Source organism: Rattus norvegicus, chromosome 1 (assembly GCF_036323735.1).
Source record: "Rattus norvegicus strain BN/NHsdMcwi chromosome 1, GRCr8, whole genome shotgun sequence".
Lineage (NCBI taxonomy): Eukaryota > Metazoa > Chordata > Mammalia > Rodentia > Muridae > Rattus > Rattus norvegicus.
The window spans coordinates 97,365,584-97,508,712 of record NC_086019.1 but is presented as its reverse complement, the minus strand read 5'-3'; the positions used below and the strand labels follow the sequence as shown (position 1 = coordinate 97,508,712).

The following is a 143,129-nucleotide window of genomic DNA, read 5'->3' as shown; positions in this document are numbered from 1 at the left end:
CGCCAGGCTCTCTCCCGGGCAGCTGACCCGTGCTCTGCCATTTCAGGATGAAGTACCTATGGACCTCCCACATGTGTGTGTTTGCGTCCTTCGGCCTGTGCAGCTCTGAGATCTGGGAACTGATTCTGAGGCTGGTTCATCTCTGCAACCCGAAGAGGGTTAGTGTCGTCCCGTCTGTCAGTCGGAAAGGTTTCTCCTGTGTCTGTGCCTTTTAGCATTTCAGGGGGTGCCGGGTGTTGTGTGGAGTGGATTATCTTTCATAACTCATTTAGGTTTTTGACAATTTCATGCATGTGTATAATGTACGCTAGCTCCTCCTCATTATCCCCTCCCTCTCCCTCACACCCCGATGAGTCCCCTCTGTCCTAGTGTGCTTTCTGTTGCTGTGATAAACCTCCATGACCAAAAGTGACTCTACCTACCTTTCACGTCCCAGGTCACAGTCCGTCACAGAGAGAAGTCAGGGCAGGGACTCGAGGCAGGAATAAATCACAGTCTGGTCATCAGTTACATTTAATTCACTTGTATTTTCACATGTCAGATACGTTCACTGTATACAGAACTTGGGAATGTAATAAAAAGCAAAATTAAAACTTTACAATAGGTCTGCTGTCCAGAATTACGATTGTGATTAAGACATTCTCCTAAAAAGTAATTTACCACCATCTGCGTATTAAGGCTGGGCAGCCCGTAACCAAGAACACCATTGGCAGGGTGGTAGGCACCATGTGCATGCTCAGAGGCAGACTTTGAGGCCCACGAGTCCAGAGACATGTGATCTAAATAGAGCCTTTGTCCCACAGATCTGGGTCATGCGGTACTCGGTGCCCGTTCTCACCCTGCTGTGCCTGTGCTGTAAGGTAAGGCTGGTCTCCCTCATCCTTCGTTTGTGGCATCCGCAAAGGCTACCTTTAAATCTTGTTGAGTTGGCATTAATAGGAAATCAGGGTTTAAAAACCTATAGTTTTTAAGCATTAGGGTAAAAAGGCTATTCAGAAAAGAAAAGAAAAAAATTTTAAGCCTTCCTGTTAATTTCAACTCTTAATGGAAGCAAGATTTTGAAAATGTTTCCAGACCTATTCTGAATCAAAGAAGGCAGAATAGATTTCCCCTGGTGTAGAGTGAGCGGTTTTAAGACAGGCCGACGTTGACCTGCTCATTTCATTAGCGCTCATTAGGAGCGCTGGACACTTGTAATAAACCATGTAAGGTAGTGTGTGGGGCAGGGTGTGGTGGTGCCCACCAGCAGTCTCAACAGGAAGGCCGGGATGGGAGGATCTGCTGTTCAAAGCCAGCCTGGGCTTCATAGCGAGACCCCAAAAAAAACTAAACAACAAAAAGAAAGGCTGACCGCTCCCCCAACGCAGAGATGTGTTACTGAAGCAATGAGAAATGCCGCAGTCTCCTCTAACTGATCTGGCAGAGTCCCCAGACACCCTCAGAGAGACACTGGCCACTTGGTGATGATTCCTTTGTGTTACATTTTTCAGATTTATAAGCCTTGAATTTTCATCTTGGAAAATGGCACAAAGTATTTAATCTGATTGAACTCTTAAACCAAACCTAACCATATGTATATTGTTGTTGTTGTTATTTATTTTATTATTTGTTTTGTTTTGATTTTTTTTTTTTGAGACAGGATTTCTCTGTGTGGGCCTGGCTGTTCTGAAACTCATTCTGTAGACAAGGCTGGCCTTGAACTCAGAGATCCGTCTGCCTCTGCCTCCTGAGTGCTGGGATTAAAGGCGTGCACCACCACCCGACCATATTTTTTATATTTTTTTGTGTGGTTTTAAGTTAGAGCAGTAGACTGGAGGCTACTGTGGAGTGGCCCCAATTTGTTAGGGTGTTCAGGGGAGCGTCAGCCTGCAGCTCAGGCTCCAGACGGCTTCTGTTTACCGAAGGCTTTAGGCTTGGGAACTGTATTTGCTAATCAGTTGCTGTCAGAACAGCTGCCACCATGGGCAGAGCCCACGAGCTCCAGGAATTTTACTCTCTTATGTAAAGAAGTGAAACAAGGTTAAATAGTTAAAGAGCAACTTGGCAACTTTACATGGAATTATGAGGTTTGAACCTCTGCCCTCAGTGTCGTTCTGGTGTCCCCACCACAACTGCGAGAGCAGGGTAGTACTGAGGACTGACTGTGTGTGTGTGTGTGTGTGTGTGTGTGTGTGTGTGTGTGTGTGTGTGTGTAGATCAGAGAACAACTTTGGGAGCCTGTTCTCTCCTTACATATTTAAGTATGTATGCCTGTCTGTGTATATGTGTATGTGTTTGCATGTACTTGTGTATGTAAGAATATGTGAATATGATATATTTGTGTGTGTGTGCATGGTGTGGGTGTGTGTACAGATGTGTGTGTATATGTTTTGTATGTGTATGGATGTGTGGGTGGATAGATGTGTATGTATGAATGTGTGTACGTGTGCGTGTGTGTGTGTGTGTGTAGACTGAGTTCTTCCATGAGTTCTTCACTACCTGTTGAAATCTGGTGAGTTTCCTTTGTAAAGCTGTTTAAGGACTTGGAGATAAGATTTAGGAAGGTTTAAAGAACACAGAAAACATGCTCTAGAGCTTTGCCTCTCAACCATGGTTAAGGCAGCAGCAGCAGCGCCTATGAAGTAGGAAATGCAAGATGTGGGCTGCCCTAGACCTCCTGAGTCAGAAGCTCATGGTTCAGCCATGGCGATGATGTGCAGGCATCGAGTTCGCAGAGCCTGTTGTGCTTCCTAGGACTTTCTCCTGTGATAACCACGTCCTGGGCTGCTGGCCTGCACCAAGCAGATCGAGTAGCAAAGTACCTGCCTTCTAGCTCCTTGATGGTGATCACTCCTCCCTGTGGCAGCCTGTCATTTCCAGCATGCTACATACATTCTGCCTGCCGAATAGACTAAGAGCAGTCCCCTTGCCTCCAAGAACCACTGCCGTAGGGGACCAGGGCAAGCACTAGGAAAACCTAACTCACCACTGCTGCCACCAGCAGTCCTGGGGTCAGAAAGTTGGGACTCCAGTGAGTTTCTCAAGAGTGTTTGTTGCAGAGGCCTTAGGCAGGCGACCTGATTCCTCTGCTCATGCTACATGAAATCCTTTAGCCACTTCAACTCCAAATCTGCAAAGTAAAACCAGGCATGGTGGCTCATGCCTTTAGTCTCAGCATTAGGAGACATAGGTATCTCTGTTAGTTTAGCAGCCAGCCTGGGCTGCAGAGTGAGCGAGGCTTTGTCTTTTAAAGAAAGAATCGTAAAGTCTAAGACCAGAGAGACTATGAGCAGTGCAGACCTGAGGAGTTGCCCCCGACAGTAAAGCTGTTTTCCATTCTGGGCCGACCAGGAAGGCCTTCTGCAAGTGACGTGAGTATTTATTCAAAGCCTGGCTTCAGTTTTACTGGCAGTTACACTGTGCACCGTGTTCTTTTCTCTAGGGTAATCCTGTTCAAAGGGGAAGCAAGGCATGCGCTAGGCTCCTCAGAGCCAGAGATTAAAAGCATTCACTCTGGTTCTGATTAGCTTATTGGATTGTTGAAATCCCAGCTAATCTATTGCATCCTGTTAAAAAGTGACATTTAGTTTTTTATTTCCATGTCAGTGAAGGAGTTTCCTTCAGGACAGATTAGATTGTAACATTCTTTCAAGATCCACAACTTTAACATTAGAAAACTATCCAATGTCCATTGAATTCACACATAGACCAAAATAATTGGAACATTATATTAAATAAAATGTTGTATCTTGTTGATTACCAAGTGACGGGCACCACAGATTTAATCCCCAAAGTATTTAGTAGAGTAAGTCAGGAGTTTGAGGCTAGCCCGGGCTACAGAGTAATAATCTGTCTCAAAATAAGAATTAATGGGGGAAGTCCACCATCATTCAAGAATAACTAGGATTAAATTGATTAATGTACTAGAATTTACATAAATAAATGGTGGATTGGATGGGAATATTCTTTTTATACTCAGTCTGCACAACCTTCCATGACATAAACTGACCAATGTCTGAAACAGTAAAGTCTAATACAGTAGATGCTCCTGGAGATCTGATGTCCAGCCATCCTTTCCTATCGTGACAGCATGCCTACTAACGTGTACCAAGCCGTTTTCCCAAAATTCTAGCACCAGAACAGAGTCCTGACAGTGCAGAGAGAAGGGGCTGCATTTAGAAGCGAGTTCCAATGTGCAGCCCTGCTACTTAGTCAGCCACCAACAGATCTATCCGACGGGGATGCTCCCAGCTACACCATCTGTCTTGTGAGACGGGAGATACCCTGTGTGCTGAAAGCCCTGATTCTTGTATGCGAGTGACTCTTAAGTCTGTGCACCATGTGCATGCAACACCCTCAGAGGCCAGAACAGGGCAGCACATCACCTGGAACTGAATTACAGGCCGCTGGGAGCTGCCATTATGGGTCCTGGGAACTGAATCCAGGTCCATCCCCCTGCAAGAGCAGCCAGTGCTCTTAGCCACTGAGCCATCTCTCCAGACCCAACAAGAGTAGTGTTGTTGTTGTCGTTGTATAAATAAAGTCTTACTTTTCTCCATCGCCACCACATAAAAGCCTGTGTAAGAACTTCCAGGATAGGGGTTGGGGATTTAGCTCAGCGGTAGAGCACTTGCCTAGCAAGCGCAAGGCCCTGGGTTCGGTCCCCAGCTCCGGGAAAAAAAAAAAAAAGATCTTCCAGGATAACTGGAAGCTCCGGGGCTTCTGGCTCATCTGTGCAGACTGGCGCAGAGGTAAAGCCGTTCCGGGCTGCAGTTGTCCTTTGTGTTTGCCCCCTGAGTACATCAGACACAGCTTCCCTCTCTCTGTTACTTAATCTTAGTGACAGCTACAGGGGTGCATTTTCGTTTTTTGTTTTGTTTTTAATTTCAGTCCTGGCCAGGAATGATGGATGAACTCTCCGAGTTGAAAGAATTCTATGACCCAGATACAGTGGAACTGATGAACTGGATTAAGTAAGAGGAACTTTTTCTTTTTAAGTTGGAAACCTTGAATGCTCTTTTAAAGTCAACGGTAGATCTCATTTGTTTGAGGGGAAAGTTTATTTTCTACTACTTAAGAAACATCCTTTTTAATCAAGCTTTGCTTTAAAACTGTGAATTTGAAAGGAACTCTTCCTTTCAAGAACTGTCCTAGCTGAGTGCAGTAGCACACACTTATACAGGCAGAGGCCATGAGTTCAAGGCCAACCTGGGCCACATAGCAAGACCCTATCTTTAAACAGCAAAAGAATTCTCTGCAGCTGCATTCCCTGAAGGAAAGAGAGCACTCATTTGAAGTGGAAAATGAGATCAGAAAATAAACTCCCAAAAGCAGCAGAAGCAAGAGTGCGGTTTTATTTACCCATGAGGCTTAGCAGTTGCGAGCATGCACTGCTCTTGCCAAGGACCCCAGCTCAGGTCCTAGCACCGACACCTAGAGCTTACAGCCACCAGTTTCAGGGCATCTGACGTCAGTTGCTGGCCTCCCCAAGCCACTGCATTCACATGTGCATGCCCCACATGGACACGTACACATATTTAAAAGTTTGCTTCACTCACATTTCTACTTTTTGCTGATTTTATCTTTATTATTTTCATCTGAATCCTGTTCATATTTGCTGTTAATACTCACACACACGAAAGTGTCCTTTCCTTGTTTCAGATCGTAGATCACTGCAGGCTTCATCAAACTTACCTCACTGCCTAAGCTCTTGGCTTAGAGAAAATTGTGTCTTATTTAATTTAAGACTTTTTTCTTTTAGATTTTATTTATTTATTTTATGTGTGTGAACACACTGTCACTGTCTTCAGACGCACCAGAGGAGGGCATCAGATCCCATTACAGATGGTTGTGAACCACCATGTGGTTGCTGGGGATTGAACTCAGGACCTCTGGAAGAGTAGTTAGTGCTCATAACCGCTGAGCCATCTCTCCAGCCCTAAAACATTTTTTCTTAGCTGGACATAGGAGTGCGTGCCTTTAGTCCCTGCATTAGGGAGGCAGGTGAGTGTCTGAAAGTTCAAGGAAGGCCAGCTTCATCTACAGAAAGATCTGTCTCGAGTTTTTAAAAATTAATTAACTAGAAAATGAAGCATTTTTCTTTTTTAAACTGTTTTAATTATATTTTCGTGCGGGACGTTTTGTCTGCCTGTGTATCGGGTGCCCTCAATGGTTGTGAGCTCTCATGTGGGTCCTCAGAATTGAATCCAGGCCTCTAAAAGAACAAGTGCTCTTAACCACTGAGCTATCTCTCCAGCCCGTAGAGCAGATCTCACATACAAAACAATGTCGGAATGCCCTGGTGTGGTATTGTTCTTGGTTTTGGGTTTGTTTTTGTTGTGGGTGGTGGGGGTGTTTTGTTGTTTTTTCCCCCTTTTGGTTTGGTGGGTTTTTTTTTTCTGTCTGCCTGTCTTTCCTTCCTTCCTTCTTTCTTTCTGTCTTTCTTTCTTTCTTTCTTTCTTTCTTTCTTTCTTTCTTTCTTTCTTTCTTTCTTTCTTTCTGTTTTTGCTTTCCTTTTTTTCTCTTTTGCCCGAGCTCGGTTGGTTTACCTCAGCCTCCAGCCTCAGGGTGACAGTGATGGGCTTCAAACGGACTGTGACTCTTGATGGCACAAACTTATCTACCTGAGCAGCATGCCCACGCCCTGTAGAGCAGGCTCTCCTGTTTTATAAGCACAGGTCACCTGTGTGCCATAGGTGACCGTCACCTGCGCACCACAGGTGAGCCTGGAAGGCATCATCTGCCGTCTCCACCACTCAGAATTTTCACAGCAGCCATGACAGTGCTGACTGGCCAGGACCGGCCAGCACTGCTTCACCTTAAGGGATGACAGCTGCTTGGTAGCTTAGGTCTCCTGAGGACCACACGTGGGTTTTTTAGAGCCATAACCGTCTACGTGGTTTTGTCTCAGTGTCAGATTGGATTTAACTGGACACTGGTATTATTTTTGACATGTTTCTAGTGGGGAACAGCACTTCATCTTTATTAACTTTAAATCATGATGGGTCATATTGGAGTAAACAATGCTTTCGGCATTTATTATAAATAGGAAAAGGGTTATTCATTCATTTAAAGAAAAGCTAATTACTTTTGCACTAGCTAATCAATTAGATATTTACAACAGGTGCATCTGAAAGCGAGGTTAGCCCTCTCAGTCTATATTTTTTAAAGATTTATTTTGTCTTTGTTATATGCATGTGGGGATGTGTGCCTCTGTGTGTGTGTGTGTGTGTGTGTGTGTGTGTGTGTGTGTGTGTGTGTTTGGGGGGGTGCCTACAGAATCTAAAGAAGGGTACTAGAGCTAAAGTTGCAGGGTATTGTGTGTGCTCAAATTGAGCTCAGGTCCACTGGAAGAGCAGCAAATGCTCTTAGCCGCTGAGCTCTCTTCAGCCCTGCTCCTCTGTATTTGTAAGCTGATGCTATTGAAGGAAGGGCTATGGGATCCATCACGCAGATGGTGGACCCCCCGGCCTACCATCCTTGGAGTCTTTCCCTATGTTCCCCGACTTGCAGAAGTTACCGTCCAGACAGTTACAGTGGAGCCCAGGTTTCTCCCACTGTCTCAGACTCCACACTCATTTTCTAGTTTTTTCTCTCAAGAACCTATGTAGAGCAACATTTCTGCCTCTGCGAAAGTATGGGTGAGACGACATCCAGGTATGAAGAAGGCAGCATGAGGCTGTTCCTCCCTGCCGGGGACGGCCTTGGGAGAGCCCTGGCAGCTAACAGCGCCGCTCCCGGCAGCCTCTTTGTCACTCGCTCCTTTAGCTTGTTAGCCGATGGGTTTCTTCTACTACGACTACTTTCTTTTTTTATTTCTCAGCAACTGAAAGATTCATATTGTTCTAAAAATATTGGTTCCATTGTCATCTAATCTCGCCTGTTTTCCCTTAAAACTCTCAAATTGAAACGTTTTTTTTTCTTTTTTTTCTTTCTTTTTTTTGTAAAAATAACTGCTTGGCATGTTTGTAAATTAAGCTTAAGTGATGATGAATGTATGCCAAAGTAGGGTCTATTTAGACACAAAATATGTTTGTTTAAATCAACATTCAAATCAGCTGCGGTCGGCAGGCTTGATTCTCTCTGTAAGGGAATACATTTAATAATCTTACTTTTTTAGTACTGGAGGTTGAGCCTAGGGTTTCGTGCACACTAAGCAAGAACCACTGTACTACTGCTAGCCTCAGACCTCGTTTTTTACCTTTTATTTTGAGGAAGGGTCTCACTAGGTTGCCCAGGGTGGTCTTCGAACTCACTCTGGCCCAAGCAGGCTTTGAACTTGGAGCCTCTTGCCTCAGCCATCTGGGTAGCCAGACTTAACAGGCCTGTGCCAGCAAATCCCACTTAAATATCCTCCTAACCTCTGATTTCTCGAGTCTACTTTGGCTCCGTAGTGGAGATTGGTCTCGGGGTGTGTGCTGCTGGGAGAAAAGCCTGCAGCTGGGCTCCCAGCACAGTCACTGAGGGCTGCCTGCACTCCTCCATGCTGACTGATCTGTCCTCGGGCTCTGTCCTCTGGCAGTGCGGTCTCGATGCTGTTGGCTAGGGCAAGGGTGACTCGTGGGTTCGGGAGACACACCAGTGGTCTTCCATGCTAGGGTAAGAAGACCCTTGTCACAAAGTGTGGAGAGGAGGCTCGCCATCAGTCACCAACCCCTTCTCGGCTCTGTGGGACCCAGACACCTGCTCTGGGCCTCCTACAGGTGGGCTGAGGACACTGAAAGTTGCCATCGCCTTGGTGGGAGTTAGTGAGTGCCATCCTCTCAGGGAGCGCAGCTGAGATTTTCTACAGGCTTGAGAGAGAACCTACTTCACAATAGAGCTCTGGAAAGCCCTACGAAAACACTCGAGGGCCTTTACGTTACCAAGCCTTTTCACAGAAGTCGTACGCTTACTGGTGAACACTGGTAGCTGCCCCTCACAGCGGCGGATGGGCCTGTGTGCCAGCCCTGCTGAGGACCCTGTGCTCTTCGCTCAACCTCAGTTTGTAGGAGCCTCACGGGTGCGCTCATAACGTGTTTGCCATTTAGTTTCCTAATGGAACAGACAACGGCATTTGTACACCAGACCTGTAGCCCCATCTGCTTGGAAGGCAGAGTCAGGAAGATCAACATTCAAAGCTGCAAAGCGAGGTCAAGGCCAGCATGAGCCACTTGAAAGATCGAAGCCTGTGTTCTTAGCACTTGGAGGTGGAACCAGGAACAGTGACTGTCTAAGGTCACAGCCACACAGAGTTGGAGGTCAGCCTGGGATGCATGAGAGCTCAACTCAAACAAACAAGGGAGTCTTGTCTTTTTCTCCCCCCTCCCTTCCTTCCTTCCTTCCCTCGGTCTTTCTCTGTAGCCCTGACTTTGTACCACAGCACTCAGGAGATTTTAATTATCCACATTGATGTGAAGACATGTTAGTTCGCAGGGACCTTTTGTGAAGGCCAGATCCCTGGATATGGAGCCCCAACAGCCTCCCAGGATAAGGGGCTGCCGACTCCGCTTGGAGCCCAGCTGGAGCTCCTGGCTGCCTGTTGCCCACCGCGTACTCTGTTCCGGTGTGCCTTACCTAGTGACATTTTCCTGACTGTAGAGATCACACTCCTGGGTCTTTCTGCTTCTTGTGCCTCTCAGCCAAAGCCAGGCAGTACCTTAAAGGCTCTGAGTGAAAATAGACAGTTTGTTTGCTTCAGCAAGGTTGACTGGAGCAGCCGCCTGGCCAGGTCATATATGCCTTGTGCCAGTCTGTCCTGGAATAAATGTAACCTGGAAATTTTCTTAGGCCATTAGGATAGACCTGTAGATGGGAATATTTTGAGGGATAGCCTTTTAATTCTTTACCTTTAGGAGATTTTCAGTAGAAGTACCCTCTTTGCAGTCAAAAAGCCTGCCATGTTTAGAATGTTCTCGGCACAACCAGAAAAGCACACAGTGAATCTCTTTTGCTTTGAATCAGAGTGGGAAGAACTGTTGTGTTTTAAAGATGATGTTCTCTAAGTTCAGACTTTAAGTGAACCTTACCTATTAACTGTGCATGAGTGTCTGCCTGCCTGTACATACGTGATCCACAGCATATGTGTGCAGTGTCTGCCTGCCTGTACATACATGCACCACAGCATATGTGTGCAGTGTCTTCAGAGGCAGAAGGGGATATCAGATCCCCAAAACTGCAGTTACAGACCTGTATACTCCCGTGTGGGTGTTGGCACTTGAACTGGGGTCCTCTGGAAGAGCAGCCAGTGCGCTTAGCCACTCCAGCCCCCTGCCCAAACCTTTTCTATGTAACGAACCATTTCTCCCGTCTTCATAATTTTATAAACTTTTTGAAGTCCTCAGTTTTGACGTTTGCCCATCAGTTCAGCAGTAATTTACCTGTGGAAGCTTGGCAGTTCAAGGCCAAATGAAACCTGCCTGCCATCCAGGGACACCAGGCTCCTTTTTCTGTATATCCTAAACCTATGTTCTGCAGGAGACCTGCCATTCTGGGCTAATTGCAGTGGAGTGGCTCATACCTTGGAGAGGATCCAAGGGGACTGAGACCGGCCTTTCATTCCTATGCATTCCTGTTAGCAACAGTGAAGCTATCCAAAACTGAGACTGTAACTATAATCTAGACTCTAAATGTAGGATAGGAAGATAGACCTGGTCCAGGATTAGTGTTAAGTGAGCATTAACTGAAGTAAACTGAATTTCCCCGAGTTCTTACCCTAAGGAATTCTCTACCTACGCATGCCTTTTTATAACCGTCTCCCACCCTCTGACCATGTGGGACCAGTGTCAGATGTCCCTGTAAATTGGGAATCCGGGGACATCTCGAACGCTGTCTGTTCTGTGCTCCTGGAACTGCTTTTTAGAACACTGACAAGCCCATCAGGCCAGCCAAGCTCATGCTAAACTTTTCTCGGGTGGGATGCAGATTTTAGACTTCAGTGAGGGCGAGAGAGGGTGCCGACATGTCTGTCAGTCTTTCCTCCCTCATTGTAATTCCATCCGCTTTGCCCCCTCACCCGAGAATCCTTATTGGAACGCAGCAGTAGATGGATGTCATCGTTAGGGAGAAGCCTCAGATGTTCTAAAAGTAACTTGGTTGTAAGTGTCATCACTCGAAGCACGGTGTGTCTTGCCCCCAGACACCCATAGGCCTCTGCTGGTCTGCATCCAAGCTGTCTGCTTAGCTTTTAGTTGGAACACAGATAGGAATGTGAGGAGGCGTCCCCTGCGCCTTACCAGCAGAGCAGGCTGCAGGCCTTGTTTCCCGAAGACTGCAGTAGCCTGCTCCAGCTTTCTTTTGAAATTTCCAATAGCCTTCATGATTACCTCCATCATCTTAGCACAAATCAGCGAGCCTCTTATTTCTTCGCTTCTCCATCTTTTGTTTTTGAGACAAGGTCTTACTATGTAGTGATGGCTGGGGAGGAACCGGCTATTCGAACCAGGCTGGCCTCGACTTCACAGAGAGCCACCTGCCTGCCTGCCGCCAGAGTGCTGGGATTAAAGGAGTGCGCACAGCCATACCAGAAACCCCCCTGTTCCTTAACTCAAAAATAAACATGTCTTGGGACATTCCTGGTGAGCATCTGGAAAATCCCCATTGGGGCCAGAGGCCTGGAGTCCCTAATAACAGCTCCTAACTTTCCCCCAGAGAGAGGGGAAGTAAGTCAGCCACTACGGCTCTTGTTCGTCCAACACATCTGTCAGCCCATCGCCCAAGAAACTGAAACAACTGGATGCTGATTTTGAGGCTAGCCTGGGCTACGTGGCAAGACTTAGTGTGAAAATTCAGAAGAAGAGGAAAAGACAGATCCTTTCTCTCCAGGGCTGAGGGAAGGGACGTACCTCCCACGTGGTGTCTTTTTCTGTGTTCTCCATCACAGCCCACTAGAACGCAGAGGTCGGAGCTTAGATAATTTTGCTGCTTTAACCCCATGAAATCAAGTCGTGATCAACTGCATTTTCCTGACTCCTCACTTATTTATTTTTTTTTACTTTTTTGTGTATGAGTCTCCACATGTGCATGCATGTGTGTGTGCGTGTGTGTGTGCGTGCGTGCATGCGTGTACGCATGGTACATGTATATGCATCATGTGCATGCATTACTTGAGAATCATAGTCTCTGGAATGGGAGTTACTGTCGGCTGTGAGATGCTGAGCGGCTGCAGGGAACTGAACCTGAGGACCTCACAAGAGCACCCAGTGTCCTTTGACCATGGAGCTGCCTCCCAGACCCTTCTCCTGCCTTTACTCCCAGCTGCCCTTTACCTCAACAGCAGTTGAGCTCCTGAGATCCTTGTTCCTCTCTGCCTCCCTGGGCAGCAGCAGAGGCTGGTATAGAGAGCTCGCTGCCTGCGTCCTAAAGCAGTCCATCCTAAAGGCCAGCCCCTCACGCTGGAAAGTTAGACGCTCCCCCCCCCCCCCGCCTCTGTTGTAGTGAACGGAGAACAGAAAGGAAGCAGGTTGAAGCTGAGGCAAGAAGATCTCAAGTTCGAGGCTACACGCCATGAGAATGTGTCAAATAAGTAAATCAAGTTCACATAAAACTGGATGTCAGTCGGTGCTGTTCATCTGTGTGACCCCTAACTCCCCAGACGCCCCCTCAGAGCTGAGTGATTCTGAGTGGGGGAGATGTCTACTTGGGAATCTTGGTGTCGGGTTCACTCACACTCTGAAACCTTGTAGCTCCAATACACCGAGGAAGGCCGTGTTCGCTGGAAGCATGCAGTTGCTGGCTGGAGTCAAGCTGTGTACAGGACGGACGCTGACCAACCACCCACACTACGAAGATAAAAGTCTGAGAGAGCGGACCCAGGCGGTAAGGCCCATCTTTGCCTGTGCCCAGCTCTCAGTGCCCTGTACTGCCAGCAAGGGCAGAGGGCAGGTCCCCTGTGCCACGAGAAGGGGCCAGAGGCCAGAGCATGGGGGCATGGGGCTGGCAACTCCTGAGGCTGCCTTTTAAGGGCTGGTGCAAGCACACGCTCCTCTTAGGTAAGGAAAGGGCTGAGAGGATAAATGTCTGGATTGGTGGAGCTTGTGATTTGGAAAGGAACGGAATGGAGGTGGAGCATACTGGCCGAGTCTCATAAATCAGCCCTGGGCCGTTACTGGTGAGGCAGGGCGGTGTGGGGGTGTTTGCTGCTACCGTTGGTTTAAATGGATAATACAGTCTCACAGTTCAAAGTTCAGAGCATACTGAAGGGAATGGCCTGAAACATGTTCACCTCATCCCTGCATCCCTACTCCCCTCGGCCTTCTCAGGAGGCAGATAGCATGATTGTCTGTCTGTGCGTCTGCATGTGCATATGTACACTTGACTGCGGTGCCCACAGAGACCAGAAGAGCATCCACTCCCCACTGAAGGGGAAGCAGTCATGAGCCTCCTGATGTGAGTGCTGGGAACTGAGCCTGAGTCCTGCAAGAACATTGTACGCTCTGAGCCTCTGGCCAGCCCCTGCTTCATAAGTCGTTAAAGAGCTAAGGTTTCATATGACTGAAATGACAGCAGATATCCCCATGTTTGGTAGGACAGAAGGTTCCAGCTCCACTTAGCCTGCAGAGCTACAGAAAGACAGCTGTGTGCCACCTCCCTCAGAGGTACTGGGTCCCAAGGTCAACAGTGCTGGCCTTCAGTCAGGACTCTGAGTCTTCAGAATGTCTCAGCCAGGGCCACCTCTGTGGCCTCAGCAGGTGATAAAAACAGATCTCTCCCAGCTCACCTGTCCCTGTGGGGGCCTCACCCTTCATCAGGCCCTCACACACAGCCGGGTATCAGGAGTCACAACCGGGTGCTGTACCCCAAGCTAACTTTTCTCCTCCGGGGTGCATTGTCGTAGACTTGAAGGGGACCGAACACCCCTGGGGAAGGCTGCTTATTACTACAGGTTCCCTGGGGATTCTCCAGGGAAAGCAGTTGAGGTAGAGGATGAACCGCTGGGCCCCCTGGGGTTGTGGGATACAATGTAACAGCCAGAAAGCAATAGGGCCTGCTCCAACTGAGGCCAGCGCCCTTTCCCATTTGCCATTGGGAGAAGCCAGCCTCCCTCTTTAGATACACATGTGCCCAATGGAACTGCCAACCTGCTTGCTTGTCTGGTAGACTCAACCATGTTTAATAATTCTTAGAATTATAAGATGATTCACTCTGAATCCAAGTCTTTTGGGCACTAAGCTAGAGATGTTCAATTTTCCATACATCCCCCCCAACTTCAGACTGATGGACAGGATGAGAGCGGCCTGGGTGGCAAGGGGATTTGAGTGTCAGGTCTCAGCATCGCCCCACAGGGATGTTCCCTCTCTTCCTCCACTGACCCCATGCAATGGAGAGGCTGTGTCCACTGTTGCATTTTTATCTATCTCATTTTGAAGGTTTATCAGATATATGCGAAGAGGTCCCCAGAGGAAGTGCACGCGCTCCTGCGGTCCTTTGGCACCGACTTTGTGATCCTGGAAGACAGCATCTGCTATGAGCGCAGGCACCACAGGGGCTGCCGGCTGCGTGATTTGCTGGACGTCGCCAATGGACATGTGAGCATGTGGCTTCCTTGTCTTGGAAGCTTTCAGAGAGGGTGGAAATCCAGCATGAAACCCAAATGATACACATCACTGTACACCATATGTGTGTGAACAGCATTACAAGTCAGGCATTCGTAGAGGTCCTGCTCTTTAGTGACACTGGGGGGTGGGCTAAGGGACAGGAAAGCTCTGGATTCCCAGTTTGATTCAGGTAGAGCACCCCTGCCGGTGGCAGGTTTGCGTGATACACTGCATAAAGTTTGTTTGTAAAGGATGTTTTTCTGCTCTATACAACACATCTGCCTATGAACACACTGCCTGAGGGCGTCCTGTTGGCACGTCTTTAAGTGTCAGGCAGCGGGCCACCCCTTTTTCCCAGGCCCTGTGGCCCACACATCCTGCTTCCTCTTGGCCACTATCTATCTACACACAGCCTCAGGATAGCTAAGCTTGCCCTCCACGCAGAACAAGCTGCGTCTCCCTTGGAGCTGAGCCAGCTCACGGTAAACGGGGCCTTGTCCCTTTCTGGGTCTGGTGTAACTGATGGTGTGAAAGCCGACAGTGGAAACCAGCCTAACTCCGAAAGCACACTGTAGGTACAGGATTGGTCAGAGCTTTGCCAAGGAAACCAGTAAGCAGTAAGTGCCTTGAACTCAGAGGGCGAGCAGAACACAGCCTGCCCTGTGGGGTGTGAGCCTGTGTGTTATTTTTCCTCACTCGGCCTCTGAGTTGGGGGATTTTCTCCAACTCTGTGTGTTTAATGTTTGTGGACGGGACAGGGCAGTATGCTTTTAGGAACAGGGTGGCTCAGTTAGCTTTTTAATGCTGTGACAAACACCATGATTAAAAGCAAACTGGAGAAAGAAGGATTTATTCCAACTTACAGTTCACAGTCTGTCGTGAAGGGAAGTCAGAGGTTATGGGAGAATACAGCGCACTGAATTGCTCTCCATGGCTTCCTTAGCCTGCGTTTTTAATAACCACCTAAGACTAGCAGCCCAGGGCTGGCCGCGCCCACAGCAGCCAGCAGAATGTTCCCGTCAACTTGATTACAGCCAATCAAAATAGCATTCTCTCTTCTCAGATGATTCTAGTGTTGTCAAGGTCTGCCCTGCCATTAACGGTGGCAGATGTGGACTCACAGTTCTTTCTGGCCTTGGTTCACTGTTTGGGAGGGGAGCGAGGTGGACCATGGGGTCGATGAGTGGTTCTGACATTGATTCTCCTTTTTCCAGTGGGCATGGTGACAGGCACTTTCAGGACCAGCATTCATGAATCTAGAGTTGGAGGATTAAGAGTTCTTGGCCAATGTGGCTACATAGTGAGGTCCTAGTCCCTGAAACCAGGATATGGGCTTGATGTAGAGGTGCATGCCTTTAATCCCAACACTCAGGGCAGAGGCAGGCAATATATATGGCTGCACAGAGAGACCCTGTTCTAAATTTAGACAGAGCAATAAACAAAAGCCAGGATGGTTCAGTAGATACCTAGGTGGCTGGCTGGCTGGATGGATGAGTGGGTGGGAGGGAGATGGATGGATGGATGGATGGATGGATGGATGGATGGATAGATGGATAGATGGATAGATGGATGGATGGAGCCCACCACCACCACTCACATCGTATCTGGGTTTGTTTTGTTTTCAGGAGATGGATGGGCCAGGAGAGAGTGACCCTGACTTGAGACCTGCAGACCACCCTCGCTTCTGTGAAGAGATTAAAAGGAACCTGCCGTCCTACGCAGCCCACTTCACTAGAGTGTTCCAGAACAAGACATTCCATGTCTACAAACTGTCCAGAAACAAATAACCGTGTCCGTTCTTAAACCACAGTGCATCGACAGCTGGTGGAGCCCGTGTCTGTGAGTCAGGAGCAAGACTTGAATGCTGGGGTTGCAGACAGCCTGCAGACAAGTCTTGCCACCATCGGATACGCCTTCCGCTAGCATCAGCCTTCTCCGCCGTCCTGTCTCTGTCTTTTCTCTGAGTGTTCTTAGCCTCACGAGTGTACCTGGCCGAGGCTGGCCAGGGATGCTGTTCCTGAGGGAGTGATGTGTGACTCACTGGGTGGCCTGGGAATGAAATGCTGGTGGTTGCCAGTAACCCTGAGCCCGCTGTGAGCGAGTGGACCAGCTGCACACTTCAGTCACCGACCCTTCACCACTGAGACCGCTTGGTGGCTTTTTAACAGTTGATTGTCCTGTCTCGTTAAAATTTTACACCATTTCCGGTTTACCATGCTTTCACATGTGTGAAGAAACAGATTATTTTAGATCTTTGAATCTTAAATATTCCACTTGTGCTCTGAAATGTCACATGTTCAGTCGCGTGTGACACATTTAGAGTGTGTGCTTGTTTTAATTCTGGGCACAGCAATCAGGGTGCTACCAGGCCAGGCATGGTGACACACTCCTCCTTTAATCCCAGCACTTGCAGGCAGGGGCAGGGGCAGGGGCAGGGGCAGGGGCAGGGGCAGGGGCAGGGGCAGGGGCAGGCAAATCTCCTGAGAGTTTGAGGCCAGCCTATTCTGTATAGTGAGTTCTGGGCCAGCCATGGCTATGTGACAAGACATAGCCTCATCTTAAGAAAGCAAAGTGTGTCCAGGCTTACGCTAGAAGTCTTTGAGGGGAATCCATCCATTTTTAATCTCTCTCGCAAGTAAGGTAGTTCTGCTTCACTTCTTACTCATTTCAGTTAACCGGGTTTGCAAAGCCTGGTAAACTCTTTGTGTTTTAGCCTTTGTAGTTTTTCTAGCCTACAAACTTGCAAAGTCTGAGGCGTTTTAGATGCTGTGCCTTGACTCCTAGAGTTCATGTGGCACTTCATTCTCTCTGACTTCTGGCCGCTAGTCTTCCTTCTTGCCCCGGAGACATCGCACTCCTCCTCCTCATGGGGTGACCAAGAGCCTCCAAGCCACACGGGATTTAAGCAGCAGAGAGGGGTGGTGAAAGCTGAGAGCTTTTGACGATTGCTTTTATAATTCACTTCTGATGGTGGGGGCATGTAAAAGCTGATGAGGCAGGCACATTGTCCACTTAATTAAATCAAGATAGCTAATGAAATTAACTTTCCCTCCCACTCCTGCCATTTGGAAGTGATTTAAATGTTTCTCCTCACAAGTTAGTGTGATAAATCCCCCTCGGGCATCGGCAGAGAGCATCGCAGAGAGCCTCGCGTGCTCCGATGGTCACCCTTTGGTTGCTGCTTGCTGCTTGCGTTCAAAAATGTGTTCCATTGTCTCATCAGGTGTGGAGTTTTTATGTAAAACTCACTTAAATAAGACATCAGCAGCCAGGTTGTTAAATTAAGCCATTGGAACTTTGGAATCCTGCCATCTCTGGACCTCTTAATGAGGTTGGAGACCACTGCAGTTTGGGCTAACACAAGGAAACGTGTTGGCCAATGCTAAAAGTTTAATGAAGCTGCCGTGCCTGCCGCCGCCTCGGGCACTGATGGAACACTCCCGGCCAGTGCCTTACCCTTAAGGAAGAGCAAGCACAGGTAAGGCATACGGCAGCGGGACCTGGCGACAGTCACTCGTGGGTGAGTTTGCATTCGTGTTAAACATTCCTGTGTGCGTTTGTCTAACCGCTTGGCGTTTGGTGTCCTGTGATCCAAGAGCCGTGGACTTAAACTTGGATGCTCGTCCCTACCGTGGTAACATTCATGCTAGTCAGCGCTCTGTCTCCACAGCACCATTGCTGCCAACCACAGTGAGAAGTGCCAACAACCAGTCTTCCCGCAGGCACTCTCCCCGTGACACTGTGACATGTACAGGACAATGTTAGAACAAAATGTTTCTTTAAGAATAAATTATATATTTTAAAAAATAGTTAAAATATTTGATTAAAGTAATTAGACTTTATCCATCTTATAAAACACTGCCTCAGTATCCCCGATAAGTCTGCTTACTGCCTGTAGCAACCTGGCCACAAAAATCTTGAACCAACTCATCTTGGACCCTGCCTAATTTAAGATAAATCCTCAGTCTGCCTCTGTGTAGCTTGTCCCAGGCTTTCTTAGCTGCAACATTAACTTGTTCATAAACAGCCGGGTCAAAAACAGCCGGGTCAAAATTTAGCTGTTGAGGTCTCACATACTGTCCCTCTCCTGCTAGCATCTGAAACACAATAGGTATCTGTTGTGGTTGATTGATCTCTGCAGTGTTTTGACACTGCTCAGCAAATTCTGATTTCCATAATAAAAAATCTCCTCCAGACAAGCACGCCCTTGCCAGTTGTTTTCAGTCCCCAGGAGGGAGGGCCTCCGCGGACCAGACTCTCATAGCCTGAGTAAATGGGGGCTGTCGGTTGGCCACACTGTGCACAAGCAGATTTTAATCCCTTTAACTGTTTAAATGCAAGAGGTGGATAAACTCTGACTCTTGCCTTGAGGACTGACCTGTTCTATAACTGGAAATGCAAAGTGAAATCCCTGAACATCCTCTCCTCTCAGCAGCCTCTTTCAGGGTCACTGTAAGGGAGATAAAAGGCTCTGCAGGGAAGGCCGGCTCCCACATGGCTTCCTGACCGCTGCTGCAACTGGCAGCTCTGCCTCTGTGTCTGAGGGGGTCCAGTCCAGCTCGGGGTTTTACAGGCTCTCAGCTGAGGAACCCACTCTGAGGATCCCAGGATCTCCCCTTGAGCCTGTGAGCTTGTAGTGTTTGCACAGACAGCAAAGTAGAAGCATGTCGCCGCTGCTGGATTTTCTCTGTAACTAACTTGTCCTTGAAAGGAATTTTGAGTTCTGCCAAGACAACAAGTGGCAAAGAATTCTCCTCCCTATAATACCTAGCGCGGCTTCCTCTTCCAGATGCTCAGTCTCCCACATCTAGGGTCTCCTCCCTCTCCCCCAGGGGAAGCTCAAACACTGCTTCCATACACAAAGGCTCAGCTGCAAAAGCAGGCACCTTGGCTTCATTCTCCTCTTCCTCCTTTGTCAGAGCATCCCCAGATGGGTGCTGCGTCCCTGTAACCCACTTCTCCCTCATGTTTAGAATCTAAACTATCTCCGTTAGTAATCGAGATCCAGAGACTAAAGATATCAACAGGCATTTTACTTGGTCCATGCACATCATAATAGATTTGAAGTCTTTTCCCAACCTTTTCTTTCCCACATTGTTAAATGTAGTAGTACCTAATTAAAATCTTAAATTGATCCCCAGTGGTGACTCATCCTCGATACCTGACCCAGTGCTCTGGGTTTCCAAAGGAAAGACACACACACACACACACACACACACACACACACACACACACACACACACACATACACACACACACACACACACAGAGCCTTTATGTTTTGATAAGCCTAAAACAGCTCAAAGGCTGGGCCACTTGCTAACCTCCACATGGCTAATCCACCTCCCTCCATTATTCCCAAGTTATTATTTCCTAAGTCCTATACTCCATCGTGGCTGCTGTTGGGCTGTCCTTCCTACATGGTGGCTATGCTGTCTGTCCTGCACCTTCTCAGGCATCGGCGTCTTCCCTCTTCCACCTCTTCTGGCATTGCTGACCTCCTTCCTCTCTACGTTGGTCCTAAAGGTCCCACCTCTGTCTGCCTTGCCCAGCCATTGGCTGCTGCAAGTTTATTTGAGGGAGTGAGGATGATTATAGGAAAGACAGAAGACTCAGAGACAAAAGTTAGAATTGGGAGGGCTACGGGTCAATACCACATCAGCCTCAAGTTTGCTTTTCTTGGCCTTTTTATACTTCACAGTGCCATGGGAGACAAAGTCACAAGCTAGCAGAAACGACTGCCATTTACACAGGATATCCGTTCCCATCAGGAGGCCTTTCTCTTCCTTCCACCAAGATTAATAGAACATTCAGCCCCTTGCCTTGACCCTCAAATGTATTCTCTCATCGTTCAATGCATCAGCAGGCCAGGAAATCTGCCGGCAGACCCTGACCTGCCTTGACGCTGCCAGGCAAGCAGGCTGTCGCAGAGGCAGACGAAACGGCTCCTGACGCTCTCTGTAACCTAATCTCTCAGCAAATCATGTTTGATAATTTAAGCTCTGGTGAGGAGTCTAGCTTATGACCTTGTCTTTGAGCACACGGGAGGAAGGTAGATACACCCTTGGCTACAGCCCCCACACTGCAAGCAGAAGCCAGTGCCTGCCGTAGCCCTCACCTTCTGCTGTGTAGGCCCTGGGGACTGTTAGTAATAGTGTTCAGTTGTGGCTCTGAAGCACTAGGCCTTGCTTCTGAGTTCTCAGAAGAACCTCTAAGTACAACAGAAGTGCTCTTAATTAACTCCACTTCTGATTCCTCGGAGCCTCGAGTCTCCAGCAGTCTTGGGAGCCACCTGCTGCAATCCGGCATGTGGCCGCTGCCTTGCGTCTCCACTCCTGGTGCCAACAGGCCCCTGAGGCAGCCCACTCAAGGTGTCCGGGTGCACCTTCTGCTGCTGATGGTGAGCTTGGAGTCCCAACCACAAGAGGACCAGGGGTGTGGCTTGAGTGTTTACCTGGCATTGCACAAACCCTAGGCTTCACCCCCGGCACTGCAGCAGACAGAAAAAGGAATAATCTAGCAAAAGTTAAAATCAAATGCTTTGATAAGGTGGGTTGCTCCTGTCTGCAAGGACAGTTCGGTGGTTAAGTGCGTGTGTCACCTTTATAGCTTGGTTCTCAGAACGATGTCTGTCAGCACACAGCTGCCTACAACTCTGGTTCCACTCAGCGCCCACTCGACGCCTTCTTACACTGTCAAATAAGTAAAAGTAAAAGGAAGACCTTTATTTTTAAATAAAAACGCGGTCAGAAAGTTTAATAGACATTGAGGGGTTTAAAATGAAGGAGATGAATGAGCTTAAATCCCTTCGTAGAATTACCCTACGTGCTCACCCCACCTTTTCAACACCTGAGCTGGAAGCGGGGCAGGTGGCTCGGAGGTAGAGAGCCGGGCCGTTACCGGGTAGGGGCATTGCCTGTTTGTGGCCTCTGTTGGAAAAAACCTTAAAAAGAGCGTTTGTAATTTGCTGAATTGTGTGGAGATTCTATACTAAATAAAGCTCTTTTCAATAATCTGTGGTGTCTTCTGTTGCTTTGAAGGTCGAGCTGGAGGAGGCGGAGGTCTCTGCTAATAGGTCTGGTCTGTCATGCTCTCTGCCCCTCTCTCCCTGCCTCAGTCTGTCTGACCTCCCTCCCTTCCTTTTCTTTCTCACCTCTCCCGTATCTTGCTATGTAACCTAAGCTGTCCTCAAACTTAGGATTGGAAGGCTTCAGCCTCCCGAAAACCTGGGCCTACGAATCTGTACCACTTTTAAAGAGTTATGTGTATAGGTGTTTTGCCTACATGTGTGTTTGAATACTACATGGTTGCCCATAGAAATCAGAAAAAGACATCCGATGCCCTGGAATTGAGCAACCATGCGAGTGATGGGAAGCAAATCTTGCTCCTCTGAAAGAATAGCCAGTGCTCTTAAACACACACACACACACACACACACACACACACACACACACACACAGAGGCAGATCCTACCAGACAAGCACAAAGACCCAGGTTTGATCCCGAGAACCCATCTAAAACAAGCCAGATGCAGGGGTTGGGAGATGGCTCAGTGGTTAAGAGCACTGGTTGCTCTTACAGAGAACCCAAATTAAATTTCCAGTGCCTGCCCATATGGCAACTCACAACCACTCCACCCTCCTCTTCTGGACTCTGAGGGCACCTGGATGTGCATGGGCACACAGATACATAATTTAAAATCTACCAAGGCCATAAGCATTGCTGTGCAGCTACAATCCCAGCACTCCTACAGCAAGATGGGAGGAGACTGCGGAACACACTGCCGGGGCCAAGCACACATTAAAACCAGACAGACAGACAGACAGACAGAGAAACATCCTCCCAACAAAACCACATTAGGCACAGAATGGGATAATTTAAACAGTTGAGTTTTTCTTGAGGATTATATTTATATTGCCAGGAAAGATACTTTTGTGGAGCTGGAGAGACGGCTCAGTGATTACGAGCACTGGCTGCTCTTACAAAGACCTGGGTTCGATTCCCAGCACCCACATGACAGCTCACAACTGTCTGTAACTCCAGTTCCAGGGCATCTGACACCCTCTGTGCTCTGAAGGCGCCAAGCACAGAAGTGAAGCACAGACACGTAAAAATAAATGGAACTTAAAAATAAAATCAAGACACATTTGTGTCTGTGTGTATAAGCACATGAAGAGAGTGGGAAAGGGAATTGGGAACCAGCCATTGACAGAGACAAGACTGTCAGCTTTCTTTCAGGCCGCCCTCACTTTGTGCTGTGTGATTGACATGTGCAGATGTGTGCACATGCCCAGAAGTGCATATTCATAAAGGGGAGACGTGGCTGATTGAGCGTGGCTGTGTGGGAGAGGGAAGGGGGTACAGGAAAGTGATTTCAGGCCCCGCACAATAATTAGAACAGCAGTGTGCTAATTAAGACTCATAAATTGAATGAAACTATTAGCATTTTCTCAGAAGAAAAGGTGGATTTTTTTTCCCTAGGAAGTGACACCTGTGAACAATTATCTCTCTTACCATTGCTACTCAGATCATTTACATAAGCTGTGCTCATTTACAGCTCAGTGATGTGGGGTTTCCAACACCTGATCTCACACTGGGCCTCCCTCCATGGCTGGGGTACTACTGTGGGAACTGGGGGTAATGGTCAGTACAGCCATTTTGGGGAAGCCCTGTGTAGGGTAGTCGTCTGTTTTTGTGAGCAGTCCCCCAGTGAGGGGCTAAGGGCACGGCTCAGTGGTAGAGCTCCTGCCTAGAATCCTCCAGTGAGGATCTGGGGGCATGGCTCAGTGGTAGCGCATTTGCCCTGGTTATTTGTTCTATCCCTAGAAATATAAAACTTAAAAGTCAATTACCATGACCTTTAAGGCAGAGTACCAGCTTGAGGGCTCATACTCTGTTACAGAAAACCTGGCCCAGGTTGGTTTACGCCATCCATGAAGGTTTTCAGCACATTTAAACCATCAGATACCATTTAATCTGATGTTTCAGTTGATCAAATTCATTCATTGGCCTCTCCTTTTTACCTTTCTTCCTTCCAGAGCATTTTGTTTTGCCCTGGTTTTTTTTTTTTGGTTGGTTTGTTTGTTTGTTTGTTTGTTTGTTTGTTTGTTTGTTTTGACAGAGGGTCTTTGGATAGCCCAGAGTGGCCTCGAACTCATGACCCTTCATCCTTACCCTCCTGGGTGCTAGGACCCCAGGTGTGTATCACCATGCTCAGCTCACCTGATATTTTTGTGCACAGCAGATTTGGGGTTCTCATCAGCGGACAGTGCAAATCAGTTCTGTATTCTCGCTGAGTTTAACATCATATCAGCAAGTCAGACACTGGGTAAGACTAGCACAAGGAAACGCCAGATGTTTGAAAGAGCAGAAGTGCTGTGCGACCGGAAGTGCTGTGCGACCATCTGATCTGACGTCTGAGATGAAGCTTAAGGTAACGTCTGAGTTGACAATTGAAGCCCATCAAATGACAAGGTGAGGGAAGAAGCTTCCAGGAGGACGGACTGGACATCATCAACCCCCAGGACAAGAAAGAGTCTGGCACCAGTAATGAAGCAGGCGAGAAATAGACAGGGTAGTAAAGCCATGATGCCATGCTGAGGCGGGATGTTTTCCCGGTATTAACAAAATCCTGGAGGAAGGGAAGGTTTCTCGGGCCAATTAGTGATGCTGACCTAATTCAGTCTTCAGAATATATACACCATTGGATGCTGCATTGGGAGTTTCCTTAAGCTGCTGTGTTAAAGTGTAAGACTAAGAGACCACAAGGTTCTCTGGTTGTGGTGGCACACACCTTTAATCCCACCAGAGGCAAAGGCAGGTAGATCTGAGTGCCAGGCTAGCCTGATCTATATAATGAACTCTAGGCTAGCCAGGACTACACGGGGAGACCCTGTCTCAAAAAACAAAACAAAACAAAACACAAAAAGCCCTGTGTGTTTAGCAACTACAAACAACAAAACTTGGAAACAGTGTCAACCCTGGTGTGCACAGCTGTAATCCCAGCACTGGGGAGGCTGAGGTAGGAAGGCTATGTTCCCAGCCGACCTGTGCAACATGGAGACCTTGTTTCAGAATCCCAGTGGGCTCGTTCCACTCACTTAGCACACACAAAGCTTGCCTTCCAGGCCCAGCAGTAAAGGACAAAAAGGCAAGCAACAACAAAAACCCCAGTATCTCACAGAACCCCAGTTAGTCTCCAGTAGCATTGGGAATTGTGGAGCCAAGCTTGAGCTGGTGTGTGCATGCCTCGCAGACAAAGTCGCCTGTGGCCTGCACTGAAGCAAGTACTAAAATGTAACAGTGTGGTGGGGCCCCGCAGGGATGCCTTGTGGCTTAGAGGTGCACAGTCCCCCCCACCCAAAGGATTACCATTAAGTTCCCAGCACCAACGTTGGTAGCGCTCAGCCTGTCTCTCCAGCTCCAGGAATCTGGCGCCCTCTTGTGGCCGGAGCTGGCACCTGCACACACATAGCAGACATAAACATACATAAATCTTTGTTTTTTTCAAGTAGCAATGAAAGACTGTTTCCATGAATCAGGAAGAAGAGACTTGTGCTATGGACCTACTTGTGAGTCTCAGCCATGGTTCATCTTGGATTCCACAAGGTATTGATGTCATATTTCCAGTAGTTGACTTCTTTGCCTTGATCTGATAGGAACAAACATCTAACCACATTCTCTCTGTGAAGACATGGCAGATCAAAGCCCAGGTCCTCATGAGTATAGATTTCTTCTTTATTTTTTAAACTTAATTGATTTTTACTTGTGCTTTAAACTTAATTTATTTTTACTTGTGCATGTGTATACACATATATCTGCAAATACATGTACTAGGAATAATAATAATAATAATAATAATAATAATAATAGCCAGGGATTTGAGAGGGAGAAGGGAATTGGAGAAGGGGAGAAGCAGGGAGATGTGATATAAACATAGTTCTCATGTATGAAGTTCTCACAAGAAATTTTTAAATTAAAAATGAGAAATGGTGAAAGTTTGAAATAACTGTGAAAAATAAGGAAGAGTAGAAATGTGGCTACAAAAATGTCGTACTAGTATTCCTCATGATGTGACAAAGATTGGGGAGGGACCAATGGGGTTCTCCCAAAGAAAGGAACAGAATGAGAACAGCGACCGCGTTGCCTGACAAACGAACTCGTCCTTCCCACCGCCTGTCAGAGGCTGAGCTGTACATTCTGAAGGACTGCATGCATATGAAAATTCCACTAAAAATATACGGTCGCTCAAGCCGACAGGCTCTAAATATGCAACCGTGGCAGGAGTAATGACAGAATGTATTTATTTTTAAAAATTATAAGACGTGAGATGGCCCAGGAATGTGCATCCCATCGGCTGAGAAAATGCAGGCAGTGGAGATGGCCTGTAAGATTGCCAAATGTCAGATTCAGCAGCGATGTCAAGACGGCCATTTAAAACTTGCTCAAAGAAGGAAAGGAAACCATCTTCCAATCCATCCCTGGGGCACAGTAGCTGTGCCAGTTGGTTTTTGTCAAATCGATGCAAACCTAGATATAAAAGAAGAAAGGACCTCAACTGAGAAAAGGCCTCGGTCAGATTGACCCGGAAGCAGATGTGTAGAGCATTTTTCATGATGGATGACTGGTGGGGGGGGGGGGTCCAGCCCACTATGGGAGTTTTAAATTTTTAAGGTTTGTTTTTAAGTGTGTGTGTGTGTGTGTGTGTGTGTGTGTGTGTGTGTGTGTGTGTGTGTGTGTGTGTGTATTTATGCCTGTGTGGGAGTGCAGGTGCCCGTGGAGGCCAGAAGAGGGCGCCAGATCTGGAGCTGGAATTACAGGCGATGTAAGCCACCAGATTTGAGTGTTGGAAACCCACCTTGGATCTTCTACAAGAAAAATAGCCACTCTTAACCACTAATCTCTCCAGCCACCATTGGTCACTTGTATGTTCTCTTTAAAAACATTTCTGTTTCTTAAAGCAGGTTTGTAAAATGTAGCGAAGTAAAGGAACTCTGAGAGCTTGTTACACACACACACACACACACACCCTGCAGGGGTTTACTATTCTATAATATTAATATTTTGTCTGTGGCCCATTTAATCGGGGTATTTGTTTTGGGAGAATCCATGTATTGTTGACAGTGCATCCATTATGAAGAGTTCCTAGAGACTTGCTTTCACGATGAATGTGTAAATCTGTGGGCCTGCGAAGAGAAGCAAGCCTTACTGGGAAACATTTCTGAAACCTATTGCTTGTAGAAAATAATGAACCATAATTTAAGAAAATAAGTAAAAATTTGGTTGTAAAACAGTAAGAGTTTGTGGCATCAGAAGCCCCTGTCTTCCCACCTTAACTCCCAGCTCAGTCTCAGGGCATGGGCAACTGGGAACAGCTGTGTCCACCCCAGCTCAGCCAATCACGTCCTGGGGCGAGGCGTGTGTCTGCCCTCAGCTCAGCCAATCATGTCCTGGGGCGAGGCATGTGTCTGCCCTCAGCTCAGCCTATCATGTCCTGGGGCAAGGCGTGTGTCTTCCCCACCTCAGCCAATCACATTATGGGGCAAGGTGCGTGACTGCCCTGGCTTAACCAATCACGTCCTGCAGGCAGGGAGGCGGTGTGCCACAGTGCCTGGCCATATCCCCATGTGGTTGTCAGTTGTAGAACCCAAGTTTTGTTCAAGTGCAGCCAAGGCATCTTGTTACCAGGGGATGTTTTTCTCAGTTTGTGTCTTCTGGAAGAGAAGACTTCAGCCAAGAGACATGAAACCTTTCGTGGCTGTGAATTTGGCAAAGAAAGGTGGCAGTAACTCTCTGAGCCTGTCTGACCCAGGGCAGGGGTGGCAGTGGTAGATTGCGAGTGCCGTTTTCTAAGGGAAGGGTTATAAACATTTACAGATGTAGGAAACATATATTCATGGGATACGGTGACCTCTTCCTTTCCTATTCACGATGGACTGATCTCCTCTTCAGGGAATTTCTTTCCATGGTGCTGTATGTCTCACTTTTGAGACTATGCAGCCCAGGCTAGTCCTGAATCCCCTTGTTTCCTTTACTTCAGCCTATGTGTATGGGTGTCTTACCTACATGGGTGCCTGTGCACCAAGTGCCTGATGTGCATGGAGGTCAGAAAGCATCAGGTTTCCTAGACATGGTGTTACAGACAGTTGTGAATAGGGTTGACAATACTTACATGGGTGCTCTGAATTGAACCCAGGTCCTCTGGACGAGGAGTCAGTGCCTCTTAGCCACTGAGCCATCTCCTCAGGCCCATCAAGTCCCCTTTTAAAAAAGATATATTTATTGATTTTATGCACACACCAGAAGAGGGCATCAGGTCCCATTACAGATGGTTGTGACCCACCATGTGGTTGCTGGGATTTGAATTCAGGACCTCTGGAAGAGCAGTCAGTGCTCTTAACCACTGAGCCATCTCTCCAAACCCCCCAGACAGTCCCTTTTAATATATTCTATTAGTTCTGTTCCTCTAGAGAACCCTGACTGATAGAATGAGTCCACGCATATTCTTTCTTGTTGACCCCCTAAGATGAGGGAGACAGTGACACTATCTTTGGCATTGTACTATGTGACATCATCAGTAGTGTGTAAATCCTCTGCTGAACTCACTTCCTGGTCCCACCTCTTGAATTTTCTCTTGTCCACAACCCAATCTGCTGTCCCTGGGCGGAGGCCTGGAGATGGGGAGGAAATGCTTAGAAGTGGGAAGATGGCTGATGGACCTTAGCCAGATGGGATTTCCTTATGGTAAGACTTGAACTCAGGTCTGTGATTAAGGTAATTACATTCCATCAGGAATTTACAAATTAAAGAGCAAGGAGCTGTCACTACTACACACCCATTAGAAGGGCTCAGTGGGTAAAGGCTTGTGTTGGCAATGGGGACTGGGGACGGCACAGGGGTTCAATCCTGGGACCCACGTGGAAGTAAGAGAACACACGCTACAGGTTTTCCTCTGACTTCTTCACATGCGTGCCTATTGTGTAACCGTTTCCTCTGAGACTGAAATATTCCATCCTGCAGGGAAGCTCCTAAAGCCAGAAAGTAGCCAACTCAGAATAGCTAGGAAGTCCCTGAAACTGATCAGGGTAAGCAACAAAAGCTGAGAGTCCCTTTCAGGCCAAACCAAGCTGAGCTGCAAAGAACACTCCGAGACTAGAACTACCTTGAGTTTGAACTCAGATCGTCAGCCTGGACAGCAAGACCCTTTATGTTGTGAGCCATCTCACAGACCCAACGGAGAGGTAATTTTGAAATGGAGAACATTCTGTCTCCAATCATGGTGACGCATAGACTGTCACATCAGGAGAGAACCTAGACAGAAGGAGCACATGGAGGCTTATGGTGTCCATGTCACCTCCTCCACGGTGATGTGCTTCTGGGGTGGAGGATGCTGTTATGGGATAAACTGTGCATCAAGGGTAGCTGAGAAATCGCTGTAACAGCAAGGGGTGGAGGGAACCAAGTCTAAAAATCCCAGCACCACCCAGGATACAGCAGGAGGACATTCAGTAGTTCACTCTTTGTTTTCTACTATTCTTTTTGATATCTATTTTTATTTTTAGTCTTAGGTGTGTTTGTATATGAGTGCAGTGTCATCTGAGGCCAGCAGAGGGCATAGAATCCACCTTGAAGTTAGAGGAGGTTATGCTGTTGTTGAATGTGTGGGCAGGGAACTCAGCTCAAGGTTAATATGTGCTCTTAGCACTGGGCTATCTCTCCAAACCCATTTCCTATTCTGTTTTAACGTCCTTCTGAGAGGTTTGGTGGAAAAGCCCACAACAGAACCATTCTGCATAACCTTGGGCATGTCGTCTATGCGTCGTCTGTAAATAGATTGAGTCAGCAGTCTTATCCCGTGGAGTTTTTGAAAGGATTAAATTAGTTAATAATTTAAAGCTTTTAGAACAGCACTGAGCAGACTAAACAGCTAATAAATATTTATTGCTATTATTAACACAATTCTGACACTTCCTAACATGGAGGTTGTCTTATGTAGTTTCCCCCTTTTACCCTTTGCTATAAAGTGTCTAGCCCAGGCATGGCTAAAACATATATTAATGATAATTTTCTTCCTATGCCTGTTCTGAAACTCTTTCTTTCTTCAGCAAAGAAGCAAATCCATCGTACGTGATTGCAGGTGCCGCTCAACACAGAGGGGGAGGGCCCATCCCACCCTTCCTCTCCTGACCCCAGCCCCCTCTGTTCAGCAATTTGCTGCCCCAACAGCAGCTCAGCACCCGGGGTATAGCTCTGCCTGTTCTGTTTGTATTTTCTTGTACCCCAGGTCAGAGGGGCTGCAGCAGATGCTGCTGTCTGAGGAATGCTTGTCACAGTCTGGGCTTTGGGTGGGCGGAAGCTAATGATGTTGTTGGTACATTCCAAAGGGTTTAACCCAAGAGTTAAAAAGATATTAGGTCAGACACAGTGGTGGGAGAGAAATGGCTATGAACAGGATTTAAAGACAGTCCACAGTCATTTGGCTCTGGATCTGCAATATTCTAACTCCCCACAATTCTAACAGTCAATGAGCCTTGTAGAATCTTTGACATAAGTGTGGATTTTTTTTTCTCTCTATTTCAGAAAACCTCGCACTTTCTTATCTCCGGTGGATCTTGGCTTACAGCTACATAGCTACAATTCTTTTCTCCATCTTTATGTGTACTTTACATATGTCTTGGGTTTTTCTGTACATTCCTCCAGAAGGTCCTAGAATCATCTAGAAAGGTCTCGAAATTTTTCTTTTACATTTTTATTTTGTTTTTAATTTTGTGTGTGCCTGTGTGCGTGCGTGTGCCCCCGTGTGCACACACCTGCATGCGTAGGTGCACACATGTGCCCGTGAGTGCAGGTCCCCAATCATCCAGAACAGGGCATCGAATTTCCCTAAAACTGGAGTTACAAGTGGGTGTGAGCTACCCAATGTTGTTGCTAGGAAACCAAACTTAGTTCCTCTGGAAAAGCAGCTCATGCCCTTAAGCCCAAGCCCCAAGGTTCTCAACTATATCCACAAAACCCCTTCCCTTTTCTGAAGTGAAGATGCTTTCCCACACTCCCGGTCGACATACATTCTGAGCCGTTCTAGCAAGGATGCGTATCTGTGTGAACGGCACAGATAGCCACCCTGTTGCCCAAGCCAGAACCCTCAATTCCGTATCCATACGTCTTTTCATGTGCATGTCTGGTGTCTGGCGTCTGTCTGCAGCAGCGGGCGGCACCCTCACTGCCAACCGAAGCCCGGGGAGCTCACCCACCTTAGGGGCCCTAAGCCACCCACGCGCCTACTGGCATCCCAACTTAAACCACAGAAAAGAACTTCAGCACGAGTCTGTTTGAGGCAAAGGTAGAAGCATTAAGAAACAAGACGGCCCCCTCTTAGATTTGAATGCAGGATGCTAAAGAAGGCTCAGCACTTACGAGCACTGGCTGCTCTTCCAGAGGATCTGCGTTTGGTTCGCAGCCCCCACATGACAGTTCACAGCTGCCTCTAACTCACCCTCCAACCCCACTCACCCTCTTCTGACATCCAAGGGCACTAGATACATGCGTGCTGATCTATGTGCATGCAGACAAAACACATAACTGTAAAATCATTTTTTACAAAGTACCATGTTAAACTGAGAAGCCTTTAGAATAGTGGTGCAGAGTAAGAAAACATTTGGTAAAACATCCAAAAAATAAATAAATAAATAATGAAGGCTGGAGAGGTGGGTCAGCAGTAAGAGCGCATGCTTCTCTTCCAGAGCGCATGGGTTCAGTTCTTAGCATTCAGATCATACAGCTCCTAACTGCCTATGACTGCAGTTTCTGGGGAGTCTGGCGCCCTCTTCTGGCCTCTTGTTGGTACTACACTCACTTTACACACACACACACACACACACACACACACACACACACATTAAAAATAAAGATAAACCTTTCAAAAAGAATCACTGCAAAATTTGTGACTTTAGCCAAGTTTCACATCTGTAATTCTAGCACTTGGGAGGCTGAGGCACGAGGATTTCCGTGATATCCAGGACAGCCTGGGCTAGAGGGTGAAATGATCTCTCCAAATGATAAACAACAAAGCCAGGTGTGGTGGTCCATGCTGTGCTGCTGGCTGCAGCCATCCATCTGAGAGGGGGAACACCAATGACAAGCCTCCATAGAATCAGGCTATGAGCAAGCCTTAATTTTCTTAATTAGTGATTGATGAGGGAAGGCCCAGCATATGGGTGGTGCCACCACTGGGCTGATGGTCCTGGGTTCTACAAGAAATCAGGCTGAGCAAGCCATGAGGAGCAAGCCAGTAAGCAGCACCCCTCCATGGCCTCTGCTCCTGCCTCTAGGCAAGATCCTAGAGGATCTTCCTGTCCTGACTTCCTTCAGTGATGGACTATGATGCAAGCCAAACAAACCCTTTCCTCCCCAATTTTTAATCATGGTGTTACATTATAACAATAGAAACCCTATCTAAGCCTTTAATCCTAGCACTTGGGAAGCAGGAGCAGGCAGATCTCTGTGAGTTCAAGGCCAGCCTGGGCTGCATGGAGAGACTCTCTTTTAAACAAAGCAACGCTTTGAACCTGGCTTCTCGTAATTCTCAGCCGCTATATAAGACAGGAGAATCTGTCTCTAGAGTCTTACCTAAATGACTAACTCAGGATACAAATCTTGTTATTTTTAAAAATCTTGAAAACAAGAAGTCAACCCGACCCATGACTGATCCACCCCCAACATTGTGCCTTTCTTACAAAGAGCGATCCAGAAAAAGCCGGTGTGCTGCCATACCGAGGGCTCCGCTGCCACAAGTCTAATGGACTATTAGCACTGAGAAGAAGATGGAAAATTGCCTGATAAAAAATGGCAATTTGCATAGATTTGCCCCATAATTATAAAACTTATTAAGCTCCATTTTCCTGATACCGTAATGGGGTTCACCTTTCATTTAATGCGATTTGTGATCTCTGACTACCGCAGGCAGCAACAGTCGGCAAAATCAAATCCATAATTACATTCCCGGTTCATACGTGAGAGACTGAAATATTCATTAGCTGATATATACTCTATTTGTTAAAATTAAGCAGAACGGGAAACGTTGAAGAGAGTTTCCCCCCACTCGCTAAGTACCCTGTCCCAGTGCTTTCAGTCCATTGACTGCAAGGTAAGGCTGCAGAGGTCGCAGGCAGCAGAGCGGCGTCTGTGTCCTTCAGGCACACACACAGTGTCCTGAAGGTCAGCTCAGATGCCAGTGCCTGCAGGAGGGAAATGCCTGACACACACACACACACACACACACACACACACACACACACACAAAGACACAAAGCTAATAGTTTTGTCTGCTACTTTTCAGGGTTTTTTCAACATATTTTTATTGATTATTTGGGAATCCCACATCATGAACCTCAATCAGACTCACTTCCCAATCCTTCCATGTTCTCTCTCCCTCCCTTTTGACCTCCCCAACACCACCAAAAGAAGAAGGGGTGGGGAATGAAACAACAACAACCCCTCCATTTCCAGTGGTCCATATACTCATTGGAGCGTGGTCAAACTCCCAGTGGTCAGCCCCAAGGAAAGCAGAGTCCTTCTTCACCTGCACCCCCTCCAGAAGCCATCAGCTATGAAGAGCTACACTTCGGCATCCTTATCACAATTTACAAAGTCCTCCTTGATGGCTTTCTGTCTAGGTTGTTACTTTGGGGGAGGGCAGTATCACAGACCCCTTCCATGTCCCTCTCACCGATATCTGGGAGAACAGCTTCCCTGCCCTTTACGGTCAGTGGGAGCACAGATTCTGGGCTTTGTGTGGTTTCTGGCAACAGCTGGAGCCATGAACATCCACGTGGTCTCCAGCATCATGACCCCTGCTTGGTTTCTGGTGGACATCAATGGGACTCTGCTGAAGCACAGGCAACGAACCAGAATGGCCTCTGGGAAAAACACGGACCATGGAGATGTTTCGAGGAAGCCCCATCCAGCACCTGGATATTCTTTTTTTTTTTTTTTTTTTTTTTTTCCAGAGCTGGGGACTGAACCCAGGGCCTTGCGCTTCCTAGGCAAGCGCTCTACCACTGAGCTAAATCCCCAACCCCCTGGATATTCTTTATCTCCAACATCCTGCGATCATGCAAGTGGGCAGCGTGTCTCGGGGTGTGGGTGGGGTTGAGTCCGCACAAGCTCCAGGCTGCAGCACACTATCCTGCCAACCCTATTGGGTAACGACCTGCTCCTCCCTCACCCGAGGAGGTACGTGTTGTGTCTCCTCCAGTTTCGCCTCCTAGCTCTGTTCAGTTCCTCTGTTTCCCGCCTCTCTGTCACATATTCCTAACTCACAGTGGCCTTCAAGGTGTTACAGAGTATATCTTCTTTTGCCCAAATATCTGAATGTGTATACGTTCATTGAGATGAGTCTTTGGTCTGGTTCGAGGCCTCTGGTTTCTGCTACACTATTAATACTGAACCCTCTCTGAGACTCCTCACAAATCCTGTCGTTGCCCTGAGTCGTGGAGATCCTCCAACTTTGTAATCTGCTGCGCTCCAGCAGCTCGACATATTGGGGTGGGCCACCTCAAAGCCCTGAATCTGGGCCTGGGTGGTAGCTAAGTTGGTCAGCACGGGCCTTCCCTTGGGCCTTCCTGATGGGCGGAGCCAGTCCTCTCAAGCGCAGCGCCACAGGCCGGTTCAGATTTTTGATCTACACATAATCTCATGAGTGTCTTGCAAGTGGAGACGTCATTTCCCCCTTAAGAGGATGTCGTCCGGGCAATGTTAGTGGACCAGTCAAGGAACAAGCAACACGCTATGGACAGAGAGGGATGCTGGGCAGAGATGTGATCAAGAGTGCGTTGGAGTCCACAAACTTTTACTTCCCCGACTTAGAGCCTGGATCTAAGAAGCAGTAAGCACATGTCAGAAGGCTGGCTGAGTCCAGCCACAGAGAGCCTGCTTCATTTAGGGACGGATATGACCCAGCTTCTGCTCTGAGTCCAAGATGCCAGAGGGAGGTGGGGGATGGCCGTCTGATTGAACGGAGCCTCCAAATCTCAAAAGAAAAACAAGTCATCGTCCTCCCTACCCCCCTGCCCATGCCCCGGGAATGAAGGGGGCCCGTGAAGTCTGCATGCTGTGCACACTTCCATGGTGACCAACTTAATACAAAGCCAAGTTCTTTGTTTTCCTAAAACTCAAATGCTTCCCTAAAGACAGAGGTTGTCATGGTAACTCTTTCAAAGCCAATGCCCTTACCAGAGAGCAGTGGTTTCATTTTGGAGAACAATCTTTTCCAATTAAAAGCCATCAGGAAGGCTGATCCTGGATTTAGACATCAGCCCCCTTACATAGCCTCTCACTTTCATACCTGAGGCCGTGTGAGACCCAGGGAGAGTGTGAAAAACAATTCTGCATGACCATCAAAACCCAATTGAAAGGGTCAACAAGCAGCACCAGTCTGAACCGCCAGAGAAGAGTGACTGGCTGTCAAAACACTTCAAAACGCACTCCATCACAGGCACTTAAGGAGACATGATTTTAATTTTTAATATTTTAGATTTATTTATTTATTTGATTCTTTGTATATATGAAGAATATTTTGCCTGCACGGGATGCCTGAGCAGGACATGGGTCTTAAGTCCAAGTCCTGCCTGGACCAACTTCCACTGCCAAGGTCAGAGGGCTAAGGAACTTGCTAGTCAGAACCACATGTGGTACCCAGTGCTCAGCCCTAAATGGGACATCCGTCTCAAGCCCTGTCTGTCTCCCAGGTTCAAGAACATCCTAGGAGGAGGGGCTGGAGGATGGAGAGGAGGGATGGGAAACACCATCTTTAGGACATGCCGGGGCACTGCACCCATGAACTCGGCAGCTCTGGTTCTCTGTACAAGATCACTCAACAGGCTGCATTAACTGGGAAAGAGAGATGGGGAGAGCCTGGGGGGAGGGGAAACGGAGGGAGAGAGAGGAGAATATGGAGGGGAGAAGGAAACATTGGGGTGCAAGGGAGGAGTTGGGGGCTCCTGAGGGGCAGTTGTGGGAGTGTAAGGGAGATGTTTTGGATACACACGATCAAATATACTGTTTACGTGAATGAAACTGTCAAAGAATAACTAAAATATATTCTGTTAAAACACATGCACGCACCCATGTGCACACACACACAGGGTTAAGTGCATATAATGTAATGACAAGATAGGAGGTTGCAGAAAGCAGGAGGCAGAGGGAGACTCCTTGATTGGAGGATGGGAGTGTGCCTTTGAAGGTATACCTTGGCTCTGTTCTTCTGTCCCTCTGCTCCCCAGCTGCCACTATCGTCTGCCACGCACTCCGACCTCCATGGTATCTCGTCTCAGGCCTGAAACTGTGCAGACAGTCAACCAGGAAACCTTGGAAACCATGAACTCAAATAGATTCTCCTCTGAGTTCTTGGGTTGGGTATTTTAACACAGCAAGGGAGAGCTGATTAACACAGAGAAGGGCCTGGCTTACTGAATAAATGAGGTCCCTGTCGTTTTGTCTTAAAGCTCTGATTTGTCCCTTCTGAGACGTCTCCGCCAGAAAACTATGCAGTGGCCCCCGCTGAGAGACTCCACCTCTTCAGTGGTGGGAGACACAGAAAGAAGCCAACAGCATGCACTGTGCTTCCCCAGAGCTCCGAGGACTTCTGTGCAGAGCCAAGCCCCATCCATCCCATTCTGACACCCCATGATGGATTGAGATTTCAAGCCAAGACTCCACTTAGAAAGAGAACAAAACCAGATCAGAAGGTGTGAGCCGACACCTAGGATCCAGAACTATACTGGATCAGTATATCCAGGAAGTACTTCATAAATGTTTAACTGAATATTCAGGAGTCAACATAATCATTCTCCAAAAAGTAGTAGCTTCCTCCCAGCCCCAGAGATAAGAGAAAAATATGTTGATAAAAGCCATATTAAAAATATATCAATACATTTTCCCCCTATGGCCTGGATGCCTGAGTCCTGTGTTGAAATGCTAGACCCTTCCCAAAGTGAAGGCATTAAGAGGTAGGGAACCTTTAGGAGACTAGAACATCAACCCATGACCCCTGGGGTTGGGATTAGGGCCTTATAGAAAGGGAAGCAGACTGAAGACACAGCTTCATGACAGAGTGCTTGACTAGTGTGCAAAGCACAAGGTTCTGAGTTCAAACCCTCAGCGCCCTTGTAAAACAAAAACAAAACAGAACAAACCAGTTGGGTTGGAGAGATGGCTCAATGGTTAAGAGCACTGCTCTTCCAGAGGTTCCCAGCAACCACAAGGTGTCTCACAAACATCTCTAACAGGATCTGACGCCCTCTTCTGTCACAAAGGTGTACATGCAGATAGAGCACTCATAAAATAAATCTTTAAAAAAAAAAAGGCATACTTTGCATTTTGTAACCTCAAATGTTACAGAATGGAAACACACAGATTCTGAGAGCTCAGCAGCTGAAACAGCCATCTAGAGGAGAGCCTGCCTCAAGAGACTCACAGGGAGAGCTCACACACTCATGCATGGGTGTGCAATCACACACGCACATACATCACATGCATACTACACACTATACAGCGCACACACACACCCCAAATACAGACACACCGCATAGACCACCACACACACATACCATACAAATACAAGAGACATACGCCACAGAAAGCACACAAACCACAAACACACGAAAGAAAATATGTAAACTGATCTGAGTGGACCAAGCACTGTAGACATGACAAGACTCCACATAAGCTGGAGACACTCAATTAGGCAGCTAATTACCCTGAAGCTGTATTGATGCCCCGTTTGAAGCAGCCCACTCCTCAGACTCTAAACAGACGAGTGGGTCACCTCCCTCAGGGAATCAGGAGTACAGAGAGGGGAGGCAGCGTTAATCAAGGCTCTGGGCCTCCTCCCCTCCCACAGTCCTTGTCACTGGATGCCCAAGCAGCTCCCTTTTGAGAACCCCTGAAATGTGAGTGTTAAATGTGGGTTACAGTCAGGGCTCCGAGCAGAAGTTTCCTCTGCAGGCCCTACCATGAGGATGTCAACCCTTCAGTGACAGCTGACCCTTCTCATCACCAAGGGTCACCCTGGGAACTGTTCTTGTTAAGCCTTCGGACTCGGGGCCTGGCTGATGCAGTCTATTAATGGCCCCGCTATAACTCACCTGGGCAGGCAGTGGCTCGTGTCCCCGCTCCTGGTATCGAATTACCAGATCATTAGACTTAGATTAGTTCTTCATACCCCTTGGACAGAGACATGCTAATTTGGATTCTTAGACATTAAAATCTTACAAAGTTCTCAAGCAAGTGACATTAGGCTCAGTTTCTTAATTTAGTGTTCTATCAGCAAGACAAGTATGTTGGCGTCTGCCTCCCATGGAGAGCAGATTCCTCTGTCGGTGGGCAAGTGACTGTACCCAAACAGTTCTCTCTAGGCAGGGGGTTTGCGTACGTCTGTGAGGTAAGTGCTGGGATTTGAACCTAGGGCCTTGCATATGCTGGGCTGCTAGGCAACCAGTCAACTACCACTGAACTGTAATACCAGCCTCTTCAGTCAATTTTTTTTTCAATTTTCTTATGTGTGTAGGTGTTTTGCCTGCATGTATGTCTATGTACCATGTGTGTGCTGGTGCCCATGGGGGCCAAAATAAGATGTTGGACACCCAGGGACTAGAGTTACAAATGTGAGCTGCCATGTGGGTGCTGGGAATTGAACCGGCATCCCCTGTTAGAGCGGCCAATGCTCTTAACTGTTAAACCATCTCTCAGCCCCTTAAAATTACCTTTAGATTCATTTATTTATTTTTATGTAGATGGGCATCTCAACTGCATGTATGTACTTGTACCACGTATATGCCTGGTACCCGTAGAAGTGAGAAAAGGTCTCTGTGTTCCCTCGAGATAGAGTCACGGGTGGTGATTCTGAGAATTGAACTCGGGTCCTCTGCAAGAGCAAAATGTGCACTTAACTGCTGAACCCTCTCCCCAGCCCCCAGGGAATTTTTTTTAAGACTCATTTTTAGCCATGTGAACATATTTTTATTCAAAAGTTAAATATGCATGAAAGTCAATTAGCTATTAATTGAAGAAAAGCAAGGCGTGTTACAATGATTTCACATCCACTTAATAATTCATTATTAAAAATAACCCCATTAGTTTGTTAAGATTTAGCTAACGTATTTAGATAATAAAGTAATAGGGAGTTAACCAGATTGCTCCTTTCAACCTTTCATTTGAAATTTATTGATCTATTTACTTCTTGTTGTTGTTGTTGTTGTTGTTGTTGTTGTTGTTGCTGAAATCAGTGGGTTTCCTGGGCTTCTTAGACAGCATGGGCGAGGGTTCACTTACAGAAAGGTAGGCGACCCTCAGCGGCATCACTACAAAATCCCACCCCATTATGGTTGTGTGCTGACCTCATGGAAAGTTCATGGGGCTCCTTTTTGCCTAGCTTGTCAGTATCCTTGTGAATCTCACCCTCGCTTCTGTCATTTGAACCATATTTAACCCTTCAGAAATATTGAAATAAGGATGTGGTAAACCTCCACACTGCACTCATTGTCTTAGTTAGCGTTTTGTTATCACTATGGCGAAACGCCATGACCAAAAGCCAGTTAGGGAGAAAAGGGCATTTCAGTGTACACTTCCAGATCACTGCTCTTCACTAAGGAAGTCAGGGAGAAGCTGATGCGGCGGCCACGGAGAGTGCTGCTTACTGGCTTGTTTCCCCTGGCTTTCTCAGCCTGCTTTCTTCTAGAACCCAGGACCACAGGCTCAGGATGGCCCCACCCACAACGGGCTGGGCGCTCCCTCATTGCTTTCAGCTGGACTTCATGATGGCGTTTCCTCAGCTGAGGCTCCTTCCTCTTTGCTGGCTTTCTCTAGCTTACGTTAAGTTGACACCAAACCAGTGACCACCAAACCAGTCACTACACTCTTCATTTTTAAGATTTATTTTTCATTGATGCGTATGGTGGGTGAGGTCGGGGGAGGGCTGTCCGTGTTCATTAGTGCAGAGTGCCGCCAGAAGAGGGCGCCAGACTCCGAGGAACTGGGATTACAAGCAGTCGGAGCCTGAACTCAGGTCTTCAGCAAGAATAGTGTACACTCCTAACCACTGAACCATCCTTCCATCCCTGACTTTTGTTTTGAGATGGGGGGGGGGGTCTCTCTATGTAGTCCTGGCTGTCCTGGAGCTCATTATGTATGTAGACCAAGATGCCTTCAGACAGGTCCTCCTACCTCTGCCTCCTGAGTGCTGGGATCAAAGGTGGGCACCACCACGCCCGCCCTCCTACGTTGGGCATTCTTGAGGCTGACATTTTTAGAATCTGAGTGTGCCGTTTTACAGAAGGCGCCTCGATTTGAATTGTTCCGTTGAGTCCCCACAATTAGATCAAGTTCGATGTATCTTTGGCACCTTACAGACCCTTTGGTACTTACAGGAAATGAGTTCTCTGTCAGGAGACCCACTGTGTCAGCTACTCTCTTATTGGCCGTTAAGTTGGAACTTTTGGTTGAAATGGTATCTGGCAGATCTCTCCATGGAGACAGCTCTTCCTTCTTTTTTTTTTTCCTTAATTTTTATGTGAATGTTTTGCCTGCAGGCATATGTGCATGTGTACTTCAGAGGTCAGAAGACGACATTGGATTCCCCCTAGAACTGGATTGTGAGCTGCCGTGTGTGTGCTGAGGACCAAACCTGAGTTTTCCACAAGAGCAGCCATCGCTCTCAACTGAGCGTCTATCTCTTCGGTCCCTCTTCCCCTCTGTGTAAGGAACAGCTCTTTTGAGGCAATACTTAGAGGAATGGACACCTTGTTCCACAGCATACTAGTAAATGGCTGGCACAGTTAGGGTCTTTGATGTCCCCAGAGGCTGAACATTTGTTTCTCAATCAGCAATGTTCAGAAGTTCGACTTTGGGGGAAGCGATTGGATCATGAGAGCTCTGGCCCTCCCCAAGGATTGGCCCATTGATGGATTCGCAGCTAAAGAATTGTTGTTCTTTAATTCTGTGTTTGTGTGTGGGTTTTACACATGTCAGGGCAGAGCCCATGGGGGCCAGGAGAGGATACTGTGTCCCCTGGAGCTGAAGCTCCAGGCTGTTGGGAACCTTCTGATGTGAGTGCAGCGCTCCAGACTCCAGACTCAGAGTTTAACGGATACTGGAAGGTATTAGGAGCATGGGTGATAGAGCCTAGCTGGAGGGAAAGGGAGTCCTTAGGCTCTTATTTCAGAAATAGATCTTTGGGGGTTTTTTTGTTTTGTTTTTTTGTTTTTTGTTTTAAAGAGGAATCTTTTGTTAAGATTTTTTTTTAAAGATTTTTTTCTTTTCTTTTTTTCGGAGCTGGGGACCGAACCCAGGGCTTTGCGCTTGCTAGGCAAGCACTCTACCACTGAGCTAAATCCCCAACCCCTATTTATTTATTTATTATACACTGTAGCTGTCCTCAGACACACCAAAAGAGGGCGTCAGATCCCATTACAGATGGTTGTGAGCCACCATGTGGTTGCTGGGAACTGAACTCAGGACCTCTGGAAGAGCAGTCAGTGCACGGAGCCATCCCTCCAGCCGCAGAAATAGATCTTATTCCTCTGTTCTTTCCTCCCCAACATTTATCTTTCTCCCCTTCCTTGCTATCATGAGCTGAGCTGTTCAGCACTACCATCACTCACCACCACAATGGTCTATCTCACCACAGATTCCAAAATAAGATAGTCAAGTGACCATGAACTGAAACCACAAGTCGAAAGCAGCTTTTCTCCCCTCCAGTATTCCATCAGTGCTGGGAAGCCAACACAGAAAATGACTTAGCATTTGTCACACTCAAGTATGAAATCTCTCCCAGAGGATCCTGTGTTTAGATAGTTGGTCCCCTAGCTGGTGGTGCTGTTTGGGGGGAATTTGGAACCTTTAGGAGGTCCTGCCTCCTTGAGGGAAGTGGGTCCCCTGTCTTCACTTCCAGACCAAATGCTCTTTGTGTCCTGTTTTCCAGGGCACTGTGGCAAGCTGCTACAAGCTCATGCCTCCACATGCTTTCCCCACCCTGAAACCATGAGCCAAGACACTGCTGCTGCTTCATCGCTTCAGTCAGGAATCCTTCATCCCGAGGATCCCAAGGAGAAAGGTTACAAACACAGTGTCTGCTGGAAAAGTTTGCTTAAGCCAATCACAAGAAGACTTGCTTTTAAAAGCTATTTCTTGCACTGGAGAGAGATGGCTCAATGGCTAAGAGCAGTTGCTAGTCTTGCAGGGGACCTAAGTTCTGTTTCCCAGCACACGTGTGGGGTGGCGCACAGCAGCCTGGAGCTCCAGCTCCAGGGGATCCGACGCCCTCTTCTGGCCCCCACAGGCACAGCACTCAAACACGTACCCACAGAAACACAGCCTTTCAAAACTAGAAAAATACCTTTATATATATATATATAATATATATAAAATATATATATATAAAATATATATATAATATATATATAGTGAGCTGTAGGGGGCCATGTTTCATGACTGATGTCATTCTTGTTGCTCAGATTACCTCAGATTCGCCCCACAGAAAGTTAAACCTGCCAGATGTGGTGACACACACCTTTAATCCCAACACTCAGGAGGCAGAGGCAGGCAGATCTGAGTTTGAGGTTAAACTGCTCTACAGAATGAGTTCCATGACAGCCAAGGCTACACAAAGGAACCCTGTCTCAATAATAATAAGAAGAAGAAGAAGAGGAGGAGGAGGAGGAGGAGGAGGAGGAAGAGGAGGAGGAGGAGGAGGAAGAGGAGGAGGAGGAAGAGGAGGAGGAGGAGGAAGAGGAAGAGGAAGAAGAATTTTCCAAAAAGGAAAAGGAAAAGCAAGTTAAGCTAGTCCTTGGAATATGTTTCCATCAATCCTGAGTATGTTCAAGTGTGATTTGTACACATATATGTAGTTTTTGTTTTTCTCAACACCTGGAATCCATCGTTCCAACACCACCTTGGTTCCTTTTGGGAAGGAATGATGTGTAGACCATGATGTGGGTGTTGGGTTCTCATGGATTGTGCTGTGCATTTGGGGGGGCCAGCTGTTGTTCTGCATCCTCCATTCCCTACCTCTCAGGGTATCCAGATGCTGTTGCACACCAGGCTGGAGGATGAAGCAGAGTCCGGAATGGGTGCCGTTCCATGGGATCCCAGTCTGGCTGGGAGTGATGGGGAGAGGTAGGGGAAAGCCTTCTCTGATGGTCTTCAATGAAACAGCTCTCAGAGGATCTTAGCTCGAGTGCAAACCTTTATATGGTGTGGACTTGAACACACACTTTGCCCAGGGCTATATATGGACCCTGGAGAGGGGAACGAGTTGTCGGGATGAATGAAAATCATTGGCTGGAGTTAAAAGTCTATGGATGCCTCATTTGCATGGAGAGGCATTCCAGGAGAGAGGAAGTTGAACCTTTAATCCCACCATGGCTAGGCGACATCCTGCATGTAATGGGTATGGGGGTTTGGGGCTCCTCAGACAAGGTCAGAGAAGGAGAAGCCCTGCTGGTAAAGGGAGTCCGCCATTTTGCACTGAGCTCATCAGGCTACCTGAACAATGGTAGATTTTGACCTTAATTAACAGGGCTAATAATGGATTCCAAGGCCTCTAGTGTTTACTTCTTCTGGAGACACACGTAGACCCACCACCTCCACTATCACCACCACCACCACCACCACCACCATCACCACCACCACCACCATCACCACCACCACCAACAAAAACAACATCACCACCATCTCCACCACCACCACCATCTCCACCACCACCAACAACAACATCACCATCAACAACATCACCACCATCTCCACCACCACCACCATCACCACCACCAACAACAACAACATCACCATCAACAACAACATCACCACCATCTCCACCACCACCAACAACATCATCACCACCATCATCACAACCAACAACAACAACAACATCACCACCACCACCATCATCACCTCCAACATCACCACCACCATCACCACCAAAATATCTACCATTATCTGCCCTTGTTTTCTTCTCAGCTTTCTTTGGTCACCAAATCTTTGACAAAATGCTGTAACCTTTGAAGACTTTGAACCCCTGGCCCTGACTACACAGTACTTAAGAGTCAATATCATTTCTTCCCCACTGCAGCCTCTAAGCTGAAATGGGTCACAAGCAGCTACTTTAGGGACTTATGAAGAAAGGAACCACGGGGGATCATTTCCTAGTCAGATGTTTTCCTGGGGCTGGGGGAAGAGGAGGAATTTCATCTAATACAAATATCATTTGAATTTTAAAATGGGATGTCTAATTGCTACTTATGACTATAGTAAAAATTGATTTTATACGCTGTAATTGTATGGTTTGAATATGTAATCAGAAATGCAAAGTTTGATGCCTTTGGTTTTAATTTACATAAATAGCATCTCTCAGCTCACTTATTTCAGCAGTGTCTGAGTAGGAATGTGTTTTTCTAATTAGTGATCAGATGCACACAGTAGGTCAAGATCTTCTAAGGGCCTGGATCACTTCAAATGATGTAACTCATTTCTTGTCATTATTGTGCCTAGCCCTCACCTTAGTCTTAGAAAGACATCTCAACAGAGAATCGGTTCTTGAATTCCCAAGTGTCCCGAGATTTAAATAATCTTTGCAAGTGAAAAGGTCAAACTTTCCTACCACCTAACACACTTTTTAAAAAAAGATTAAAAGTATCGCTTGAGGAGGCTGGGGATTTAGCTCAGTGGTAGAGCGCTTACCTAGGAAGCGCAAGGCCCTGGGTTCGGTCCCCAGCTCTGAAAAAAAGAACCAAAAAAAAAAAAAAGTATCGCTTGAGGGCCAGAAAGATAACTTAGTGGTTAGGCACACTTACTGCTGTTTCTGAGGACCAGGTTTCAGGTCCCAGCACTCACAAGGCTGCTTGCAGCTGCCTGTAACTCCGATTTCAGGGACCATAGTGCCCTCATCTGGCGTCTGAGGGTAACTGCATGCACACACATCAGTAAATCTTGTAAAAGTGTAGCTTGTAATAGTTGTTGTACTCTAGTGTTTTAATGAAAAGTTCTTCATTCATAAGCAAGAGATTTGGGGTGTCTCACAATTCCCACAAGAAGTAGGGCAAGACATGGTGGGATGCCTGTCTCTCTGGCCTCTCTGTTATGCTAAGTCTCGACAGCATCCTTGCCTGGGTTAAAAAGTCCACTAGAGAGGTTGGGGATTTAGCTCAGTGGTAGAGCGCTTGCCTAGCAAGCGCAAGGCCCTTCGGTCCCCAGCTCCGAAAAAAAGAAAAAAAGGAAGAAAAGAAGAAGAAGAAGAAGAAGAAGAAGAAGAAGAAGAAGAAGAAGAAGAAGAAGAAGAAGAAGAAGAAGAAGAAGAAGAAGAAGAAGAAAGGAGGAGGAGGAGGAGGAGGAGGAGGAGGAGGAGGAGGAAGAAGAAGAAGAAGAAGAAGAAGAAGAAGAAGAAGAAGAAAGAAGAAGAAGGAAGAAGAAGAAAAGAAAGAAGGAAGAAGAAGAAAGAAGGAAGAAGAAGAAGAAGGAAGAAGAAGAAGAAAGAAGGAAGAAGAAGGAAGGAAGAAGGAAGGAAGAAGAAGAAGAAGAAGAAGAAGAAGAAGAAGAAGAAGAAGAAGAAGAAGAAGAAGAAGAAAAGAAGAAGAAGAAAGAAGGAAGAAGAAAGAAGGAAGAAGAAAGAAGGAAGAAGAAAGAAGGAAGAAGAAAGAAGAAGAAAGAAGAAGAAAGAAGAAAGAAGAAGAAGAAGAAGAAGAAGAAGAAGAAGAAGAAGAAGAAGAAGAAGAAGAAGAAGAAGAAGAAGAAGAAGAAGAAGAAGAAGAAGAAGAAGAAGTGGTCCACTAGAAGGGCTGGAGAGCTGGCACAGTGGTAAGGATGCTGGCTGCTCCTGTGGAGGACTGGAGTTTGATTCCCAGCACTCGCAGGGCAGCTCTCGGACACCTATAACTCCAGTTCCGAGGGATCCAGCACCCGCTTCTGCCCTCTGAGGACATTTATTGCATGTACTCAGCACACACATACACTTGGGTACATACATGTAAATAACTAAAAAACAAAACAATGATCAGGACATAAAGGCTCTGAATTAGTTGATAATCTAATCTACTTATGCACAGAGTGTTAGGAGACTAAACATAGGCTTTCCCGCCCATGCCCACGTTCACAAAATAACGACTCTGAGACTGAGTTATGATGAGTAAATGCTTAGGCCGCAAGCTTGGGCTCTTTGCCACTAGCTCGCAACTCAACTATCCCGTATGTTCTATTCTAAGTCCTGCCATGTGGATCGTTTCCTCTCCTTCAGGTTCGTGTGACCGTCTCCATCAGCATTTGCAGCAAATCACCTGACTCTATCCCAGAATCCTCTCTGCCCGCCAGAGCTCCCTCCCACCTCCTATTTCCTGCTTCAGCTAATAGGCCATTAGCTTTTTATTGACAGCTGATGCTTCACATACATTGCACAAGAAGGTCTCTCTACAGGAGAAGGTGGGATAGGAGCAGCCCAGGCTTGGCTGAGGGAAGCAGGTCACTGGATCACGCCCTTGGGTACTCTACCTTGCCTTGGTTTTTCCACTGGTTCCACTGTGTTCTGCATCCTGTCGGGCAGGAGTACAACCCCCCGCCCCCATGCACTCCCTGCAGTAAATGACTGGAAATTGGGGCTCTTTTGTCACTCATATAGTTTGCATCTGGGGTTCTATCACAGCAGAGTCTGGCTGGCACAGCCTCTGGAGCAGCCACAGGAAGAGGCAGAGCCCTGGGGATGTGCTTGGATCCTAAGGGCTCTGACTTTGTCAACGGATCTAGCCACTGACAGCACAGTAATTTCATGAACTAATGGGGGATGATGGAAACTCAGGAGGAGGGAGGGAGTGGGTCCTTGGAGGCATGGATCCAGGAGCTGTATCTCATCCCCAGACCCTTCCTCTTGATCCCCCCCTCACCCCTCACGCCCCCACTCCCTCCCTTCCCATCACAATGTGGTACCCAGCACTCATCTGCTACCCCGATGCTAACTTCAGCTTGGGCACCCGAAGTGGCAGTCAAATGATTAACCACAGCGTGAGGCCTGGACCAAAATGAGTTTCTCCTCCTATGAGCTGCTTCTCTCAAGTATTTTGTCACAGTGCAGAAAGCTAACACAGAGCCCACCAGAATGTTCACTTTTTTACCCAATTATTTCTTAATCACATAATCTTGTGATAGATTACACTCTCAATAAAAAAAAGTCGTCAAAAATAAAAAACTCGTGTTATATATATGTATATACTATGTTTATATCTATATAAAACAAAAGATATATAGACATAGATATAGATATAGATAAAACACAAGCTTTTTATTTCTGATAATAACTTTGTGTGTGTGTGTGTGTGTGTGTGTGTGTGTGTGTGTGTGTGTGTGTGTTTTCTCATCCAAACACTGTCTCTTGGAGAAAAAGAAACCGATAACATTCTTATGAAGAAAAACTGAAAATTGTAAATTAACTGCAACAATACAAACAAAAGTCTACAGATACATGAAAAGATTTACAGGCAGACGGGGAGCTTTTAATTTTAGAAAACAATTAACTCAAGTCAAAATCAACTGAGGAGACGCTTCTAATTCTCCAAAACACTTGATAACTTTAAAAAAAAAAAAACAGAAAACCCTCTGTGATTGGCCTCCAATGAAAAGAGTGCGTGCTGAGGGACCAGGAGACGACTCGGGCTTGAAGCGCTTGCAGCCCACGTGTGAGGTCTGGAGTCGGGATCCTCAGAACCCACTAAATGCTCGTGGGTGTGGTACCCCACCTGTAATTCCAGCCTCAGAAGGTAGAGACAGGAGATCCCTCAGAGCAAGCTGGCTACGGAGGGTAGGCACATCGGTGAGTTCTGGGTTCGATTGAGAGACCTGCCTCAGTGACTAAGGTGGAAGGATGATGGAGGGCGGTGCCAATCATCTAACCCAGCCTTCACATGCACAAGCAAACACATGTATGTAAGCATGCATACACATGTACACCACACACGCACACATGGAAATGGAAAATGAGCTGATTAAAGAACATAAGTAAAGTTCAAAGAAACAGACATGTAAGTGATGTCACGCAGGTCATGTAGCCTTGTCAAACTCCGTCCCTTGTGTCTACAATGGTCCAGTCTCTTAATGCATAACTTTACTGAAGGTCTACAATCGCCATCTATTTAACTGGAGTATTGAGACCGTGGCTGTTGGGACACGAGGGTGCCTGGGCTTTGGTTGAAAAGTCCCACACTAGGAATTCCGTGTAGATACAGATCAGATGCTGTCTACAAGCTAAGGAGAGGGAGGTCTCAAAAGAAAGCAAGAACTGTGACAAGATCTGTTTCCTTTGCTGTATCATGTACAGCTGAGGGGATCCAGAGGTCTCATCCAATCTTCCTCAGAAGGCAAACTGGATGCTGCTGCTGTGAGTGAGTGGGCTGGGGGCTCCAGAGAGGAGGGGAAAGGGAAAGAGGGGAAAGCCCCCAGCCAGCCCCTTGCTCATCTGGGAGGTTTCTGAGGAAGGAGACCTCCATCATCCACCTGCCCACACCCTCCATCTCATTGCTCCTCAGTCAGCCTCCTCCAGGGGTAGATGGGTCCCTGGGTGGACCCTGGGCGATTCCACTAGGGAACAGGGATTGGGGCATCTCTAGAACTATCTGATTGTTGAGTGTCCATCTTTCCAAGAAACAGAACAGGCCGACCCCTCCACCGCTCTACGTGTGCTTGCCGATTGACTCACTGATGTTAATAACGTGTGATTTGGGGTGCTAACTGCAAGATTGGAGGGAGGACTTTAAGTCACAAAAAATAATAGGTAAAAGCTATTTCTCCCTTTCTACAAGTGTTTGTCTTGGTACGTGAGCTGTGCACACACACACATACATTCATATGCATACATTCCTGTGTGACACAGTTGCCTTAACTATGAATGAACACACAGACGTAAGAAGTTTCCTCGCACTGAATAGTAGTTTTCTCTGATTTTCAAAGTGAAATTTAGATCAATTGCTTGTATTTGTCCAATGGTTCCTTTTTATCAATATTGGGAACCAAGCCCAGGTCCTGCACGTGTTAGTCAAGTGCCTTCTCATCAAGCTACCCTGTTCGCTCCTTGGGTTTTTGAGGACAGGGTCTCACTACGTAGCTCAAGCTGGCCTTGGCTTACTCTGTTACCTAGGCTAGCCTTGAACTTCATGGTACTCCTGCCTCCGTTTCCTTCATTCTTCTGTTACAAGTGTGAGCACTGGGCCTGTTCAATGTATTTCTGAAAATCACCTTAAACTTAAGATTTCTTGCTGGACAGATCAGAGTTAATGAGGCAGATGGAGCAAGGTCAGGGCTGTGGCAGAGGAGCTGAGGGAGCTGGGGCTTAGAACTGACTCTGAGTGCTCATCGCCTGTGCTCCCGAGGATTGAGTGTGCTGTCGCACACAGAGTAGACATAGAATAGCTCATCCATCCATCCATCCATCCATCATCCATCCATCTATTCATCATCCATCCATCATCCATCCATCTATTCATCATCCATCCATCATCCATCTATCCATCCATCTACCCATTCATCCCATCCATCCATCTATCCATCATCCATCCATCCCATCCATCTATCCATCATCCATCCATCCCATTCATCCATCATCCATCCATCCATCATCCACCCACCCATCATCCATCTATCCATCCATCCACCACCCATCATCCATCCATCCATCATCCATCCATCCACCCACCCATCATCCATCCATCCATCCATCATCCATCCATCTATCCACCCACCCATCATCCATCCATCCATCCATCCATCATCCATCCATCTATCCACCCACCCATCATCCATCCATCCACCCATCATCCATCCATCTATCCACCCACCCATCATCCATCCACCCATCATCCATCCATCCATCCATCCATCCATCATCCATCCATCCATCCATCATCCATCCACCCACCCACCCATCATCCATCCATCCATCATCCATCCATCTATCCACCCACCCATCATCCATCCATCATCCATCCATCATCCATCCATCCACCCACCCATCATCCATCTATCCATCCATCCACCCACCCATCATCCATCCATCCATCCATCATCCATCCATCTATCCACCCACCCATCATCCATCCATCTATCCACCCACCCATCATCCATCCACCCATCATCCATCCATCCATCATCCATCCACCCACCCATCATCCACCCACCCATCATCCATCCATCCATCATCCATCCATCCACCCACCCATCGTCCATCTATCCATCCATCCACCCACCCATCATCCATCCATCCATTCATCCATCCACCCACCCATCATCCACCCACCCATCATCCATCCATCCATCATCCATCCATCCACCCACCCATCGTCCATCTGTCCATCCATCCACCCACCCATCATCCATCCATCCATTCATCCATCCACCCACCCATCATCCACCCACCCATCATCCATCCATCCATCATCCATCCATCCACCCACCCATCATCCATCCATCCATTCATCCATCCACCCACCCATCATCCACCCACCCATCATCCATCCATCCATCCATCCATCATCCGTCCATCCACCCACCCATCGTCCATCTATCCATGCATGCGTGTAGTGGATTGGTCTGATGGTGCTTGCATTCTAATACTAAATACTGGCTTCTCAAGATGTGGTTGCCCCTAACAAACAGGTCCTCATATACACTAAGCGGTGCTATGTGAGCTTTGTTCCCCAATTTAACTGGTCAATAAAAGACTAGAACCTTTGATTGGACAGGGGAGGGAGAGAGGTGGGACTTGAGGATCGAGCCGGGGGAGGGGTTGTGGATAGAGGGAGGAGAAGAAGAAAGAAGACAGAGGGGGTCCGCCATGAGAGGAGATGGACCATGAGTGGCCAGGAGAACAGCAAGTAACAGGGACTTTGTAGCTGGAGAGTAAGTTAGAATAGCTACAAACCTGCCCAGTGTAGGCTTACGGCTTGGAAATGACATAGCCGGAGTGCGTGTCCTCTGTACGGGCTGGCTAGGGCTCTACCTTCATTCTATGCATCCATTCATCACTTTAGATTTTAGACTGAGACAGGCTCTTGATATGCAGTCGACACCTCAAACTCCTGATCGTCTTGCCTTGGCCATGTAAGTGCTAGGATTATAGGCAAACATCACCATCCCTGTCCACTTATTTATTTACTTATCTATGTCTTTCAGTGTAGCCCAGCCTGGTCCTAAACCCTGGGTCCACATGATCTTCCTTCCATAGCCCCCTACGCCAAGACTACATGCAAATACCGCTGCCCAGCTTAAAGTACTTCTTGATTAAGCGGCTGAATGCATGTTGAGACCAGGATGTCCCCTCCCCTGAGTTACTCCATATTATGAAAACAATAGGTTTTCGGGTTGTGCTTCCCCTTGAGAGACTCCATTTTATAAGGCACTTTGGGGCTCATTTTGAGTAAGGCTTTGTGGACACAAACACATGGCAAGACTGATAAGTAACTTGTGTTTGAATCACGGCTTGTCCGGGCAGATCATGCGAGGTCAGTACAGTTCCACAGGAGAGAGGTTTATTGTGGGGGGTAGGGAGGACAAAGGGGGGTAAAGAAGACAAAGAGGGAAAGAGAGAGTGAAGGTCAGAAGGGCTCTGCCTTTTTGGGGGGCTGTGATGTAACCGCTCACCCTGCTGGTGTAGGTAAAGGTGGACACTGGGAATGTATGACGATTGCCATGGCAACAGATGAGCGGGTCCCTGTGCCTGTGGGTGATGTCACCATCATCACTGGATTCATAGGTGATCTGCAACCATGAAGCCAGTTCCTGACCGTAAGACCAGTTTGGATGCCTACATACCTCCCTTTTTCTTATCATAAAGAGAAAAAAAAAGTGGGGGAGGGGGAAGTTGATGGGGAAGGGAGAATAGGGGCATCGGATCTCTTAAACTGCTTCCTGCTGTCTAGGAGCATCGTCAATTTCCGGGTGTGTTGTTGTTAAAATATAAAAATAAAAATATTGTGGTCTTTTTACCCTGCTGGGTCCGGCACCTCAGTGTCCCAAGATATCTGCTAGATATCTTGGCGGAAACACATCCCAGCCACACGATTTCCTACACTCAAACCCTCACATAAAAGAACACACAACACAATAATCTTTGACCCAATTGGTAAGATATAATTGCCTACTTAAACATACAAAGCCCGGTACCATCCATCCCTTGAGAACATTGATAACAACCTGTAAATACACAGAGCAGAATCTTAACGTCACCTGCCATCTTGTCCTGCCACGGCTTCTCTGCCCCTCTCTCGGTCTCCTAGTCTCCTCCTCTTCCTTCATACTTCTCTCCCGCCCATCCTTCCTTCTCCTCCAATGACAGGCCTCCTTCTATCCTGTACCTGCCCCTCACCTGTACTTTACAAATTCAACGGGGAGGTGGTTCTGGTGAAGTCACCTGAGTTCTGCGTCCTTGACTAGGCAGCTGTCCTTGGGGCAGTGGAATTAGCATCAAAATACAGATAACTTCAGGGCAAACCACAACATTTCCCCCTTTTTGTCCAGTTAAAAAGCCTTTTCACTTTTATATAAATTGAGTATAATTATTACCATTCTACAATTTATAAAGCATATGATATACTCAACACCCAGTCCATCACTATATCAGTTAGACAGAACATTTAGTTATTCATTCCAGCTTGAGAAAGGCTTAAAATCTATATTATATCTTGGCTAGCTTGTATTCTATCTGATAACTAGCCAATAAAATAAGTATATTCAGAGTTAAACAGCCTGATAGGCTATGAGACTATAATCAGTCTTCAACCCCGCAATTGGATCTAAGATTATTGTGTTGTGTGTTCTTTTATGTGAGGGTTTGAGTGTAGGAAAGTGTGTGGCCGGGATGAGTTTCAGCCAAGATATCTAGCAGATATCTTGGGACACTATGGTGCCAGAGCTAGCGGAGTAAAAGACAACTTTACCTTTTTATTTTTATATTTTTACAACAACACAGGTGTAGCTGACTTTCACCATTGGGGTCCACTTGGTAAATGTCAGGCTCCTCTGTGGACAGCAGCCCCTTTGTGGACAGTGGTTGGTAATCCTTAACAGGAACTGATTAATAGTTTGGTTAGAAGTTTTTTGTATTTGTTGTTGAAGGAATGTAGAAACAAGATTAATGAGGCAGGGAGCGAATAGTAACGGCAGAAAGATGACTAGGAAAGGTATCACAAAAGGGAGTATCCACTTCCATATATAGTTTTTGAAAATCCAGGAATCAGAGGCCTCATGTTCCCTGAAAATCTGCATGTCTCTGATTGTAGCTGCTGGATTTTATTCCTCACTATCCCGGATTGGTTGACAGAGTAACAACAGCATTCTTCTTGGAAGAACAGGCAAAAACCACCTTCTTTAGCTGTCAGGACGTCCAGTCCCCAGCGGGTCTGAAGCACCGCAGCTGCCCAAGAATGGATCTGATTATGGATGGTTTCAGACATCTCTTGAAAGCCGGTGCTAAGGTCTGATGTGAACTCATTATACTGGGTTATGGAAGTCGTTATCCCTGCGATTCCAGTACCAGCACCTATGGCTATTCCTGGAGCGACCGGGAGTGACGCGACCTGAACTGCCCTCTTATGTTGGGCAGCTATCATATCTACAACTGTCTCAAAGGAGAGAGGAAAATCTCACCCAAAGTAAAAAAGTCCTAGAATCAGTGGAAAGACAATGTCTCCATCCTCAAGGGCAGCGCAGGGGTAACTCTGAGCTCAAGAACTCTCCCCTGGGGGGCTGGGGATTTAGCTCAGTGGTAGAGCGCTTACCTAGGAAGCGCAAGGCCCTGGGTTCGGTCCCCAGCTCCAAAAAAAAGAACCAAAAAAAAAAAAAAAAAAAAAAAAGAACTCTCCCCTGGGACCATGGGGACATTTTCTCTGGTCAGTGGGGGGAGGGGAGCTTACCAGTTCTTCCGAAGTTTGGGCTATCAGCATTGGATCTCCATGTGGTAGCAGGAGGCATGCAAACCTGCAGAGTTTCCTAAACCCGAGTCTCCGCACCATATGATGTGTTTATAAAAAGATACAGCGAGAAGGGATATGTTCTATGGACATGTGGTGAGGTATGGAGAAAGGGAGTGCCTCGGTGGGTCCATGTTGGGGCATCCCTTCCCCCTGAGGGGCCAGCCACATGACAGTATAGTATAGAATAGAGTTTATTCAGGGCATGGGGAGGGGAGTTGAGAGGGTAATAGGGGTAGAGGAAGGGGGGAGAGAGATAGAGATAGAGATAGAGAGAGAGAGAGAGAGAGAGAGAGAGAGAGAGAGAGAGAGAATAGAGGAGTAGAGGTCGGTCATGACCATGTGGAGAGCAGGGAGGAAGGGGTGAGGGGACAGAATGGGAGGAGAAAGGCAAGAGCAAGAGAGGAGGGCAAGCACCCTCTTTTATAGTGAGTCAGGCACACCTGCCAGGTAACTGTGGGGTGGAGCTTACACAAATGCTAACATAAATTGTTCTTAAAACCAGAAAGAGGGTAGAGAGGTGGCTCAGTGATTAAAAACACTGGCTTGCTCTTCCAGAGGACCTGGGTTCAATTCCCAGCACCCACACAACAGCTCACAGATGTCTGTGACTCCACTTCCAAGGGAGGCCGGACACATTCTTCGGGTCTCTGCAGGCACTACACACAGGTGGTACACAGACACACATGCAGACAAAATGCACGAACAGGCGTTGTTTGCAGCACACACTGCTATCGATAAAAGGCATTCTTTGTAGTGAAAGGAAAAATTAAAAAAGTAAGCTTCAAAATCCACAGACTCAGGGCTAAACACTGTCCAGGCAGGACTAGCAGGCCATAAAGAAAAAGAAAAGGAATGCAGGAACCAGCCCGAGTTACCGGGACTGATTCATAGAACACCTGGCAGGAAGACACACAGGGCCATGCTTTAACTAGGTGTCCTCCAGACCCTGATAAGCCCCTGAATTCTAGCACGTACTCTTTCTCTTTGTTCTCACTGCTATGTTTGAATGAGCCAATTGTGTGTAACCCCGCCAAAACCCCCTAGCTTTCCCTATATAAACCCCCGACTTTTAAGTTTCGGGGTCGACTCCCCTGTCTCCTGCGTGAGATACGTGTCGGCCCGAAGCTTCGTTATTATTAAACGGCCTCTTGCTTTTACATCAAGACCGGTCTCTCGTGTTTCCTGGGGCACGCCATCCCGAGACTAGAGCGAGGGTCTTTCAGTAGATGCGATGCTGTGCACTTAAAACCACATTATAGAGTAAACACTAGTTTTCTGTTGCTGTGATAAACACCATGGTCAGAAATAATTTCAAAGGAAAGGGCTTATTTAACTTCTACTGAACAGGTAATCACTGAGAGAAGTCAGGGCAGAGACTGAGGCAGGAACCTGGAGACAGGAACTGAAGGATAGATGGCAAAGGAACACTACTGACTGTTTGCTCCCAGTGGCTTGTTCACCCTGCTTTTTCTTTTTTTTATCTTTATTAACTTGAGTATTTCTTATTTACATTTCGATTGTTATTCCCTTTCCCGGTTTCCGGGCCAACATCTCCCTAAACCCTCCCCCTCCCCTATATTGGTGTTCCCCTCCCCATCCTCCCTCCCCACAACAATCACGTTCACTGGGGCGTCAGTCTTGGCAGGACCAAGGGCTTCCCCTTCCACTTCACCCTGCTTTCTTACACAGCCCAGGACCGCCTATCTGGGCAGCTCTGCCCACAGTGAGCTGGACCCTCCCTCATCAATGGTCAATCAAGAAAATGCCCCATAGACGTGCCTCAGGGACAATCTGATGAAAGCATTTTCTCCATTGAGAGACCTGCTCTCCTGGGGACAATGGCTTGTAACAAGCTAGTAAAAGAAACAACAAACAAAACCTAACCAGAGTAGTACACATACATTTAAAATGTTATTTTTACGTTATTTTATATGTGTGTACTTGAGCGCGTACGTGAACATGTGGGTGCCCCCCCAGAGGCCAGAAGAGGGTGTTGGAACCCCAGAACTGGAGTTTTAGGTTGTGAGACTCCACAGGGATACTGGAAGCCAAATATTGGTCCACTACAAAAGCAAGGAGTGCTGTTAACTGTTAAACCCCGTCTCTAGTCCTGTAAGCATAACTTTTATACATGTTGGGTGCACAGCATGTGATTGGTTTTACTGTAGTGGCCTGCGAGCAAACTTGCCGTGTCCCCAGGCAACGGCCGGGTAGTCGAAGAAACATTTGTCCATTGTATCTCAGCCTCCATCATCATTAATCATCCCCTCACACACTGAGTTTGATGTGGGACAGGAGTCCATTGCTCTGAAAACTTACACAGCAAAAGCACCAGAAGTAAAGAGGCCAGGGAGGGGCTTAACACGAGGCCAGCCAGGGCGCTTCCGACTCCGAGAAAGAAGTCCCAGCCAGGCAATCTAGCGTCCGTCTACAACTGCTGGGGTGGGAGGCCGCCCAGCTGACCCGCCTCTTGCATTTTGCCATTGTTGGAGTCTTTCACGCTGCCTGCCATGACATAACTGGCAGCACCACAGCTAAGAGACTGCTAGCAAGCAGCCAGGAAGGTATGAACCCTGGCTGAGAACGGCATGAATATGCAACACAGCACGCGGCAAGGATAGCACACTGAAGCCCCAACTCACCCACCAAGCTGGCCGAGGCTTTCTCTGAGTGAATCTGTGTATACGGACCCAGAACAGAGCACGGGTTTACAGCTACAGAGATGTATGAGGGAGATTAAAGCTTCGTCTGTGAGGACATAGTGTGTGGTACAAAGCAGTAATTATGGTCTTCTCTGCTTCCTAGTATAATGAGGAACCCGGTCTCTTTCGGTAGGGTATGGCTCCCTCTGCTGCTGACAGGAGACAGCCAGGGTTCTGCTGCCTGGGGGCTTAAGGACAGAGAAGATGGCTTGCCCAGGGAAAAGGAGGCCGGGGATAAGCATGGCAGAGGGAACAATGGTGCTGAAAACATCGCTCCTGTGGATCCTAGGATTGCTGGCCAGCTGCTGTCACATAAGCGGCAAGAAGGGACAGCAATGGCTAACACAAGGAGGCCACAACATAGCTATGTATCACTTGTGTTTCTACCCAGTGCATCCTTCCATCTATTCCTTCCTTCCCTCCCTCCCTTCCTCTCCTCCTCTTTCCTGTTTGTGTACATACATGTCTATGTGCACTGTATGTCAGTGTCCTCTGAATTGAAACACTCTCCCTAGGGTAGGGCTCATGAGAATCAGGGGTGTCTCCGTTACTTTTTGTCGCTGTGCTAAAACACCTTGCCTCAAAGCAACTTATAATAGGAAGAGTTTATTGGGGTTTATGGTTCCAGGGGAAGAGTCCAAAATGGCATGGCAGTAGGTGGCTGGAGCAAGAAGCACAAAGAGCACATGGTCAGCCAGGAACGTGGACCAGAGTCCAAATAGGAAGCGGGTAAGGCTGTACATTTTTAAAGCTCACTCTCACTAATGCTCTTCCTCCAGTGAGGCTGCACCTCCCAAAGGTTCCATGACCTCTGCAAACTGCACCACCAGTTGGGGACCAAGTATTCAAATACATGTATCAATGGTGGACATTTCTCATTCCAACAATCACAGAAGTGAACAAATGTCTCACGTCTGGGAGAATGAAACTTTGGGGGATTCTGGAGGGCCATTCCCTAGTAAACAACTGGTAGGAGGGAGCCCCAGAGTTGCAGCTTTCATGAGTCACCACTGCCCATGGTAGGGCAGGCTCTTTAAAGATGTCTGCTCTTTGATTCATGCTCACTCCTGGGAGTAACCCTTACTCCTGTCAAGAACCCCAGTAAAAACCCAATGGTTCACAACTTTAGACATTGGTGGGATTCTTACATTGGTCTGTCTTTACGGTTCCCTTTCTGGCTGATAGACATGTGCATTGTGTCTTCCCAGGGAAAGGCTGTCACAAGAGTGTACTTGTGCGTTCAGACGTGGGTGAGTATGGAGAGCAGAGGTTGACATCAGATGTCTTCCTCCATCATTCTTCACTGTATTTTTTGAGACACGGTGTTGCAGTGAACCTGGAGAGAGGGGCACTTTGGATAGGCTGGTTGTCCAGTACACCTCAGGGATCCGCGTCTGCCTTCCCAGGGTTGGGATTCTAGGCTGTATTCAGCTTTCCATTTGGGTGGAGGGGATGTGAATGCAGGTCACCACACTTAGTCAACAGGCACTTTAACCTCCTAAACCATTTTCTCAGCTCCAGATGCTTGTGTTCTAACCTAGGTAATGAGTGGTGTCATTTAACAAGCTAATGAGCAATGGAAGGGGCAGTTGGTGAAGACGTCAAGGGTTAGCTAGAGATGGAGAGGTTGACACAGGTATTTATTGGAGAAGGAGAAGGAGGCGTGGCCTTGTTAGAAGGGGTGTGGCTTTGTTGGATGAGGTGTGGCCTTGGAGTGGGTGTGGTCTGTGGAGGAGGTGTGGCCTTGTTGGAGTAGGTGTGGTCTGTGGAGGAGGTGTGGCCTTGTTGGGGTGGGTGTGGTCTGTGGAGGAGGTGTGGCCTTGTCGGAGTAGGTGTGGTCTGTGGAGGGGGTGTGGCCTTGTTGGAGTAGGTATGGTCTGTGGAAGAGCTGTGTCACTGGGGCTCCGAAGTTTCAAAATCCTAAACTATTCCAAGTTAGTTAGCTCCCTCCGCTTCACAGTAGTTATCTCAAGAAGGAAGAGCCCAGCTGCTGTTGCGCCACCATGCCTGCCTGCCTGCTCACTACCATACTCCCCACCATGACAGTCATGGACTCTTAATTCTCTGGAACTGTGAGCTCCAAATTAAAAGCTTTCTTTTATTAACGGCCTTGGTCACGGTATTGTATCACAGCACTAGAAAAGCAACTGTCTGGATTAGGGTTCTTTTCTCTTTAAAGGAAGGCATTTGACTGGGGCTGGTTTATAGGTTCCGAAGTTTAGTCCATTATCATCATGGCAGGAGGCACGGTGTGGTAGAGACAGGCATGGTACAGAAGAGGTAGCTGAGAGTTCTACATCAGATAGGCAAGCATCGGGGAAAGTAACACCGTGCCTGGCTTGAGCACACTTGAACCCTCAAAGTCCCAGAGACTTACTTCCTCCAACTGTGACACACCTACAACAAGGCACACACCTCTTAATTGTGCCACTCCCTGTGAGCCTCTGGGGGCCATTTTCTTTCAAACCACCACAGTCCCTAATACAGTAAAGGTCCCGTTACTCCATCCATGGGTATAGATTTAAAATAACTGAAGGCAGGATTTCAGGCTGATAGCAACTTTCCTCACACGAGGCAAAAAGTGAACTTAAGGTTAAACTGCTAAAGACATCTAATGCGCTTTAAACAATAAGTATGCTCAGCCAAGAAATAATGAAATAGGAGAGGGGAGAGGCTGTTTCGTTGAAGCCAAGGCCTCACTATGTAATGTCAAGCTGGTCTTCAATTCCAGATCACCCTGCCTCAGTCGTCCCTGGATTGGCAGACTTTATAGGCACCCACCTGTGGGATGATGTCACAGGTGAGGTAGGTACAAGATAGGAGGCCTGTCATTGGATGAGAAGGTAGTATGGGCGGGAGAAAAGTTTGAAGGAAGAGGAGGAGACTGGAACGAAGAGAGAGGAAGAGAGGAGGAGGAGAGGCCAAGAAGCCTTGGCAGGACTATGGGAGGCTGACGTAAAGATCTCGCTCTGTGTATTTACAGGTTGTTATCAATGTACTTAAGGGATGGATGGTACTGGGCTTTGTATGTTTAGGTGGGCAATTATATCTTATCAATTGGATCTAAGATTATTGTGTTGTGTGTTCTTTTATGTGATGATTTGAGTGTAGGAAAGTGTGCGGCGGCAGGAGACACAGGGCTGTGGAGGAGTTGGGATATTTTTCCGCCAAGATATCTAGCAGATTATCTTGGGGCATCAGAGTGCCAGACATAGCGAGGTAAAAGACAACTATACCTTTTTTTTAATCTTTTATATTTTACAACAACACCCACCCACCAAGTCTAATCAGGAATGAAGTTCTGTCACATGATGTAACATAGATAAAAACCGGGAGATGGGGGTTGGGGATTTAGCTCAGTGGTAGAGCGCTTGCCTAGGAAGCGCAAGGCCCTGGGTTCGGTCCCCAGCTCTGAAAAAAAGAACCAAAAAAAAAAAAAAAAAACAAAAACAAAAAAACAAACCTGGAGATGGTATACTATTGGTCAAATATGCTAGTCACAAAAAGAGAAATAGTTCTCGAATAGGCAATTTTATACAGAGTGTTGTTTTGTAGTGGGAATCTGGAATAGCGAATAATTTCTATTTTGTTCGTGGAGTACCAATTTGTAGCATTTTTAATCTTTTTTTTTTTTTTTTTTTGGAGCTGGGGACTGAACCCAAGGCCTTGCGCTTGCTAGGCAAGTGCTCTACCACTGAGCTAAATCCCCAACCCGGAGTACCAATTTGTAACGGTGAAAAAGTTATATATAGAGAGTGGTCATTGCTCAACAGTGTGGGTTTGGGTATATAGGTTGGAGAGGTGGCTCAGTGGTTAAATGTGTGTTATCACTCTTCCAAAGAACCAGAATAATTTGATACTCAACCCCATATTGGGTGCTTCACAATTGTCTGGAACTCCAGCTCCAGGGGTCCGATGTTGCCTCCTCAGGCACACTCATCCCCTCAACCCCCCCAATGTGTGTATGCATGTGTATGTCTTAAAAATTAACTTTTTAAAAATTATGAAAATGGTTAGATTACATTCGACAAAATTAAAATACATACACCATAAGCAAGTCACAGGAGTGGAGAATTGAGTGGTTTGGTTTTTTTTTTTTTTCACCCACTCCACCCTATACCGGGGAGTGTGTGTGTGTGTGTTTACTGCTAGAGTTCACAGGCACACATAGCATCTCCTCAGCAAAGACCCTGGGGGTGGGGGTAAGGCAGACAGGGAGTCAATTAAGGAGTTTACACTTTGCTGAACTGTGCCATCGCCAGTCTTTAGGGATCATTAGGATGGGGGATATTAACGCACAGTAGAACCTGGGAACCCACAAGCACCCTCTGAGAGGTTCTGCACCTTTTATCATCGCAAGATCGGTCCTCTGCAAGGCATCCTGGCAGAGGCGGGGCAGCCCCCAGCTCGGAACTCGACTCTTGATGCCTGAGCATCACTCGCGGCTGCGCAGTAAAAGGCGCCGTGCTCGAGTCTCAGGCTGAAGCGATTCCAACCGAGTGTACCGGAGGGCCGGTGCGGCTGCGCGACCACCCGACGGCCGCTGCGCCTGCGCGACGTTGGACAGCCGCGCCATGGCGGACGAAGAACTCGAGGCGCTGAGAAAGCAGAGGCTGGCCGAGCTGCAGGCCAAGCACGGAGTGAGCGAGCGGGCGGGGTGACGCCCTCACCCCAAGCAAAGGCTCTCAGCGTTTGCTCGTGGGCCACAGGCTCCTGGGAACCCCATGGCTCCGTGTGCACGGGCGGGGGTGGGGTGTTCCCGGAGGCCGTCGCAGCCTCCTCGGTTCCCGTAGAGTCCCGCGTGAGGCTCGTGCGGGTTGGGGTGTGCGCGCCCTCGAGTCACCCCCAAGTCTCGGTTTTCGCTGCCGTCGAGCCTCAAGCTAGCCCCGCCGGGATTGGGGTGTCCTCGGATTGGGTCTTGCTGGCCGGAAGTCAGCGCTGTATAGAGGGGACTCTTCTGAGCTCTGGTGCGGAGGACGCCGCTCTGACGGCGCGTCCCTAGGCGGGAGTCAAACCGCGGACTCCAGAGATGGTGCTCAACCCCTGCGGTGCCGTCTAGGAGGGAGTAGCGGGTTGTAAACTTGCCTTGGGACAAACACTAGCGATGGTGGGCGGCCTCAGTGGCAGCACCCTTTGAACCAGCATCCTTCGTGCCAGGCCAGGGTCTCTTTTAAACCAGTCTTTTTACTGGTAAAAATTGGGCTCCATGATACCTGGGCCTTTCCAGGAATGTGTGCGTTCTCAAACATTCTATTAGATTGTGACTTTAGAAGCTTGTCCTCACTTAGTAAATGTGGGGCTGGGGGTGGGAGTTAGCCTGGGCCACAGTGCTTGCCTAGCGTGCTGGACACCCTCCCTCCCCCGAGTTTCATCCTCAGCCCTTCCTTAATAAAAATTATTATTTATTAATAATTTAATAAAACGAAAACATTGCAAATGGAAACTGACTCATTGATTTCTGTGAGACCCAGTTTCCACCTCAGGAAGCTATTATAGCAGAAGGAAAATGGAATAAGTCTTTATTTTTGTTTTCATTTATTTGTTATTTTACTTTATTTTGAATAGGGTCTCTGTTCATAACCCAGGCTGACCGGTAACTTGAGATCCTGTGTGTCCTAAGTGCTAACTGTGGTTACAAATGTGCCTCACCCCGACTTTTTCCCCACCCCTGCCATGCCTTCTGTTTTCCTCTTAAAGTTCCACTCCATTAAAAGGTAAAATTATTTTTTTCAGGATCCTGGTGATGCAGCCCAACAGGAAGCAAAACAAAGGTATGGGCTAGAATTGGAACTTTCTGGAAGGATGGTTTCATAGATGGATTTTTTTTCCTCTTTTATTTAGTAGTTGTAATTGGTATGTGACTCTTAATCTCAGAACCTAGTGATGATTTTATATTAAGTCCTGTGAAGGTAATTCCCTGTTTAGTTTGATTCAACAAACACCCATGGAGTTCCAGTAACACCTTGTTTTGAAGTTCTGCCTAATGGCTCACTGAGCAAAACAATAGCATTACCTCATAGGGATGCTAAACCTGGGGCCTCACTGTAAGTGTTCAGTGAACGCTAACTGACTCTCCTGCTAGTACGAGCGCACATTTGATAGGACTACATCACACCCTACTTTTGCCTCTGCCATTTTTTGGGGGTGTATTTCAGATCTGAGCACAAAGGTCGTCCCTTGTTCCCTACTCCCTCTAGCAACCTGCAAGGTTAACCCCTTTAAGCCCATATTCTCAGAGGAGGTTGTTTTTCCTTCTCCACTCAGGATTTCTCATCGAGGGTCTCTCTTTTGTTCTTTGAGCACATAAAACCAGTGGTGGCTCATGCCACTAATCTCAACTCCTTGGGAAGGCCTGCCTGGTCAGCTTAGCAAGACCCTGTGTTGAAGTGATACACACACACACACACACACACACACACACACACACACTTGGGATGTAGCGCAGTGGTCAAGCATTTTCCAGCATATGCAGAACCCTGGGTTCAGTCACTGTTTTGGCAAAGACAGGCTGGTGCATCTCACAGACCATAGCATCTTAGATGCAGGAACTCTTGAGAAGGTGGCCTTAGGAAATAAATGAAGTCTGGCTCTGTGAGTCCTTGATAGTGGGCATAACCAGCCCCAACCAACCGCCCCTTAATTCTGCCAGACCATATCTGCTACTGTCTTTTTTGAGTGATGGGTTCCCTTGGATGGTTACCTTGGAGAAATGTTTTAAGTCTCCTACCTAGAGTGGTGGTGGTGCAGTCCCGAGATCCTTCCACTCAGGAGGCTGAGGACAGAAGTGTAAGGATTTGAGACCAGCCTTGGCTACATAGTGAATTCTGAGCCTGCCTGAGCTCCGTAGCTAAACCTTGTCTCCAAAAAGGTTTGAAAGCAGCGTGCTACAGTTCCTACTTGAGTATTCAAGAAGAAACACAGGATCTGGTTCTGCCTGGGCCACAGTTTTTCAGAGTCTCCATAGGTCTCTTGCGCCCTCCCTAAAGAAAGTACATTTGATCTGTCTAATTACTGAGACTCCTCTTCAGGCCTGTAGCACGTGTTACGCTGGATACTTAATGTTGGTGATGGTCACTGACCTGGAATACCGCTTCATGAAAGAGTGTCCTGCCATTCTGTTAGGTTTATATCCACAGCTGGCTCCTGGAAGGCAAAGGCACCTAGCACCATATAGTCTGTGAACTACAGGAGTCTCTCAGTGGCCTGCAGGATGGCTCAGCATGGAGAGCACATGCCACCTAGCCTGACGATCTATGAGGTCAAGCTTCAGGACCCACATAGTGAAAAGAAAGAGCTGACTCCCAAAAGTTGTCCTATGACCTCCACATGTGCGCTGTGATGTGCCCACCCCAAACCCCAATAAATAAATAAAGGTTAAGATTTTTTAGAAGAGGCATTGAATAAATGCTTTGTACACTCAAATGCTGACAGCTTAGTTCTAACCTCATATGACCTATGTTCTGTTGTAGGGAAGCAGAAATGAGAAACAGTATCTTAGCCCAAGTTCTGGATCAGTCAGCCCGGGCCAGGTGTAAGCATCTTCAATTTCTTTTATTCCCATGAGATTGGTTTGCGGTAATTGGCTGTGTAGATACCCATGTGAAGTTACTGCTCTGATCAGAGCAAATGTTTGTAAGAAGAATGACCTTTATAAATCTGGAGAGGGGTTGGTTTTACAGTTGAAACACTTCCTTACGAAGGTGCCAGAAAAGTTTGTAAGGATTGACTCTTGAACAAAGACAGCCACAAGAGTGTTGGTAGGAGTTGTCATGGTGATGGGCACACAGGATTGAGTGTATTCTGGGTGTTGGTGTTATGTCTAGAGTTTTCATACATAAAATCTAAAAAAAAAAAAAACTGTAGAAAGGAAAGGGCGAACCAGTCAGAATAAACTGGCATGTTTAGAAGAGGTAGCTGTATTTATCAGAAGCAGGAACTCATGGAGATGAGAACCTGAGAACTGAAGTTTAACCTTGGCCCTCCCTCCTGCCAGTGAGTGATGTGGCTGAACTCTGTGGTCTTAGACGGCCTAGCCACACTGTCTGCCTTACCTACCTTTTGCCTGTTGGCAGACATAAGCTTGTGAAATAATACTTTGGAAGTGTCGGTAGATAGTTTAAAAGTATAATTAGTGCATTTAATCTCCATGCTTTTTTGCTTTTTCTTTTTTAGTAAGTAACTTAGCACTTGTGAAGCCTGAGAAAACGAAAGCAGTGGAGAACTACCTTATACAGATGGCACGGTATGGACAGCTGAGTGGGAAGGTGAGCCCAGACTGTCTGAGGAGCGTGGGCCACAGCAGGAAGCCTTGGCTTTGGGGCGGGGAGGTGGCTTAGCAGCTCCAGCTCCAGGAGATCTGTGCCGTCTTCTGGTCTCCACACATGTACATGGGGGTGCGTGCGTGTGTGTGTGTGTGTGTGTGTGTGTGTGTGTGTGTGTGTATACACATACACATATTTTGAAGCAAAGCACTCGTGCACATGAATTCTTAAAACTTAAAAAAAAAAATCAGCTGCACCAAGTAATTTCCATATTTGAATATAGAATTCTTATTGGCCCCAAAAACCCTTTAAAGAAGAGAATGATCACTGCACTGTGTAGCTTAAGTGAAGATTGCATGTCCAAAAATGCTTGGCTTTCTCCTTTCCTGGCACTGTGTGGAACATTGTTTGTGTCAGTGTGACCCAGTGACTGTTGGGAGTCTCCTGCCTTAAATTGTTCTGCACTGGAAATAGGGTTTGTAAGTATCAATTAAAATAGCACCTGTGTACAGATTTTGTAGTTGTGAGGGAAAGTTGATGTCCTATGTCCTTGGTTCGTGTGTGTGTGTGTGTGTGTGTGTGTGTGTGTGTGTGTGTGTGTGTGAGAGAGAGAGAGAGAGAGAGAGAGAGAGAGAGAGAGAGAGTGAGAGAGTGTGTGAGAGAGAGAGTGAGAGACCAGGAGGATTATATTTGGGAAGTCTAGTCCTCAAGGCTGAGTGGCCTCACAGCCCTGACTGCATTTGGAGCTAGAAAGAACTGGATCTATTTTGAGGATGCTGCCTCTAGGGTGGTGTGAGCAGAGATAGCATATCTGTACCTGTGATCTTTCACACAGTGGTTGTCATTGCCTTGCTAGCAGCGACAAAAGGTGGACTTAAACTTTCCTGAGCCCTCTCTTCTTTCTTCCTACTCCTTGGAGAGCTCTTAGAGTGATTGGTCTGCTCAGAGATGCTGGTTGTTTTGAAATTGTTTTTCTTTCTGGTTATAGGTGTCAGAACAAGGGTTAATAGAAATACTCGAGAAAGTCAGCCAACAGACAGAAAAGAAAACAACAGTGAAAGTAAGTGTGGGGCGAGGCAGAAGTGGAGGTGGTGGTGTTTCCAGTCGCCTGAGCTGTCTAAGAGCCTTTAGACACCTTGATTCTGTGATGTGGTTGGGAAGGGAACAGCTATGTGGAAAGAGTGTAATTGTTAACACTTCTAGCCTCTCAACCTACCTCTCTTCAAAGACACACACAAAAGCTCGCTTGAGTAGTATTTTACTTCAAAAATCTGAGGCTTTATAAAGTGTCTGACATTCTTTTAATTTCCCCGTAGTTCAACAGAAGAAAAGTAATGGACTCAGATGAAGATGATGATTACTAAAGAGGACGTGCTTAGACAGACCCACGGAGCAGGTCTAGGACAGTTACCACCTGTAAATGTTTACTTTGTTCCCTGTCTATATGCCTTTTGAAAAAAATAAACTTGTACCTCAAACTCAAACAGTTTGGGTGTCTCAGAATCCCAGGCACTTCAAAGGAAGATGTGCGTTTTGAATGATTTCCCCTTCTTACCAAGAGCTTTTAAATGGTGGCAATGCAAGCTTGTCCTTGGCAGCTGGGACAGCTTGAGTGGCTGGAGACTGCAAGGGGGCGAAACCCCTGGCATCTGAATCAACCTTAAGATCTGAGCACATCCAGCATTCTTAAGGCAGGGTGGCTCCTCTTCCTGCGGTGGCCGTCAGAGGCCCAGCTTTTGATTTGTCTTTTAGAACTGTTGGGTTTATATTATCAAATATCACTCGGATCCAAAATGACTAGAATACTTATACAAAATAATTAGGATGTCCCTGTCACAGCTGTTGAACAGTGAGACAGTGACATGTTTACTAGAGGAGCAGGCAGGAGTGACGGCTAAGTGAGCACAAGACACCAGGTCTTTTCCCAGCACCCATGTTGGGCAGCTCACAACTACCTGGACCTCCAGCTCTAGGGAATCAGAAACCCTCTGGCCTCAGAAACCTACGCACGAACCCCCTTATAAGCAAACATAAATGATGATAAAAATGAATTCTAAAAAATGCAAAGAAAGGATTCATCAGTTTGTGTTCAGGACTGCACTGTCCTACTCAAAACCTGCTGAGCGATTTTGTGGGCAGTTGGTTCAGACGGTTTTGTGTGTGTGTGTGTGTGTGTGCACGTGTGTGTGTGTGTATGTTTTGGGTTTGTTGGTAACTTTTAAAGACGGTTTCATTGTGTCCAAAGCTGGTCTCAGCTTACCGTGTAGCCAAGGATGACCTCAGACTCATGATCCCCCTGCCTCCACAGGGTGCTGGGAATTGAACACAGAGCTTGGTGAGCACTAAGTAAACAATGCTAAATGAGGCACATTCTCCACCCTGCCCAGACTTCAGAAATGACCAGTGATGACTTTTTAGGTTTGCTTTACGGCTCATTTATGTGCAATGCTAGAGAACAGACTCCTGACACATCTGCAAGTTTCGTTACATGGTTCTGTACAGTTACCAGTCCTGATGTCCATACTGGCTGAGGTGCCTGTGGGCGTGAAGCTGGCAGTGCCTGGGGTTGCAAACACAGACTTGAACATTGCTCAGTTTTCATGGCCATTTCAGGTTTTCCTCTAAGTGGGAAAAGCAACTGAGAACACTTTTAAGAGTAATTGGTGTAAACTACTCTACTCACCGCAGTGATTTAGCAAGAGATGAACCTTGCCTGAGGAGTGTGCAATGGCAAACTGGAAACACTTCCCTCAATGTGTGCATCTGCCTCTCGAGAGTCTCTGCACTGATAGACCTTGAGGTCCAGAGACGAGGCATCAGGAAAGTGGTTTTGTTAAAAAAGGAAGGGCTAGAGCGATGGCTCAGCTGTTGTGAGCGCTGGAGTTCTTGATTTGGATGGGATTCCAAGCACCCACAGGGCACCTCACAACCACCTGTAACTCTCCCCACAGGGAACCTGGTGCCCTCTTTTGCCTAAGAGCACGAGGCACGCAGATGGAGAAGCAGCCACACCCATTCTCAGTAAGTGGCAAGTGGGGGAAAGGTAAACAAACGGAGAGCATCACACTCATTCTATCAGGAAGCTGCGTCATTCTTTCCTGTCCCCAGTGTGGGTGCAGGCCTGCAATCCCAGCTCCTCAGGAAGCTGAGGGGATCGGAAAAAAGGTCCAAGACCTGCCAAGGCAACTTAAGTGTCACCTGAAAAGGTCTCTCTCTGTGTGAGTACTCAAATTGTGTATGCCATTGACCTGTCAAGAGCAGGTAGATGGGCAATGTCTGCTCTGAGTGATCCAGGTGGCATCCAGTCACCCTTAAATACAAAAGACTATCCTTCCCATGAGGACTGTTTCCACACAGCACAGTGTTGTGCAGGACTATCCTTGAGCCAAACTACCACTACCACCACATGAGCTGTGCCCACCGGGGGAGGCAATTAGGGGACCCTCAGCTGAATGCCTACCCATTCCTCCAGCCAGTTGTGTCCAGAAGTTGCACACGTCCTCAGGGAGGGGCCAGAGCATTTCCAGAGTGTCAGGGAAAGACTTAAGGATGGGCTCCATCTACACAGGCAGGAGACGCATTCAGGCTGGTTACTGACCTGCCGGTGTGGCCTCTCATTGCTCTGTAAGGAGCCCTAATAAACTCAGAGGTCTCCCACAGTAATCATATCTTGGTTTGTCATTGGGATCCTAGAAGAAATAGGCAAATTTCATCTCCCGTAGGGAGAAATTCTAACAAACAGGTTTACAGAAGAAACTGCACAACGAAATTTAAAAATGGCAGGACACAATCAAGAGTCAAAGTTTACTGTTTTCTTTTCCATCATTTGGCACATATCCAAGGCACATTAGAAAATTAGAAATCATAAATTACTTTGTAGAAAAATAATCAGCCCCTCCCTTCTATACATTCACAAGTATTCCCAATAATGTGCACAAAACCACTTCCCCTTTACAAAGTCCTTTGAAAACGGACTCAGGATGAACCCATGTCTGCAACTTTAGGATCGGGAACATAAAAAAATAATAGAATCTATAGAAAGTTATAAAAAGGAATCAATGGCAACAAATTCCAACTTAAACTCCGACCTGGTTTGTGCTGTAAGTTTTGAATTTGAATCAAAAGACATAAGGTGTGCCAAAGCTGCTCTCTGGTAACCATCGTCAGGTACGCTGTGTCGGGAGGCTCTTAACGGGAAGGAGAGTGAGCAGAAATGGATACAGGTAAACGTGCAGTGACCCAGGGGTCTGTGTTGTTGGGAAAGTGACGGCCAACTTTGCCCATACATGTGGTGTAGAACAAGGCAGAATGGTAGGTCCTTTTCACTGGGACGGACATCAAAACAGCGTTCGGGCATCTTCCAGTTCAAGTGTTTCCCAGGCTCCGTTTCGTCATCCCAACGGGATGCTTCTCTGCCTGGCATCCACCGTTCCGTAACCGGCATTCCTTCTCTGACTTCTCCCGGATATAAGGCTCCCCCTTATCCACTTCCCAGACATTTAGCACCTTCCAGCCAAAGGAGGTCAGAGCTGATGGCGACCAGGAAACCCAAATGCTGAGATGAGGGCTCGTTCACTCCCTCCCATTCCTATTCAAGTGTGTTAGTTCGCTTTGAAGAGGAGAGGGTGGTAAATCCGAGGGGCTGGCCCTCAAGCCGGGTGTTCAACGTATACTTAGCTCTACACTGGGTTCATGCTTCCCAGCTTACTGTAGACTCGTGTCTCAGCAGCAGATTTTCCAGTCCCTTCCTGCTAAGACCGAGAAACACCAGCCTCTTGGGTGGTCAGGTGGCCAGTCACCTCTGGGACCTGAAGTATGGCTGCGTCATTGACTGTGTGTCTGCGGACCATTGGCCGGTGTCCTGGAACAGCCTGTCTCGGCACAGGCCTCCCAGGGAGCCCCTTGTTTCCTTCCTCAGAGGTCTGACACCTGCTCTGGTCTGACAAATCATTCTGCTTCCCTGTGACTCTTTGCTTCTCTGGCTGAAGAAAAGATAAAACTTAGTTCATGGCTGCACTGTGCTTTAAACTACCAGGATGGCAGTGCCCCCTCCTCCCGCAGGTGTCGGACAATGCACTTAGAACCCCATAGGCACAGTGGCCATGGGATGGTGCTCTGTGTGACACGCAGACAGTGCTCTGTGAGTTTCTAATCTCTGATCCTATGTGCTGCTGCTGCTCCCTCCAGCAAGGAAACCTCATGGGAAGGGCAACTGTCACACAGCCACAGGGGCCACCTGACTGACGTCGGAGCTGATGTACGTCCAGGAGCAGGATATAAGCAAGGCTGGAAAGCTACATATGAAATCGAATTTTATCATGCACGCTGGGCATGGCAGTTCACATCGATAACCTCAGCCCTTGGGAAACTGAGGCAGGGGGATTCCCATGAGTTTGAGGATCGTCTGCACTAAAGTACGAAACTCTGCTCAAAAGAGGGAGGGACGCTAAATCTGTCACGGTATATAGCATAAAGTCTCTAAAAACGACCATTTGTAAGTTTTGTGCATTTGTCCCAGCAAACCTGGTGGCATGTGTGCTGTCCGTTCTTCCTCTCCAGCCACTGGGAAAGGTATGTGTTTCTGAGAAGCCTCACTTTGCAGTGGAACAGCTCTCTCTCTCTCCCTCTCTCTCTCTCTCTCTCTCTCTCTCCCTCTCCCTCTCTCTCTCTCTCTCTCTGTGTGTGTGTGTGTGTGTGTGTGTGTGTGTGTGTTAGAACATTTCATCTACACTGTCCTTATTTCAAATATTAAAAAAAGCAATAAACTCTGGCCTAGTCTGCTTCCCGTAAGCACTGAATTGCAGCTTCACACATACATGACTTCCCACGTCTCCATGACTTTCTCAGCTCAGACCTGTAATTTTATATGAAAGACAGGGTCTCCCTATGTAGCCCTGGCTGGCCTTGAACTCACAGAGATCCATCCGCTCCTGCCTCCCGAGTGCTAGGTTTAAAGGCATGTGCCACCACGCTTGTCCAGAGCTGTAATTGTAAACTTACTCCCAAGTCCACACTCTTGTCCGAGCCACTATAGAGCTTAAGTCTTAACTGTTGCTAATTCTTTTTCCACCAGGGAGATAATAAAATGAAGGTGACTGTTGAGAAACGTCCTTTGTCGATTACTTTTTTTAAAGCTAGGTCATAAGCCCCCTACTGTGTAATCACTCACCTCCTGGAGACCTCCGGTAAGATCTGGTACACTTCTATCCCTTCCCATAGTCTCCCATGACTTCGTCCTCTCCCTGAGATACAAGACAAACCAAGTATTAATCAAAGCAAAGTTAAGTACCTGGGTAATGATCTAAAGGCCGCTGGCCACAAGATGGCAGCACTGGAAGAGCAGTTAACACCTCACATGTCCAGGGATCCCCGGGAAGCCAATCCCAGGATCAAACCCACCAAAGTCAACTTGAACTAGATAGATAGATACTCACTGGAACCGCCCCCCTGGGTTAATGAGGCAAAACTGTCTCCGAAAAGGTTCCTCTGGCAGGTTGTACATTTTGGGGTTCCCTGTGAATAAAACAGCAAAACACCTGAAAACTTCATAAAGGTGACTTTGCAGTGGGCGTGTGCGCGCGCGCGCACACACACACACACACACACACACACACACACACACACACACACACACACACACACACAGGTTCTCTGATTTCCTAGCACACAGAAAGTTAGAAAGCTAAGTGCTAACTCTGCTTTTACAGTCCACTATTCCTTGCCAGGCAAACCTGGGTAAGACAGAGTTGTCTTTACAGGGCCACTCCACAGCCTGAGCCTGTCATGGCAAATCCACTCTGGGATTTTCTAGGAATCCCAGTGGGTTTTTCTACCTGCTGCATCTGCATTCATACTCAATTTTGAAAAGCTCATTAAGCAGAATTCCTTTTAAACAACCTTTTAAAAGGAAAGTGCTCATTCCAGGCAGTGTTGGGCAAGTATCACCCTTGGTGCTCCTGCAAACTGAAAACAAGAGGGCCCGGAGAGAGAGCTCAGTGGCTCAGATGCTGCTCTACTCTTAGGATGACAGCTTTGGATTACAAGACACGAAACCACCTACACACCTGGTTCCAAGGGATCTGCTGCCCTCCCTGAACTCCATGAGCATCTCCACTCATGTGCACACACAGACATGCACATATATACATAACTAAAAAAAAAATCGTAAGAGGGTAGGAGTGTGGCTCAGTGGTAGGTGCATGATTGTAATCTTAGCACTACAAAAGGAGAGACAGGTAGAATCCTGTCTTCAGTCAGGCTAGCCTACCCCAGGAGCTCCAACCCAATGGGAAACTCTCTGACTACAAGTTGGGTGGCTCCTGAGGAATGACAGCCAAGGATGACCTCCCACTTACACACACACACACACACACACACACACTCACATACATTAACACACACACATATATTCACACACATAACACACACACTCACACACATTAACACATACACACACCTTCAAATACACACATATACACTCATACACATATACACTCACATGCATTAACACATACACACACACACCTTCAAACACATATACACATCTTCAAACGTGCACACATGCGTGCACACACACACACATAGACACAGATACCTAACGCATACACACTCACACACATTAACACACACACTCACACACATTAACACATCCACACACACCTTCAAACACACACACTCACACACATTAACACACACACTCACACACATTAACACAACCACACACACCTTCAAACACACACTCACACACATTAACACACACACTCACACATCCACACACACCTTCAAACACACACTCACACACATTAACACATAGACACACTCACACACATTAACACACACACTCACACATCCATACACACCTTCAAACACACACTCACACACATTAACACATAGACACACTCACACACATTAACACATAGACACACTCACACACATTAACACATCCACACACACCTTCAAACACGCGCGTGCGCACACACACACCCCGAAAGCACCACCTACCCATGAATTCCCAAATGGAGGCAGGTTGAGAATTTAGAAGCACTTACATTTTTTCCTGATCTCCACAGTCACATAATCCTCGTGTTCTGTCTCCTGGACGACAACGACGTTGTTTGGAGAAGCAGCAACGCAACTTGGGACGACTTGCAGCAACTCCATTATCTTTGAGTCCTAGAGTTTAAAAGGGAAAGTGTCGCTAAGTTGTTTCACTGTTTCCTCTGCAGATTATCATTCGGGTTCCCATCTAAATGTCAATACTGCTGTCACTGAAGCCCCTCCCTAAATATCTCCCCAACAACAAAACGACAATAAAAACACGTCAGGGCCCAGGACGTAGCTACTGTCTCAGCACTTGAGGCTCGGAAGTAGCTTGAGTTCGGGAGTTCAAGGCAGGGCAACAGGGAAACTGTTTCATAAAAGAATTGCGCTCTTCATTTAGAAGCTCTGACCTGCACATTCAGCTACTACACACACTGGGATAACTACAGTAGAGGCAGTTACTACATGGCTATCAGGAAGCTGCTCAGGAGCCCCACCCGAACCGCAATAGAACACGCTCAGTCTTTGAGGAAGTACCAAATGGAACACTAAGCATTATCTGTTAAGTGTCATCGACCCTCACAGACACCTCAACCCATTCAAGGGACACCTAAAATTCACCATCACCTCGTCACCTAATGTACTTTCTTAAAAAGTATATCCAATCTCTAGAGACAATATTTGAAACTTTTTCTTTCTGAGGTACTAGGGATGGTACCCAGGACCTTGCACATGAAGGGCGGTGGCTCAACAATGAACCCTAACCCGGCCCCTCACTGGGGGATTCTAGGCAGGGGCTCTACCACCGAGCCACGCCCCCAGCCTCTCACTGGGGGATTCTAGGCAGGGGCTCTACCACCGAGCCACGCCCCCCGCCCCTCACTAGGGGATTCTAGGCAAGTGCTCTACCACTGAGCCATGCCCCCAGCCCCTCACTGGGGGATTCTAGGCAGGGGCTCTACCACTGAGCCACGCCCCCAGCCTCTCACTGGGGGATTCTAGGCAGGGGCTCTACCACCGAGCCACGCCCCCCGCCCCTCACTGGGGGATTCTAGGCAGGGGCTCTACCACCGAGCCACGCCCCCGACCCTCACTGGGGGATTCTAGGCAGGGGCTCTACCACTGAGCCACGCCCCAGCCCCTCACTGGGGGATTCTAGGCAGGGGCTCTACCACTGAGCCACGCCCCCCGCCCCTCACTGGGGGATTGTAGGCAGGGGCTCTACCACTGAGCCACGCCCCCCACCCCTCACTGGGGGATTCTAGGCAGGGGCTCTACCACTGAGCCACGACCCCCGCCCCTCACTGGGGGATTCTAAGCAGGGGCTCTACCACTGAGCCGTGACTTTGCCCTTAAAATTAAATAGGCATATAATTAGGTTGGATTTATAGTGACTTTAACATCTCTATTGGGCTATTTGGAGTTTAAACCCAAGATTCACCATGAAGACGGGAACAGAGGGAAGCAACTTTCTTTCTCCACGACTGACTTGCTGCACTGGAGAGAGTAGTACGCTGGGGGGGATCTAAATTCTCTCAGAATCTGAGAACTTAAATCCACAACCGAAAGTCTCCATTATGCTACCGGGCTGGCAAAGTCAGAACAATATCTAACCTACCACTTCTCAGCTGTGACAGCATCTGCGTGTACCACGCCTAGGCGTCTACCAGTAGCCATTCTTAGGTGTCCCACGTTCCCTTAGGCCTTTGAAGCTACCCCAGGAAGAATGAGCACTGACACATTACGCATGCCCAGCCAGGAGACAATGGCACATAGCTAGCCCTGCCTGCCGACGTCTGGCTTCCTCACTCAGCTCAGCACAGAGCACCAAAGACCTGGCTGTTGGGATCTCCCATCTGCTTTGAACACAAGGAATCCACCCTGTGCTTCAGGGAGCGTGGAGGTGCCTGAGCCATCAAACGCTCTCCCTCACCTGCTCTGCACAGTCCACCGCCGTGTACTGCCTCTTGTTCAGGATGTCAACAGATGCGCCATAAAACAGAAGCAGTTCCACCACCAAGACGTGCCTTCCCATCACGGCCTCGTGCAGGGCCGTGTTGCCTTTGTTGTTGCAAGCATTGATGGCGGCCCCGTGCTAGGGGAGAAACGGGACAGCACGATCCGTGTGACCATTCACTACAAAATGACTTTAAAAATTCGCTTAATGGCACAGGCACACGCGTCACACCACACACAGAGGACAGAAATCAACGTTTTGGGAGTTGATCTCTCCTGGTTGTTTTTGAGGCAGGGTCTCTCTTACTTTTGCTCTTCTACTGAATGTGAGAAGATCTTGCCAATTTTCCTGTCCCCGCCTCCCATCCTGAGGTTGGAGTACTGGGGTTATAGGCGAGTAGCACAGGGCATCCACATTTTAAAGGAGACTTATTTTTATTTTATGTGTATGAATGCTTTGCCAGTACGAATATAGGTGGGTAGTGTGTATGCCCTATGGTTTTGGAGGCCAAAAAAGGTGCCAGAAACCGTGGAGCATGGGTGGTTGTAAGTCACTACGTGGGTACTGGAAAGAATAGCCAATAAGCCGGGCATGGTGCACACTTTTAATCCCAGAACTTGGGAGGCAGAGGCAGGCAGATCTCTGAGTTCAAGGCCAGTCTGGTCTACAGAATGAGTTCCAGAACAGCTACAGCCAGGGATATAGAGAGAAACCCTGTCTTGGAAAACAAGACAAGGAAGGAAGGAAGGAAGGAAGGAAGGAAGGAAGGAAGGAAGGGAGGGAGGGAGGAAGAAAAGAAAAAAATATGAAGAAAAGGAAAGGCTAGCCAGTGCTCTTAACACCACTGATCTCATTAGTTCCAGGCATGGTACTATGGTGAGACTGTCTCAAAAAACAAAAAAAAAATCTTTGATGGTGCTACTATCTAGCCCAGGCTGGCCTCCAACTGAACTTCCTGGGTGTGCGATTCAGTGTAAAATTCTTAGAACTTGTTTTTTAAAATCAAGTTAGATTTTTTTTTTGTCTTTTCCTCCAATATTTAGGTATGTGTATGTGTGGGTTTTTTGTTTTTTTTTTTGTACACCACTACTTAACAAACCACCACCGATAACAACCAACGGCCCACCCTGCCTCTCAGGGCCCTGGCATTTATATACCCTCTGAATTCTAAATGTCACACAGTCACGGAAACTGTCTGCAGCTGACAAAATCACGCCCCTGCTAGAGCGCGAGGCAAATCACAGTCAGCTGCTGTGGACGGTCTGAAGCAGCCCCATGTCCCACACTTGGGATTAAAACAGAAACAAAATATTCCTATGTTTTTTAAAGAACCCAAAATTCCAAAATTCTCACTACATCTCCCCCTTTCTGTTTTAGGTCATTAATTATGCTGGGTGTAGCGGGAAATCATAAACAGACATTTTCGGATCAGTGGCCAAGGTTTTCAGAAGACCTCCCCTGCTCAGTTCTGATCCTCATCAGTTCTAGTGGCATCCATAGCTTTTCATTTCCTCTGGAGATAGAAACAAATCCACGTCCCCACAGCAAAACTTCCCCAGGCTCCCACTCTGATGTTAACACATCCTTACAGTATGCAGGATGTTGAATTCCACAGTCTTTCTATAAGCTGGTCTCTCTTTGCCTGAGAGTTGAGGTTTTTCTGTTTGCTTCCTGTTTCCTGGCTGATAAGAGGTGACCGGCTTCTACTTTTTGCTGCAGGGCTTCAAGCCAGGCCCCCCAAGGCTGTTTCCCCAATGGTAAGAAATGTCCTTGGATATCTCTCTTGGACCTACACTCATTGGTCCAGTGGCAGCCCTTGTCACATTGCCTGCATGCCCTCGGCGTAGAAGACTAGGCCTTTATTTTGGTTTATATTTATAAAAGACACTGACCTTAGAGATGCCCCGTTCACAATTTTGTTGCTAACGACCAAATTTCTCCCAATTAAAGCACCAAGTATCCAAGTATTTTGGGAGCTGAGGCCTTCGGCAGCTTGGTCACCATTTCTTTGCAAATGACCGTAATTGCCACAACTGAAGCCTGGGGAATTTTGGGGTCTCAGCCCTCGAGCAATAGCTTGTTCTACACTCTCAGCACAGTACACATTAGAACCAATATTGGTTGTACACCTCATCCACTTGTCCATAGGCGATGCCCATGCCTATAATGGTCTAATAACTTTTTGACATTCCGTACTGGAGTTTTCAACCACCAAGGACTCTTATCGACACCGAAATTCCAAAACTCGCACTGCATGGCTCTGTGGTTAAGAGTGTGCACTACTCATGATGAGGACCTGGATATAGTTCCCAGCACCCACATTAGACAGGTCACCATAGCCTGTTAACTTCAGTTCCGGGGGCTCTGGCGCCCTCTACTGGCCTCTGTAGGCACTGCATGTACATGGTATACATACATACATACATACATACATACATACATACACACACACATAATACACACACACATACACACACACAAACATACATAAATACATACGTGCAGGCAAAACGCGCATTCACCAAAATAAAAATAAATCTTTAAAAACTATAAACACAAAAATTGTTTAAAAGAAAAAAAAAGGCCTGGTGTGGTAGGGAGGGCTCTTACCTGTAGCAACAGTGCAGCGACTTCATGATGGCCGGCAGAGCAGGCGCAAATGAGGGGCGTGTTCCCACTGAGGTCCCTTTTATTAGGTTTTGCATTGGAGTCTAAGAGACATTTTGCCACCTGGTCCAGAGAAGAAAAACTTCAGTCTTAATTATGACTTAGGAAAAGAAATCTTTCCTCTCAGGTAGAACGGAACCTCTAGAGCAAGGGGATGAGTAATGAATGGGGCAGGGGGTATCCTCATGTGTGGGGGGCTGCTCTGTGCCCACGAGGTACCAGGCACTAGGGTTTCCACCTTTATCGCTACCTAAGGAGAGTTGCAGCCATTGCTCCCAGTGCATGGTGGGAAGCAGTCTGTTGGACATCTAAGAGAGATGCAGACTAGAGATGCGGTCCTACCTTTAAAACAGCACAGTGGAACTTCTAAAAGCACAGGAAAACAAACACACAGAAAACTTCCCAAAGAAAACGCACTTTAGGAAGTGGTTCAAAGCCAGATCTGAGGTCACACACCTGAAAACCCCATGCTCAAGAGCCACAAGGCCTGGGCTGGAGAGATGGCTCAGTGGCTAAGAGCACTGACCGCTCTTCCAGAGGTCCTGAGTTCAAATCCCAGCAACCACATGGTGGCTCACAACCATCTGTAATGGGATCCGATGCCCTCTTCTGGTGTGTCTGAGGACAGCTACAGTGTACTTATATATAATAAATAAATAAATCTTTAAAAAAAAAAAAAAAAGAGGCTGAGGCAGGAGGATCAAAAATAAAATTTGAGACCAGGCTGAGTTACATGCTAAGACCTTGTCTCAAAAAAAAAAAAAAAAAAAAAAAAAAAAGTTAGTAACTGCAAAACTCTGTCTTGAACTGCTACATAAGGCCTTGATTATACTTTATAAAATACTAAGCTAGTTTACATAGATCTAAAGGCAGTATAGAGGCCAGCATCTTGGCAGAGGAGACACATTGTTGCTGTAGTCAGAAGCACAGCGACAGCTACGCCACCCAGTCTGAATGGGAGTTGGGGGAGGGTCATGGTGGGAACTAGTACCAGCCCCAGGTCAGACGTTCCATTGTGGGAAGGAAAGAATTGCTCTGCCTTCTGGGCCTCCCCCAGCATAGCCCCAGTGCACCGTCACCAAGCGATGGTCTTGCCAAAACCAAGCAGCTATTTTGCTGCCCAGGAGATGGGGCCCATACCTGAAAGTGGCCCTGTTGGCAGGCCAGGTGGAGCGGGACAGCTTGGCTTGTGTTTCTGGCACCTGAGTAGGCTCCATGCTTCAGCAGGAGGGGGACAAGGTCTGTCCTGCCATGCAGGGCAGCCATATGCAGGGGAGAGAAGCCGTCCTGGTTGGTCACATTCACACTGAGCCCATTGGCAGGGATCCTTGCCAGTTTCTAGAAAAGGCAGAGGGTGTAAAAAAAAATGGCATTAGTACTGAGGAGGCTGGGCCGGGGGCAAGGGGCAGGAGGAGGATGCAAAGCACCTCCCTGCTCTCCCCCCACCCCCATAGCTCCTAGGCAAAGTTTGGGATCACAGAGGAACCTGGACTCAACATGGCCCAGGAGTGACTTCCCACTTCTTCACAAGGAGATGAGAGACCAAAAAGACCAACTTCTACATTGCAATAGTGTAAGCCCTCCACAAGAACGTCCCATCATGTCAGGAGGAAGCTCCAAAGACACGAAATGTAGAAGGGGTGCTCCATAAAACACAGGTAGAAACCCAAGCCTGTTTAATAAACAAGACCGGAGAGAACTCGCAGCACGCAGGCGCACTGGACACCAACCCTCGCTCCAAACATGTAAACCGGAAGGCATCACAGCTAAGCCAAGCGGTGGTCATGCGGTGGAACAGAAAGCTCCTCACTGTAGTACTTGCTAACCTGGCCAGTTGCCAAGGGAACCCACATCAGCATCAGGAGTGACCGAGCCCAAAGCTCATGAGATGGATCACGGGTGTCCAGGGAGGAGGGGGAAGATGGGCGTTCACGAGCAGCAGTGCACTGACATTTAGACACGGTCTCTCTTCGTGACAGCGCTTAGTAGGAGAGTACGCACAAAGCTGGCGGGGCAGGTAGCACGCAGCTGTAACCCTAGCACCTGGGTAGAACAGGAGGCTCAGGACTCCAAGGTCATCCTTAACTACAAAGGGGGTTCGAAGCCAGCCTGAGATTAAACAACCGGGTCGCCTACGTGTTTGGCAAACCTCCTGAAACAGCCGGTGCACCATTTACCTCCTACCTCACCGTCATCTTTAACCCCGACACTGCCTTCCTATCCCCGGCGGTTTCAAAGGCATGCTGAGAGGACAGCAGAGCATCTCACTCAGAGCAAACGGTAAACCGTCTGAGTTAAAGGGTGGCTCTCACTGTATGTTAGTCACACCTCAAGAATAAAAACAATAAAATGAATAGAAAGAGGGCAGGAGAGAAGGCTAGGTGGCTAGGAGCACCAGCTGCTCTTCCAGAGGACCCGAGTTTGGTCCCCAGCACCCACATGGCAGCTCACAGTCACCTGTAACTCCAGTTGCAGGGCATCTGATGCCCTCTTCTGGGCTTCATGGGCACTGCACACATGAGGTGCAGTTACACAAACGCAGAGAAAACACCCACATGCATAAAATAAAGCCCGGCATGGTGGTACATGCTTTTAACCCCAGCACACATAAGGTCCAGAGGCAGGCATATCTTTATGAGTTTGAGACCAGCCACCCTGATCTACACTTGATCTATATAACTGACTTCCAGTCAGGCCTACGTAGTGAGACTCAATCTCAAGAATGAATGAATGAATGAGTGAGTGAGTGAATGAATGAACAAATAAATAAATGGTGGGTTGAAAATGACCAAAGAAGGGATAATGCTCTCAACCCTCACCTGACTAGTCAGTCCTTCCGGGATGCCTGGGTCAATCGTGAATTACTTAAAGCAAAGGACTTCCTAGGCAGAAAAAAAGAACGTGCCTCCCGCCCCATCCTGCCCCACAGATCCAGGCAGAGCCAAACCTTCTGGGCTGGAGCACACTTGGGGCACTGGCACAAAGGGTGACAGAATTCAAGATCCACCGTGCTGATGGCTTCGTCCATATCGTCTAGGTCGTCCTCCGTCCACTCCAAAAGGTATCGCACCTGGAGGTAGGCAATGAGGAGAAACGGGAGCTGGGTTATTCTGATATCTTTTTTTTTTTTTTTCCGGAGCTGGGAACCGAACCCAGGGCCTTGTGCTTGCTAGGCAAGCGCTCTACCACTGAGCTAAATCCCCAACCCTATTCTGATATCTTTACCAGCAGCATGCACACTTGCACACACATGCACTTCCTAAATCAGCTTCCTGGACCACTGCAGTCACTGACGAAGAGCATTTGTTCCTAATAACAGACTCACACTCACCTGTGCTCAAGTTGTTCTAAGTCCCCCTGGGTAGCATTTTCCACTGTACGAGTCTTTGCCCCATCTAAGAGGGGCAGACTGAAGCTGCTTAGAGGGCAGGCTTTTAGACCTTGCCCTGAGCACGCACTCCTATGCCACCTAACCAGTGTGACGGTTTGTCTATGCTCAGCCCAAGGAGTGGCACTATTAGAAGGTGTGGCTCTGTTGAAGTAGGTGTGTTACTGTGTGTGTGGGCTTTAAGACACTCATCCTAGCTGCCTGGAAGTCAGTCTTCCACTAGCAGCCCTCAGATGAAGCTGTAGAACCCTCAGCTGCCTACACCATGCCTGTCTAGATGCAGCCATGTTCCCACCTTGATGATGATGGACTGAACCTCTGAACCTGTAAGTCAAGCCCCAATTAGATGTTGTTCTTATAAGACTTGCCTTGGTCATGGTGCCTGTTCACAGCAGTAAAACCCTAACTAAGACACCAGAAGTCAACCCCAGATCCTTGCTTCCTAAAACCTCATGGATGAGTCCTCAATGTTGTGTTCCAGAACACACAAGAATCCCTGAACCCCACCCCACGGTCATGCCAGTACCACACACCAGCACACAGGGTCAAAGCAAAGACATCTCCAGACAGGGTATGTGGGGGGTTCCAGCATCCATTCGTTACTAGGATTTGAGAAGACAGCATGTGCGGTGGCCCATACCTCCAATTCCATCCCTCAGGAGGACTGCAAGTTCAAGGCCAGCCTGACTACATAGTAAGACCTTGTCCCCGCAAAGAAAACTATCAATGAGAGATCACTTAAGAAAGAAAGCAGCCAGAGACATGCATTTGTAGGCTTCACTGTAGGACTTCAAGGGTCAGCATACACCTGTAAGGAGGGCAGAGCTTGTGGGGGACCCCATCAATGCCAAGTCTCCTGTCTCCCATGGCCCTTCCAGATCCTATATTGGGGTGGCAATTACAAAATTAACCAGCTTGGATCTCAAGTCAGGGTAGGAACCAGATTGACAAGTGGCCTTGAAAGAGGCCTTGTGACAGCATGAGGTCAGTCTGGATGGTAACTCAGGGCACTGCATAGGTTGCCAATGCCCACCCCTTCCATAAATGGCCAGAACCCCATCCCAGCAGAAGGCAAAGCAGATGGGTCATGACCCAGGCTAGTCATTGTTTGCTGCCCAGACTACGTATCAGGCTCCCACAGTGTCATTTAAATACCTAAAGACCACTAGAATGCTGGGTTTTCCAGAGATGGTCTCACGAGAGAACCAGCCCGACAGCAGCTAGGTGCAGACTCCTGTGTTCTCCAGAAAGCCTTGTGTCATTCTGATGGACTGACATCAATCTCTGAGAAAGGTGGAGGGGTTATATGATTGCCAACACTTTGCTCCCCCTCGCTCTGCCTCTTTAAAAACTCTGTTATTGTGTGTATGTTTGCATGTGCATACACGCATGACAGTGGCCCAGGGGGCCACAGGTGCCACAGCACGAGTGTGGAGGTCAGAGCAGAAGACAGCTCTGTGATGGGTTCCAGGGATTGAAACAGGTCATCAGGCTTGTGTAGCAAGCCTCTCTGTTCACTAAGCCATTCCACGCGCCCTCTTTCTAGGCTGTTTTTGTTTGTTTGTTTGTTTGGGCTTTTTTGTAGGCTGTCACAAGGTGAAGAAATTCATCTGCCACACAGGAATCTTGAGCACAGGTGGTATTCTGTCCAAATGCATGGAGACCAACAACTCTGGTCAGTCCCCTGAAACCGTAGGTTCAAACAATTCAGTCGGTTCTTTCCAGTTGTCCTGTCACTGTGACAACACAAGGAACAGACAACGCCCACTTGGTCATCAGTGAAAAGGACCTTTTTTTTGAAAGATTTATTCATTTTTTTGTGTGTGCGTGCATTCGTGCATGCGTGTGTATGTGTGTGTGTGTTCCTCATGCGTATATCCACATCACAGGCATGCATGATGCCCACGAAGGCCAGACAGTATTAGTCCCCTGGAGCTGGAGTAGGTCACAGTTATAAGTCCCCATGCTGGGAACAAAACCTAGGTCCTCTGCAAGAGCAGTGAATTCTCTTAACCCATTCACCCCCAGCCACAGAAAGTAGAGTTTCTAGTGTTTTGTTTTGTTTTGTTTTGTTTTGGAGATAGTGTTAGCCCTGGCTCTCTTGGAACTCACTCTGTAGACCAGACTGGCCTCGAGGTCAAGAGATCCTCCTGCCTCTGCCTTCCAAGTGCAGGGACTAAAGGTGTGTGCCACCACCACTACCAGCCTTCAGAAAACACTCTTGGAAGCTGTAATGTGCCCTTGGAAGGTGACTCATTCAGAGCTCCAGGTTTGCTAAGCAGGGATATGCTACTTCTAGAAGGCAAAGAGAAACTGCCCATGGCACCCCCAGGAAGACTGCCTCTACCGTCTGCCATTGGTGTGAGTCCCATCCCTATTTGTGACATTCAGAGCCTCAAGCCTGCAGGCCCAGGAAGGAGCCAGAGGTCCAGATACTGCTGCTGAGTTTCACCCAACCCTGGCTATGTTTGGCTCTCCCGCTCCTCTCTTTCCTGAACCTTGGTCTGGATTCTTGCCAGCATCACTTTGACTCCCAGAATGGCAAAGTCTAGAAGGCCAGGGACAGGGAGGGATGGCGTCATGCTTGCTATGAAACTTCTTCCCAGGAAAGCCCAGCACCACAGTGATAAAGTCCATACAGAAAGCCAACACTTTCTGGGGACTGGGAGGGGGAGGAGCTCACAGAGAGGCCACATAGCTAGACACTCACACAGAGGCATAAGGAGCGCAGTCACTTCAAACTAAGAGCTTTGAAAATGCACTTTCTTGGGGTTTTAATCTCAAAATGTCCCACACAGGCTCCTGTTTTGATGTTCACCCACAGGGCTGCTATTCATATTGTACCCCGAAGTCCGTGGAGCCTTTAGGAGTCTGGGTCCGGCTGTGGAAAGTCCTGCACTAAGGACAGGCCTTCGGAGGTCATACCCACCCCTGGCTGTCTCTGGTTCCCCTTTGCTTCCTGGTCCACCCCATGTGAAGAGCGGCTGCCTCATGATCCCATCACCAAGCTGTCGCTGCCACGGTAGCCTGAATTTGGAAACTATGAACAAACCCTCTTTCTCTTCAGGTCTGAGTGTCATGCATTTTGTCACAGCGATGGTTCGGAAAAACTCACCATTTCTAGGTCGCCATCGGCAACTGCTCTGAGAAGCTTTTCTACCTTAATGGAAGGAAAAAGCGAGTCAGGGCAATGGCTTTAACAATAAAAGGACAACAGAAACGACACGGCATCCTGGAGCCCCGGCAGCACTCTGACTGGTGGCTCACTCAGGGTTTACACAGACTGGAGCTGCTGGTTACCTGGGAGCTCAACGGTGACCTTGACACAATAAGGCTTTCTTCCTTTTGCTTGGTGACACTGGGAGCAGAACCTAGGGCTTTAAGCCTCTAGGCAAGTGCTCTCTCCCTGGGAGAAGCCCCCAGGTTCTCTTTCTTACTTTGTATTTCAAGATAGTCTTGCTGAGTTGTTCAGGCTAAGACTTGAACTCACACTACAGCCCAAGCAAACCAAGCCAAGGTGGTCTTCCCGCCTCGGCCTCCTGAGGAGCCAAGACAAGAGGTGTCTGTCACCTCTTGGTGACAGGTCAGGATCACTTCTGAAGAAGCCAGCCACCCTGATCCTCATATACTCAGCTCTTACAGTGAAGAGATAGGAGTATGAGAGTAGACAACCCTTCCCAAGAACAAGTGTAGGTCTCTGAGGGACTGGGTGCCCTGTCGGCGGGGCACACAGTGACTTTCCTTTCTGTGACTCTGCACCGGATGCCCCCACCAGGAGAACGCTTTGGTGGTCAGTGGTGGGGTGCGGGTGCTGGATGACCCCTCTAAGGTGGTCAGCCAGTGATTCCACAGAGCAGCAATGGAACCGTGAGGTAATGAGTTCTACCTCTGCTGAAGGAGGAGACGACTGATGGTGCTGACACTGAACAAACACAATGAAGGAAAGAAAAGCCAGCTGTGGCAGCTCACGCCTTTAATCCTAGCGCTTAGGAGGAAGAGGCAGGTGGATCTCTGTGAGTTCGAGGCCAGCCTGGTCTACATAGCTAGTTTCAGGATAGTCAGGGCTACACAGAGAAAACAAAAACAAACGATGGACCATAAGTCGGGTTTTATAAAATGTGATGCGTGTACGTGTCAGACCGTGAGGGATGACGTGCACCACAATATTAACAGGATGTTCACGGGACAGAGGATGGACTTTGAGAGTCTGACACTAGAACTCTCAGCTTTATACACGGATATTTTTCTTAGAAAATAGCGTCTTTGTCTATTCCTAGACCTGCCTCAGATCTGCATCTCTGTCTCTTCTCTGTGCTCCACCCCTCTTAAAACACACACACACACACACACACACACACACACACACACATACACACACACCCCACACACACACATTCCAAATTCTGCTAAGGAAAAAAGACCAGGCCAGAAAAGAAGAAGACCACATGACACACAGTTGGGCTCATCTCAAAGGCACTGACCTTGAACTAAACAAACTGGCTGTCCTATAACTGGTAAGCAGGCTGCAGGCTGGCCGGCAGCCATGTCAGCCCACAGGGATGTAACTGGCCTCCCTACACCAGGGCCCACCCATCTCACAGGCTCACCTCCCTGTAGTCCTTTTTGACCTCTTCTGGCCTGAAGCTCACCGATACCGAAGAAAAGCTGGAGGTAGAGGAGCCCTGGCTGATGGAATCCGCAGAGCGTGTAGGGGACGGTGCAGGGACCTGGAGGGGAAGGAGGCACAGGGAACAAAAGGGACATGGGCAGGGTCACAGATATGTCAGACCTAGAGGAGAGTGCCAAGCTCAGGGACAGCAGTGGGCATGGCCTTATAGACTTACCTCAGAAGGCTTTGGCCTCCTGTCAGAGGATAGATGATACGCTTCCATGGCAGACAGAATCTAGGGGACAATGGGGACAGGAAAGGCATCCAATGAGATGGGCTATGACAAGCTATGCGCATGCCCAGCACCCGGACCCCCGCCTGCTTGTCCCCAGGGGAGGTCAGAAGAGATGGGCTTAGCTAACTCTGGAGTCTGGACAGACTGCTCAGAGCAGGTTAAAAGCACTTACTGCCAAGCTCGACCCCCTGAGTTTCATCCCCACACATGCACACGCAAAATAAAACATAAAACGTAATTGTTTGTTTGTTTGAAAAGGAGCTAGAATTTTAAAAATAGTTGTTGAGAATTCTCCCACTATTTTTAAAGTGGCATTCACTTTTACCAGACGTTGGTTTGCTCATAGTGGTAACGCTGGGCTTACTTTTGTAATGAAAACGAATCTTCTGAATAGACACTGAGTCTTAGAATACTCTAACACTGATCACCGAACACAGATAACTTTAGCATCGGAAGAGATCCTTTAGATGGTTACTATGATGACCACCCAAGTCTGGCTCTCCGTTTCTATCTTTGTGTTTACCTGCAGAGTTGCACGAAAGTTTACCATCAGCAAGTATCTCCAGGGGCTGGAGAGATGGCTCAGGGGTTAAGAACACATACTGCTCTTCCAGAGGACCTGGGTTCAGTTCCCAGCACCCATGTCACAACCATTTGTAACCCTAGCTCGAAGGATATCCAGCACCCTCTGCTGGACACCAGGGGCACTACACCTATATGTCTATAAATTCACACAAACATGCACACACAGAATTTAAATTAAGATAAACAGGGCTGGAGATGGCTCAGTAGTTAAGGACACGTTATGCTCTTCCAGAGGTCCTGAGTTCCATCTCTAGCCGCCATGTTGAGGGGGACTCAAAACTGCCTGTAACTCTAGTCCCCGGGAATCGAATGCATTTATCTGGCTCCCAAGAATATAATACACACAGAAACACATACACTTAAAAATCAACTTATTTTTCAAAGCTGTCTCTTTCACTTAAAAGTAAGTACAATATTAAAAATAATAAAAATAGGGGTTGGGGATTTAGCTCAGTGGTAGAGCGCTTGCCTAACAAGCACAAGGCCCTGGGTTCGGTCCCCAACTCTGAAAAAAATAGAAAAAGAAAAAAAAATAATAAAAATAGAACCTTTTTTTTTTTTTTTTTTTTTTTTTTTGGTTCTTTTTTTCGGAGCTGGGGACCGAACCCAGGGCCTTGCGCTTCCTAGGCAAGCGCTCTACCACTGAGCTAAATCCCCAGCCCCAATAGAACCTTTTTAAAAAGAAAGAAAACAAGCCTTATGTCCTGCAAACCCCCGAGCAGATGGAAAATCTAGGACTTCCTCCTTTTCTTCAAAAGACCAAGTCTAGAGGCATGGTGGTGCTAGACCTATAATCCCAATAGTCAGGAGACAGAGGCAGGCTATGAGTTCAAGGCTAGCCTGGGCTAAATACTGAGGCTCAGTCTCTAATTAACCTAATTCATTCAATTTCAGGCCACATTGAAAAAGTTTCCAGAAGCAGAAATGAGGAGAGAGAAGAGAGCTTTGTCCACCACCTCCCCACCCCACCCCCGCCGCCGCCCCGTTCCACCCCTAAACCCCCACCCCCGTCTGCTTTCTCTGCTCTTCACAGACAAAGCCACCACCCATTTTTCACACAGTCCACTGGCTGCTAGAGGCCTACCGCTCAGGGGCCAGAGTCAATTCTGCTGGGAGCAGCTCATGAGCACACTGAGAAAGTTTTGCTAACAAAACTGAAAATTGTATCAAAGAGCAAAGCCCATTTATGGCATCCCAACTATAACAGAAAGATGGTGGACCAGTTCTGTCCTGGGGTGCTAACATACACTTTCTTAGGAAGGCCCGTCGGTGAGCAGTTTTTTTATTTGTTTATTTTTGTTAAAGAGTCACCGGATTACTCAGAGGTGAAAAGAGCTACCTTCGAGTTCAGTGCACACTTGAGTGGTGTTTCCTTCAGTCTGTTCTGAATTGCTGTTGGGGCTCCATTCTGCAGCAGCGTCTCTATGATGCCCTCGTAACCCCAGCGAGCTGCAATGTGCAGGGCTGTGTCTCCTTTCTCGTTACCAATATCCAATCTGCAGGCCTGGACATCATAGTAGACCAGGGCCTTCACACACTGCCAAGACACAGCAAAATCATGGTTCTCTGACAGGAAAGCCAAGGGCAATGCCAGTCTCTCCCTTGGCCATGGTCCATGCCCTGGTTTGACCAAGGCTCCACTTACCAAGACAAAATATGGAGCCCAAAAGTTACAATTCAAGGGTTCCATATTCACTGATCAGGACACCTCATTTTTTTCAAAAGAACATAACTAGGATAGTGGTAGAGTATTTGTCTAGAATCCCCCCAGTGAGGGGCTGGGGGCGTGGCTCAGTGGTAGAGCCCCTGCCTAGAATCCCCCAGTGAGGGGCTGGAGGTGTGGCTCAGTGGTAGAGCCCCTGCCTAGAATCCCCCAGTGAGGGGCTGGGGTGTGGCTGTGATATAACATTTGTCTCTTTGTCTAGCATTCAAGGAGGCCTTGGGGCAACTTCCAATAACAAGCAAAATATGATGGGGGTGGGGGTGGGGGTGGGGAACACCAATTGTCAATCAATAATTAGTGAGTAAGGAGCCTTTCCTAAAATCTCAGTGTTTGGAAAACTGAAGGAGTTTGAGGTCAGCTTGGGGTGACAGTCAGGGATGGCCTGTCTCAAAATAATCCAAAAAATAATAAAAGAAGTTTACAAAATTCCAAAACACAGCTGGACTATATATACATACACATACATACATACATACATACATACATACATACATACATACATACATGAGTGTATTTGTACATTGGGAAAAGATTTAAGAAAATAAAATTATATAGTGGACCACAGACCCATCCAAAATAAATCTCAAACTAGGAGCTGGGCAAGTATTTACCAAGGTTTATACAGATGGCAAGTCCAACTGTAACTGAAAATAACTTTTCTTCCCACAAAGAGCTGTTGCAGAAATAGATACAAATTACATAACATTAGATACAATTTGAAATTTCTACAAGGACATCTGTGGTGAAGCCACGCCTTTGTCCCCCACTATTCACTGAATAGACCACACAGGAGGACTGGGAATTGGATGCTTTGCTGGGCTACACCATAGAACCAGGAAAAACAAAACAAAACAAAACAAAACCGGTGCACCTCTTTTTGTATACCTCTGGAAAGAGGCGGAAGACAGGTAACAAATATATACATTGTAAAGAGACAGGCAGAAATGGGAACCACAGGGTTCCTGGATGCTGGGATAAAATGTAATATACAGAGTTTAAGAGCCAAACGTAGTGTGCATGAGTAAAAGTGATTTAATTTTGGAGCAATTGGGTCTTACATTTCTCAATATATAGCGACCGTAATACACTGAACATTGAATTGTTTTAAACTACAGGGCTAGCAGACATTACCCAAGCCTAGGGTTCCATCCCAGGACCCCTGTAAAGGTGTGTGCTGGATAGTTTTTGTCAGCCTGACAAAGTAAGAGTTTTCTGGGAAGAGGGAACCTCAATGGTGACAATGCCTCCATGACGCTGGCCTTAGGCAAGTCTGTGAGGATTTTCTTTATCAGTGACAGATGAGGTAAAACCCAGCCCGTTATGGTGGGGTCGTCCCTGAGGATCTTGTGTTGTATAAGAAAGCAGGCTGGGCAAGCCTGGGAAGTGAGCCAGGAAGCAGCATTCCTGCCTCTGGGTTCTCCCCCACAGTTGCTATCCAGACTTCTTTCATGATGGACAGTGACTTGCAATAGAAAATGAACAGTTCCCTCCCAAGTCAATGTAGTGGGTTGGTCCAATGATGCCTACATTCAAATGCTAGATTCTGTGTTGCTTCAAGTGAAGCAAATCCTCCAGAATACCAGCTTTTGTTATGCAAATCTTGCCCCCCCCCATCTGTGATTGGTTAATAAAGATGCCTACTACCAGGAGCTGGGTAGAAGAGAGGTAGGTGGAGTATTGGTTCAGCTTGGGGTCTGAGGCAGAGATCAGGAGGTAGAGAGGAAGAAGGTACCATGGTATAGGTAGATCATGAACGCATGGCCAAGAGGACAGGCCAGTTGGAGTAGGACCGGCCCAGGCAGAGCATGGCAAGTGATATCTTGGGATTATTGACAGGGAAGGAGACAAAATAGCATAGAGGGTTGATATCTGCCTGGCTCTAATGCTTTAAGGCTTCTTATAAATATAAAGGTTTATGTCTTTTATTTAAGAACTAAACAATCAAAGGTAGGGTAGAAACCCCCAATTATTATTTACATCATCATAGCCGTAGAAACCAAACTAGGGCAAGATGGAAAGAAAGAATGGATTCCACATGGTTGTCATCCTCTGACCTCCAGGCATCATGGCACCTGTCCCAACACACACACACACCATGCACACACACAATAAAAAGTAAATAAAAAATTAAAATCACATAGCAATGTTTCAATCATTATAACACAGAACACAACACTGGTCTGGTTTCAAATCTGTGTTTCTCCACAGGTGATATGAAGAGCAGCACTTGGGGCAGCAGGAACCACTTACATCCTCCTGCCCGTAGGTGCAGGCCAGGTGCAGCGGGGTGTTGCCGTTGTTGTCTTGCACCTCAGTGTTGGCCTTGTAGTGTAGCAGCAGCAGCTGGCAGAGGAGAGAAGACAGCAGCTGAGCCCCAGAAGGACCACAGAGCACACATAACTATGTCCTTCCAGAGAGGTCACGGTCATATCCTAAACATTACATAGGCTATGCACTCCTGGCCCTAAATTCAAAATTAACTGACTTTCTTTCATTCTTCCTTCCTTCCTTCCTTTTTTCTTCTCCCAACACCCATGTTAAGGGAAAAACCCAAGGCCTCACCCACAGGTGCTTCAGCACAGAGATACACCCCCAACTTCCCAATCTTGAAAAGCGTTGAGCTTTTAATGCAACCCAAATAGAAAATTCCATACCATGTCCAGTGTGTCAGAGGCATCTGATATGTGCCAAAGCAGAAGAATACTTAGTTCAAATATACCAAATGGCCTTTAGGTCAAATGCCTCATATTCCAAAATCCAACAGGATCCAAAATCCAAAACATTTGAACATTAAGGTGAAGGACCCTCAACCTGTACCTCTATTAAAATTATGCCACGACAGGCTGCCAAGATGGGTAAGCGATAAAGGCGCTTGCCACTAAGCCTAACCACCTGAGTTGAATTCCTGCCACCCACATGGTGGAAGGGGAAAACAGACAGCAAGCTTTCCTTTTATCTCTACATGTGCACTGTGGCTCACATGCACACATACGTATGTAATATGCACATAAATCATTGCATCCTGTCAACACAAAGTTTAAAGGAAAATGTCCAGAACCTGCCCTTCCCACCCCGAGATGATCAGGGATTTCCCCATCGAAACCCATCTCCAGGGAGGTCCCTTGGTCCGAGGTTCCTCATGCCTGGAAGGTAGCACTGGATTAGCACATGGTGCAGCCATGAAGCCACCACGAAATGCTACATAGAACTGCTGCTCACCGTCACACTTTGGAAGCCTTTCTGACATGCCAGATGTAAGGGAGTAGACCCATGATAGTCTGTGGCGTTCACTACGGCACCTTTGGAGACCAGGAAGTCAATGAGGGATGCCTGACCTGCAGAACAGAAGACCTCTTGTTGGTAAAGGAAACAGAGGGCCTTCCACCTACAACAATACCTCACTCTGGATGGCCCTGGCAGGAGACCCACCAGGAGACACAGCCACAGCTGTACAGGAGCCAGAGCTGACACGAGTCAGGCTCTGCAGACTTGAATCACTGTGGGATGCCCTATGAAGGGATCACTCCCAGGTCTGTTCTCCATAACAAACGACAATGGACCAGGAGCTGGAGAGATGGCCCCATGGATAAGGGCACTGGCTATTCTTCCAGAGGACCCAGGTTTGATACTCAGCACCCACATGGTGGCTCACATTTGTACTCCAGTCAGTCCCCTAGTTTTGAGTGGCCTTGAACTCATAATCCTCCTGCCTCAGCTTCTTAAGTGGCTGAGATTACAGGTCTGCATCACTACACCTGGCTCAACATTAGGAGATATGTGAACCCCAAGCCACAATTCTGTGAGATTGTCTTAGCAGACATTCCGGCCTGTCCTTACTGGCCAGCAGGGGCCCCAAGCTTGGAGAGCCATGTGAGTCCTTTATCAGACTGTGAGGTATCATGGTGGCCAGCAAAACCAGAGGGTTATTTGTCAATCTTTCCTGCCCTGTGGGATGTCCCTGCTAGTACCCCATCACCTGGGTCTCCACTAGCCTGTGGGGCACCATCCTTTTGCCCTCACAGAAGCCAGCCCAGGGCCACATACCACAGAGAGCAGCCACATGGAGGGGTGTTTGACCTCTGTCATCTCTGGAGAAAGGAGTGACAACCGACGGATCATTCAGCCTTCTGAAACAGAAAGATGGGGAAAAATAACCACAGAGAAAGGCACAGCAAAGCTCCTCCCTGCCAGGCTGCACAGACGGTACCAAACCGGAGGCCTCTGTGGGGGTGAGAGAGAATCTGAGGCCTGTGGCTTCAGTGTCCATCTCCACCAACCCCTGAAGCCTCAACATGCTACAAAGTTGCCCTTAGAGCATGAAGGGAAGCCAAAAAGTCATTAGAAGGAACTGGTACCCACCACTCTCCATGTTAAAACCCTCTCGTGAGGCTCAAGCAGGACACGTGCAAAGCCCTGGGGTGGGGCTGAGGATGGGGAAGAGGCAAGTGTGTCATCCTGCACTCGTGACAGGAACCGACAGCCGAGGCGCTGGAAAGATCCAATCTCATGGCACGGCTGCAGCCCGTGAATCCTCACCCTGGCGCTCTGAGCCTGCAAGGCCCCTCTTACCCAGAGACAAGCTTCTCACAGTCCTCACAGGAGCAAAGCGGGTGGCACATCTTTTGCATGGCGTCTTTGTCTTGGTCATCTTGACTCAGAAGTCTTTCTACTTCCTTTTGGTTGCCAGAAGCGATGTGCTAAAGGGTGCATTCCAAATATTATCAATGTTAAGGAGTCACTTGCTTTCCAAGAAATGGTTCTTTTGGTTTGGTTTGGTTTGGTTTGGTTTGGTCCACCTGTAGGTGGACCCAGGGTGTCTCCATCATAGAACCACAACCTGGATCTTCTTCAACCTAGAGAAAGGATCTCACTAAGTTGCATATGCTGGCCTTGAACTCACACTGCATACCAAGCTGGGCTAGAATTTGCAATCTTCGTGCCTCAGTCTCCTGAAAGGCTGTGATGACAAGCCCAGGATGACTAGCCTGGACCACCAAGCCTGGCTTATATTGTTTTTTTTTTTTTTTTTTTTTTTAAAGACAGGTCTCATTCTGTAGCCCGGGCTATCCCTTGGACTCTTTTTTGTTTGGTCTCGTTTTCAAGACAGAGTTTCTCTGTGTAGCTTTGATTATCCTGGAACTCATTCTGTAGACCAGGCTAGCCTCAAACTCAGATCTCCACTGCCTCTGCCTCCAAGGGCTGGGATTAAAGGCTTCTCTGAGATGATGCTGAAATAGCCGTTCTCTGGAACTGGCTCCCAGCCTGTCTGGGCAGATGGAGACACTGGCTTGGCGACTGAGATGAAGCCACTCTGGGTGACAGCTTCAGGGCAACACGAATTCACATTCAATTACTGTTTCTATAAATGCAGTCATACTTAAAAAAAAAAAAAACTGACAAAATGTCCAAAGTACTAAGAAGAGGCACACGATCCAGCTCAGGCCTCAGTGTGGATTTTGACGGCAAAAGTGGATTTCGTTAGCAAAAGCCTCAGTTCTGTAGGGTGACACAAACCTTTAGCTCTAGCACTCGGGAGGCAGAGGCAAAGGAATCATGAGTTTACATTTTGCGTGGGCTACGTGGGTAGACACTGTCTCAAAGCACCGTGGACTGAGGGCACAGCTCAGCTATGGAATCCACTAGTCAGGGGCTGGTGTGTGGCTCAGCTGCAGAGCGCTTGCTTAGCATGGGCAAGGTTCAAGTTCCAGTACGACAAGGGAGACAGACAGACAGACAGACAGACAGACAGACAGACAGACAGAATGAATCTCGGAGTTATCTTTATAGTAATCAAGTATATCCTAGGCTTAAAGGAAAGAAAACAGCAGCAATGTCAGGAGATGCCCCTTCCCCACAGCATACAAACCCATGGGGCTCTGCCTCTGTGACTGACAGATGTGCTCTCTCTAGAGATCTACTCTGGCTCCCAGAAGCCTAGAAACACCAGCAGACCCTCAGAGAAAGTCCACTCTTGGGCAGTCCATAGTGACAGCTAGAAACTGCCTCATGGGTTCCCCAGGAGACAGTGAGCCTCTGAATAGGGAGGTTCCTGCCCTCAGGACCAAAGCTGCAGGCCTCTGATGCTGCACTCTCAGCTAAGGCCTACCACAGAACGCTGGCACCTGGGGTCCAGGAGAGGCATCAGCTCCATCAGGTGAGGAAGAGGTCCCACCGAGCTGCCTTGAAAGGCAGACAAAGGTTATGAGGCCCAGCAGCCCCCGTGTGCTATGCTGTGGTAGCAGTACAGTGTGTGTTAGGGAAGACAGGTAGTCTTCCAACCACTCTCCCAGACAGAACACAAATTAATCCCCCCGGGACTTTTACAGAGACTGAAAGACTGAACAGTGCTCACACATCACCTCCAAAGCCATCCTGGGCGTCTTACCTTAAACAGGCAGTCGATGGGTGTTGATGACATCTGGGACAATAAGTTCATCCGTTGCTTGAGAAAGAGTCTGTCGCCAAATCCCTCAGCGTCCTGTGGTTATCACACATCACAGACCCCTGTCACGGACCCTTTCCAAAGAGGTCCCAGGCACAAGCCCTGTCATCCCTCCCACTCTCCTTGGCAAAGATGGGTACACTGGGAACTGAGCTCTGAAGACTGTGGCCTGGGCAGCAAGACTGTAAGGTGAAGAAAGTCACCTACAGGGGTGGAATTTGTCACACACACGCCACCATCATCCAGACTGACACTTGGCTCATCCCAGCCTCCGCCATCACTGACCTCTAATGCCTGAATGCCCTGACTGCTGTTTTATCCAAAGCTGTGGATAACATCACCTGACACTGTCTTCTATTTCCTGATGCCAAGCAGCAGGAGGAATCTCATGTCACGAGTCTGCTCATGAAAACATCTGTCTAATTCACTGGAAAAAAATAATCTAGGAAGATACAGAGGAATCCCTGACTCCTTTCTCACTCCCAAGCACTTAGAGCATTTCAAGGAGCCACCCAAATTCATAGATTCAGCCTTTCCTATCAAAGGTAATGCTTACCTGGACACAAAAAGGTCTAGAAGTTTGGGGCTGGGGAGATGGCAAGATGCTTGCTGCTCTCCTAGAGGGCCCAAGCTCAGTTCCCCGCTCCCATATCAGGTGGCTCACAACCGCCTATAAATCCAGCTGCAGGGAATCTGACGCCCTCTTATGGCTTTCACAGGTACTGCACACAGACATCTAACATGTGCCTGTGCGTGCAACACACACACAAAATCTAAAAATGTAGAAATTTATACTTTATTAGCTATTATTGTTACTACCTGATGACCATGATGGCTAAAACTGTGCATTGCAGGTAGCGTTTGAAGCAAGACTTTCAATACTATATTCTGTTTGTTTCATTGTGGGCTTGCTTTGTTTTGCAGTGCCAGGGCCTTAACATGCTAGACAAAGCCCTCTCTTGAAGAAATGACTTCAGCTTCTCACATCAGAATTTGAATCAAAGTGATCAGCACGGAATCTCACCCACAGCGCCTCACTGGGGTATTTTAGGTAGATGATCTACCACTGAAGCACACCCACCCCCCTCACTGGGGGATTCTAGGCAGGGGCTCTGCCACTGAGCCAAGCCCCCAGCCCCTCACTGGGGGATTCTAGGCAGGGGCTCTGCCACTGAGCCAAGCCCCCAGCCCCTCACTGGAGGATTCTAGGCAGGGGCTCTACCACTGAGCCACGCCCCCAGCCCCTCACTGGGGGATTCTAGGCAGGGGCTCTACCACTGAGCCACGCCCCCAGCCCCTCACTGGGGGATTCTAGGCAGGGGCTCTACCACTGAGCCACATTCCTAGTCTTTTTTTACAGAATCATCCTTACCATGAGGTTCCCATGCTCACTTGGGCCCCTGAAACCAAATGGGTCAAAAACATGTGAACTTTTTCCCGAAGAGTCTTGGCAGGAGGCAAAGGAAAAGTTTTTCAACACAGCCGATGCTGGAAACTCACAGGCCCTGGCAACGTGGCAGAGCACAGTTCTTTCTTTACGAGTCTCTAAGTTGTGTCTAGGCTATGGACAAAGCCAACAGTGCACTGCAGCAGGGATCACTTCCGGGTCACTCATCAAGCATCATCCCTTGTGTCCACCCACCCCCAACAATGATGACTGTGATATACGAGTGCTGCCAGCTCTTCAAAAGGAGCCATTTCTGTCCCCAGCTGGCTCCTGCTTAAATAAAGCTCTAGCAATCTGCTTTGTGCGATGACTGACGGCTGAGGCGCTTAGGACCAGGAACACATCAAAGGCATGCCATAGCAGGTCAGCCACGGCTCTTTCCTCAAGTCTGAAAGCTGAAGAGCAGCAAGGCGAGGTGGAGCAGCCAGGACTAAAGCTGCGGGGGACGCAGGGTAACTAGAGGCTCACCGGAACCGAGCAAACACTGTAGGAACTCAGAGGCCCGCATGGTGGCGAATGCCATCATCTCAGTGAGGAAGGATTGGGAGCTCAGGGTCAGGCCAGCCTAAGCAGAGAGCTCTCGCCTCCAAAAGCAAGGGCTCAGAAGAGCCTGCATGCTTAAGGACCCAAGTTCCGTGCCCAGCATCATCTTTCCAAAACCAAAATGCCAATGAGAAAGCCAGGCAGGCCAGGAGTGTGGAAATACAAAGCAGGGACGCAACATTTTAAAAACGTAGATATACAGGGCTGGAGAGATGGCTCAGTGGTTAAGAACACCCGTTGCTCTTCCAGAGGTCCTGAGTTCAGTTCCCAGCGCCCATATCAGGTGGTTCCCAACTGCTGTAACTGCAGTTCCATGGGACCCAGCCCCTCTTCTTCCTCTTCAGGAACCTGCACACGTCACACACACACACACACACACACACACACACACACACACACACACACACACAGAAACACACATACACAGACACACACATACACAGACACACACACACAGAAACACATACACACACAGACACAGAGACACACACACAGACACAGAGACACACACACATACACAGATACACACACAGAGAGACACACGCACAGACACACACATACACAGACACACACACAGAAACACATACACAGACACACACACATACACAGAAACACACACACAGAGACACACACACAGATACACACACACAGACACACACACAGAAACACACACAGAAACACACACACAGAAACACACACACACACAGAAACACACAGACACACAGAAACACATATACACACAGAGACACACACACACAGAGACACACACACACAGACATACACACAGAGACACACACACATAGACACAGACACACATACACAGAAACACATACAGAGACACACACACACAGAGACACACACACACAGAGACACACACACACAGACATACACACAGAGACACACACACATAGACACAGACACACATACACAGAAACACATACAGAGACACACACACACAGAGACACATACACACAGGGACACACACACACAGAAACACATACACACACACAGACACATACACACAGACATACACACACAGACACACACACAGACACACACACACAAAAACACATACATGCACACACAGACACACACACATACACACACAGACGCATACACACACAGAAACACACACACACAGAAACACTTATACACACAGAGACACACACACACAGAAACACATATACACACAGAGACACACACACACAGACATACACACAGACACACACACAATCTTAAAAACTAAGTAGGCAAGGGTCCATTTATTCCAAGGGTCTCCACCTTGATCCTGCCACCATTGCTATAGAACTGTGTTCAGAAAGCTGGAGTTTCCACTTATGAACATCCTAAGGAGGACTGTGGCTAGCTCAAGTTTCACAACACTCTGGAGGGGAGAGGAAACGTCTCTGAAACCGTGTTACACAGAGCTCTTAGTGAAACCAACTCAACTGACTGACATGCAGAAGCCCCCACCTGCCGTGTGGAGGCATACAGGGGCTTCCTCACCAGGGAAACAGCACCACCACATTACGGTTGGCTTCATGCATCCCTGTGAACTCAAACTCTGTAAACTGGAAGAAGCCAGTCAGCAGCAAAAGCACAGCCCATTCTTAAAGACAGATTCCCATGCGGAGTCACAAGAGAAAAGGGCATCACAGTATTGGCTGGGTTGACAGGGCAAGCAAGGTACAGGCATCTGTCTGACCTGACCTGCTCAACACCCGGGGGATGACTGTGTATTTTTTTATACAGAGTCTTATTCTGTGTAGTTCAGGCTGAACCCAAACTCATTCTCTTTGCGTGTTTTATTTATATTTACTTTTTCTTTTTCCTTCTGGCACAATGCCCATAGTAAAGCCCAGCTGGCATGGAACTCACCATGGAACTGGGTCAGCCTCAAACTCCCAGCAATCCTCCTGCCTCAGCTTCCTAAGTGCTGGGATTACAGCCATGCACCACTACAACTGACTTCAGCCTGGAGTTCTTTCTGTATATTATTGAGTCTTACCATTTATCTGTCGGCATGTAGTGAGACAGGCCTGTGGTGAAATCTCGGCTTAAGACTCTCATAATTTACAGAGAAACAGATCCACTCTCTCTCTCACCAAAGCTCACCAACCAAAGAAACAATAATAAGGCCACTGAATCCTCGAACTGCACACATCAATTACTACTTCTTGCCTACTGTCCTCGCAAAGTCCCGATCTGTCATATCTGGCTCCCTTCCCTACACTCTGGCTTCTGAAGATGGCGGGGATTAATGGAGCAGGCTACTAACTGCGCAAATCCCACTGGCAACACACCAGCTTTCACAATCAATTAGGGGCTTAATGTCCAGTGTCTTGAGTAGCTCTCAAACTCCGTAATGATTAAACAGCCGAGGCTCCAGTTTTGGGAGACCACGAAAGAACAGCCACCCCCTCAACCCAACTCTTTAAAGGTTCCCCGATAGCAAGAGAGGGAGGACGGGTGGGAGAGTGGGGAGACCTTACAGGCGGCTGTGCAGAGAGGCTTCCTTGCCGGATGTATTCAATCGCAGCCTCGACTGAGGTCAGGCAGTATCCTAGCTCATCTTTGGGCGAGCTGCTAAATCTGAAGTTTTTGATGTAACTCAAATTCGCCATCCTAACCAAAAGAAGAAAAAGGGGTTACCGTTGGATAATGAACACTTTACCAACACTACTGACGTGTATGGCTGATCAATGCATCCAGTGTATGCACTAGGGGGAGAGGTTGGGTATAATGGCTGCTGCCCAGTTTCATCCCCCTGCACATACTGTGTACAATCAGCAAGAAAACTACGAGTTACTCCCCCGGACAAGGCTAGCTATTAGAGAGCTGGAGAGTGACCCGCACAGGCTCACATGTTTGAAATGCTTGGCCCTCCATTAACTATGGAACTGTTTGGGAAGGATTGGGAGGCACGGCCTTGCTGGGTTAGGTTTGGCCTCTTTAAAGAAGGTATATCACAGAAGTGGGCTTCAATGTTTCAAAAGCTCTCTCTCTACCGCTCTCCTTTCCTCTCTCTTCTTCTCCCTTTCTTTCTCTGCCTGCAGCTTATAAGTCATATAAGCTCTCAGCTACCGCTCAGCTACCTTGCCTGCCTGCCTGCCTGCCTGCCTGTCAATACACTTCTGCCATGATGATTATGGACTAACCCACTGAAAATGTAAGCCCAGTTAAATGCTTTCTTTTATAAGTTGTCTTGGCCATGGGGTCTCTTCACAGCAATAGAACAGTAACTTAGACAGCTGATTATTGAGGATCTCAGATCCACGAGTGTCTGCCTCCTGAGTGCTGGGATTAAAGCGGTGAGCTATCATACCTAGTTAGAAAGTTAATGCTGTAAAGTGAATTCTGGTTCCCTGTGAGCTGGTGTCTGCTTCCCATACAGCAACAGCAACAGACTCGCCCCATTCTCCACAAAGGAAAACAGAAGCCCTCCGGGCCTCAGTTTCCCGATCTATCCACTGAACGAAAGTCACCCCCAAAGGCTGGAGGGCATAACACTGCCCTAAAGAGGTACATCACTGAAGGCAGCTTTGCCCAGAATCACCCCAAATTCAAAAATACACAGAGCAGACACATTTTCAAATACTGTTTGCCCGTCAGAGCGGATCTCTCCTGAAATCCCAGAACTCAGGGGCTGAGGCAGGAAAAGCAAGAGTTGGGGGCCAGCCTGGGCTGCAGGAGAGAGCCGGCTCAAAAGAACCTAAATAGGTAAGAAGTATTATTTTAAGAAGGAAATTTACCAGTTAGGGATCTCTGTTTTCACAAGCAGATATAACAGGACGGAAAGAAGATCATCAGCACAGACGGTCTCCAAATTCACTGCAAAGGGAGACAGGCCACAGCCGCCATGAGACCCAAACGGAAGGATGAAACCCTCCTCCACCAACCAAGGCCAAACCCCTGCTCTGGGGAAATCACACTCCAGGCAGCAGAGTCCTGAACAGATGTCAGGGTCAAAGGGATAAAACAATGTACAGCTAGCTGGGTGAAGCAGCACGAGCCTGTCATCCCGCTTCGGGGAGTCAGAAGCGGGAAGATCCTGAGTTGGAGACTGGTCTGGCTACGTGGCGAGTTCCAGGCCAGCCAGGATTACATAGTGAGACCCTGACTTTAAAAATTAAGAGAGGGGCCAGTGAGATGGCTCAGCAGTTAAGAGCACCTAGGTAAAATAAAATAAAAATTAAATTAATTAAAAGAAAAAGAAAAAAAGACCAGATGAGACAGCACGCATCTGTAATCCCAGCAGTGGATGAGCTGGGGCCAGCCTGGGCTACATAACGTGCGTGACCCCCGTCTCAAAACATCAACAACAGAACCTAACTAAGTAAATGTCAAACAGTACAGAAAGACAGACCACGGATGTCCCAGCCACCTCTGCCACTCAGTGTCCCTTCTGAGAGAGAATCTACTTCCCGAGACGGTTCATGAACCCATCACTCAGATGTGGGTCGCCCCCACCTCCACCCTTTTCCTTGTTGCTGCTGGAGGCACACGGTAAGTTTGCTTGGGTATCCCTCTCAGGATCCTCTTTGCTTCCTTTGTTTTAACTTTGTAATGGGGCTCTAGGGGTGGAAGGGTTCATGAACACCCAGCACGAGCTCAGCCACTAAGCGACAATCCCAATCCCTACTTTACTTTTACCCTTTTTTTTTTTTTTTTAGTACATATGTACAAAATGAGGTGAGCAAGTCTAACACCCATCCCCACCCCCAGCCCAGCCCAGCCCAGCTGAAGCCACTGCCTTTGTCTCTCAGGTTTTGCTGATCTGCTTCTGCCTTTCCCAACCCCCAGGACACTCCCCATGCAACTCCAGCCCCTTTGAGGTGTTCCTCCTACAAAGACCTTCAGGTCTGCTGCCTTGCCCAGCCGGGTCCCTTCCCAGCACCAACCTCTCTGGCTGGGAGACTGTGTCATGAGCTGGACCACCTTCCGCAGACACAGCAGCTTCTGCTGTGGGGATGTACACTTGTTCAGCTGTCCCAGCTCTCTCTTTGCCCGAGGAATGTTGAAGCTGTGATTTACAGAGTAGAAATTTCAGGCCCAACGCTCTCGTCCTGGTCGTATACCTGCTTAGACATTTCTTACAGCTTCAAAGAATGGCCAACGAAAACACAGACCAAGAAGTACTTTGATGCAGGTCGGTGGTGTTCCGCCCAGGCTTGCAGACAAGAGAGCTTCGCTAGGAATTCAAAAATATAAAAATCCAGAAGCCCGACCTAGAGGTGCCAGTCTGTGATACTGGCACTCGGGAAGCTGAGGCAGAAGGATTACAATTTCAAAGCCGGCCTGGGCCAGCAAGGCACCTGGAGTATATAGAGAGATATTATCTCAAAAAAAAAAAAAAAAATATGGGCTGGAGAGATGGCTCCATGGTTAAGAGCATGTAATGTTCTTGCAGAGGACTGGAGTTTGACTCCCAACATCCACACTAGGCAGCTTACAAGTGCCCATGACCCCAGCTTCTCTGGCCTCTGAGGGCACCTGCACTCACATACACACATCCACGCAGAGAGACGTGCAGACACATAATGCAAACAATAAAATAAAAATTTAAAATAATATGGGGCTGGAGAGGTGGCTCCATGACTACAAGCGCTGGCTGCTCTGGAAGAAAACCTCTATTTGACTCCCAGCATCCACGTGGTGGCTCATTACTGACTCTAACTCTAATCCCAGGAATTCCGATGCCCTACCCTGGCCTCCAAAGGTACTATACTGCACACATGTGTGCACATACATGCAGGCAAGACACTCATACACATCAAAATAAAATAAAAAAGAAGGAAGAAATTTTACGTGGCAACAAAAAAACATTAACTTTTAAAAATTGAATAAAAGCCCAACACGGAACTAACCCAAGTGTGAGGAGGGGCTTACGCATCGATACCTCAGATATTTTTACCCAAATCAGACTTAATCAGACTTACCTGGGGAGTGAGAGCCTTGGTGGCTGGGTTCTCTCAGAGTGGCAGGGGAGGGCACATGGCCTCTGTGTGGGGCCCAGCTGAGTGAGTCACGTGCCCACCTGAGAATGGGTATACCTAGCCCTCTTCCCCTTAGCTCCCACCCAGTTGGCACGCTGGCCCACAAACACGGGAAGGGACCACTACAAGGCAGTCATGGCTCAACTTCGGCCGTCTGGCATCATTGGGACCAAGTGTACAGCTCTTTGTTTGGGACCACATCTCATCAGTGGACCTCACGGCTGCCGCGTCACTCCTGCCGAGTGTTGGAGAGATGGCACCCCAGCCACAAGCATGCTGAGCTTCCAAAGCTATGGGAACTCTCACCTGAACTCAGGTTTCACGCCAATGTCTTTCTGCTGGAGATCTTGAAGGCTTCTTGTGATTTTGTTAAAGGCGGCATCCTAGCAAGAGAGTTCAAATTTCTTTCATTTAAGAGTTTTGTTTGGTTGGCCGGTGGTTTTGCAGGGTCTCTCTACAGAGCTCCAGCTATTCTGGAACATGTCATCTCAGGTATCCACAGGAGCCAGAAGATGCTAGATCTTCCAGACCTGGAGTTATGCAATGCTGTAAGCTAGGAACCAAACTTAGGTCTCCTGCAAAAGCAGTGTTGAACTACCGCTCCAGCCCCGACACTTGGAATTACTTGGCTTAATGCTCTCATCCTGGAGAACAAAGACTGCAAACTTACCTCGCTCGCCTCCATGGTCCCCACGTATTTGAAGATCAGGTCGTAAATATCATGATGGACATACATCTGTGGAATCGACAGACGGAGTCTTGTGGCGTGTATCGGTGACCCAGAGCATCCCAGCCGCTGCCCTCCACTCTCTCCTTACCTCTACTGCCTGCTTCATCAGGTTCATCTGGGCCTCCTGCTTGGCAAGAACCTTCTAGAATTCAAGAGAAACCCTGGTTGAGAGTCTGGGTCTGCACATGTGCAGACTGCTGTTGTTCTGTTTAGACCCGAGCTTACCAGGTGAGAGTCTCTGAGAAGCTGCTGGAGGCATTTGGTGTAGAGAGCATTTACGGAGTCCTGGGCAACACAAAACAGAGCAGAGAGGGGAGAGCCCTCTTACCACCAAAGCCTGGGTGGGCAGCACCCAGGGTGACCGGCTCTAGGGCCTATGCAAATCGTCTTCTGAAAGGGATACTCAGCTCTATGCAATTACATTTTATTTACAGTGTGTCTGAAAGACCACACACACACACACTTGTCAGGCCTGGTGGCAAGAGGCTTCAGCCACTGAGCCATCTGGTCAGCCCTCCACTTCTTAACATACTAATCTATGTGTTTACACGTTTGTGCATGCAGAGGTCATAGGTGAACCTCGGGTATCAGTTCCCACATTCCGCCTTGCTTAGAGGCAGGACCTCTCTTTCCTGTTTGCCACGATGCTGACTAATTTAGGCTATCTGGTTTATGCACTTCTGGAGGATTCTCCAGTATCCATCCCCACCCACCCACCCACCCACCGGCCCCCCTGCCCCCGTCTCCTCTCCTAAGCGTATTGAGGATACGGACACATGCAACTGTGTCCGGCTTTTATGTGGGATCTGGGAATCTGAACTCAAGTTGTCTACCCACTGAAGACTTCTCCTGGTTCTCAATTATTTTTCTAAAAAGTGCATATGAGGGGGAAAGTTCTCTTTGAGGTCAACACAGATGGCCACACTAAGCAGGAGTTTTAGTTTCTATATGATACTCATTTTTAGACTTCGCATAGATTTTTCACTTCCCGAAGAGCCTTACGCTGCTTGTATAATAGAAACATTTTTTTTAACAAACTTCCCCACCATGCAGTAGGTGCCCAGGGGAGCTCTGGAGCAGACAGAGTAATGGTTGGCACTGTTGTGACTGACAGCAGACAGCCAGGCAGAACGAGAGACAAAGGTACTAACTATGAGATGGCGGAGGCTCTTTCTTTCACATTCTCGGAATGTCCGGTGGAAAGACGCGATGTGCTTGTCGAATCTCTCTGAGTGTCTTCCCAAAAATTCTCTCACATCTTTGATGGTTTTCAGAGAGAAAGGATCTGAGGGTGCTGAAGGTTCTTCTGAGAAAAGACAGTGAGAGTCAGTCTGGCTAAAGTTTTCAGTTTCCTGACCGATGGGGTGGGGGGTGGGGTAGGGGTGTTACTTTATTCCCCCCATTCCAGAAAGATCTAGAACATACACACACATACACACATACACACATACACACACACACACACACACACACACACATACACACACACATACACACATAGAGACATACACACAGACATACACACACACAGACACACAGACACAGACACACACACACAGACACAAACACACACAGAGACACACAGACACAGACACACAGACACAGACACAGACACAGACAAACACACACATGCTCCCATCCCAAGAGAGGATGGCCCAGGACCAGGGAAGAAGGTAAAGAAATAACCTCATTCAAAATATTGCCCAAGGGGTTGGGGGTTTAGCTCAGTGGTAGAGCGCTTGCCTAGGAAGCGCAAGGCCCTGGGTTCAGTCCCCAGCTCCGAAAAAAAAGAAAAGAAAAAAAAAAATATTGCCCAAGAGCAGCCCAGTTGCAGGAGAGCCTAGAATGCAGAAGACCACACAAGGTCTTTTCAGGAAACAAAATGACAGTAATGTGTGATCCTAGGGACAACCCATGGGGCTGAGGTGAAGCCAGCTCCAGACAATTCGGCTTCATGATGCATTTGGCACAGGGGCTGTGCTGTTTCCTGGGGCAACTAAGCTAAATCCATTGACAACCAATGAGCTCTCAGAGAGGCAACCGTGCAGCAGCTTTAATAAGTCCAGAGGCTGAGCCCAGACATAGCCAGTGCTCCAGCTCTGCACAGCTCCAGGGACAATCCTCCTCAAGGCTTGATGGGAGCGTGGAGGCCTCTGGGCCTGGAGTCCTATCATAGCCACCAAGGCAGCTGCAATCTGCACATGGCCTCAATGAGGGAAGACAAAGATCAAGTCCCGAAGGGGACTGTGACAGTTAGACAGGTCCCTAATGGGCTCTTTGATATTTGTGTGTATGTGACATTCAAGCATTTAACAGCTGGTGTGTGTGTGTGTGTGTGTGTGTGTGTGTGTGTGTATGTGTGTGTGTGTGTGTTTGTGTGTGTGCGAGCATATGCACGAGAGAAAAGGTCAGTCCTCCCTCTGTACCTGATGTCTCCCTCTTCTCCAAAGGATGAGCGATGCAGAGAATGCTGAAACTCTCTTCCTTTTCGTTGTAGAAAGTCTCTTCAAAGAGGATGGGCACAGAGAGAAGGCAAGCAAAGCCTGCTCCTAGCTTAACCCTGTTTCCTTCTATGAGGACAGCCTGGAATGAAGAAAACATCACTGGACCAGCCTAGGGTGGCCACCGAGACCCTTGCAGCCTCCTCCTGGAAGGTATTTAGGTAGAGCCTGTCACTCTGCCCCAGTGTGGGTGAGCTGGGCATGTGACTAGGAAGCAAGGGACAGATGTGGTGAGAAAATCTGCGATAATTATGTGCCAAGCCTCATGAGCCACAGAGGGATGTCAACCAACTGAGAGGGCTGATAACCCTCACCCTCTCAGATCTGCCACAGTATCTACAAACCCCACAGGCTCTGGCCCTGCAGACCAACCCCAGTGGGAAGAGTAATTAGAGTGGCCTGGACCCCTGACTGGATATTAGTTGGGGGGAATGGGGCCAGCCTAGTGCAAACAAAATGTCTACCTGTTAGACTCTACCTGCCTCCATTAAAAAACAAACAAAACGTATACACACAGCTCGACGTGGCAGCTCATGCCTGTAATCTCAACACCTGGGAGGCTGAGGCAGGAGGATCATGCCAGTCTGGAACATACAGCAAAACTCTGTCTCAGAAATCAATAAATATGGGCTGGGTCTGGTGGTGCATGCCTTTAATCTCAGCACTTGGAAGGCAGAGGCAGGCTGATGTCTGTGAGTTCAAGGCCAGCCTGCCCTACAAAGTGAATTCCAAGTCAGCCAGGGCTACGAAGTAAGACCCACCTCCCCCACCTCAATTAAAAAAACCACAACAAAAGAAATAACGCAGTGGGATACAGACCTGAGAAGGGGTGTACCAGGGACCCCCCAACCGGTAGGCAGATGATTCCCTTGGCTGAGAAAAGGAGGGAAGAACTCTAGCCTTCCCCCATCCCTCCATGACAGAGTCTGGATTCCACTCACTATTACCATGACCCCCTGTCTCAAAGGCTCCCTAACGAAAGCAGGGGACCCATAACCTTTTCCAAAAGCTGCTATGTACACATAAAAACCAACATCTGATGCCAACAATGTAAAGGGCTGAAAAACGGGTTATTTTTGTCTCTGTCTGCTCCACGCCACATCAATCCTGGGCCACCCTAGAAGAAGTGAGTACCTTTCCATCTAAGGTCTGAAAGTGTCCTTCCATGGGTACCAAAACATAGGACTCGAACTGGCAGGAGGCCTGCACGTTGCTCGGCAAGCTTCCTCTGCAAGGCACTAGGACCTAGAAAGAGAAGGAAGCTCGGTAAGTGCTGTACTGAAAAGTACAGTGTGACTTCTGTCTCCAAGGAGCCTCAGCAGGAATCCGTCCTGCTGGGGACTTGCTGGAGGATGCCAACTTCCTCGGAAAATGGTTCTAGTTAAAGGGTAGAGGCGTGGCTCATTACGAGTGGCAGCAAATGCTTTTTTTTGCTCCCTCCCATCCCTACCACTTCACCAGCCCTAATTTGTTTAATTTCTTTCCTTTTTTTAAAACGTTCTTTTGAGACAGGGTCTCTCTATTATCCCTGGCTATCCTGGAATTCACTCTGTGGACCGGGCTGGCCTCAAACTCACAAGAGCTCCACCTGCCTCTGTCTCCCAGTGTCAGGATAAAAGGCGCCCACCGCCATACCCAGCTCAACTTGTTTAATTCGCAGCAGACTGGAAGGCAATATGGTGAGCCCCACACGGTCTCCAAGCAGCCTCAAAAGTTAGGAATTCGGTGTCCAGTCCTGTGCCATCGCTGTCTGTACGCAATCTCTAGGCTATTTTGAAGCAAATCCCAGAACGTTACATAAGGTAGAGAAGTGACTCATCCACATATATTTTTAACAATGCCTTTCTGAACAATGATCCTTGTTTTTTTTTTCAGAGCTGGGGACCAAGCGCTCTACCACTGAGCTAAATCCCCAACCCCACAATGATCCTTTTTTAAAGAAACAGAACACGGGGCTGGAGAGACTGCCCGGCGGGCGGTTCCCAGCAGCCATGTCAATCCCAGCTATCCAACGCCCCCTTCTGGCCTCTGGGGGTACTGTGCACACATGCACGAACCCACACACAGACACGCACACATACACATTACATTCGAAAAATAAAATTAAAAGTTGAAAAGCAGAACCACGATGCATTGTCACGCACAAATGCCCCCTGCAAATTTCCTAATTCCCACCTTTTTCTTCTTAAAAACATTACTTTTGAAACATCTTTTAAAATCTGTTGTACAAATTCTGCCTGAATATGGTTATTTATGCACTACATGCATACAGTGCCCACCGAGACCAGAAAAGGTGAATCCCCTGGACCTGGAGCTACAGACCATCATGACTCCGTGCGCGTGGTGGGAACTGAGCTCAGGCCCTCTGTAAGAGCAGTGGGTGCTCTTAACCAATGGCCTCTGCTCCAGCCCAAGTGTTCACTTTCTGATGTTCATGCTTTCACTGTTTATGCTCAGGAAAAAAATAAAACTTCCTTTCACGTGTTTAAACTCAATTCTGTGGCATTTGCTGAACTCCCTTGTGAGTCCCCAGCACTAAATAAAAAAAAAATATATACATGGTGACATATGCCTGTAACTGGCACTCAAGAGCTCCAGCAGGGGCTGATGCGAGCAAAGTCAGCCTCGGTCATGTAAGGCAGACCTGGGATATCATCTCCAAAAAACATAAAAATAAATTAAATAAATAAACTAATTAATTAAAAATCTAAAATTGTATGCATCTGTTTATGTTGAAAAAAAAAGATTCAACTTTATTAACTTAGCATGTGTGTGTGTGTGTGTGCCACAGAGGCTGGAAGAGATTGTCTAATTCTTTGACAGCTATAGTTATAGGCATTTGTCAGCCAGCTGATATGGGTGCTGGGATCTGACCTCTGGACTTCAGGATTGAGGTGAGCTGCAAGTGTTCTTAACTGCTAAGGCATCTCTCCAGATCCGAAATCTCAATTTACAACAAAAGGGAGGTCTCTGGGTATCAACTTCGAAACGGGAAACAACTCCCAGCTCTGTGGGGCCCCAGGACTAAATCAAAAGTGCAGCTCACTCTAAGCGCACATACAGAAGACCCTGAAGATTGAGCGAGGGTTCCGGCAAGCCGAAGGCTAGAAGCGGTTCTGGGGCATGCAATGTCAGACTCAGAGGCTTTGTACCGGCCTCGGCTGTTGCACTGAGGAGGGGAACACACCGTCCATCCATGGGACAGGCCTGCTCCTGGCCTTCATCTGGTTTCCACGGGACCAGGAGTGTCTGTGTGTTCTGAGAAACTCTACCCTAATTACACGCACATCCTGTTTGCTTGCTGGCACAACCTTCCCGTGCCCAGCACCCACCATGCTGGATTCACATCAAGCATGCCAGTTAGAGTGAGTGCCATGCATTCACCGACTGACCAGGGCACCTCCAATTGCACACATTTGCCCTTCCCAAGTTTCCTGACAGACCTGGAAAGGAGGCTAACCCCTTCCAGGACCCCATACAACAGAAAGCCACCCACCAATAAGCTATAAATAACCCCAACCCTTGTTTTGTGCCTGTGTGCTTGTTTTTTGTGGCTGCTATTTTGAGAGAAGGTCTTGCTATGTAGCCCAGGCCAGCCAGACCCTCCCCCTCTGGTGCCTACCTGCTTTCTTTTAATATTTCTGACAAGCAAATGGACCCATCCTCCAGGTCTCACTGGAAACCTGGACAACTTTCTCAAAGCAGCTGTCATAAAAAGAAACAATCTGCTTTTCCTTTCAGCCCCTGCTCCCAGAATGACTCTGGGACTGGTTATTTATTAATAAATGCCTAGGCCAAAAGCTTGGCTTATTCCCTGACCAGCTCGTAACTTATTTAATCCATTTAAACTATTTGATGTCTACCACTTGGTTAGTTACCTCTCTCCAGTCCCAGCCACTTCCTTCTTTGTGTCTCCTCCGCGTCTCCCTCAGCGTCTCGTTCCAATCTCTCTCTCTCTCTCTCTCTCTTCATTCTCTCCTCAATCCTGCTACTGCAGGTTTCCGTCAGTCTCCCCTAGTTCCTGGGCAAATCTCCCTCTTATTCTCTCACTATTTCCCAGAATCCTCTCTTCCTGCCAGCGTCCCACCTCCTATTTCCTGCCTCAGCTCATTAGCCATAGGCTTTACTGACAGGTGATGCTCATAAGAGATTCTACAGTCCTCCCAGTGAGTGACTCCATTGTGCAGTAAGCCACCATTTAGCTGCTCTATGCACCAGACTGCGGTGAGACAACGATCCCTCCCACAGCTGCGCAGCGTCTGCTGAGCCCAGCAGAACCTCTGATAATGATCAACTAACTCCTCCCAAGCCTGGCACTGTTTGAGCCTACAGTCTCCTGGACCGCTTTGACACCGGGTAGTAGCTGAACCTAAGTCTGTGTCAATTCTGCTATGCTTAGAGGCATTGTAAAATGGGACCCTCAAAAAAAAAATCGGTGGGTTGTCAACTTAAGAAAATGTAGCCATCTGTAGTGACCCAAAAGCCCTGTAAGTATCCTGCATAAATTCATTTTACCCAGCCAGATGAGTCACCGGGTAGGGGTGGGGGGTTGGTGCCTCACCTTGGGGGTAGACCGTAATTATGTATCTCTCCTACTAAGTCAGGAAACAGCTGTCCCTGGATGAGAGTTCCCCAGAGACAGACCTGCCCAAGCCACTCTCAGAAAGCCCCAAGTGCATTATTAGCCTGGATAATAAGCACAGAGGTAACTATTAGAGCAACGTGGGTGTCACAGGTCCCTGTGACTGAGGGGTGTGGAAGAAGGCATTTCCATGGTGCAACCAGGGGCAGGAAGAAGAATCCTCCCAGGAAAGGAAGCCCTGGAATGGGGCCAGCTCCAGCAGTGGCTGGGCTAGGTAGGGGACCAGTCAGGCTTCCCCCATCACCTGCCACACCCATGCCACAGCAGAGCAGCAGAGCAGCAGAGCAGGGTATCCCACCAGAGTGGCTGTAGGGAAAACTGTCAGAGATGGCCGATACTCCAGAAATACATTTCTTTTTTTTTTTTTTTTCTTTTTTTTTTTCGGGGCTGGGGACCGAACCCAGGGCCTTGCGCTTCCTAGGCAAGCACCCTACCACTGAGCTAAATCCCCAGCCCCCAGAAATACATTTCTTATTCCACCGTTTTTAGTTCATATGTTTGACTGTTTTGCCTATGCGTGTGTAGGCCTGCACACTGCATTTGCACACATTGCCCACCGAGGCCAGAACAGGGCGTCAGATCTACTGGAACTGGAGTTACAGACAGTTGTGAGCGACCACGTAAGGACTGAGTATCAAACCTAGGTCCTGAGATCAGCTGTTAACCACTGAGCCATCTCTCCAGCCTCTCTCTTTTTTTTAATTCCCATGGTTACGGTTTGAATATAAAATGTGTCCAACAGCTCACATCTGAAATACTTAGCCCACACCTTGCACTGCTGTCTAGGAGTCTGCGGCCCCTTTAGGGGTTAGAACCTGGAGAGTGGAAGTAGGTCACTAAAGTGGGGCCTTGGAAGGTCATAGTTGTTTCTGTTTCTGGTCCTGCAGTCTGCTCCCTCTCCCTCCATCATATGGAGACACCCGCCAAAGCGCTCCAGTCATCGTGACTACTCCAATGTTATGGAGCACAATCCTCCAGAACTGACCCCGAATTAACCCTCCCGCCTTAGGATGGTTACGGCTGCAGAAAAAGGTGAAGACTCCGATCTCCAGGGAAGATTCTAGGCTGGTTAATTCTTGGCCCTGGGGGCAGGCTCTTGGAACAGAAATTAAACGCTAAGCCGTTGATCCCACATTGCTCTCTCAGAACTGACAGGAAGGATGAGGAACTTCGTAGAAGCAATTGCAATATTTTTTTTTTCTCACGGCGCTAACAAACATGTGGATCACACTGCCCTCGAACAGCTATGGCAGGGGGTCAGAGTGAGCCGTCCGGCTTCAGCCCTACCCTGAGTTGATTGCACTGGTACAGTAGTTCATCCTACAGTTGACTTCTGCAGGGAAACTGGTCTCACCCAACAGGGCCAAGGAAGGCCAGAAACACATCACCACCAAGAGTGGGCCAGATGGCTCTGTGGCTCTCAGAATGGGCTGGAGCAAAGTCCTATTTCGAAAGAGAGGAGGTGAGCACCATGGTGCACACACGGCTGGGATCCCAGTATTGAAGTTGGGTCATTGCATGCTCTCATCACCGAGCCTTCTCTCCAGCCCCTTGTTTGTTTCTTTACTTATTAACCAGAGTTTTATGAGCTGAGTCTTGCTATGTAACATACGCCAGCCTCAGACTCACATGTTTGAGTTGCTTGCCTGTTTTGTCATGTTCCGTCTCTAATTTATTTATTTATTTATTTATTTATTTATTTAATAATGAATTCTATGGCTTCCAAAATCCAAATAAAAAAAAAACAAAAACAAGCAAACAAAAAAATCTCCGGTTAAAACATATGAAGGAAAATACTAATCACAAAACCCAGAATGAGCCTCTAGAAAAGCAGGCTCCTGTGGGCATAACAAGACACAAGTTAGTTCTGTTTTTCCAGAAAAGCCACCATCAGCCGGAGGTTGACCTGAGCTAGCTACACTTCTCCTTTGGTTCACATCCTCAGAGGCCTGACCTGATCAAGTCACCACACAATAAGAGAAGTGGAAGCTCAGTGAGAGGTGAGAAGGGAGCAGGACACAAAAGCCAACAGGGGCTTCCCAAGCAGTCAAAGACAACACCATCGCACTCAGACTGCTCAACCTAAAAGGAAGGGTAGAAAAAGAAACTGGGGAGGGGGGGTGTCTCTGAGGCTAAATCAGTCAGTGAGATGCAAGACTGCAACTTAAGCCGCAGAACGCATGTGAAAAAGCCCGACAAAACAGGTCTTGTGGTGCATATATGAACTCCCAGCACTGAGAGAGCAAGAGAACCCTGGGATGGTAGGATCAGCCTAGCTGTGTAGGTGTGTACTGATCCAATGAGAGACTCGATATCAAAAACAAGAGCTATGTAGTCTGAGGAATGTCATCTTAGGCTGCCCTGTGACTTTCACATTCACATACAAATTTGCCTTCATACACACAAATTCATACATAAGATACTAGGATAGTTCAATGATAGAGCCCCAGCCTGGAATCCCCCAGTGAGGGGCTGGGGGCATGGCTCAGTGGTAGAGCTCCTGCCTAGAATCCCCCAGTGAGGGGCTGGGGGCGTGGCTCAGTGGTAGAGCTCCTGCCTAGAATCCCCCAGTGAGGGGCTGGGGGCGTGGCTCAGTGGTAGAGCCCCTGCCTAGAATAACCCAGTGAGGGGCTGGGGGCGTGGCTCAGTGGTAGAGCCCTTCCCAGAATCCCCCAGTGAGGAGCTGGGGGTGTGGCTGAGTGAAAGAACACCTGCCTAGCATGTACAAAATCCTGATTTTCCTCCTTGTCACTGAATAAAAAAAAAAGAAAAAGAGGAAGGGAGGAGGAAGAAGAGGAAAAGAAGGAGGGAGAGAAGGAGGGAGAGGAAGAGAAGGAGAATGAGGAAGGGAAGAAGCAGCAGCTGCTGCCACCACCCACTGTCCTGTTTGTTTTTTTTGTCAACTTGACTCAAGCTAGAATTATCTGGAAAGAAGGACCCTCAACTGAAAAGAGGTTTCCATCATATTGGACTGTGGGCATTTTCCCTGATCAACAACTGATGTGAGAAGGCCCAGCACACTGTGGGCAGTGCCGTCCTTGAGTGGGTGGTCCTGGGCTGTGTAAGAAAACAGCTAAGCAAGCCATGGAGAAGAAGCCAGAAGGCAACTCCTCTGTGATCTCTGCTTCAGTTCCCGCTCCAACTTCCCCTCACGACCGGCCGAGATGCAAACCAGGACAACCACTAATGTGCTATATGGAATGTTCCCCCACAGGCAGGCTCATGTGTTAGAGGCCTGGTTCCCAGCTGGTGGCCCTTTTGAGAAGGTTCTTTAAGCTTAGATGTGAGGGGTCTACCTGGTCAAAGCAGGTCACTGGCAGGCATGCCTCTGAGGACTAAGCTGGTCCCCAGTCCCTCCCTTGTTTCTTCCTTCCCGATCCCTAGGTGAAGAACATTCTGCATCCCAGACTTCCACCTCCACACAATGTTCCACCTCACCACAGGTCCAGAGTCAACATTCACGATACGGACAGAAACCTCTGACACCACTGGTCAGCACCCAAGTCTGCTCCACTAGCTGCTTTCTGTTAGGCATTTTATCATGTTATCAAGAAAACTGATTAGACCTCCCAACCCAAGTACTGGGAAGATTTGCAACATCCAGACACTGGGGGTGGGGGGGTGCGCGCCCCTACTCCAGGCAGCAGAGGTCCCCAATGCCACCGTTGCTCCTGAATGCCTTTTCTATTCCTGATCCCTGGCCGCCCTGGAGGCTTTTGACCTGTGGCTATATAGCCTAGTCTCATTTCTGTGGACAAAACACTCTGACTGAAAGCAGTGTAGAAGAAATGGTTTACCTGACTTACAATTTTGTGGCCCTGTCCATCACTGGGGGGGCAGGGCATGTGAAGCCAGGAAATCTAGCAGGCAGTCGCATTACATCCACTGTCAAACAGCGAGAAACAGACGCCCACAAGCAGCCTGCTTGCCGCTGCCACCTACGGGTAGCTCATTTTCTTCACCCTTCAGCACTTCGAGACTCACGGAACAGTGTGGCGCACAGTGGGCCGTATCTTCCTGGATCAATTAGTAAGCAGACAAACCCCACCACAGACATGGCCACAGGCCAGCCTGATCCGGATAATTCCTCAATTGAGGCTTTCTCCTCAGGTTGTCTTAGGCGTGTCGAGATGACATATGTTGAACTAATTATTAGGCTGGTGCTGAGAACTGAACCTGGGTCCTCTGTGGAAGCCGTAAGTGCTCTCAACCAAGGAGCACTGAAACGGACCATGCCCCTGTGTGCGCATTCACACGTTCCCGGCTTCCACAGGAGAGCACCCAACTGAAGAGGAGGACTGCTGAGCACCAGGGGAGGACTATGACACCTTCGTTCTAAAAGCACTCACAGACCACAAGGAAGTACGAAAGCTGAGTGCCAGGACAAAGGTACGATCCACCATAGACCGAGGGGCAAGAGTTTGGAGACACGATGACAGCCCCAGGATGTGTGGCTCATTTTATGCCAATTCAATACAAGCTGGTATCATCTGGGAAGAGGGAATCTCATTGAGAAAATGCCTCCATAAGATCTGGCTGCAAGGCATTTTCCTAAGTAGTGACTCAGGGGGGAAGAGCCCAGTCCATTCTGGGCAACGCTATCCCATGGGCAGGTTGAGCAAGTCATGTGAAGCAAGCCTGTAAGCAGCACCCTCTACGCCTCTGCACCAGCTCCTGCCTCCTCTGCACCAGCTCCTGCCTCCGGGATCCTGCTGTTTGAGCTCCTGCACTGCCTTCTTTAGTGATAACGGTGACATGGAAGTGTGAGCCAAATAAACCCTTTCCTTGCCAACTTGCTTTTCGGTCATGGTGTTTCATCACAGCAGTAGAAACCCTAAGACACCACACTTCAGTCTCAGGAGGCTTCATCTAGGAAGGAGCTTGAGGTGGCCCCTCACTGTTCGTGCACACATCCAGCATGGGGAAACCAACCCCCTTTGGGGGGTGGGGGGCACAGCACAGGGGTTCGTTAAACACCACAGCTCTGTAACTGACTTCCTCTAAATGTCTCAAGAGCCTGCTACATTTCTGACGCTGCTCACACTAGAAGGCCGGTAGACTTACAATGCCATGGATCTGGGCCACCTTACTGCACAAGTCGGGGCGCCACTTCTGAAGGGCCAGGTAGAAAGGGTTTCTCAGGAGATCTTCATCATACAGAGCCATATGGACTTCAGGGGGATCCACGTGAGCTTCCTGGAAGGAAGAAGGGAAAGGTTAGGTTGTGAATAGAGACAGGACTCTCGCTACATCCTCATCAACCCGGAGCTCGCTCTGAAGACCAGGCTGACCTTGAACTCAAAGAGATCCACCTGCCTCTGTCTCTCAAGAGTTGAGATTAAAGATTTTTTGCCACCTCACCTGGCATAGCCGGCTGTGGTTTTTGGTTGTGGTTACCCACAAAAGCCCATGCGTGTACGAGCACACAGCTTCCCCCGCCCACCGCCCCCCGCCCCAACTCTAAGGCCTCACGCTTGCTAGGCAAGCACTCTACCAATGACCTAAAGGCCCAACCAATTTGTTTTTTGTTGTTTCGCTTGAAGCCAGGCCTCACTATGTGTGCAGCCCAACCTGACCTCAAAATCAGGACCCTCCTGCTGCAGTGTCCCCCAGCTCTGGGACTTTAGTAGAGTCTACACCCTATGCCCATCTCTCTCCATGGTTTTTTCATCCTGAGCCAGCCCTGTGGCCTGACCTAACTAGCTATGGTTTCTGAGCATCAGCCTCAAGGACTCTTGTATGTTCCACCCTCCTCCTCAATATACCCCAAGGTAGCATGCTGGGAAACTACCCAAATAAGGAAAAAGCCATGGGAGGAGGGGGTGTAGAGGAGCCCATATGATCTAATGAACCGAGCCATGTGTGGGCGGGGGGGGGGGGTGCAATCTCACGGCTATGCCAATGGAAACATCCAGAGATTAATGAAACGAGGGCAGCTGGGAGCTATCTAACTTGGTGACATAGCAAAGGCCACCTGAAACCAGGACCCCTGCAAGTCCACAAACACAGTCCCCGTAACTTCTAAAAACCCTAAACTTTCTCACATTTCCGTCTCCAACAACAGATCTGGGTTTTATTTCTGTCAATGCTATAAATCAGCAGCTAATTTCATTTTTCCATATGGTAAGCGACTGTCCAACATCGCTCTTGGCACGGTCTCTGTCTTTCAAACCAGTTGGGAAAGTTGTCTGGGCCATGCTCCCAAGTCCTTGTGTGGGCCTGTCCTATTTCCACGATTTCAGTGGTCTAGACCTGGGCTGCTCAAAAAGGGGTAGGCAAAAAAAAAAACTGTAATTATAGACACAGACCATACGGTCAAATGGAAATTCTTACCGCATTTGTTTCGTTTAGAAATTTTTAGTGTATTTGGCTTTTTTTGAGCTATTACATTTTCTACTTTTTTTTTTTTTTTTTGCTTTTGCCCATAGGGGTGAGGGGTGAGCGACGTGTGCTACAGTGAGCACGTGACCATGAGAGGGCATATCCCAGGAGTTGGTTCTCTCCTTCCAACATGTGGGCAGGTTGTGGGGGTGGATTCAAGGTTACTGAGTGCATTGCCTTGCCAGCCAACGGTACGTGTTTTTGTGACACCCTTATGACCTCAAACCCCTGGGCTCACGTGATCTTTGCAACTCCACTCTCTGAGCATCTGAGACTCCAGGCGTGCACCCACCATGCCTGATACGTACATAATACAAATGTCTAGTAGCCACATTAAAAAAAAAAACCGCTAAAATTGTTTTTTTTAACAGTTTATATAATGTAACCTATCCAAAATATACTTTCAGTAAATAATCATTACTTTAAAATTAAAATGAATGTGGCCGGTGAGATGTCTCAGTGGACAAGGGAGGGCACTTGCTGCCAATCCTGATGACCTGAGTTCAATCCCTGGGAGAGAACCGACTCCTGCAAGCTGTCTTCTAACTTCTTTTTTAAATTATTCTTTTCGTTATTTTTTTTTAAGCGCATGGGTGTTCTGCTAGCATGTATGACTAGGAATCATGTGCAGGAACCATGTGCGTGCCTGGTACGTGTGGAAGCCAGAAGAGGGTGTCATAACCCCCTGGAGTTCTAGAGGGTAGTGAGCCACCATGTGCAGCTGGCAATTGAACCTAGGTCCTCTACAAGAGCAGCCAGTGCTCTAACCACGGAGCCACCGCTCCAGCTCCTGTCCTCTGCTTACTACACATACACACAAGACCAAACTCCATCTACCCAGATGGAAAAGTCTGCCTGACAGACAGCCATACAGGCCCAAAAACAAATCTCTTGGCCCAGTGAGAGCTGAATTGACTACTGGCTCCACTGGAAACTTAGCTCCTCCCACAGGAGGATATAAGGGAAGTTTTAAGAAGAGCTAAAATTTAAAAAAAAAAAAAAATAATCCTTCCATGGGCCCCCAAGGAGACCTCGACGACAGTTCAGGTGTTTGATTCATTGAATTCAATTATTGCCAGAGTCAGATAATCCTCTTACGATCCCCCAAGAGAAGCAGAGAATGCAATTTTAGGGGGACAGAATCATAAGGGAATAGCGTTCCTCCTGGTTTCTGATAGTTGGTTCCATGGGGCGGAGTGTGACAGCCGAAGAAGATGCTTCGGATAAAAACCATTTGAGAAACAGGATGTGCATGATGTCGAGATCAGGCTGGGGAGGGTCACATGACGGTGGCAAAGCACCCAAACCGCCACTCCCCAGCAAGGAGATATGGCCAGAGAGGAAAAGGAACAGCAGGGGATGGAGAAGACATTGTGAGGAGGACCAAAGCAATGCTAAGGATTCAGGAGGTTGAGGGTACAGTTCATAGAAGTCTTAAGAAAGCAAGACCAAGATGCTCTTGGCCATCTCTGACAGACCTCCAATGAAACTGACAGAGAAGTGAGTAGCATTAGTCAGAAATACCAAATACCCTGAGCGTGAGCTACCCGAGGCCAGCTACCCTGTGAACAAGACAGCCATATGGGGCTTCGCATGGGTCTGAACATCCCACCAGATAGCATGCATACTTCGGTGTGGTTTTGTGGTCTTCAGCTGTCCTGACAACCCGGACGAGTCTGGGTAGTGAGCAACCATCTGGGGCCTGGGTACAGCCCTGCTCTGCAGAATCCAGCACGGGAAATCTGTGCCTCCCAGAGATGTACTCCTTGCCAAGTGTATCAGGAACCCTTAGAAGTTCAGAACCAAAGACCCTAACCAGGCGCGGCACGCTTTCTAAGCAATGAGCAAGGCCCTCTAAGTGATACGTGATTCAAAGGGGGGTGGGAGTGGAGGACAAGACGGGAACAGTTTCTAGTCATCTATTTTTAATATCAACGGAAGCACGGGGATGTAGTCTGTGCTTTCTGGTCCCTAGTCCTTCTGGCCTTGTAATAGTCACAGATGGGGGCTATATTGTCCTTAAATCCCATGTTAAAGCGCTCAGCTTTAACACCCACATTCAGCTCACTGTGAGACTAATAGGAATCGAGAGGACGGCTGTCTCTCCCAAGTAGGTGAAGGGTTAATCCCAGGCTACAACCACAAAGGTAAAAATAAACAAGGTGCTCAAAGCTGGTCAAACTGGAACCTTCGGTATTAAGGAGAAATGATCAGGGAGCCAGTTAAGTTTGGAGGGGTATGGCCACTGCTCAGAATTAACCCATCACCTTGCTCCCGGAGTTGCAGATGGAACGGCCATGTACCCATCTCCCTGCCAGGATCTCAGGTAGATGGGCAGGCACTCAAAGAGCCGGGTCTTAGTAGCTCCCAAAGATGGTCAACACATTAATCCAGATTCCTCTGAACTGACTCCTCTCTAAGTCTGTCATCTATAATCATTTGGTCACAGTCCTTGGCACCCCTCGAAGAGGAAGATGTTACTGGACACCAACCTAATGTCACTGACTAATAATCAGGGAGTGTCCTAACAGCACAAAATCATTGAACGGCACCCAGACAAATCAATAACAAAAAGCCTGCAGCGGCCTGGTATGAGGCTAGCACAGTCTGGTAAGCAAATGGAGGCCCAGTTATGACCTTGACCCCAGTCCCTGTGCAGACACCACTGCTGCTCTCCTAGGAATGCTGCCTGCCGGATGACTCAGGTGAGACATCAAGGCTGGGGGAGCTTGCCCGAGGTCTAACCCAGGAATACACCTTCACCCAACTTCAACACCCTGGCTGCTTTCCCAACAACTACTCTTCTGCCCATCCTCTACCTCTGCCTCTCAGATTGCACACATACCTGTCCTGGTGAACCACACCCAGGTGACCTCTCCAACATGGAGGTCTATATAGTATTCTTCTGTGTTTCCTTCTGCCCCACCCCCACCCCCAATCAGCTGAATGGTCCATTTGGCCTTTGTTCACTTTCGAAATCCCATCATTCTCCATCCCCTACAGCACCCCAAAGGGATGAGTTCCCCCCCCACACTTCCACCCATTTGGTCTCAAAACCCATGGGGGTGGTTCCTGTGTGGCTGAAATCACACACACACACACACACACACACACACACACACACACACACACACACACCCCATACCCCGCCCCCCAGAGAATGGTCAAGTCCTACAGCATCCAAGTTCTGAATGCAAATGGACAGCTGAGCTGACCAAAGTAAGTGGGGTTCAGGGCTCTAGACCCTGTCGGTTGACACCCCACCACAGCCTGCACTGGAGGACTCTCAAAACTCTAATATGTGCTTCTTTCACTCCGGGTCAATGGGAAGTTTACAATGGTCAATGAAAATAGGAGCATCTCTCCACAGACTGAAACAGAAACCCCAGTCACTAAGCACTACGTCTGTCCAGTCTCACCAGCCCTCTTACCCTGAGCCCCTTACTCCTAGTAAGTGTCAACTTGCTTCCACTGCCACCCTCCACTGAGTGTCCACCTCCCCTGCAGCTGAAGGAGAGGCTAGAGGGGTACCGCCCGGCGCGCGCGCATCTACGTAGTCCGTTTCCAACCAAGAAACTGAACAGACTCTGAGTGATTGAACGCCTCTGGGTACCTGAGTTTTCCATACCTACAGGACGAGAGGACCTCGCCACGTGTAAAGCAGGCAGGGAAACCCTCTCCACTTTCAGCCCCCGCGGAAACTTAATCAGCTGGCCTAGACCTGTGCACACAGCCTCCTCCCTCAGTATCCAGTTTGGCCACCGGAAAACCTTCCAGGCCACATGGCCTGGGTTCTGCCCACTGCCCCAAGTCCCAGCTCCGGGGGACTCGGGCCTGCCGTGGAGCCCCAGGAACAGATGCATCCCTCTGGACGCAGTGGACAACGTGCGCGCCACGCTGCGGACAGCAGAAGAACGGGAGAGCTAGGAGGCTTAGCCCGCAACGGGTCGGGGCGCGGGGGTGCCCAGCAGCCCAGCCTGGGGATCCAACTCAGCGCAGGGAGCCCCTCCCCCTTCCGCTCCCAGGCCCCGCCCGACCTCGGCGCCCCCAGAGAGTAGGGAGGCGGTGGAGGACACCCGCAGAATACACTTACTTAAGAGGCTACATAGTTTCACCTCTGTGCTACGACAGCACCTCTCGGATCCTGGGCTGGGACCTGAGTGCCCACCACCCGGGTGCGGTGGTTCCACTCTTCAGCTTACCTCTTTACTCCGCCGTTGGGCGGAACCCTGCTCCAGTCTGTCCAATAAGAGGTCATCTTAGCCGAGACTGACACGTAAACAGAGCAATCGTTAAGTCTAGTTCAGTCGGGGGTGGGGCCCAGGCGACTCCGCGCTTCCTACTCAGGCTAGCCCCGCCCAGAGTCAGGGAGTGCGCGTGCCCAGAATTCGAGAGGCGGGACCTAAGGAAGATCTGATATTAGGGGTGGGGTCCAAGCTGGGTCCCTGAAATGGTGTTGGACTGCGATGAAGAAAGAGAGTCCCATCTAAGTAACAATTCTACCAGGCCGATCGCCCTGTGCTGCTGGTGATGCAGACTGGAGGTGCCCAGTCTTCCGAGTCATCCTACTCTGTTGCCTACAGGGTCTCTTGGTCCTTTCCCTTCACTAGCATAGGCTCCGATAAGCTAAACCTTCTTTCTACCTAGTCTCACTTTTCCTAGTCTGCAAAGTAGTAAAAAACAAAACAAAACAAAACAACTTGGATTTGCATGGCGCTAAGGTTCCAGAATTATAATGGAAGGGAGAAGAGGAAAAGCTACACTTGACCTCTCTGGACTGGGCCCCGCCTACCCCTGGTCCAGGGATGTTGGGGGAGGCGGGGGGGGCGGGGGGCGGGGGGGCGGGGGGGCGAGAGGGCGGGAGGGAGGAAGCTCTCGGCCTAGACAGGCGGCTGGAGGCGTGTCCTAGAAAACGATCCTGCTGCCCTTGGCCAGGGCTAAGGCGCGCGGCTCAGCTTGAAGACTTGGGGTCGATCAGGATGGGGTCTGCACTCTGGGTTTCTCAGGGAGCCGCCGTGAAAAAGAAAGTTATGCAAAGACCCTACGCGTGACTCGGAGCGCGTCTAGGGAAAATGGAGGAGCGTTTGGGGAGCAGCTAACCAGACTACCTCTGTCTGTGGGAACGACAGAGGTGCATGTCGAGGGTCTCTGGAGAGCTCCGTTGAGAGCAGCGGCGAGGACATGAGGAGCATTCAGTCCGCTCTGCCCAAGATTGGCATCAGGGCTGGAGGCGACCTGCGACGTTGAGGGGTGCAAGTGGGGCACCACCGCCGGAGGGCAGCGCCATGGCCAGAGAGGAGTGCAAGGCGCTGCTGGACGCGCTCAATAAGACCACAGCGTGCTACCATCACTTAGTGCTTACTGTGGGCGGCTCCGCGGACACACAGGACCTACGCGAAGAACTGCAGAAGACCCGCCAGAAGGCGCGGGAGCTGGCCATGGCCACCGGCTCCCGGTTGACCGTCGCACTCCGCGACCGGAGCTTAGCTACCGAGGAGCGCGCGGAGTTTGAGCGTCTCTGGGTGGCCTTTTCGGGCTGCCTGGACCTGCTCGAAGCCGACATGCAGCGCGCACTGGCGCTGGGAGCCGCCTTCCCGCTGCACGCGCCGCGCCGGCCACTTGTTCGCACTGGGGTGGCCGGCGGCTCCTCTGCTGTAGCCGCGCGCGCCCTGAGCGCCCGCAGCCTGCGGCACGAAGCCGAGAGCGACTTCGACGTCGCCGATCTGCCCCAGTTGGAGCGCGAAGTCCTCCAGGTGGGCGAGATGATCGACAACATGGAAATGAAAGTCAACGTGCCCCGCTGGACTGTACAGGCGCGACAATCGGCGGGCGCCGAACTCCTGTCCGGTGCCAGTGCCGGAGCGTCCTCCGCGGGTGGCATTTCTGTAGAGGAGCGCGCGGGACCCTGCGACCCCAGCAGGGCCCTGGCTGCCACCGTTTTCAGCGCCGTGCTGCTGGTGGCTGTGGCCCTCGCCTTATGTGTGGCAAAGCTGAGCTGACTGATATCCAACGACCGTCCGCTGCCCCTTCTCTTTCCAGGGCATGGGCTTGGGGTTTGAACCGTTAAGGAGAGAGGTAGTGAGCCCGGATGTGTGCGTGTGAACATGATCCTCTCAAGGCCCACCTCTGCCTGGGCAAAACATATTTTGGTTTTGTTTTGTTTTGTTTTGTTTTGTTTTGTTTTGTTTTTAACATGCTGGCCCAAGAGGAGTTAACAGCACAGGGCGGTCAGGCCATTACCTCTAATGCCTGTAGGAGCTTTACCTCCTATTAATAGAAATCGGTCCACAGTGACCTCTGATCCCTTTGGGTTTGATGGGTTAACACATATGTCCCAGGTTTGGTGCCCTCACACTGGTTGGGAGCTCTCATTCTGCTTTAGACGAGGCAATTTGGTAAAGGTGTGGGGGGTTGTATAAAGCATGGTGGGGGGGGCATTTTGTTCCCTAGACAAGAAAGCAACTGTAGTAAGATGTGCGTGGGTACCTTAATCCTTCGGGGCCTAGGCTTTGGAAGAGTGTACTGAGAGAGGTTCATGCAAAGTGCTTTCTCTGTGGTACACTATTGCGCTTGGCAGAGATTGCCTATTAGTCACCAGGAACTGCAGCTCTGAGAGGCTTTGTGTCGTGACCCCATTTAGGGTCACAACCAAAAAGGTTGCTTCAATTCGATGTGGTGTATCCACTGCACACCTGCCGCAATTGAAGACCGCTCCCTACCCATCCCTGGATGGGGGAGGAACAGGATGCCGCTGCTTTGGGAAGGGCCCTACTGAGATGTAAACAGTCACGTTCTTCTTCTCACCGGCTTACTTTATCCCAGAATTAGACCACAGTGTTCGACCCTTCTTTGTGGGAGGGCTGGGGAATCCTCTTTGAAGCTCTTAATCCTATCTATCCCCGGAATTTACTCAATAGCCAATCGGAGCACTAGTTTTTCTAGAGAGCTGCCCAACTGTCTGACCCCCATGCTACAGGGAAGGGCGAGGTTGGTATCATGGGTAACCAGGGGCTGTGAGCCTGGCAGCTGAGTTCGAACATAACAAGTTTAATTTGGAATTTAAGGAGCTACACACACACACACAATCTGAAAGAATGACGTTAGTACATTAGTACCAAAGCTGGGTTGTTTTTGTTCGTTTTTGTATAAAGGAAACTGGGCCACAAGCTCATATAGGACTTTTACATTGTACGTGTAGTCTACTACATGTATGTGTATGTGTAGTCTACTAAATATGAATCTGCATCTATTTTTTTTTCAAAAACCTATACCCTGGAGACCAGATAGATGGCTTAACATTTAGAAGAATGTATTGTATTGGGACATAGTGGTGCACACTTTTTTTTTCTTTTTCTCGGAGCTGGGGACCGAACCCAGGGCCTTGCACTTGCTAGGCAAGCGCTCTACCACTGAGCTAAATTCCCAACCCCGTGGTGCACACTTTTAATTCTGGCACTTGGAGGGTAGAGGCAGGAGGATCTCTGAGTTGGAGGGCAACCTGGTCTAAATAGTGATATCCAGGACAGCCAGGGCTACATCGAGAGAACCTGTTTCAAACACACACACACACACACACACACACACACACACACACACACACACACAGGTATTGTATTTGCAGAGCAGGCAAGTTCTGTTCCCAGCACCCACCAGCAGCTCACAACTGCCTGTAACGCCAGTCCTCTTCTGAACTCCTCAGGCACTTGTCCTTACAAATACACACTATACACACACACACACACACACACACACACACACACACACACACAGAGAGAGAGAGAGAGAGAGAGAGAGAGAGAGAGAGTCTGGATAGAGACTGAATTTTGAGATCATAGCTCAGACTGCCAGAATCATCCACATAAAAGGCAGAAACAGCCCCTGCTTTCCGTGGGTAAAGGATGAGACATGAGAAATACTGGTGAGGCTCCTTCAAAGTCCTGGGGAATGGTACTGAGCAAGCGGATGCATTTAACTTTCAAATGGTTATTTGGAATGAAAGCAAAGATTCGCTTGGCTCAAAATGGGGTTTCTTTTTGACCTCTGAAAATGAGAAAGAGGGGTCTGGACTGATGGCTCAGTGTTTAAGAGCACTGGTGTCTTTTCCAGAGGTCCTGGGCTTGATCCTCAGCAACACCTGGTGGCTACAAACTCCTGCACTCTCAGCCCCAGATAGCCCAACATGCTGGTGGTGCACACAGATACATACAGGCAAGGTCCCATAAACACAAGATGGTGGGGTGGTGGTATTGGTGGGGGTGATGATGATTTGTTTAAGGGAGAAAGAGGACCAGGAGTATTCTTTACCAGGTCAACTTGGGAGTCTGGTAGTCACAAGTAAATAGGGGCAGGATTGCTATCTGGGCACCTAGTTTTAGGCACTGCTTCCTACCTCGAAATAGGCCACATGCACTCTCTTCACACACATTCTGGTGCCTCAGAAAGGAAAACATGGAATCTTTGCAGGTGTCTTTGTGCTTTTAAAAACGACCCACCGGTCTTACAACCAACTGAACCCTTTACAATAATTACCAATAAGAGTTCTTGCCTCCTCTGGGTTAGGTGACTCTGATTAGGTACCACTTTAAACCTTTTTTGTCCCTGCTTGCCCAAGATGCATTTAGAGATGATGTAGAAACTTTTAAACTCTGCCTCCCACATAAACCACAACGTGGGGTCTTTGTCACCTTCTCTAGAGACTCATCTCTCAGGCAAGAGAAGTCTGGAGTCATTTGGTGACATAAGAAATCTGAGAACCGAGGTTGGGGATTTAGCGCAGTGGTAGAGCGCTTGCCTAGAAAGCGCAAGGCCCTGGGTTTGGTCCCCAGCTCCGGAAAAAAAAAAAAAAAAAAGAAATCTGAGAACCAGTTGGGGAAGATGTCCTGCTATTCCTTAGACTGAAACTCTTTGTTCTTATCACGGAGTTTTCTAGTGGCTCAGCAGCTAAGCTACTCTTACAAAGGACTGTGGGTCAGTTCTCAGCCACCAGTTACTCCCGCTTCAGGGAATCTGGCGCCCTCTTCGGGCCTCCATCAGTATCTGCACATGCATGGTGACAGACACAAGTAAAAATACCTTTCTTAAAACTGTTCTGTAGAGTGTACTGATGACACAAGCCATCTGGCACTGAGCAACTCATTAACACAATGTTTGTCAACCTTTCCAATGCTGCCACCCTTTAATACCATTCCTAGTGTTGTGGTGACACCCGCCCCGCCCCCGCCTCCCTCCCCCTCCACCATAAAGTTATTTTGTTGCTTCAGAACTGTAACTTGCTATTGTTATGTATTGTAATGCAAATACTGATATGCAGAATATCTGATGTGGGGCTCCTGTGGGGATTGCCACCCACAGGTCGAGAACCACTATGTTAAGAGCAACAGGGACAAACAAGCTTACTGTTGCCACTCTCTCTGCCTTAGCCATTCTTTGGATAATTTAATTAGCTGGGTCATCAGATGTCCACCTGTTTGCGATGGTTCTTAGGTGACTGCAATTCATTGCAACTTTGCAAAAGGGCTGACTTGAGTAAACATTCCTCCGGTAGACCTGCGAACCCAGGAAATTTACTGAGATTGAAAAATGTTAAACATGAGGTGAATTCCTTGGTGTTATGACACTGTCTAAGAACACTGCTACAGGACATAGGCGTAATTGCTTTTTGCCTTGAAAAACTGGCTATGTTTTAACTAATATGTCTACTTGTGTTTGTGAGCTAGCTCGCTGATAGGATCCTGATTCTATTCATCGACAAGAAAAAATTCAAAATGCAGCATCAGTTAGGCTGGGTTTTGTACAGGCCTCCTACTTCACAGTGATGCAGGAAGATCACAAGTTCAAAATTAGCTTGTGCTACAGTGTGAGTTCAAAGCCAACCTGAGCAACTTAGACTCTATCTCAAAATAAAAGAATGAAAAGAGGGTTGGGGCTACAGTGCAGTGGCAGAGCACGTGCTTAGCATGCTGGAAGTTTCAGATTCAGTCTTTGTACCCCCCCAAATGTATTAACTAATATTGAAACCTTGGGGTGTCAAGGCACCTATCAAGGGAATGGGCTCTGAGTCAGCAGTGGACTGCTAATGACTACGATAGTCATATTGCAGCAAGAACATGCCCAGATAATTATTTCTAAGACAGGATCTCACTGTGTAGTCCTAGCTATCCTAGAATTCAGTATATAAACCAAGCTGCCCTTGAACTCCTAGGACAGCTCCTGGATGCTCCTGCCTCTGCCACCTGAGTGCTAGGATTAAAGGCATGTTGCCACCATGCCTTGCTTTAAATGTCTAGCCCAGACTGGTCTCAAAGTGGTGAGCCTCCGTGCCTTGCCCTCTTCAGAATAAGCTCCCCGGTGTGGACCCCCACAGCCAGAGGGACGATTTCTTTTCTTATGTATTATAAAAGGTTATGCTTTTAAATGCCTCAAGGGAAAATACTTAGGGTAGAGTCAAACTTTGTGATTCCCCTGTGGTTTACAGGATGCTGTGTGAAGGATGTGTGATTCTGGAAAGCAATTTTGGCTGAAGAGATGTGGAATTCGCATGAGGTCCCTGGTAATGCTGCATTTCCCCGCCCCCCCCCCCCGATGTACACACAGGTCCATTTTTAAAGCTTTTCCTTCCTCCTTGGTATGTTGTGTGATGGATGCTTTGGTAAGCCTCTGAGCTACTGTGTATAAGATGCTGGTGAGGAAACTGCTGTAGGAAGAACTTACTTCCGCATCCCTTGGGGTGTGTACCATCCCTTGAAGGCCCATCACCTACCCTGGGCATAGAACTCTGCCTCTCTCCAAGTACCTCAAGTCATTTGATATCCCTGTGCCTCGCATCCTCCACTGGTGGCACTGGGGTCTTGTGACACTTGTGGAGTCCTTGTGAGCTTGTGACATCTAGCAGGCTGCTCTAAAGTCAGAAATGCTAATCTCGTTGTATGATTTAGTTTGGGACTTTTTACTTTGCTGATGGGTTTGAGTATATTCTCAAGGAATGTAACCCTGTAGCTTAATGGTTATTGTCTAAAAAATAGTTTAGGGGCTGGAGAGATGGCTCAGGGGTTAAGGGCACATGCTGTTCTTCCAGAGGTCACAAGTTCAATTCTCAGGACCCACCCTGGGTGACCCACTACTGGCTATAATTCTAGCTCCAGGCAAATTGGGCACCTCTGGCCTCTGTACACACCTACACTCATGTACACAGATATACATACATACACATAACAGAAGATAATATATTTGAAAAATAGTTTAAAAAGATTAAAGGGGGCTGGAGAGATGGCTCAGCGGTTAAGAGCACCCGACTGCTCTTCCAGAGGTCATGAGTTCGGTTCCCAGCAACCACATGGTGGCTCACAGCCATCTGTAGAGAGATCCGATGCCCTCTTCTGGTGTGTCTGAAGACAGCTACAGTGTACTTATATATAATAAATAAATAAATCTTTAAAAAAAATAAAAATATTAAAAGCCAGCCTAATGAGGTGGCTCAGGCTAAGGGCCACTGCCAAGTTTGACAACCTGAGTTCCATCCTGGAACCCACATGGTGGAAGGAGAGAACAGGCTCCTGAAGTTGTTCTCTGATCTAAACACACACACACACACACACACACACACACACACACACACACACACAGATATGTGTGCAGCCTCCTTGCCCCATAAAATAAATAATACGTGTAAGAAATAACAAGTATTTAGTTTTCAAAAATCAAAATTAATGAAGCTTAGTGCACATAGAGTGTAGACCCTCAAAAAGCAAGCATGGGATTTGGGGTACGGCTTAGCAGTATTGGACTTCGCACACGCAACTCTGGATTCAACTGGCAGCAGTGCAAAGGGAAACAGAGGTCCGCGTGTATATGCTGTCTGAGTATAGTATTTAAATAGACAAGGAGCTTAAATTCAGACTCTTAAGTCTGAATCTGAATGTATTTATTTTTAGGGGCTGGAAAGATGGCTCACAGGTTATGGGTGTGTACTGCTCTTGCAGAGGACCAGGATTCAATTCCTAGCACCCATATGGGGCCCGCTCATGCCTGTCTGTAACTCCAGTTACAGGCTATCTGTTGCCCTCCTCTGGCCTCCAAGGACACTGCACATCAAACCATGCAAAGTATAATAATTCGATCTTATTTTCACAGCCATCAGGCCACCTCAAGGGATTCTGGGAGACTGTGAAGACAAGGCCTTGCTATTTGTCACAAAGTCTGGGGACTACATTAGCTCCCTCCCGTGGAGCAGGGGGTGTTCTTAATGAGTGATGGTGGATCTGTAATGGAATCAAAGATTTCCCATCTCCATGCTGCATCAACAGGTTCTAAACATAATGTTTGTGAACAAGTAAAAATTGAATTAATAACCGCTCGAGGAAAGGACTTCAAATGAGCCCACTATCGGCTTGCAATTTTAAACAATATGCTTAATTCTCTTCACAAACATTGGAATGGGGGTGAACACCGCTCTCCACAGGCTCAGATGCAAAAAGAGCCCAGAGGCTTCCAGACGGTAGCTCTCTGCGTTCGTTCCTCTGAAGTATGGTTGTACACAGCCACTAACACCGGAAGCTTGGTCGTGGACAACATAGATCAAAGCCACCCTTCAGATGCAGTTTCTTCCAGATCTTGAGAACTGGCAAAAGGCCTATGACTGTGGGACAGTAGAAAGTTCTGGAAAAATACTCCTGACATTTACATATGTCCATCTCATTCTGTGGAAGGTTCTGGGTGTTTTTCCCTGAAGGACTATAAGAGAGAAGACACCCTAGTTCCTTAGTGTTTGAGAATTTTAAGACCTTAAGTTTATACGACCTATGTAAATACTCAAAATCCTGTTGTTAAATGATTTTAAAGAGTCTTTCCAACATTCTGGTGCCAGAAAGCCGAGTAGGGTGTTGCTCGTGTGGATATGTATGTATTAGGTGTGTGGGAAAGTTCTACGAAGAAATGAAAAATATTCGTTAAGGTGGTGAGATTATGAATTATGTTTTTCAATGTTTTTATTTAACCTTATATTGCTTTTACAATAAAACTTTAAATGCTATTATCATATGGAAAGTGTTACTATGTTATTAAAATCTAAGTTTTAACAATCAGGGGATCTAAATGGGTATGCTCCTACAGACTTCATTTGTTTGTTTGTTTGCTTGTTTTTTTTTTAAACAAAGTCTCTGTCTTAATTACTGTTCTACTGTTGTGAAGAGACACTGTGACTACGGCAACCCTTATAAAAGAAAACATTTCATTGTGGGGGTGGGGCAGGGCAGTTTCAGAGGGTTAGTCCATCATCATCATGGCAGGAAGCAGACAGGCATGGAGCTGGAGCAGTAGCTGAGAGCTTTACATCCTAACCCACAGGCAGCAAGCAGCAGGCACAAAGACAGAGACTGGGCCTAGCCTAGGTTTTGAAACTTCAAAGCCTACCCCCAGTGACACACTTCTTCCAACAAAGCCACGCCTTCTAATCCTACCCAACCGGTTTATCAGTTGGGGACTAAGTATCCAAGTACATGTGCCTAAGTGGGCCATTCTCATTCAAACCAGGGCAATCTCTCTATACAGACTTGACTGTCCTGGAATTTACTATGTAGACCAGGCTGGCCTGGAACTCACAGAGCTCTCCCTGCCTCTGCCTCCTGAGTGCTGGGATAAAAGGTGTGAGCCTCTATACCAGGTTTGTTACAGGCAATTCCAAGCTCCAATGCTAGCCTGGTCCACATAGAGAGTTCTAGGTCAGCCAGGGCTAAATGGTTAAGACCTGTCTCAAACAGACAGACAGACAGTCAGACAGACAGAAAGCAATGACAATCAGGCTCTCAAGTTTAATGAGAAATAACCAGAACTTTCCATCAATAGTAAACCAGTTTTCTTTTCCTTTGTCTTTATCCCCTCCCACCCCATCACCCCACCCTGTATCGCTGGAGATTGTAGCAGAGCCTTGCAAATCTGCTAAGCAAGTTTCTTATCACTGAGTTATATTCTAAACAGAAAGACATGTTAGGATCTCATGGAGGAGGAGCCAGGAGCAAAAGGTCTAGACCCATGATTGCAGCATTTAGGGGGTGGGGGCAGGAGGATTGGATGATCAAGGTCAGTCTTCACTGTAATAGTGTCTTGGAGGCCATCCTGAGTTGCGTGGGACACTGTCTCAAAATAAATAATAAACAAATAAATAAAATGGGGGAGAGCAGTGGGTGAGAATCATTTGAAAATGGGCTGGAAAGATGACTCAGTGTAAAGCCGAGAGCAATGAGTGCTTCTGCGTAGGACCTGAGGTTTGGTTCTCGGTACCCACATAGGGGAACTCATAGGTGCCTGTAACTTCAGTTCCAGTGACTCCAGTGCCTTTTTCTGGCCTCTGCAGGTACCCATACACACACACACACACACACACACACACACACACACACACACACACACACACACAGACCCTCTTTCTCTCCTTCTCTCTTAAAAAAGTTGGTAGATGAAATATGTTGCTACTATGTTATCAGTCATCAAACAATATTAAAAGTCCTAAAAACCCAGCATATACGCAAACTTTAACTTTTCCATGACTAGATAAAATCTACTTAAACCTTAAAGTGAAAGGCAGTTATATGTCTCGGAAAGAAAATATTCATTAAAATAAAATTCTTCTATACTCCCTACTCATCTTGGAATAGTTATGTGACTAGACCTAAAGATTTTTTTGTTGATGGTGTTTGCTTTGTTTTTTGTTTGTTTGTTTGGTATTTTTTTTTCTACACAGGGTTTCTCTGTATAGCTTTGGCTGTCCCGGAACTCACTCTGTAGACTAGGCTGGCCTTGAGCTTGCCTCTGCCTCCCAAGTGGTGGAATTAAGGGAGTATGCCACGAATCCTGAAGATTTTATCTTATTTTATTGTGTGTTTTTTAACCTAAATATAAGAAATTGTCCCACAGAAACTGAGTTTCCTAAAATTCAATTTTGACAATTTCTTCTCAGAATGAAATGTCAAGCTAAGAGCTCAGCTCCACCAGGCACCAATCACCATGTGACCGGAGCTCCTGACTGGGTATAAACCATGCAGTTCTCATAGCCTTCCTCTTTGGCTTTGCGAAAGCTGTCTGCATTAACATGGAGTCACCTATGTCAAACATTAACACAGTTCCTCGTGTTGTGGTGACCGCCCAACCATAAAATTACCTCGTTGCTACTTTATAACTGTTATTTTTCTACCATTATGGATCGTAATGTAAATAAGATAAGGGGTCACAGGTTGAGAACTGTTACTCTATCATTTGGGGGAGCTTTCCTGGGGCTCTAGCCCCAAGTTACCTCATTTTATAAAGTCAGGTGTTTTCAAAAGGGCTTATTGTGAACAACGGAAAAACACTTTTTTTTTTTTTTTTTTGGTTCTTTTTTTCGGAGCTGGGGACCGAACCCAGGGCCTTGCGCTTCCTAGGTAAGCGCTCTACCACTGAGCTAAATCCCCAGCCCCGGAAAAACACTTTTTGAAGAAGAAATTTCTGGTTTCTTTGGAAACTCAGTTGTGTCACGTGATTTTTCCCCCCTGGAAGCTGTCTAGAGGAAATGTTTCGCTGAGACAGGCACATGAGAGGATGTTTTGCTGAGGCAGACACTTGAGAGGGTGCAGGGCATTTGGAAAGAGCATAAATAGATCCCCACAGACAGTAAAAGGATGCTCTTGCGTTGCTATGATGCGCAGTGCATTGCTAGTCTCGTTTCTTCGCCGGTCTTCACTTTGTTGAGAATCGTGCCGAAGGACTCGTGGCATTCCGGCTGACTCTTGCAGCCATCTTGCTGACTCTTGCCTTGCTGTTTCTGCTGGCTTGAGCCACTGCCACTGATTTGTGTGTGGTGTTTGCTATTGAACTGGGCTGCTGACATCTTGACAACGTGACAACGAAGACTCGAGTTGCCGCAAAGAACTACTTCTGGTTCTTTTTTTTTTTTTTTTCTTTTTTTTTTTCCGGAGCTGGGGACCGAACCCAGGGCCTTGTGCATCCTAGGTAAGCGCTCTACCACTGAGCTAAATCCCCAGCCCCAAAGAACTACTTCTAAACAGGTCTGCAACCCCCTTTTCCTGTTAACCCTCTTTTCCCCTTACCCTCTGGTCGGTGGGCTAGAAGGGAGGTTGAAGTGTTCAAGAACCCTACATAAAGAAGGCTTAGAGAAAAATCTAAGCCTACATGTTTATTGCTTGTAAACTCTCTGAGCAGGAAGTGATAAGGAGAGAGACCGAAACAGGGAAGACATTTTCATACCAGGGACCTTGAAAAAAACAGTTTTGATTTCTGTCCTTGGCCAGTGTTAGGTTCCTATGTGCCCTTTGGAACAGTTGTCACTCTTAAGAAACCTGCTTCCACAGCCTGAAGAAATCAGTTCTCTCCCGATGCAGCTCTCTTTGGGACAGAGTTAAGATGGTGTCTGGTGGGACTCAACAGAAGGCTCAGAGGTTTAGAGCACCGGCAACTCCTCCCGAGGATCCGATTCCTGAGGACCAATTCCCAGTACCTACATGGCAGTTCACAGTGTTCTGTAACTCAAGCTTTTCTGACACCATCACAGAGCCAGATATGCAGGTAAAACACTAACATACATAAAATAAATGTACCAAAAGGAAGGAGAAGCTGTCTGTGTATGCTTTGGCCTAACCTAAAAGCAACCCCTAATCTCTCTCCCATACTTAATGGTGGGAAACTTCCCAATACCCCTGAACACAAAGTAAAGCCAGGTCTCCCTTTTTGCAGGGGATTTCTCTAAAGGCCCTTCTCTGTCCTGGGCTAGCCCTAACCCCACCACCGAAGCTCATGCTGTTTCTATCTCTCTTTGTGTATCTCTTCTGTTCTCTCTCTCTCTCTCTCCCTCCCTCCTTTCCCCCTTCCTCCCCCACGCAACCTTTCTCCCTCTCTCTCTCCTCCGCCCCCCCGCCCTCTCTTTCTCTCTCTCTCTTCCTTTCCCTCTCCTTCTCTTCTCCCTCTGTGTCTCACTCTTTCTCCCTCCCCCTATCTCTGTCTCTTTCCCTCCTCTGTCCTCTCTTTGTCTCTTCCTCCCTCTCCCTCTTTCTGTCTATCTCTGCAACCCCCACACACACTCTCATTCTCACTCATAATGAAGTGCCTCTCCAGGTTTTAAACAAAAGCCTTTCTTTTTCAGGCTCTGTTTTTGTCACTTTTAATGTGTTGTACATCTTTCCTTTAAAAGTTTATTATTTTTTTTTAGCCTGCATGTGTCCTACCTGCTTGCAGTGCCCACTGAAGCCAGAAGAGGGCAACAGATCCCCTGCACCTGGCTTACAGGGGTTTGTGAGCTGCACTGGGAAACAATGTGGGTCTTTTGCAAAGGCAGCCAGTGGCCAAATGTGATGGTGAACACCTTTGATCCCAGCATTGCGGCAGAGGCAGGAGAATCTCTGTGAGTTAGAGCCCAGTCTGGTCTACCTAGTGAGCTCCAGGACAGCCAGGACTACATAGAGATACTTTGTCTCAAACACAAAACAAAACAAAAAAGCAACTAGTGCTCTTGGCGGCTGAGTTGAATTCCCTGTACTGTCTCCTAGATGTCTTATGGAATGGTGCTCCGTGGCTGAGAGCAAACCACTGTTGAGTGATCTGGATTCAGGTCCTGGCATGTACGTGCCTGTGTGTGCACGTGCGTGTGTTGTTGTTGTTGTTGTTGTTGTTGTTGTTTTCTCAGACTCAGCAAAAGCCAGTATGGTAAGGGGTTCTTTCAAAAGATAATACTCATATGCACACTAAAAATGCAGCTCTCTAGAATGAAGATATTCTAAAGAGACACCTGACCTTCCCTTTGCTGTCACACTGTGATTCCCAAGTCATTGTATTTTCCATTTTCTGGCTACTGTGAATAAAGTGGCAGTGAGCATGGATGGGCAGCCATCTCTGTAGTAGCCCCTGTATCTCTTCTTTCTAATGCTCTCCCACCTGATAGCAGGTCAGAGCTTCAGGCAAGACCCTTTATACTACTAGCCCTCACTTTCAAAAGGTAATAATGTGCATGCTTCCTTTCTTACATGAACCAGTTGTGTTTTCTTCTTCCCTTCTTTCCTTCCCTTCCTCCCCCTCCCCCTCCTCCTCCTTCACAGGGTTTCTGTGTAGCCTGTGTAGACCAGGCCAACCTCAAACTCACAGAGATCTGCCTTCCTCTGCCTTCTGAGTGCTGAGATTAAAGGCACGCACCACCACGCCTGGCTACTTTCCTTTTTCTTTTCTTTTTTTTTTCTTTTTTTTTTTTTTTTTTTTTTGGTTCTTTTTTTCGGAGCTGGGGACCGAACCCAGGGCCTTGCGCTTCCTAGGCAAGTGCTCTACCACTGAGCTAAATCCCCAACCCCTCCTTTTTCTTATAGTTGATAACTAGAAGCATCCTTGGTTCTATGGCTCGTTCTGTCCTTGCTAGAGGCCAGTAATGCCAGAAGTGTTTGAGAAACACTGGTTTGGGTTCTGAATTCTTTTCTTGCTTGCTAGCTTTCTTCATCTTTTAAAAAATAATTCTCTCTCTCTCTCTCTCTCTCTCTCTCTCTCTCTCTCTCTCTCTGTGTGTGTGTGTGTGTGTGTGTGTGTGTGTGTGTGTGTGTGCATATGAGTAATATGAGTGCAGCCCCGTGTAGACCAGAAGAGACTATTAGATCCCTCGAGTCTCAGTGACCAGCAGTTGTGAGCTGCCCATCATGAGTGCTGGAGACTGAATTCAGGTCTGCAAGATCAGCACATATTCTTAGTTGTTGAGCCATGGCGCCTGTCCAGTGTTTATTATTTCTTTCCTCTTCTAGTTTTTTTTATTTATTATTTTCTGTGTGTTTGTGTGTGCATGTGTGTGTGTGACTTCCACACGTGTGGAAGTTTTAAAACAACTTGAAGGCGTTGATTCTTTCTTCCCACCAAATGTTGGGGATTAAAGTCAGGTCATCAGGTTTGGCACCACGCACTTTTACCCTTGGACCATGTTGGTAGCCCCGCTCATCACCACCTTTCTTGGCGAAGCAGGCTGGAAGCTGTGGGAGAGGGCTGCAGTCCAGTCTAGACACTAGCATGGAAATGTGCGTGAACATTCCATGTGTGAGATAACTGGATTAACCAAGAGTAAACCCTAGCAAGAGGCCCTTGGTGACAACCCTTCTCTGGAGTCCTGCCTCTGCTCTACAAAGGCTTCACTTGCCCCCTTCCCTTAAGCTGCCAACTATGAACCTACAATAACAAGCTCCCTTAGAAAAACGCATCTTGGGGCTGGGGATTTAGCTCAGTGGTAGAGCGCTTACCTAGGAAGCGCAAGGCCCTGGGTTCGGTCCCCAGCTCCGAAAAAAAAAAAAAAAAAAAAAGAACCAAAAAAAAAAAAAAGAAAAAAGAAAAGAAAAACGCATCTTCACTAATGGCCATGAAATCCACTCTTCAAGTTCCTGAGACTAAGGACCTGGAAGCCTTGGGACTCCTGTGGCTTTGATGGCCCTTGATTTTCCAGACCCCAGCCACTGAGTACTCCTCACCCAGGACAAGAAAGTTCTCAAGGACCTCTGCTTTCCCCTTTATCAGAAGAGGGAACTAAGGCAAACCTCTTTCACGTTCTGTTCTAGAGAATCCGGTATTCTGAGACTTTTAGTCTCATTAATAAGAGAAGAGTTTAAAAATGGACTCAGAGGGGAGCTCAAGGACAACTTTATCAGGGTTTGAGAGGAAAAAAAGAAAAGCGGCAGGAAGCAAGGAGGCAGAGTTATGCCTTCAAAGTTTTATCATCTATCATTTATCTTCTATCATCCATCTATCATCTATATCTGCCTATCAATCATCTATCATCCATCTATCTAACATCTATCTACCTGTCACTCATAATTCATGTGTGTGTACATGGGTGAGTGCCGTGACACTTGTATGGAGGTCAGAGACCAATTACAGGAGTCAGTTCTCTCCTTCCGCTATGTGTAAGTTTGAGGACAATTTTATCATAGTTTATGAGAAAAGCCACAGGGCAGGCAAACTGTAATCGTGACAGCTGTCAGGAGGAGGGAGAGGAAGACGGAACGCCATCACAGTTGTAAGCACAAAAGGCAAGGGGGTGTGTAGCTTCAGAGAGGAGGAAGAAAATCCAGAACATGGCGGAAGGCAGGCCTAGGCCTTGGCAAACATCTGAGAGACAGAAGAAGATAAAAAAATGAAGAAAAAGAAAAAAATCTGAAATGCGGGGCAGAAGGACTCTGCAAGCCAACTGCACAGGAGTGTGCTTTCTAGGGAGGTTAAGTACACTATCTCATTAAAGAGAGAGTTATTCCTCCCCTCTTCTTAGCATGTCCTCTGGTGAGCCAGCCTTCCGTGAGGGGAGGTCCCCTGGTTAGTTGATTGACAGGCCCAGCTGGATTAACCTAAGGAAGGAGAAGAAAGGAGAGTATGTGATATTTTATTTTTAGGAGCAGATCAGAATGTCTATCCAGGGTCGGAGGTGTATTCTATTCTTTTGACCAGAAATATATATTATCAAACTATATATTAAAATGTTTATTATATGTATATAAAGTATATGTATGACATATAAAATAAATATATCATGTATAATAAACATAGTATACATATTGTAACATATAAATACATATTGACCAGAATATATGTCATTAGAGCACAATAATATAGCTTTTTATAAGTGGGGCTCAACAGACCCCCTGATACCCATTCTCAGCGGCCTCCAGGGTTATGGAGTCTCTTCCCTCAAGAGACCCTAAAGCCATTTAGGAGACAGGATAAAATTAGAAAATAGATATAGCCCATTTCTACCCTGCAGTTCTGATCCTTCTGCCTCTTCCTCAAAAGAGCTGAGATTATAGGTGTGTACCACCACACTTGGCTTCTGTGCTTCTGGGGTGACTTAGTTTTAATGGTTGTAATAAAACACCACAATTGTCTTACTTAGAGTTTCTATTGCTTTGAAGAGACACCACGACTGACCATAGCAACATTTATTTTGTTTTGTTTTGAGACAGGGTGTCTCTGTGTAGTCCTGGCTGTTCTGAAACTTGCTCTGTGCTCCCCTCCTTGGATTCTGTATCAGCTCCTGTCTCCAGGCTCTTGTCCTGTTTCAGCTTCTGCCCTGACTTCCTTTGATGTTAAACAGAAACATGGAAGTCTAAGCCAAACAAACCCTTTTATTACAGCAACAGGAACCCTGAGACAGTCATAGCAGGAAGCATGGCAGCATTCAGACAGACATGGTGCTGGAAAGGTAGCTGAGAGTTCTGCATCTGATGGGCAAGCAGCAGGAAGAGTGACTCTGGGCTTGGCTTGAGCATCTGAAACCTCAAAACCCACCCCCCAGTGACAGACGTCCTCCAACAAAGCCATATCTCCTAGCAGTGCCACTCCCTATGGGCTTATGGGAGCTATTTTCATTCAAACCACCACAGTAACCAAAAGCAACTCGAGGAGGAAAGGGTTTGTTCGGGTTAGCCGTTCACTTGAAGTGATCATTGTCTGGACTGGGCTTTCGCACCCTCACACACAGTTCTACGAAGAGGTTTATTTAGAAGAGATTAAAAACCAGAACTCCCATTTGACATCCCCACCTTCCAGCCAGGACACAAGCAGAAACAAGTCTGGCCTCTCGCTGAGGACAAAAATGGGAGTGCCTCTTTCAGGGTTCCTGTCCCCAAATCTGTCTAACCAATTTCTATCTTTGACCTCACAGAAAAATACAGTTCACACCTCAAGGGGGATATAAAGTAAGTTATTCTAGAGCTAAATGCATGAGTGGCCTTGGCTTGAGAAACATGGGTTTAGACTACGCCAGGTTCCACGTTCCAACTGAGAGCAATTTCATGACATTTTTATAGTCCTGGAACAAAGAAAACCAGAAGTGAATACATTTGCCGAAATACGATTGGTGGATGCTTGACGTAAGCAGAGTATAAAGCAATGAAATCCGTGCCATAAACCTCACGTGCTGTCTGACGACACTCTTGGTTCTGGGTAGAAATTAGCGCTGTGCTGACTTAATATATTCCAGAAGCTTCCCTGGAGAATCAAAAGGATGTTCCATCAGACACAGACCCCAGGCGGTGAGTGTGGCTATGAAAGGGGTTAGGACAGCCTAGGAAAGTTTAGTCCTGGCTTTGTATCATTCTAATGCTCGACAACCACCAGGATTTGATTGTTTTCAACCAGCTCCACACCACACCGGCTCCAGCAGCTGCCTGAGGAACTCTTTTCAGAGACCTTCAACCAGACAAAGCTGGGATGTGAGAAGGAGGGATCCCATGGAGAGTTTCATTTAATAATCCACATCTTCTGGAGAGAGCATTGTTTTAAATCCCTTGTTATTGTTGTTCTTGCTCCCCCCCCGCCCCCAAGATATAGTTACTCTATAGCTCTGGCTAGTCTGGAACTCACTCTGTAGACCAGGCTAGCCTTTAACTCAGAGATCTGCCTGCCTCTGCCTCTTGAGTGCTGGGGTTAAAGGTGTGCACCACCACTGTCCAGTGTCAGGTAGAGTTTTGAGAATTATTTTTTGAAATGGGGTACACAAGCCTATGGATCATTTTGGACCTAGCTAAGTACAATTTGTTGCTTTTGACGTCTTATTTAATTTTTTTATATGGGAGCTGGAGAGGTGGCTCAGCAGTCATGAGCACAGGCTGTTCTTTCAGAAAATCTGAGATACAATTTCCAGCACCACACAGCAACTCACAACTGTCTAGAATTCTAGTTCCAGGGGCATTTGAGTGTCCTTTTTAGGCCTTCTGGGAGCACTCTAGTGGACTGTGTGTGTGTGTGTGTGTGTGTGTGTGTGTGTAATGTATATTCAGGCAAACCAGCACTATTTTTGTACATGTGTGGAGCGTTTACATGTAGGTATACACATAAGTAGTAATGCTTTTGGCAGCACATGAGCAGAGGGAACAATAGAGGATGTCAAGTGCCCTCTTCCATCGCTCTCTGTCTCATTCCTTTGATATAGGGTCTCTCATTGAATACGGAGTTAACATGTTTTTGGTTAGGCTTAAGGCAGACAAGCATAGGCAATAGTTTAGCAGTCTAGAACTCCACTTAGTCTGAAATATGTACATATTCCTCTTATAACCATCATCTTATTTGAAACGTTTATAAATATGGACTGTGTAGAAAGTAAGTTTGGTTTTATCAGGGGCCTGGAGTTTCCCTGCTTTACTCAGCAGGTCAGGTCCTGAGACACAGTGACGACATTCTCTTGCAGGCTTCTTTTCCTAAGTCCCCACAGAGAGAATAAATATAAAATCAAGAACAAGAAACATGTGATTTATCTCCAAGAGAAGCTCTCAGAACTGTGTGAAAATCTCCTTGGAAGGCAAGCACCTCTTCCTTTGGTGCCAGAACTTCAGTCTTTCCCTCCTTGAGTTCCTAAGGAAAATTTAACCCTTTAGGGTCTGTTTTTTAGGCTCCCTTTTCGGTATCTAGTAAGGATTACTGAAAGCAAACATCATAATACTGTGACAGCCTAATAGATGGGACAATAAGAGCCTAATGACGGGCAACTACACTGGACAAAGGGAGGCCTTGTCTCCTGGGTATGAGGGAGATGGGCCATGATGGTTGGTTTCGATTGCCAGCTTGACTGAGTTTAGAATCATTCAGCAAACACAACTCTGGGAGTTTCTGTCAAGATTAAGCAAGAAGGGAGGTCTTCCCTCACTCAGTGTGTCACCTTCTAACAAGTGACCCCATACAAAGAGAGCAAGTCAATCTATTACTGCCCTGTGACCCTCCGATCTTCTGGTGACATCAGATCCTGGCTTCTTTAGCCTTCTAATGTGCACCAAAGGCCAGTGACTTTCCAGGAATCTGCCAGGCCTTCAGCTCCACAGTGGGATGGCTGAGGTATCCAGCTTTGAGGACTGTGTGCCTACCAGGTTCTTAGCCTCTCAGAGTGCAGTCAGGCAGGCAGCCATTGCTGGACTACGCGGTCCCTACTGGTTGCCATCCATTCTAACCCCCAAACTCCCAATGTGTTTCTGGAAATTCCAGAGAAGTGCCATTTAAATTTTAGCTTTATAGAACAGCAACTAAGATACAGATCCAATTGGTTTTTATTTGCAATTCACAATTTAGAGCAGTTTCCACTTTACAAAACTCCCATTGGGTCATGATAGCAAAAGCAGTAGATTTTTTTTTTTTTTTTTTGTTTTTTGTTTTTTTTTGTTCAGTGGTTAAGAGCACTGGCTAGTTCCAGAGGACATGGCTTCAATTCCAGCACCTACATGGCAACTTAAAACTGTCTGTAACTCCAATTCCAGGGAACCTAATGACCTCTCTGACCTCCATGGGCACAGGGGAAGCATGCAGTGAACACATATGCAGGTAAAACACATAAAACAAGCAACTCAAGCAAAACCAAAATTGGCAACACTGTTACTTTAACACAGATTACTTTAGGTTTTCTTGAATCCCTTTTCAAGTTTCTATTTTGTGCCACTATGCACTCATGAAAGGTAGAGGGAAAATCATAGAAGTCAGTGTTCTCCTACCTGATGGTAGGTTCTGGGGACCAAACTCAGTCCCCCAGGTTTGGCAGAGAGTGCCTCTTACCTGTTGAATCATCTCTGGCACCCAGGTTGTTTTTTACAAGGGTCAAAGCAGGTAAATCCTCTACCACTGAAATAAACCCTCAACATAGTGTCTCCACTCTCTTAAACTGAAAAACCCAACAATGAATTGTTGGGAGCACAAAGGTCTTTGCATTCACAGGATAGCACTAGGGAAACCAGAAACGTTAAGCATGCAGGGCTGCCTTTTCCAGGGAAAAGATCTATAACCCACTGTCCATCTGGAACACTGGAAGTGGAGGTGGCTAATAGTGTAGGCAACCCCTGCACTATCTGTAGGGGCAGGCCCTACCTCAGTCCCCTCAAGCTTCCACAGCCGGGAAGTAGTTAATAACGCTAAGTGATCTTTGCTACCAAGACCACACCAGATCCTCCCCTAGGTCCTTAAGATACAAGATGGGTCCTAAAGATACATGTCTCCTGTCTCTACGACCCATCTGCATGGAAGAAGTGACATGGACTCTCAATGCACCTCATTGTGCACACAGGATTGTGTTAAGCCAGAAAACTTTTCCCCCAAATTGTTATGTACTTTATTATGCCTAAACTAAACTGTCTGGTGCCAAACTCTAATGTTTGCATCATCTATGGAGTCATGTTGAACCCAATTTCCTTCCTGCCTCATGCAGATGTTACTCTGTTGGCCACATGAATTTGCACATGTTGGCCACAGTGAATAATAGAAATGTATGTGGGCTTCTTTAACTCAAGGTTGAAAGAAAACTACAGGGACCTAGGGAAATAGCAACATGACCTGACAACTTTCCCCCGGTTCTTTCGGTTTTACATATGCTCTGATAAGTCATATAAGAGTGTTGCTTGTTGTGAAGATAGCTGGAAAGGATCATTAGAACCGAATAATCAAGTATTTTTGGCTGTGAAGTGAGTGACTTGTAATGAAAGCCGCCTGCTCCATGGTGGCCCTGCTGGCACACAAATGAGAGCAATGCTGTAAAGAATCCCTGTGTGCACTTCCTGCTGGGAGGGCCTGCAGCTACTGGCACAGAGCTAGCTCCCACCATGCAGAAAAGGACAGAGCACTCTGAGAATAAGCAGGGCAGGACAGAGCCTGACTCAGACACTTACTAGGCTCATGGCCCTAAGTAAGCCATTGCGACCTGTCTTTTCCTATCTTTTCCATAGTTGTCCCTTGAAATCGTAGGTTTTCCCTTTAATTTTTCTGAATTCAAATGCTTCCAGATATCATTTTTTAGTTTGTTTTGTTGTTGTTGTTTATAGCAGTTACACATACAGCAGTTACATCAACCCAAGTTGATGGAACATTTAAATTATTGCCCTTAAATGTCGAGCCAAGCGTGATAGACATCTTTGAGTGGTCTTGTTTTTAGAGAGCTATGGCTGGAGTTGTAGCTCAGTGGTAGAATTCCTGCCTAGCATTTGGGAAGCTCTGGGTTTAACCCCCCCACTGCTGAGGGTAAAGAGCTAGGCAGCCTCATTGTTTTCAATTCACTGTGGTAGCCAGCCTCCAAGATGAGCCCAGATACCTCTAATTCCCTGTTATTAACTGGAGCTGACTCATACAACAGAACACAGCAGGGATAATGGAGTCATGGGAAGTTTGGGCTCACGCTTTGAGTTCCAGGCAAGTGGAAGGTGCGCACCTACTCAGGAGCTATCGTGGATCTGAGGATAAAAGACACACACATTAGCTCATTTTTAACCGGCCTCACTGGCTCAACGGCTCCAGCATGCCCTTACCTTTACTCTTTGCTCGACATCTCTAAATCTGCCCTCAGCTCAGGTGCCCAGTTGCGGGCTGCCCTTCCATGGGCCGGGTTCCCTTTCCGCCTACATTTTGGTAAAGCTCCCCGAGTAGCTCTGAGTCTGTTTGGTCTCTCTCCCACAAGTATCTCGATTTTCCTCTCCTCTCTCCTAGCCTTTGGGAACGTGGAAGTCTCATCTCTTTCTTTCCGCCCAGGCATTGGCCACTGGCATCTTTACTGATAGATCAGAAACAAACTGGGGGGGAAGGACCTTCAGCATCAGTGAACAGATTCCCAGTTAAATCAAAGCATCAGAACAACCCCGCTAACAGAGTGTAACTTCTGAGGCTAGGTTAGAGACATCAGAGCCAACAAATCTCCAAGAGCCAAGCAGCCAAATGGAAAGCCCCATGTGGTAAAAACAAAAAAGAAAGAAATTGAGGCCTCAAAGTCATGTGACTCATTAAGGAATGGG

The 143,129-nt window shown here is 47.7% G+C and overlaps 4 protein-coding genes across 14 annotated transcripts in view; 3 read left to right on the top strand and 1 right to left on the bottom strand.

Annotated features, from left to right (window-relative positions):
- The window catches only part of Dpy19l3 (dpy-19 like C-mannosyltransferase 3), a 67,027-nt gene extending 45,520 nt beyond the window's left edge, over positions 1-21,507 (top strand). For 4 of the 5 annotated variants that reach the window (XM_006228888.5, XM_006228889.5, XM_008759164.4 and 1 more), the window contains 6 exons: positions 47-158; positions 804-860; positions 4,870-4,952; positions 12,642-12,774; positions 14,325-14,483; positions 16,118-21,505. In XM_006228888.5, the coding sequence (XP_006228950.1) occupies positions 47-158; positions 804-860; positions 4,870-4,952; positions 12,642-12,774; positions 14,325-14,483; positions 16,118-16,279 (706 nt within the window). In that variant the 3' untranslated portion in view covers positions 16,280-21,505. Of the gene's footprint in view, positions 1-46; positions 159-803; positions 861-4,869; positions 4,953-12,641; positions 12,775-14,324; positions 14,484-16,117 lie in introns of all 5 variants that reach the window. The other variant, NM_001135835.2, reaches the window with a different exon arrangement.
- A 39,121-nt stretch (positions 21,508-60,628) lies between these two features.
- Pdcd5 (programmed cell death 5) lies at positions 60,629-65,958 on the top strand. 2 transcript variants are annotated; one of them, NM_001106247.1, is made up of 6 exons: positions 60,629-60,821; positions 61,915-61,952; positions 63,651-63,712; positions 64,354-64,445; positions 65,431-65,502; positions 65,759-65,958. In NM_001106247.1, the coding sequence occupies exons 1-6, from the start codon at positions 60,756-60,758 to the stop codon at positions 65,804-65,806; spliced, it is 378 nt and encodes a 125-aa protein (NP_001099717.1). In that variant the 5' UTR covers positions 60,629-60,755; the 3' UTR covers positions 65,807-65,958. The 2 variants fall into 2 exon arrangements, with proteins under 2 accessions (NP_001099717.1, XP_006228959.1); XM_006228897.5 differs by lacking the exon at positions 60,629-60,821 and adding an exon at positions 60,885-61,213 and having other exon boundaries at positions 65,759-65,926.
- Positions 65,959-68,211: 2,253 nt separating this feature from the next.
- Ankrd27 (ankyrin repeat domain 27) lies at positions 68,212-120,716 on the bottom strand. Of its 6 annotated transcripts, none has more exons than XM_017589356.3 (29): positions 120,591-120,716; positions 115,072-115,203; positions 106,500-106,610; positions 105,291-105,447; positions 104,016-104,170; positions 103,090-103,149; positions 102,953-103,006; positions 102,805-102,870; positions 102,441-102,517; positions 101,040-101,161; positions 99,891-99,969; positions 98,631-98,763; positions 94,092-94,184; positions 92,276-92,403; positions 91,751-91,833; positions 90,926-91,041; positions 89,957-90,049; positions 87,323-87,520; positions 85,339-85,398; positions 85,102-85,221; positions 83,610-83,654; positions 80,054-80,176; positions 78,247-78,444; positions 77,050-77,169; positions 74,416-74,577; positions 72,491-72,614; positions 70,877-70,955; positions 70,612-70,684; positions 68,212-69,424 (listed from the first exon to the last, which is right to left on the bottom strand). In XM_017589356.3, exons 2-29 carry the CDS (start codon positions 115,171-115,173, stop codon positions 69,194-69,196), a joined length of 3,162 nt encoding a protein of 1,053 aa, XP_017444845.2. In that variant the 5' UTR covers positions 115,174-115,203; positions 120,591-120,716; the 3' UTR covers positions 68,212-69,193. The 6 variants fall into 6 exon arrangements, with proteins under 6 accessions (XP_017444845.2, XP_063122623.1, NP_001258193.1 ...); XM_063266553.1 differs by having other exon boundaries at positions 104,016-104,167; positions 120,482-120,631; NM_001271264.1 differs by lacking the exon at positions 120,591-120,716 and adding an exon at positions 120,482-120,587.
- A 957-nt stretch (positions 120,717-121,673) lies between these two features.
- On the top strand, positions 121,674-122,387 carry Rgs9bp (regulator of G protein signaling 9 binding protein). Its single transcript, NM_001109142.1, has one exon. It carries the CDS (start codon positions 121,674-121,676, stop codon positions 122,385-122,387), a length of 714 nt encoding a protein of 237 aa, NP_001102612.1.
- The last annotated feature ends 20,742 nt before the right edge of the window (positions 122,388-143,129 follow it).

Excerpts from the sequence above, each read along its gene's own strand:
- Ankrd27 (XM_017589356.3), bottom strand. The coding sequence starts at position 115,173 with ATGGCTCTGTATGATGAAGATCTCCTGAGAAACCCTTTCTACCTGGCC. Across the intron at positions 99,970-101,039 it reads ACAGTCTCCCAGCCAGAGAG|TGAATTTGGAGACCGTCTGT; the intron begins GTTGGTGCTGGG and ends CTCCCTTTGCAG. Across the intron at positions 98,764-99,890 it reads AAAACAGAGATCCCTAACTG|GATGGCGAATTTGAGTTACA; the intron begins GTAAATTTCCTT and ends TCTTTTGGTTAG.
- Rgs9bp (NM_001109142.1), top strand. The coding sequence starts at position 121,674 with ATGGCCAGAGAGGAGTGCAAGGCGCTGCTGGACGCGCTCAATAAGACC.
- Pdcd5 (NM_001106247.1), top strand. The coding sequence starts at position 60,756 with ATGGCGGACGAAGAACTCGAGGCGCTGAGAAAGCAGAGGCTGGCCGAG. Across the intron at positions 63,713-64,353 it reads TCAGTCAGCCCGGGCCAGGT|TAAGTAACTTAGCACTTGTG; the intron begins GTAAGCATCTTC and ends TTTCTTTTTTAG. Across the intron at positions 65,503-65,758 it reads AAAAGAAAACAACAGTGAAA|TTCAACAGAAGAAAAGTAAT; the intron begins GTAAGTGTGGGG and ends ATTTCCCCGTAG.